This window comes from Hippichthys cyanospilos, chromosome 7 (assembly GCF_059441005.1).
Source record: "Hippichthys cyanospilos isolate Australia breed blue-spotted pipefish chromosome 7, RoL_Hcya_1.0, whole genome shotgun sequence".
NCBI lineage: Eukaryota > Metazoa > Chordata > Actinopteri > Syngnathiformes > Syngnathidae > Hippichthys > Hippichthys cyanospilos.
The window spans coordinates 11,967,957-12,105,219 of NC_142375.1; the positions used below are offsets into that span (position 1 = coordinate 11,967,957).

Below are 137,263 nucleotides of genomic sequence, written 5' to 3' on the forward strand. Positions count from 1 at the left end.
ACAGAAAGAATTTATTGTAATAACAAAATAAATAATGATGTAAAGTTTTGATCCTTCCTCAATGTTGTCACTCTCATGGATGTTTACTTACTACTACTATGAAACATCACATAGATGACCAATCACTCTGGGACATGTAGCACTGATACATAAAAATAAAAAAAATAAAAAAAATAATTTAACAAAAAATTGCTTTTATGCTCATTAACTTGGGAAGAAATAGAAAATGAGGAGTAAAATATGAAACCTGAAGATGAAAAGATCGTGAGTCTCCCTGTATGTTAATATCCATCCATTATCTGTAGCCGCTTATCCTCACAAGGGTCGCAGGCTTGCTGGTGCCTATCCCAGCTGACTTCAGGCAGTAGGTGGGGGACACCCTGAATTTGTTGGCAGCCAATTGCAGGGCACACAGAGATGAACAACCATTTACGCACCCAATCACACCCAAGGACAATTTAGTATGTCCAATTCACCTGCCATGCATGTTTTTGGAGTGTGGGAGGAAGTCAGAGTGCCTGGAGAGAACCAAAGCTGGCTCGGGGAGAACATGAACCCATGACGCGGAGGAGTAAATAAATGACACACTTGCACTAGGTGCCACAGTTTGGTATATTGCAGTAATGCAAGTAGCATATTTGGAGATATGTGCAATGTCAGCGTGTTACTTATTACTCATGTATGTTGAGAAAAAAAAAAAAAAACATCAAACCAAAAGTGAGGTGAACCATGAAAATGTCTATTTTTTCCTTACATGACCAAATGTGAGCTTCTTCTGTTTTTGGCTTTTCCCTTCAGAGGTAGCCACAACCTCCATCTAAGCCTGCCTGCTGCATCCTTTTCTCTCTCTCTCTCTCTCTCTTTCTCTCTTCCCCAAGTACCTTCATATCCTCTTTCACTCCATCTGTAAACCTCCTCTTTGGTCTTCCTCTAGACTTCCTGCCTAGCAATTCAAATTTCAGCATCCTTCTACCTACATATTCACTATCTCCTCTCTGGACATGTCCAAACCACCTCAGTCTGGCCTGTCTTACTTTATCTCCCAGAACTTGTGCTGTCCCTCTGATGTATTCATTCTTGACCCTATTCAAATTCATGATCAAACTTTCTGGTCACCACGAGGTCACACTAAATGGCAAATCATGTTTTAATTAACACAAAAACGTTAAACCAAATTTAACATTGTGATAATTGGACATTTAAAACCCATTAACCCACATATAGCATTGTCAAAACAACCAAACTAGTAGATTAAGCATCAGGAATAAATTGTAAGCTTATTGTAAATTGTATGCGAAATAAGAAAGTTGATGTTAAGTTTCGTGAGATTTTAAAGTGTTCAATTCGCAGATGATGTCATGGTGATGCTCATTAACATCCTAAAAGTTTTGGGTCAATTTCTTTTTTTCCTCAGGTGCTGGTTACTCTGGACATTTGAAAGATGAATGAGCCAAAATACATTTTTCTCAAAACTAGGGATTTCTTGGCAACATTCAAACTGCTGTAACATTATCAATTTTGGGGATAATGCTATGTATTATTCATTATTTAAAGGATATTTTGTGAATTACAGTAATCAATATCTCATTTCTAATTCATGCCAACATAGGTCAGGTATGAAAATGTATTACATATATTTAAATGTCAGCATCCCATAAAAAAAAGAAAAGGAAGCTTATATTTCTTGGGATTTGTGTACAGTTTGCAGATATGAGAGTTGCTCAGCTGAGTAGTTCTAGTTTTGTTGTATTTTTTTTTTTCATTTTTTAAAACCTTGAAATTCAAGAGGAGAACAAAAACAACGTTATCTACGGGTTTCTTGCATCAATCCACATAACACATCTTAAAGAATCCCAATTCAGGTAATGTTACTTGTTAGTTCATAAGCATGAGTACACCTACTCACCCAATGTCCATGAATGTTCTTCAGTGAGTAAAACATTAATCTTAATGAGCAAACTCAGGCATATGCAAAACAAGGAGTTGACTCAAAAGGTGTACAATTTAAGCTGATGCAAATTAAGACTGTTGGACCTTGGCATATGTCTGCACTACACTCCCATGTTCAAGACATAAGGCTTCTTTGTCTCGTCTTTGTCTGACAACAAATGACAAACATCCTTATTTGTTTTATAGTGTGGCTTGAACGTGAAGAGCTACTGACATAATGATTTGCCGATTTGTCTGACTGACCATGGGGGAAATGAGAGTTCATTTGCAATTCAGTGTCTTTTTCTATGTATACCCTGTGCCTGACCGGTGAGCATTCTGGAGTATAGTCTTCAGTACCTCTAACTTGAAGTCATTTGGTGTTGGCTCCACCAACCTGTAACTCTGAACAAGATAATCAGTATCAGAAATGTGATGTCGAGTTCAATGAGACTTATAGGAAATAAGAACAGTCTAATAAACATCCTCACTGCATCAATTGTACTCAAGGGAAATACAGCATTTAAAAATAAGATGTTTTTTTTTGGGGGGGGTAAATCTAGTCAGAGTGAAGGGGTACAAAGGGTCTTGGAGGATGGTGATGATGCAGGTGGGATAGAGTGGATGGAAAATACGAGGCAAGAAGAGAGACAGAACAGATGGATGCTGATGACAAACTTGCAAGAAGAGAAGAATATGAGTGAAACAGAAGGAGAGGTGGAAGGCTGAGCGAGGTAGACGGATCACAACCGAGCTAAGAAGAGCCAACAGCTGTGAGAGCGCAATTTGATCCTGTGGGGCACACACACACACACAGGGTAAGCAAAAGGGGCACTAACACATGCTCACACGATCCAAAAGAGCCACATTACACATGAAATATTAATGGGGCAAAGCAATCAGCAAAAATGGAGATGGACGAGACACAGAGTAGGGCTAAGGGTGAAGAGAGGTGGCAATGTTAGAAAGAGTAGGATGAAACCAATATGTCTCCTTCCGGTCCAGGGATGACATGTGAACTATCAGCAAATTGATATGCATTTGGAATAATTACCAGCACAATCAGCTTGTACAAATGGCATCTTTCTAATGAAGTGAGATAGGTGAGATAGTAGTCACAAAAAATAACCCTAGAATATAACAACAACAAAAAAGTTATCTACACAAATCCAATAAGACCTTACTCTTTGTGAAACAACTGTAATGGCACTATATAGTTGTTGATAGTGATAACCCATGACAAGACACCTGCTCACAATCTTCTGAGCATCAGGCACTTCCTGGCTGACAAACCTTTTTTGTGTTGCTGCAACCACACTCCAGTACCTTTTTTTTTTTTTTGTGTCCTTTGACAAGTTCATCAGTGTTTTGAAATAAATGTCCAAAATGTGGAGGATCTCGGGAGAATCCTCCAAGCAGTGCATGAAGGCGTGACCAACAAGTCTAGAGAAGTGTTACATTCTGGGGGGGGGCACTTTAAAGGCAAAAGATGTGGATTTAAAAATCTAGTTTTGTCACATCAATCATGGAACATGTTACCAGATATGAACAACTTGGCAAGTTCCCCATCTAACCCGCCAGGTTCCCTCTCGTCAATGTTCCAGTCCGTCTTGTGGCCGAGATGATGCCGGCTTTTGCGAAAGCTCGATGACTCCGGCTGGCAACTTTTTGGGACAAAAAAACATTTGGGATACGATCGATGCATCCATTTATTTTGCCCGATGAAGTTCAAGCTGACAATTAGGGCGATAAAAAATAACAATCAAACAAGGACTGAAGTTTTTTTTTTTTCAATTGACCGCTTTGTATCTTAATTGACTGCCTTCTATCACATCATCCTTTTTTTTAATATAAGCTACGTGTGGGCAAGAATTATTTCAATCAGTCAAACAGAGCTCTCAATAGTCACAGAGACACCTCATCAATGTTTGCAATAATTTAAGACTTCTAAATGTGCCTTATTGCCATGAAAATACGTCATGTTGTGTGTTGCAAATAAATAAGTAAAGTTTGGGTTCAAAAAGAGACAAATTCCTTGTTCATTCTCTGTACTATGGTTATGAGATCACTGAGCATGGGGAAAAGGTAGGCAAGATGTTATTGAAAACATTTCAAACACTTTATTTATGCATCTAGAATGTATGTAATTGGGTAAATCCCACTTTGCAGAACTCACTCATCACGAGGGGATGCCAGTCCCCATTGACCGCGATAAATGAGGGATTATTGTACTGCTACGCCATGCAAACCTGAGCTCAGTTTCTTAGGGAGAGATTAACAATGTCTCTGCTAATCGAAATGCATGCGTTTCATATGTGTCTGTTTGCGTGTGTGTGTGTGTGTGTGTGTGTGTGTGTGTGTGTAATAGAGAGAGTGCATCGGTGTGTTAATTCATGATGATGAAGCACTAACAGCCAGGTGTGTTTGTTCACTTAGGCTCCTTACTGCCCCTTAAAAGCTTTGAGTAATAATGCCATCAATCAGCAAGCTCGGCACCAACATGTGTGAGTGTGACGGAAAGGTCAAAAACACGGGGAGGTTACGAAGTGCACAGGCGGTATCGCTTCACAGCAGGAGTTTAATCAGACAGAGAAAATATGGCCGCCTGTTCACGCACTCTCGTACACATGAGCAGTGAGGACATGAGTGTGAGTGGAGAACATGCATTAGTGCACAGCAGCAGTTCGCCTCTAATGAAGAGAGGAAACATTGTGGAACAGAGCGTCTAGGCAGGTGTGAGGAGAAAAGGAGCAAATAATGAGATCAGAGCTGCCAAGATTACAACACTTTCATTGCAGTTCTTAATCTGCTCAACCGACTTTTCTTTATCACAGAGGATCATCTTTCTACCTTTAATTTCCTGAACTGTATGGCTGAGGCTTTGTGTCATCATGTTACGGTCACTATAGAACATCCAATGTCATATTGTGCAGTGGCGCTCTCTTATGTTGAACGGAAGTGGAGGACAAAATGGATGGGTAAGTGCAACTCTAAGGAGAGCTCAACAATATTACTTTAAATTTCATATTATGGTATAGCTTGAGTCATTCACTCTAGTGGCTCACACTATTTTGCTATGATCCATTTACAAAAAATATTGTGGGAGTATTTTTGCTGGTGTTGCTCAGTTATTTAACCAAAAGATAGATAGATAGACCAATTTAAAAGAAAGATATCATGTAATTTAAATTAATTGGGCAGATCTTGAATATCAGAAGTAAAATTCAGCGCTCACAAAACGCAACAATTTTTCATTGTTGTGCAAAATGATAGCACGCTGTCAAAGTGGCAAGAGAACCAACTTCATCACAAGCCACATCACATCAATGCCTAGGTACGCTTTTATGTTGAAGTTATTCCTGGAAGCATGTGGCCGTCATTGCAAAACTGACACCAACATCAACACGTCCTTCCGGAATTATATTCAGTCATTAATTAAGGATGCCAAAAGAAATGGTCTAATTATTTTCTCTGACACGAAACAGCATCTGTTGCCGACATTCGCAGCTATTGGCTAGCAACTAGCCGCTAAGTGGGAACCAAATCTTTTTTGCGCAGGCCATTAAACTACTGTCATATTCCGCATCAACTAATTTTAAAAGCAGTAAAATAAGCAAAAATCAAATTCACAAAATAATAATAACAATAACAAAATATAATAAGCAAAAATCAAATTCACAAAATAATGCTGGAAAACATGACACGTTTGCCCGTTTGACTCAAATGTGCCCCAAATCTCACTCGTTAAATTCTCCAAAGTAAAAATGAAGTTTCCTGCTTAAATTTAGCAAAGAAATGTCCTTCATTATTAACTAAAATACCATTTTAATGAGAGAGCGAGAGGGAGAGAGAGAGAGAGAGCGTTTCAGTTTTGTTTTGATCTTCTTTACCCAATGTAACAAATAAAACACCAAAACTGCAGAATTTACAAGCGTCTTCAAATATCTTTCTTGCATTAATGCACAGGTAGACTGGATTTGCGATGAAACACTTTACATCTTCAGGTTTCATATTTCATGCCTCATATTTGATGTAGGTTTCACCCAAAATGAGGTAGCATAAAATTGGAAATTTGAATGTGGTAGTGCTGCAATCATGTCCCAGACCGATTAGTCATGTGCATGATGTCATGAAGTAGTGAGTCATGAGGTCGCGAAGTGGGGAGAGTGAGCAGCTTTAAATACCTGGGCATTCACATCAGAGAGGACATCACCTGGACACTAAACACCACACAGCTGGTGGAAGGCTCAGCAGCGCATGTAGTTTCCGCGGAGGCTGAGGCTGAGGCTGAGGCTGAGGCTGAGGCTGAGGCTGAGGCTGAGGCTGAGGCTGAGGCTGAGGCTGAGGAGGTCACCAAGTGTCCTCAGCAGCTTCTACAGCTGCATTGTTAACTCCATCCTAACCACCTGCATCACTGTGTGGTAGGGCAGCTCCACTGCAGCGGTCTGCAAACGCTCTTGGAGCATGGTCAAGGCAGCATCTAAAATCACCAAAGCGGCACTGCCTTATTTCCGAATTTTGTTTTGCACAATTTATGCTCCTCATTCCTTTGCACACTACTTGTTAAATAGCGGTAATTAACCTGCCATGCAAACATGCACTTTAATTTATTTACCATGCAAGCTTGCACATTAGTGTAGGTATCTGTGCATAACTTACCCACCTACGGTTGATACTTGTGCTCTGCTACTGTGTGAAATAGACTTGTGAAAGAAAGACACCCCGAAACTGACAATGGATTACATTTGGCTTATTTGCCGATGTTCGGATGACATGGTTATCTGCCATGAGATGAGAAAGAGCATATTCAGTGATGTTGTATAACACATGCACACCCGTGTTAATGTTCCACAAAAGGCTACCTGTCCATGTATCTGGCCTCTGTTCGATGCTGGAGGGTCATATCATGGTATTTTCAACCTTATTGGTCATTTTGTCAAATAATATAACCCATTTGAGAATGAAATTAGAAGTGAGGATCTCTGCCTTGATTGTTGACAATATCACAGGGACACGCAAGCTAACTTGTGACATGTTAGCTATCTTGTTGGATTATTTGACTGGACTACTAGTAACTTATTTTTATACACTTTGATTACAATTTGAACCTTTTCACTGCTGATTAATGAAATGTCTGACTTTAAGGAGGTTGTTTTTGAAGCATCCATAAAGTTAAATGTTTGTCCATTGTGCATTTTTTCAAAAACGCAAGACTAATATCCCCGACATATGGATGGTTATATTAAAACTGTCAAGGGTAAATATTGAAGTACATATATGCATGTATTTTATAAAACAGTACTTGATTAGTGAATAGAAGTTTCTGAAGGATGACTGAATATCGAAATATTCAAAAGCTCAAACCCTTCTGATTGTATATTGTCTAACAGCATTTCATCAATAACATTTGCAGATTTTGTTCATATTGTTGTTTATGTAATATTTTTAATGAATTCCAAATACATCAATAAAATGTAATCACATTCTGTCTTCTTCTGTGGTTTCTTTTGGAATGACTGCATAATCAGGGTTAGCTGTCTCTTTGCAGAATGATTGAATGTTGTGCTTCTTTTAGTATTCAACACCTTACTGGCTGTTGAACATCGCACATCAATACTGGCAGGCAAACCTTGCTCCAAGCAAATAAAGGGGAAGTGTCAAAAGTAAAAATCAACTCTGGCCCTGCCTTTTATTTGCCAACAATCTGTAAATCTCTGACAACCTTTGTTGTTGTGTCCAAATTTCCAGCTTGGGTTTGTCTGTGCCAGCGTGCTTGTTATTCCAAGATGGAAGAAAAAGGAGGAAGAAAGGCTTCACTATCTTCATTAAAAATGACTCAGCTACTTTTTGTGGCTGTCAGCATTTCCGAAATCTGTTGCCGTTGTGTCAGGGGCTTGCTAGGAAAGGTGGCCAACACAGGGATGGAGAGTTTTGGCTGCCAACTTGAGTGCCAAGTGTGACACACTAAGAAGTCACATACACACACAACCTCGCTCTCATTAGCCGACTGATTAGTATTGTTATTTGACGCACGCCAGTCTTTGTGTTCATCCCCTACCATTACATATTATAATTACCGTTGTTTAGTATGTCTAAAAATCAGACTGTTCTAATTTCCCACTTACATCACTAAAATCAACCCCCTATATACAGTATATATATATATATATATATATATATATATATATATATATATATATATATATATATATATATATATATATATATATATATGTATACACACACATATATACACACACACACATATATATATACACACACACACGTATAACCTGCACTGCTAAATCTGCCATTGCAGAAGTGTACCTTACGTTACATTGCCTCTCACAAAACTCATCTAACTTGAATACTGTACGAAGTGTACCTTCCGTTACGATGCCTCTCACAAAACTCACCTAACTTGAATACTGTACATTGATTTTTTAGGTTCACATATAACACTGTTTTCAATGAAATTTGTTTCTAATGGAGGCAACGCAAGATGGATCCCATATGCCTTCAGGAGGAAAAACAGCCTGGCAGTCTAAGTTGTAATATAAGTGTGTGGAGGCAAGGGTTCTCATCACTCACAGGAAGCACATAAAGTTGTCGAGTATTTGCTCTCTTGTCAAATTTGTCCTCATTTTGTAGTTCTTTACTTTAATTTTTGAAATCATATGTCATACAAACATAACTCGAAACAAAAAAGAAATTTTTAAATTGTGAGTTTTCTTAGTGGGGAAGTGGCTTATAAACTACCTCACCATATGTGGAAAAAGTACTTTCCACCTTGTTAAATCATGAACTAACACATTTTTACAATCACATTTTTTAAGATGAGTTCATGTTTACACACACGCACACACACACTCACCCTGATTATATCCAGACTTGTTCAATCAAGAAGTGATACAAAAGGCTACTTGAGCCCTGTAGTAGGACACTGATCCAAAACTGGCCAGCCATTCTACTTCTACTAAATGGCTTGGGGTAGGAAGAAGATGAAGACGATGATGATTTTGGAGTGGCCAAACCGAAGTGTGGACTTGAAATCGATTAAAATGCTGGAGCATGACCTCAAATGTCGATGTTCAGTTGCTGCTGCTGCTGACTGTGGCCCAACGATTTGTCAGGTTTAAGGGCAAATCCTTTTCACACAGGACCATATAACTATGAGTACTCATCATATAACTTTGAGTACTAACCAAGAAATCAAATCGCTATTTATTTACTGTAATTTAATCATGATGCAATTTGGTGATATTGCTAATGTCTACGGTTATTTGACAAATTTTAACATTGGATTAGGCAAACTTCAGAACTTAAAAATTTGGATAGAGTCTACTCACATTTACAGCCTATTGACAATTTAGAGTTTTCAAAGACTTGACAATGCAATCTGACAATCAGCCCACAGGGACTCCGACTAGACATGATCGGCTCCAGGCTCCTGCCTTTATTGGACAGTGTCACCAGGGGCCAATTGCAAACTTTCACGGAAAATGGGCATTGAAAACCCCACATGAGAATTAGGACCTCACCCCTCCCACCTTTCAGGATTTTGCATGCATGTGGGTACTTCAATGTTTTAAAATGTGAAATGTATTTACACTTGACAAATTTGAGACAGAGACTACTGCAGTACACATATTTACTTAAATATTTAACTATTAAACTTTATACAGTAATGGTACTGTTATCCCTTCCCGTTTCCATCCCTTGGCTGTAGTCAGGGCACATGGAGGTCCAGAGTTGCCCTCAGAGTAATGGTGCTTGACATCGACCTAGAGTGGATCTGCATCCGACCAAACATGAAAACAGTAAGAGCAGAGTTTACACTTAAAATTATAATTTATTACAACAGAATTTGGAACATCTTCCCAATCTTTCATCCTCACTGTACTCCTTCAGCATTACGTTCTCACTCGTGTGTGAGATTCACTCAGACATAGCAGATGGAGTTTCTGTAGTCAAGTCAACAGCTTGGACAAGACAGGCGAAGCAATTGGTCATTCAGCTCATGAGGCCTCCTACAAGGCACGTGATTGGTTTGCCAGTGTGACATCGACCAGTGAGGGCAGGAATTCTAATCTGATCCTGCAGAGGAGATGTTAATTTCCTCCTCAAAACAGACAAGACCGAAGAACTGATCATTGACCCAAGGCGGCAGATGGAGCCACACAAACCACCACTATTCATCAAAGGGACAGAGGTGGAGAGCGTGAAAGCCTTCAAATTCCTCAGCACCTACAATAGCAACGATCTCTACCTGGTTCCACAACACGACAGATCATCAAGAAGTCCCAACAGAGACTGTACTTTCTGAGGAGACTGAAGAAATTTGGCATGCCAGCAAAGATTCTCAACAACTTCTACAGATGTATAATCCAAAGTGCCCTCTCTACCTTCATCACAATCTGGTACGGCAACTGTAGAGCACAAGACAGGAAGGCTGTCCAGCATTTTATCAAGACCTCATAGCGCATCTGTGGAAATGCCTTCCCCTCACTGCAGGACATTTACCACAACAGGGTTCTGCAGAGGACACACAAACTCATCAGGGACAATACTCACCTACAATACAACCTTTTTGAACTGCTGCCAGCAGGCAGATGTTCCAGTAGCCCTGAGGGCCAGCAGTGCCAGGCTGGCAAACAGCTTCTTCCCACAGGCCATCCAGATTCTGAAGAAATCCCTCACGGACTAAACTGCCTCATCACCAGTCACTTTACCGCATGCACATGTGCACCTCACAAACCCTAAACAGGGTAAATGCATAATATTTTGCACTGCATGATATTTTGCATTGCTGTTTTTGTTGTTGTTGTTCTTTTTTTTTGGTTTGTTTTATTGCCTACTTTATGGCAATTATGGAATGTAGTCTGCTCAGGGAAGTGAATAAAATAAGAATTTCATTCAGTGTGGTATTACTATACATATGACATTAAAACTGTTGAATTTTGAATGTCAAATCCACTCCAGAGGAGGAGGAGCCACTTAAGGAGTGCCCATGGCATGTGCAATTACAATCCACGTGTCTGTTTATCATGCAGGAATCTTTCACAGTGTGTATCCCCGCAATATAGATTTTGGTGAAAGATGAAGAGCGAAGTAGTGAGGGATCATTCTATATACTGTATTAATGACGTCGGTTGGTCATCTGTTGTTTGCTCAGTTTGGCCTCATAGTTTTACCTTGACTTTTCATTTGTTTTGGCCAATTCTTTTTGCCACTGAGTCCTGTGCCTCAGGCAAAAATGTCATTAATTTTGCAATAGACTCAGTTTCTCACCTTCCGCCTGCAGATGGATTTATAAGTCTCTCCATTCTTTCTAACATTGTTTATATGGCCATATAATTCTTTGATGGGGTTTTTTTCATTATCACGTCCCCTGTTAGGAAGATTATTAATCTCACACTTGAAACTCTTTGTTGCTAAAAAAAAAAAAAAAAAAAAAAAAAAAATCAGTCATATTAACATTTTTGTCATTAGAAAAGTCTCGCAAAAGGGACATATTGATTATTTGTGAGCAAACCTCCACCTATGACTTGGCAATGAGGCAAATGTCTGCCAAGGTCAACCCACAATTGGACTATGCACAATTTAGTGTGAGCTTGGTGTTAGATTAACACATACTGTAGTACCTGCATGTACCACATATTCTGAAAATCTACTTGACATTTAAAGCGATGATAAAACTTCAAATAAAAAATAATAAGAAGAAAAAGTCTTTATAAAGTAACCCTCTAATTAGCAGAATTAAAGGCAAATTTAAATTGTCCGCCTGTAGCCACCCACAAATTCAAACCAAACATGCCATCTGTTTTGTTATTGTATTTGCATCTGAATTGTGCAATCAGCTGTGCCGAGTTGAATTAATGACTTTTTTCCCCAATAAATCCATCCATCCATTATCTTAACAGCTTATTCTCACAAGGGCTAAACCATGAACTAGCTGTCAACCTATCACAGGGCACACACAAAGAAAAACAACCATTCACACACACAAGTAAAGACGATAACAGGAATACTTGGAGAAAACCCATGAAAGCACGAGGAGAACATGCGAAATCCGAACAGGAAGGCCAGTTTCGGAAGCAAACCCACAACCTGTGAGGTGAGTGTGCTAACCACCTGCCAGCTTGCCGCCCCTGACCTTTTCCCTTTTGACATTTAAAGGTCAAGAAATTCAGACTATCATCTTGAAAATGCATAGCGGAGTACTAAAAGACTATATAGCTATAAAGCAAAATCCACACCATAAAGCCGTTTGGGAATACATTAAGATGTCATTTTAGCAAAAAGAAAAAAAAGGGGGCTGATTAACATTTTTAACTTTAGTAAAGGAATCTTCTGTGTTGCCGCACAGCTTCGATCAGTGGTCCTCAACGGTTGGTCCACGGCCCTGTATCGGGCTGCATATTGCTGCACCCGATATAATTAATATATTGTCTGAGGATGAAATATATTTATTTTTGAAAACCTTTTCAATTTGAAAACTGACTAGATTCTCTTGGATTCGTTTTGGTCAATTTCACCTACAAAGGAGAAATCTGAGTAAGAAACAAATATGGCGAGATTTCTTAAAGGACTATAGGCCCAGTGAGGAGACAGGAGTGGGCCCACAATTTTGACAAAAAAGAATGTTTTACATGTAATAGTAGGAGTCTAACTTGAAAAAAAATAGTGCAGTAAGGAGTGTGATTACCACTTTCCAAAAAAATGACCCCCAATTGACGCATGCATGTTACCATGCATTTCTGCGCAAGAAGATGATCCTGTTCTGGATATCTCAAATAATTGCGGCCTTACGTTGCTGATGTTCTGGATTAAGGTCATTGCAGAATACCCTAAAATCGGCATCACAGCACCTAAAACCTTGTTGCTATTTTCAATATCCCATTTATGTGAAGAGGGGTTTTCATGCTGTGACCCCACCAAAAAAAAAAAAAAAAACTACGGAATTGACTGAATATAAGCAACACACTTCGGATGTCATTTTCTCCCATCAGTCATAGATGGGCCCAGCTTGTTGCAGAGAAACAAAGACAGGGCTCTCATTAATTTGGAGTTAACAGTGAGTTCAAACTTTATTAGCACTTTATATACATTTTTTTCCTTGTATCTTGATGTTAGTTTGAATGCATTGTTAATTTATATCCCCGCGGCTGAATACAGAAAACAAAATACTGTAATCCAAATTTAGATGAACTCGTCATTGTTTTCCAAAGTCACTGAGTCACAGAGGAAGGATGAAAAAGGCCACATGCGGCTTTGGGGCCCTGCCCTATACTAAGTGATGCTTTTATACAGTGAAGTTCTGCCTAAACAAGTGAAAATGCCTTGATTTTCTTTTCAGTGTTTTTTTTTTTCACACTCTGGGCTTTGCCTTCCCAGGTAGAGGCTGCTTTCCTCCTTGAACCGCCTAGCTCTGCCTCGGTCGTCATGGTAATGAAAGCAGTACTTGGCATTGGTTCCATAGTTGAGTGTGAGAGGGGGTTGTCATTTTGGGGACTTAAATAAAAGAGTTATTATCAATTGTATCCTTCACTGGGTTAAATACACAAAAAAGCTACGAACAAACAAAACCCACTTATTAATCCTATAGTTGTTCATTGAGCTAATGCTAAATCTGATAAGATTTTCAGAGAACTCATACCTGATAATTGTTAGATCACCAACGGGTGGACTGGAAAACTGCCGTGCTTCATCGTGAACGCTCATGCAGCTAAATAATACATCCAACAACTCTTACCCATCAAAACTGAGCTGTAGTATCTCAATGAGGTCAGAATATATGGACATATTTTTTCACAGCTTTTGGATGTAATTGCGCCATACCTAATGGTTTCCTCTGAAATCAAAGAAAGAAGCCAAAGGGAATTGACTTTTATTCTGATTTCCTGGAAACAAATCTTCTTAAAAGGTCATTTAAATAGATGAAAATGGCACAGATCATTTATCAGATGCCGGCAAGACAAAAATTGGTAACTCTTGTGCTTTGCTTTCAAGCAAGCAACATTGAAAGACCTCTTTGCATATTTGTAGCCAAGGCAGTTAATGACTGTGTTACCTACTATATGTTTGTTAAAGCCTTACTTGACGAAGCCTATTGCGTGGTGCTACCGGCGCAATATAAACCCTTAGCCGACAAAGTGCTATTTGTCATTACCCAGACGCAATGAAGCAGACATTTCACAGGGTTCTTTATCGTTTGTGTACATGCTTTTCAAAGGGGATTAGTGTTTGACCACTTACACCACATCAGTAGGATACCTTAAGAGCCTAAAGGTGCAAATAAAGACGGGGATAAGAATGTGAGCAGATGTGTGAGAGTAAGCCAGAGGCAGTACATCTCCCACCTGACATGAGGATTGCGTTTGGGGATAAGCAAAGGATTTGGGATCCTTCCACTTCGTATTATGTTTCAACAATGGTCCCCGCCATTACATGGCTTTGTTTGTGGACCACTATGGGCATTTTTGCATGTATCTACTATGAGAAACAATACATTGTAGAACAATAAAGCTCTGACTTGTACTTGTAGTGTATGTGGCTATGTGGCATGCTCACATACTGTATCCTTATGGGAAATGTCACTTTGCATAACAGCTACTCCATTCGTGCAGGAGGGAAGTCCTCCACCAGATGACTTTTTTTTCTTTTCCTAATACATATTTCATATTTATTATAGAACAGTGATTCTATTATGAAATGACAACGTATGAATAAATAATCATCAGAAATAAGTTCAAAAATTTAAGCAGCATTTTACAGAAATGGTTCACTGGTCAATTCTTTTATAAGCTATACAATACATGCAGTATGCATAATATAAAAAAACATCTATAATGGAGGAAACAACAATGTATATATTTATTATTGTGCTTCTGTTTTTCAGCCATACAGCCATCCATTTGACAAAGACACTTTTCGAATGGCTTTGCACTGAGCATCAGCTCTAAGCGGCAAACTCGCCCTTCGATTGTTTTCTCAAAAAATGAAATGTGTTTGCAACAAATAGAATTGATTTTTTTTTTTTATAAAAATGAAATTAGCTTTTTTGAGTCTTTCTTAAAAGAAGAAAAAGAACATGTCTTTTTTTTATTGTATTTCTTTTACATTTTCGTGAAAGGTTTCACAGCAAACAAATTCAAAACATTTCCAGTTATTGTAAATATTGATTGGAGTGCACGTGTAGTAATTATTTTGTCCAGAAACAGGATACGACTTTGATTGTTTCAAAATAAAAACGGTTTAAGTAACTATTGAACAGATTAGTCATGCAAGTGCAAAAATAAATTAATACCTAATGTTAACATTATGCCCCTCACACATATGCACAAAAATAAATAAATAAATAAACAGTTGATTCATACGTACCTGTGTCTCACTTTTAACTATTTTTGTATCAGTGCTTTAAGAGGGCTGGTACACAATGGTAACACGTGCCAGCACTTCTCAGTTTTACCACTTTTATGAAGTACAGTACCAGGGCTTTACAAGAGCCCATTTAATATCTTCGCTTGTTACATTTCAAGTTTGCAATTTGTTATTCATACAACTTTTGATAGTCATACCCCAATTAGAAAGAAATCAGATAATTAGACTAAAAAAAAAAAAAAAAAGGCACCATTTTATTAGGCGTCATTGTAGGATAACCCACAAGTGTGGTGGCCAGACTTTAACGGGCGTCTTGATGTCTCGTAATACGCATGAGACTCAAGTTACATTCGAATGCATTCATGCATTTCAAACTCAGACTGAATCTATTTATTTCATTGTTTATTCATTTGTATTTTATTCCATACTATCTATTGTAAATGTATATGTTAATTAATGTCATGTCGTTCTGTTACCCACTGCAATATTTATCTAAACACAGTCAAATCAGGGGAGTAATGGCAGTTGACAATGCTTATAACTATGATATTAGATGTACGATATTAGAGATATACTGCCTTTGAAAAAATGGCTGGTCTAATATACAGTATACAACAATACCTAATGTGTCTTAATGTAATTTATTTATTGCTATAAACGATCTACATGTGTTTGAAAATACAAAAATACCGGAGCTAAAGTTCTCATGAAGAGGAAATTAGGTCATAGACCCAGTGACTTAAAACTTCTGCTTCAGGTCAGGGAAATTGGACACAAACAGAGTGCAGAACATCAAGCAAGTCCAATCCCTAATACTTAATTTGAATATCAGCTGCTCTTGCTAAATGCTATTAAATACGTCCCTCTCTTCATTTTCTCTCCACTTATCCTTACTGACCATGTGCTGGAGCTCAAATCCTCTTTTGTTGCAGCACAAGCACTAGATGAGTTCTTTAGCAGTGAAGGGAAGTCAACATGAGTTCCCCCCCCCCACACACACACACACATGCACTTTAAATTCATAATGCAAATTGAATCGTGGTTCATTTGTTGATGAAGAGGATTCATGCTGGGTTATATCAGTTATATATAACAACCATGTTTATTTCATTGGGTCAAATTCGTCTGCATTGAAATCAAATTGACCTGAGGTGACCTTATGCAGGTAGAAGAACCTGACAATGTTCACAACTGCTGTAGCTCTGGGTATTATTAACATTAATGTCATTAACACAAACACACACTGGGTGGCAAAATAAAAAGGTGTGGGTCTAGCAACAGGGGGCGTAAGTGAGCCTTTCAAGTTTCACCCCAGCACATGTCCTGAGCGTGTATGAACGTGGGTGACCTCTCTGCAGTTAGGCAGGTTGTGTTTACCCTGTGCCAGCCATAAACACTTCATTTATAGTGGTCACACAAAACTCCATCCAAGTAAATAAAATTGTTTCACTGATGCCAAATGCTCTGATAGCTTTCTGCGGGGGATTTCACCTGAAAGAGAGCTGGCTGACCTGATGGGAGAAATTAGAAATGCAGAGAGGGTTGAACAGAGTGGCAGCATGGAAGCTCCGGCAGGGTTCAATACAGCAGCAGCAGCTCAGTACTGCATTGCGTTCCTGACCGGGCAACTCGCTCCAATTAAAGACAGCATCACCTCCTCATCCGTGAAGGTACTTTTTAGAACAGGGTGAGTGTTTATCCTCAGAACATCAACAAGAGCAAAGCCACCGCCTAGGTAATGCAATGGAATCTAAGATAAGAACTGTTAAAGATGTTACCTTTCAAAATATGACACTTTGCATTATTATTGATGCTCCTTTAAAATAAATCCATACATTTGTTTTCGACATTATTCTGTTCAGAGTCATAAGGACCAGATGCCTTGGAGTGTTTGCCCTCCACACATTCAATTGCATCTCACATTTTTCTAATTTTCAATGATGGGACTCCTTGGGAATTCTTTGTTGTTTTTTTTTCTTCCCCTCAGCAAAGTATTCTCTTGCGAGGACAAAGCCTTTTTGATAGGGAAAAAAAACAACAAGAAGACAAATTGTTGTATCCTCCGTGTTGATTAATGAAACTTTGGAAGTACAGTTTTAGTGTTATCTCTAGGCGTGTTTTATACCACAAGCACAGAAGACAAATCATGTATTATCAATGGTTATATTTCTGGCTCCTCTGTCAGACAATTGTGTCACTAATGAGAATCTGTCTAAAACTTCACAAAATAAAGGCATACAGTGTTTTTGCAAAGCAGTCACTCTAACATAATTTAGTGATGTCATATTTCAATGCACCTGCTCTTAACTCTTTTACTGGCGGCCATTTAAATAAAGAGACCCTGACAGCCATTTTTTTAGAATTTTAACTGACCCCAAAAGTGTTTCTTTTTTTAGACCTTTTTTTGGTCCATTTCAATCAAAAAAGTAGTTGGCCAGTTTAAAATAATAGTGACCCCTAATGGGTTTTTGTTGATGTTCTGTCCTGCTCCAAGTGTTAATTTGTAAACAAAACTGCGCTGTTCCTTTCACAGCACTAAAAAAATACCTACAGAATCCCTGTTAAAATCTCAAGTAACCCCTGAAGTGCCTTCATATACCCCTGGTGTAACTCATACACCCAGTTTAGAATCACTGCTCCATAGGTATGTAAACTTGTGAGCACATAGCTTATTTAAACATGTAATTCTATGTATCATCATTTGCCCCAAATTAGCAGACTTACAGTTGTGCTCATAAATGTATATTTCTCAAGGGTCTGTCAACCTAAGGACACAGATTTACAAAGTCATAAATCCATTCACACTTTCATTCACGCAGTCATTTACTGGAAACAGAACTCATGCTGCCCGCACCGATATCAGGCAATGAGAACATCAGTAAGTTCCGCCTTGATTTCATCAGACAACAGCGTACTTTCCTGCTCTTGGAACTCATGTTACATTTTTGTTGTAAAGTACATCTTTTCTGTCAGTTGACAATGTGAAATGAAGGGAATTAATAGAAGTCCCGCAACTTGTCAGTTTTGCCACAAAACCTTCAGCTGTGCTGCCAAACGTGTACATTTTTGTATGCAGCCATTACAAAAATTGACGGGCATCACCACAAGAAAGTTTTGGAATGGCCTAGCGAAAGCACAGAACTCATGCCGACTGAAAATCAGTGGTGTGTACTGAAAGGGACTGTGCGCAGGAGATGAGAGATGTGACAGTCTGACACATTTGGAGTGCTTTTGCGAGGAAGAGTGGGCAATTATTGCCATGCTAATGGACTCCTACTCAAGACACAATGCTGTCATCAAAGCAAAAGGCGCTTCAACAAAATATTAGTTGAGAGTTTGTGCAGGCTCCCCGAAGACTAAATACACCAGCGTTTATGAAATACAAAAAGCAGAAATTCAATCAAAAATTTTCATGAAAAAAAATATGCCCTAAATGAAAGAGACAGGGGAAGAACAATTGGGATACGAAATGTTTGGCGTTGGAAGTGGACTCAGCGGACTACAGCAAGTCCCAAACGAGTGTCCAGCGTATTTCAGAACCTAGCTAGCTGGATATATTGCAACAATGAGGAACTGACTACTTGTAACCATGTAAAAGACATTCAAGTAAAGGTAATGAAAGTTAACTGCTTCACATTAGTCACAACTTGATTGGCTGGTTTAAAAAATAAAATAAATAATCTTTTTTTTGATTTGCTGTGGTTTACTGCTATGTCACAGCTGTGAATGCAAAAATAAGGCACAGTTTCTTATTAAATAGTAAGTGTATTAGGGGACTTAGCAAATGGATGTTACTGCATTTATCTTCTTTTTATACTTTGTGTATGGTCACTAAGAATGTTAAAGTGTTTCTTAAAATGTTTCCTGTGGAGTAAATTAAAGTTCCAAGTATTTTTCTTGCCCTCATCTACATTATTCCTGAGGGTTCTCATGGGGAAATGAAAAAGGATAGTATGAAGAAGTTTTCAGCTTTCGACTGTCAATTTGTAATGGTTTCAATGAGTTTCCTTTCACGGAGTGAGTGCTTTTTTATTGACACATGTCTGAGAAGTTTTGGAAACTTGTTCCACTTTTGGCGGAAGTGTGAACAAGGAAACAGTTGAATTTGTGAGCAGAACAGCAACGTTTTTAATGTGCACAGAAGAAGAGGAGGAGACATGAATAAGACAGATGAATTAGTCGTAGAGTCTGCGATTAATAAGAGGCAAATCACCTCAACTTGTTACCTGTGCTCCTTCTCATTTTGTGGACAAAGGACAGATCCACCCACACGTTAGTAGTTTGATTAGCCACAAACCACCACAGATTTGCTGGACATCAAAACATCAGGTCAGGTTTTTATATGTGATGGAAACATGTCATTTTAATTTTCGTTGACCCATTAAATGATCGTAAGAATCTTCATAACAATATTGAAAAAGTGTGTTTGTTATTAAACTGGAGTGAACGAGAGAGGAAAATGTTAAGTTCGTCCATACCCCTATCCATTTTGGAATTCAAAATATTGAGGTAGACTGTTCTAACATTTGCAGCGGTTGAAGTTGACATAAGCAGAGATAAGATGTTCGCATAAACTTGGGGCAAAGATTGATCACACTTTTATGACATGAAGTGATATGAGGTTCATTAACATGAAGCATCACAGAAATGTGATTTATTATGCTGTGAGAAATAGTGACCATCTCTGTTACTGTTGAGGTACATGTATACCTAAGTGGTTTTGAAATTGCAAGGTTCTTGAGAATGCTCATTGTCTCACCTGAACTGGGAGTTCAGAAAGTAGCAACGTCACACATCTTTGACTATTTAACTATTGGTGCAAATGATCAAGAGTTAAAACAAAGTGGATAGGTGAGTTTTGTTTGTTTTTATTTGACAGTTACTATCGCCCTCTTTTTTTTAACCCCTGAAAAACCTGGTGTATTCCACTGTCGTGTTGCAATGCATTGTCTTCTAGGTTGACTACTATTTGCCACTGCAGGCTTAAGCCCAGTATAAATTACTGCAGAATGCCACTGTTATGATGTCCGCCTAGGATGTGTGCCAATGAGCACCTCTTTGACACAAAGAATGAATGAAGCCCTTCCCCACTGCTGTGCCCCCCCTCACCAGCGCGCACCCAGCCACCACCAAAATAGCTGCACCAGCACATATATGACATGGGTCTGCAATGGGCTGACAAAGCTGCATCACTCTCCTTTTATTTCATGAATACGAGAATAAAGATGTGAAGGCAGCATGCATGGATTGGGCTGTGGGGTGGAGGTGGGGGGGTGGGGGGTGTCAGCAGCCGGGACAGCAAGCTATTTAATCTCACTATATGACAGCATGCAAGGAGGCAGAGAGGGATGGATATAAATGAATGTGGGGGGGGGGGGGGGGGGGGTCTGTCCTCTGCAACCCACAAACACACAACGACCCAACACCGCCTCTGTTACCTCTCTTGTTCCAGCCCAGTGGACGAGTTAAAGCAGAGAATGTTGCAGGACAGAGAGAGAGACACACACACACACACACACACACACACACACACACACACACAGCAAGCGAGCGAGCGAGAGAGAGAGAGAGAGAGAGAGAGAGAGAGAGAGAGAGAGAGAGAGAGAGAGAGAGACTGCAGCATCGCTAGCTACAGCAGCAGTCCTGAGCAGTGCAGGTGAGAGGGGGGAAAAGCCAAAGGACGAGGAGGAGGAGGAATAGGAGGTCCAAGTTGAGACAGAAAGAGAGAGAGAAAGAGAGTGAGAGAGAGAGAGAGAGAGAATGCGGGACTTGGAAAAAGACGCATCTTCACTCGGTCCATTACCGACTTCCCGAGCAGGGTGCTGGCAAGGATTAACGAGTAATTGATGCCGGTGCTGGGATCTCCCGCTTTCGTTCGTCAGAAAGGCGCTAAAATTAACTGCTTTGCTTGGTTACTTTTTAACCGTTAGCATTTAACAAAGTGGCTGCGGGAAGCACTGGTGTCCCTCTCCTTGCAAGTTGCGCGTCGGAATCCGATGGCTTGGCACGTTGCTCCGCCACTGCGGGGAAAGGAGGCAAAGGCATCCGCCGGCTTTTAAGGTAAGACCAAAATGTGCAGTAAATACTTTTTTTCCTATCTTAAATTATATTAGATTCGAGTTGTTAAAGGTTTTTCTCTGTAGTGTCCCTGAGTAGAAAGCGCTGCTCGCCACCTCTTTTGTGTAGACTGGAGGTGCTGCATTGCAGTTTCGGTAAAGTGAGACACGCGAGAAAAAGCTGCTGTCCCATATGTGACTGGAATAATGAAAAGTGACGACCATAAGACAGCTGTAACGTTTGAATGGTGCGTCAGTTAACCAAGGCTTCTCTTCTTATTCCTGCAGCACGTTGGATTTCTATGTAAATATTTCACGCGCCAGCGCAAACGGGACAGAGTTACAATAGAAGTTGAAAAGACAGGAAAATAAAGGAAGTAATAAGACATCAGCCATCAGTAGCAAAGAGTGTCAGTCAGAAGGGAGAAGGAATAAATAAAACACCCACACTGTGGGCTACAACACATCACAAAGAGCGATAAAGAAAGAAGAGGCAGTCCAGCCAGTGATCCAAGAGGAGAGTGAGGAGAGAGGCAAGCAGAGCAGGACGGAGCCATGCATCGACTTGGTGCAGTGCACTCCTTGGTGCAGGCTATCAGCCTCGTGGTCTTACTGCTGCTGCAGCTGCTGACTCAGCTGCCAGGTGCATTCTCAGCTCTCCGGTACCGTGTGGCGGAGGAGGGCCCCCCTGACGTCAAGATAGGCAATGTGGCCGCCGACCTGGGTCTCACTGCGGGTACGGGCAGCGGGGATGTCACCTTCGCCCTGGAGAGTGGCTCGGAGTTCTTCAAAATTGACAACGTGACCGGTGAGTTGACGACAGGGCCGAGACGTATCGACAGGGAGAAGATGCCGCAGTGCCAGATGATTTTTGACGAAAATGAGTGCTTCTTGGACTTTGAGGTGTCTGTAATAGGCCCCCTGCAAAGCTGGGTGGACTTGTTTGAAGGCCGTGTAGTTATAACGGACATCAATGACAACACTCCTTCCTTCCCATCACCTGTGCTCCAGCTCTCAGTGGAAGAAAATCGCCCAATAGGCACTCTTTACCTGCTACCCACTGCTACTGATAGGGATTTTGGAAGAAATGGTATCGACCGCTACGAGCTGATCCAAGAAGGTGCAACTGGGTCGAGTTCAGCAAGACGCGCTACGGGAGGAAATCCCATTGGTAGAGTAGATGGGCTTGGGGATAGGAGAGGTAGGAGTGGAGATATTGTGGGAGGAGCCAGGAGCACTGTGTTTGAACTCCAAGTGGCAGATATACCGGATGGTGAAAAACAACCGCAACTCATTGTCAAAGGTACACTGGACCGCGAACAAAAAGATTCATATGAACTGATCCTGCGGGTTCGAGACGGAGGGAACCCCCCACGATCATCTCAAGCTCTGCTGCGGGTTTCCATCACAGATGTAAACGACAACAGCCCAATGTTCGAAAGGCCCACATATGAGGCGGAAATGGCAGAAAATGCGCCTCCTGGTACACCGGTACTTCAGGTGAGGGCTTCGGACCGTGACATCGGTGTGAACGGGCAAGTGGAGTACGTCTTCGGAGCGGCCACGGAATCAGTCAGGCGACTGCTGCGATTAGACGAGGCAACTGGGTGGCTCAGCGTTCTTCACAGAATCGATAGGGAAGAGGTTGCGCAGCTAAGGTTCACGGTCACAGCTCGGGACAGGGGTCAGCCGCCACGCACTGATCGAACCACCGTCATTTTGGCAGTCCGTGACGAAAACGACAACGTTCCAGTTGTAGAAATTCGAAAGATCGGACGAATCCCAGTGCGAGATGGAGCAGCATTGGTACCTGAGAACGTTCTGGTGGACACACCCGTCGCTCTGGTTCAGGTTTCAGATCGAGACCAAGGAGAAAACGGGGCAGTGACCTGTACAGTTGTAGGAGATGTCCCATTCACGTTGAAGCCAGCTGGCGAAACAGCTTTGCCACCCTTACCTGCAGATGAAGCTTTTGACAGGTAAGTCAGACAAGATGATTATTCATTTAAAAAACTGCTTAATTGGTCCCTAATAATGGATTAAAAATATTCTTATTGGACAGGTTGAATGCGCAGTGATGGAAGGAGTAATTATGCATTAATAGTAATGGATATAAAAATGAAACATCTCATTATCTAAGAAAAAAAATATTCAGTAAAAGCCATCATCTCCACATTTTTGCTGCAAAAAGTGTCTCAACAATTTCTATGCTCCACAGAGAATCCAGAGAAGAGTGCCTGATGTTGCACGCTTTTCTTTTAACTAGAGTCAAGTGGCCCAGTCAATTACTAAAACCAAAGTGAATAAAATGTCGTGCTATTTGCAAAATTGGATCATGTAGGCTGATTTATTGCCACAAACATTGTGAATGTATACAGTTAGTACACAGTAAGTATTATGAAATGTGCTTTCTTCCTGGATACTACATACATGTAAACATCACCTTTTTTTTTTTTTTTCCACAGGAACAAGAAAAAATTCTTCCTGCATACCTCAGCCTTGCTGGACTACGAGGTGACCAAAGAGTACAGCGTCACTATTGTGGCAGTGGATTCTGGAAGCCCTAGTCTTTCCAGCAACAGTTCACTGATGGTGCGAGTTGTCGATTACAATGACCATCCCCCAGTCTTTGCCCAAAGTGTAATGGAGGTCCACTTTGCCGAAAACAACTCGCCCAACGAAAGGGTCATCACTGTGGTGGCCTCAGATGCAGACAGTGGAAAGAATGCAGAGATCGCATATTCCCTGGACCCGGTTACGAATGGCCCGTTCTATATAGATCAGGATAATGGAGATATCCGTGCCACCGGCATCCTGGACCGAGAGCAGAGAGAGAGGTATGAACTCAAAGTTATCGCCAAGGACAAGGGCACCCCCCCTCTACAGGGTTCAGCGACTGTTGTTATACAGGTGACCGACCGCAATGACAACGCACCAAAGTTCGTCCAGGAAGTTTTTACTTTCTATGTCAAAGAAAACCTGCTTGCCAACAGCCCGGTTGGCATGGTCACTGTGACAGATGCCGATGAAGGTGAGAATGCAGAACTCACCCTCTTTGTAGAAATGGATGGGCTGGACGAGAAGAAGTCGGGGGAGAAAAGTGCCGGAGACAATGGAGAGAAGGAGCAAGAGGAGGTGTTCTCCATTGAGAATAACACAGGCACCATCTTCTCCACTTTGTCATTTGACCGTGAAAAGCTCTCCACCTACACCTTCCGTGTACGCGCTGTGGATGGAGGAGAGCCTCGCAAAACCGCCACAGCCACTGTGTCACTCTTTGTGACCGATGAGAATGACAATGCCCCCTCCATCACATCTCCAGCCAATGATTCCTATACGCTGCTCCCACCTGCGAGTAGTGCCCGCACTATAGTCAGGACTGTGACAGCCATAGACTCAGACACCGGCCCAAACGCGGACCTTCACTACGCATTGGTCGGGGGGAATCCTTTCCGATTATTTGAGATCGGCCACTCCAATGGTGTGATCACGCTGGCGGAGCCACTGGAGCGGCGCCACAAGGGTCTGCATCGCCTGGTCGTCAGGGTCAATGACAGCGGGGCCCCCTCGCTGTGCGCCACTGCTTTGGTCCATGTCTTCATCAACGAAAGCTTGGTCAACGCCTCCCTGGTGGACGCGCAGGTAATATTTTCACGCTGGATTGCACTTACACAGCGCAGGAAGCTTGTTCAAGTACGCAGAACTTGAATGAAAAGATTCTTAATTGGAAGAGGCAATGATCTGTCCTGTTTAGGTTTGTGCAGATTGTTCTCGCGAGATGGTAATGATAGCCAGACGTAATTCTGTCCTCTGATCCATTCCAATAATGGCTACACTGATATCGTATTACAAAAGAGGAGGGTACTAATTAAAACTGATTGCAGCTGTTTAAACTGAAGTGGTAAGGCGATTATTTTCTTGATAGAATTAAATAAATGGATTCTCCACTTTGGGTTCGCAGTTTTGGGACATTTTTGGAGGACTTTAATTGTGTCTATAATTGTCCCAGATAAAGAATCCCATTTATCTTTTGAGGACTATTGGCAGCGTAGATTTCTTTGTTGCGTGAGATTTGCAGGTAGTTTATTCTTTGTCCAGTATGACGTCTTATAATGACTGCGTGGTTAAAATAACAGTTATTACTGAAGTGGCTCTTCTTTTACGGTACATTGAACGCAGAGCCGAGGGAAATAGGTGTGTGTTTGTGTGTGGGGGGTGATTGAGGGAGGCATAGAAAAACGACAGAGTGAAAGCATTAGCGGTGATATTGTGTTAGAAGCAGACAGAGAGAGACTGACTGGCCCAGTTTTGGCCTCCCAGAGTCTGTTGAAGTATGTTCATTTGAATGGAAGCTGCACTTAAGCGGGGTCGCTTCGCTATAGTAGGCCGGAATATTGATGAGGTTTAGGCGTTTCTGTTGTATCATGCTGCACATGCTGTGCATTAGTATTCAGACATAAAACAAAGTACCTGAGAACAAGGCTCAACTCTAAATAAGTCATTTTACAAGGGGAATGAGCAGAATACAAAGAAATAAAACATCTGCACTCATCAAAAAGTGTGTTCTTGTGGAACTAAAAAGTTTACTACAAGGAAAAGTATCTTGTAGAGCAAATTGACTAGACATAACAGCATTACTGTTCCACCAGAAACAACCGCAGCAGTCCAAATTAAGATTGTGTACTGCTGGTACAAACCCCCTTTTTTTGTGTGTGTGTGTGTGCGTTTGTTTTTTTCCCCTCTTCAGTCCTCATTATATTAACAAAATCCCCATCCCATGATGCTTGAAAAATGGCTCAGTTAATCTACAAATGCTGAAAGGTAAAAGCCACAAATGTTTCCCTCTCTGGTGCGCATCAAATAAATTGAATTTACTGGTAATTAAAAAGGCACAGGGGCCACGTGATGGCATATTAGTCCAACAAGTGTGTTGTGTATCCCACAAGGTGATCTAGTTTTTGTTTCTTGTTTGTTTCCAAAGCAAAGGTCTCCAACTGTCAGGTCTTACAGTGTTAGTGATGTGAACAGTGAACAACTAAAATGGCTTGGGGGCATTTGAAACGAAAAGGACAGTCTGAGAAAGCATTGGGCTTTTCACTTAACAGAACAAACTAGCATCCAAGATAGTTGTGTTTTTGAACAACAACCGAGCAAAGACAAAGCATAGTGTTCAGACACAGGCCAGTACACCTTTGTGTTATGAAGGTTTCACTCAAGAGTAGAACGAGGCCATATTGAACAACAAGAGAGCAATGTGTACTGTTACAACAGAACATTTTGTGAGTGCTGCAACAATGGTGCTGACAGGCGGAATAAAAGACAATGAGCTTAAATGACTGGGACCATTGAGTCCAATAATAGGCAATAATGTGTTCAGACTGGTATAAATGGTGACTTGAATGACAATGAATGTATAGTTTCGTATGATTGGCGAGAAGGAGTTATCGGAGATGTTGAGAAGTCAGTGAAGGAACAATACCTCCATATCATAATGAAGTCAAACTGAGTGGTGGATACACGCCAGATGTAATTAGGGAGGGAAAATGCCTGCTCGTGCCACAGTCTCATGACAGGAAATTGGCCATTTTGTTTCCAGTCGTGCTGGTGTTTGCTAATTAGCAGGAATACAACGGTGCTGTCAATTTCATGATATTTTCACAATCATTTTTATGTCCTTTATTGTTAAATGATGGGCTAATTGAATGAATTAATTTAGTTATTAGCTGACCCTATATTTGATCAATGAATATTGAATGAGTTAACCTCTTAATATTGTCAAATTTTCTCCATAATATTAAAACTTGATTGCCTTAATATTGCTTTATTTTTTTTTAAAGACTATCATTATTTTTGTCTTATGTGTGTGGCTTAAAATCTGACTGAAGATAAGTGCGTGAATGCCTTGGTGCAAGGCTTTGTTATCCTTCATCATTAAAAGAAGTGGTACTTGACACGAGCCTTCTCAGAGGTTTTACACTTTACACATTCCCCACCTGGATAATTAAGTGATGAATTAACTATAATAGCTGACGCCTCCAAGCTGAAGCTCACTTGTAAATGCGTCCAGCTACAACTGAGATCTAAATTTGGATCAATAGCATGGTCACAAGAGAACACGTCTTGGTCGCAGCATTTGCATCTGTAGTGGGAATCAGATCAGTCTCAGCAGAGCACAAGATGTACAGTATGTAGATGTTCGCTCGGCTGGAACATATTCCAGGTAGCAAAAAAGAGAGCCCTTTGGGAGTGTCATGGATTCTGGGTGAGACATTTAAATACACTCTCATATATTGGATTCTGAATGGAATCTATTTGATTTCTGCTTCTATGTATAGATGTTCAAACAATTGTCATACTACTCCAGTCTGCTTTGTAAGGGGGCATGACAAATGGAGAAATTGTTTCCATCCATACATCCATTTTTGACCAGAGTTGGTCGCGAAGGCAGCAGCTTGAGCAGGGAAGCAGAGGCTTCCCTCTTCCCTGCCACTTCGTCCAGCTCCTATGGGAGGATCCCCTGGCAGTCCCAGGCCAGCCAAGAGACATCGTCTCTCCAGCATGTCCTGGGTCATCCCTGGGGGCTCCTCCCTGTGAGGAATGCTCGGAACACATCTCCAGGGAGGTGTCCGGCAGGCATCCTTACCAGATGCCCGAAACACCGCAACTGGCTCCTCTCAATGCGGAGTCGCTCCTGGTTGATAGAGCTTCTCACCTTGTCTCTATTCTGCGGAGGAAATTTATTTCAGCTGCTTTCATCCAGGATTTCGTTCTTTTAGTCACGAACCACGGCTCATCGTAAACCGAAGTAACTTGATAGACCACCTATTGTAATTAAGTAAAATATCAAAGAAATGTCACTCTCATTATTCTTGATGTGTCATCTTTAAAAGATCCAATACTGTTTAGATATTTGCAGTGTTTAATGTTCGATGGGTTGAATTTTTATTTTTGTTGATATTTCTGACAGCATTTGAATGCACCATGTAGATCGCAGTGAGTATGCTTAAGACTTCACACAATGAACACCAAATTGACAAGCAGTTTTTTGGCATCCTTAATCAGCAAGTGAATATGATTAATTTTTTAGTGGCAGGGTGGGGCTGCAAAGGCCAACTTCAAAATAAAAGTGTGGTACTGCATTGATATCCTTGGACTTTGCAGCACGCGGTTGTCATGTGATCTGACATTTGTAGCTTCTTCCTTGTTAGTGCATGTCCAGCATAGTTACAGAGAAGCCAAGAGGAAGAGGATTTGTTTGTTTTTTTATTTTTTTTTTCATTTTTTTTACTTAGAAAACTGATTATGGTGGATTTTAAATAAATGCTGATTCATAATAATTGTGTACAGTATTTTAACCCTTATTTGAATGGATTTTTTAGCATGTATATATGTATATATATATATATATATATATATATATATATATATATATATATATATATATATATATATATATATATATACACATATATGTACTGGGGCAAATGGAAGACAGTATATTAAGCAGGTTACACAGAGCAAAATTGAAATGGTTGGACCACACGCTCACCTTCACCCTTGCTATTTTTGCAATTCATTCCCGCAAAGTCTTTTTATTAAGCCGCCAGAATGTTGCAGGGATTACTTGAGTATATCATTTCTAGCCTTGACAGTAGAGAAAAAATTGTCATGTGAGCTTTGAGACTACATGTCAGGGCTGCATAATGAGGTGTCTAACGAACAGACAGCTTACAATGCGGAGCCATGTAAGAGCGGACATATATATCAGCGTGTCTGTGTGTCACTATTGTGTATGCAAAATGGTTTTCTTAGCATAGCTTCAAATATATTGATCAAGGCTCTTCAGATTTGTGAATTGTCAAGCAAAACTGCTGAAGTTCATTGCCTCCAATAAAGTGAAGGTCCATCACAAGTAATGGATCAGTTTTTTTTGTCACGTTTCGAGAGAAGGGTATGCAAGTGCATTGATGCTCACCAAAACTGGGAGATCACAGTTTTTGAATCATGTTTTAGGTGTAAAACGCATTGGTTCAATTCGCCTCACATCAACAGCAGAAAAGCATTGGTGCCTTGCACATCACTATCCTTCCAAATCTCCATGGAAAAATAAGGATAACAAATCTTGCATAAATCCACTCCCACACTTGCTTTCACAATAGCAGCTTTGTATTGTAGCTGGAGAGACAACGCTTGTAATGGGGATACAGTCATTTTCTGCCATTTAGATTTTTGTGTTTGTCCTTTTTAGTTCACATTTATTGACTGCTGCTTCGTATTTCACTGTGCGACCTTGAAGCCTGCACTTTCTTTTTTTAAACAGCTGCCTTAAATGACTTAATTTCAGCTGTTTCCTGTACGACCTAGATGATGCGCAAAATCCGATTACGGCCGTGATTTGAAACGCTACAACCTCAACCTAAGACAGATGATATGTTTAGTGACACTCCATGTGTCTGGGAGTCACATAGAGATTCCCCATAAAACACAGTGATGGGTTTAATTAAGATGAAGATGCTGTTTGATGTTTTTCTGTGTCTCACACTTACTGTTTCGTTGTCAATTTAAGTCTATTTGGTTTTTTTTGTTGTTGTTTTTTACACTCGTCTGTAATTTGTCTCTTGGCAGCACAGTGGGCGAGCGGTTATCAATGGTGGCTCAAAATTAGATTGTTTTGTGTGTTGGTGTGCTTTTACTCAGGCCTGTGTGGAGTTTACATCTTCTTCCCTTGTGTCAGTGGGGTCCTCCCACCATGCACAAATATGTTTATTAGCTTAGTCGGTAAACATCATTCAAAACATGTGTCATTTATGGACATTTCACTTTTCACTTACTGTTAAAGAATGAAGATCACACATTTTGCTAGTCATACTTATTGTTACTGTACTTTTGCATGGAGTTGCTCATAAAGTGTAAATGATTTCGCCTGGCAAATATAATAAAACGTAGCAACACGTATGTTCAAACGTATTTAGGTAGCTTTAAACATATTTGAAAGTACATTGACTAAAAATTTAGCAAATTACTTATTGACTTGCCTATATACCCCGTGGCATTAAGAAAAAAAAATATGTTTTTAGCATTCAGTCTGCAAGTACTTTTGAATGTTTGCAGTCATTCGGACACACTTCCAAAGAGGCTTAGATGTATTTCAATATGCTCGAATGTACTTGCAAATGCACTCAAACAAGGGCTGCAACTGATGATTATTTTAATGAATGATGAATGTGTTGATTATTTGGTTGATAAATCAATGAATCTTTCGTGTAAAAAACAAGTTTTAATTTTGATACCTTTATTCTAAAAAAATAACACAGTTAATAAACTCATATTCAGTTGTTCATTAGGTCCACAACATTAGAAAAACTGAAAAATTAGTATTTTTATGCAGTACACAAAGTAAAATCAATTGCTCAAACTTATCTGCAATCACATTTGAACATACTTGCAAAGTTGTTTAAGTGTATTTAAATACATTTGAATGTGCATGCAAATACATTACAAAAACATACTTGTGAATTTGTTTGAATTTGCCAGTCAAAAATGTTTACCCTACTTTGGCAAACTGCCATGTAAAGCCCCTACAATAAGTGGTGCATGTTGGTGAGTGTGCGTGAAGAAATAGTGACTCTTGATTTCATCAGGGTGCATTCAACGTTGCCAACGTTCATCAAAATGTCACCAGAGGTTGCCAGACATTGTCCTGAAGTGTTTGTCGCAATTATGAGTGTGTTTTACATTTGCCACTCAGTGGGATAGAGGCTTAATACTACATGCGTCAATGTGGGGTGATTCCCCAGCTCTCACTCTTATTCTGTTTAGGCCACTGAAAGCTGTGACCCTGAATAGACTGAATAGCACTGCAAAAATGGATGTATGGATTTAGTCCTTGGTTTTTGTTTTACGCTTGTAACTTTGTGTCTCTTATTGATTTCATTCTAGGTAAGCCGAAGCTTGCTGGCTCCACTGTCGTTGGACATTGCAGGGGACCCTGACAGTGAGCGCGCATTAGGGAAACAGCGCCTCAGCGTCGCCATCGGTGTCCTGGCGGGAGCTGCGGCTGTCATCCTGGTCATCCTCCTTGTAGTCACAGCAAGGCAGTGTGGCGCTCAGGGCAAGAATGGCTATGAAGCAGGGAAGAAAGAGCCGGAAGAAGATTTCTTCAGCCCATCAGGGGCCCAACCTCAGGTCGGCCGTGGGGGCGGAACCGACCGAGGCCGCAAACCTCGGCGAGACAAGCGCAATGGAGGCGGCGGCGGCACAGCCGCCGGAGCCGGCAAGTCAGACAGGTCACTTTACAGCGGTATTGTCACCGTAAACGGGCTACGCCGTCACGGCAATGATGACGAGGAGGAGGATATTAGCAGTGCGAGTGAGCGCCTGGCAGCCCGTTACTGCGCCGTGGACGGTGACCCCGGCAGCCCTAGGATGGGTGGTGGCAGGCGCCACCAGTCAAGCCCAGATTTGGCCAGGCACTACAAGTCCAGCTCGCCTCTCCCTGCGGTCAACCTCCAACCGCATTCCCCTCCAGCCGAAGGAAAGAAGCATCAGGCCGTCCAGGAGCTGCCACCGTCCAACACCTTTGTCGGCAGCGGCGTCTGCGTGGGGAGCACCGGCTCTAGCAGCAGCAGCAGCGGGGGCAGCGGGAATGGAGACGCCATGTCCCTGGGATCTGACCAGTGCTCTGAGTATGGGTGCCAGCCTACCAACAAGTACAACAAACAGGTAGAACACTTTGACAAGTCACTCGCACTAATTCGCCTTGACTCTATTCCCCTTTTTTGTTTAAATTCAAAACCAAGCTGAATATTGATACTAAGCCCCTTCTTTCCATCTGCCTGCCGTGCTCTTTGTCCGCTTCACGCCGTCTGATCGCTGTCGTCTCCTCCCCGGCTTCGTGTCTTCTTATTTACACATCAGCTGACATACTGTACCGCACACCCCGCGGCTCACATCTAAACACCGTTTTATCTCCGCAAAATAGCTTGCCAGTGTGTGCGCAGCAATGTACATTCACACACACATAGGCACGCACTCAGACACACATTTCAGCATTCTAAGCTTGTGAGCCATGTGTCGGTACGCTGCTGTCTAAATGTGTGTGCGCTCAGCTTCACGTATTAGCAGGATCTAACACAAGGGACATGAAGTCGAACCCCCACTGAACGACAGTACTGTACAGTTTATGTGATTGAGCATGTTTTTGCTTGTATACATGGGTAACCCCCTGAGGTGTTCAGAGGGTGGACGACCACAGAGGGAGTAGGCAAACAATCGCCTCCAACAAGCTAATTGGTCATGTTATATTTCATTTCGTCCTGTCAAACGCTTTTTTTTTTTAACTACAGAACAAACATCCATCCCTTTGACCGGCGGAGTTGCAAAAGCATTGGTGGGATGATGCAGTTAGATGCCAAAGTCCGACTGACAAATGAATACTGCACCGAGACCGGCCGAGTCCGCCTTCTAGCCACACACATAGGCCTCATCTATCATCTTAGATACACTGACACAGCATGGTCTCACAAGTCTGAAGGGAGTGCATGCTGCGCTGAGTGATGCTTGAGTGACAGCTCAACCCTCTTAAAGGGCCAGCGTCTTGGTTGCGTGACTGACGGCTCGAGATTTATCCTCCCTGTGGTGAAAAAGTGCTGATGTGGTCATTAAAAGAGAACCAGAGGAGCTTCTTAGGCTAATCAATTCATACACAGGACCCGCTGATCCTGCTCAACACACTCACACACACGAAGGAGTGCGCACAAAATAATGCACACACACTTATGAGGTTAATCCATTACGGAGTCAATCCTCTTAATCTGCCTTTCCCAGGGTAAGAAAATGCTTACTGGGAGAGTTTTGGTCTTCATGCTTACGTGGACTCAAAACACGCCAACACACATTGAGGGAGGCGCAGACACACAAACTGACAGCATAATGAATTATTGATCATTCAGAGTAATTAACTCCTCTGCAGCAGCCTAGGGTGCACCGTCCGACATTCCAAGTCCATCCCCAAAAGATCTCACACCTAGTCATTCGATGTCCTAAAGATTGTAATTTTCTGTTTATGATTGAATTTGTTAACACACCGTTTCCACACTTAGGCTGATGTTGGTGGAGGCTTGACTTTGTGCACGGGTGATAATGCAATTCAAGTGCACTATATATCTGAATGCAAGTGAGAGATTGACTTGCGGATGAAAAGGTGGTAGGCATGTTCTGAACGTGTGGGAAGCTTGGAAGTGGCAGCACAAAGGAAGTAGAAGGGAATTATAGGATGTTACAAAACAAGGGAATGACGTAAACAGGAAGGGAGAATGACGTTTAGGATACTTTCTTGCATCACTTTTTTTTGTATTTTGATTTGATTTATTAAACATTTAAACACAATATAAATGAGAAAAAAAATAATATAAGATAAATGATCAACAATAGTTATAGCAGTTTAGTAGTTTATATGTTCAAAAGGAATAGGAAGTTGTTCAAAACCCAAGTTCCTTGAGGGAACCCTACAAAGGGAATAATAGAAAGTAGAATTTTAATTGAATTGAAAAAGTTCAACAAAGGTCCAACCCTTGTTTTCGCTAAAATGTTACATGATATATAAATTATATATAGTAAAATAATATAGTATTTCATAAATAAATCAAAACAGAAATGCACACCTCTTAAAACAGTATAATAGAAAAATCCTCACATGATGTCAGCACATCATCAGACTCACTAGGGAGCTAAATAGTGAGTAAAGCAGCTGATAAAAGTCAATGAATACTCTGGATGAGGGGCTGGATCGCATCAGAATAAAGAAAACATGGCAACGCTGTCCATTCAGTGGCTTTTAGTCTTTAAATACGTCCAAAAACCGCAGCAGCCAGGGGCACTGTGTTCTTGTGTTGTCCATCTGTCGCTGCCACGCTTTTGAATGTAATATCTTAACAACACCTGGAGCAAATTTTGGTGCATCTGGCACAGACGGGCCAGCATTAAAGGATGAGCTGATGGTGTTTGGGAGAAGAAGGTCAAGGTCTTTTTTTTTCCCTATTGTTTTTCACAGTACAACGTTAATACGGCTCTCCCTTAGAGATAGGCTGAGAAACTCAGCCATCAGGGAGGGACTCAGTGTCCCTGCTCCTCCCTGTTGAGAGGAGCCTTTTGAGATGGCTCAGGCATGTGGTTAGGATGCCTCCCAGACACCTACTTGGGAAGGTGTTCCGGGCATGTCCCACCGGGAAAAAGCCCCGGGGTCGACCCAGGACACACTGGAGAGATTATGTCTCTCATCTGGAGCTGGATGAAGTGGCTCGGGAGAGGGAAGTCTGGGCTTCCCCGCTCAAGTTGCTCCTCCCGCAACCCGACTCCGGATGAAGCGGTAGTTAATGGATAGACGGATGGACGTTTGTGTTTTGGTTTTTATTAGATTTTAGTTTTGGCATGTTTTCCTTGTGTCTCCCAAAAATTTCAGCCAAAGTGGAGATTTGCCGAATTCTCCGGATCAGCGTTTGCAGAAGCACATAAACGGAGGTTTACGTCATCGCTCTATAGAGGTCACTCACTCACATACCTCAAGCAAGCAGCTCTAGCATTTGTTTACTGCGGGTGTGCTGCTCACCTGCTCTGCGTCTGACGCAAAATCACACTGCTCCAGATTGGACGAGATTGCGGTCATAGCAGAGGAGAATCAAATGTGCTCCTGCCTCTTTTATCCACTGCCAGGCTTCTTTTATTTTCTGTGTATGCTTTAACTTGTGTCGAAGGCTTTGCCTTTTTTTATTGCAAAATGGGACATTAGTTGTTATTGTAAGTTACTTTTTTTTTTTTTTAATAAATTAAACAAAAAAGTGGCTTGGGATGCTTGTAGATGAATTTAAGGACACACATACATTTGTATGTAGAGGAAATTTGTTTATACAAACAAATCTTTATGGTGGGAGATTTTTTTGCAGACAAAGAGGGGAGGATTATGCGGGTTTTAGATATGTGTGCACAAGGATTAAGTTTGATTGTGTCCACCTGTTCTTGTTGACCCAGTCCCACGTGTCTTGCCCAGGTCTTCCTCGTTGTCCCGTCAATTAGTTTTTATTGATGTTCTCTGGTTTCGTTCTGTCTTTGTTCATTGTTTTTGTCATGTCTTTTTGCTGTTGTTTTATCTGCTACATCAGTCCTTGCGATATGAGGTCATGTTATGTTACTTGTGGTTGTTTTGTTGAAGTGAATGTTATTGTTTTGGGAGGGGTTGTTAATTCTCTGCTTCTGATTGACAACTGAGTTTGTTTTTTTGTTTTTGTTTTTTTGCACATATAAATATATTATTAGTAGTTGTAAAAGTTAATGTTGTTGTAGTAGTTTCCATTGATATAGAACTTCTCTATTGCTACTGACAGCTGTTTCTAGTATTTTGTCATTGACATCCCACAACAAAACACTAAAACTAAAATACTAGACACACTCATATTAAGTGTGCAATGTTGTTCCCTGCCGCCACAACTGCTAGAATTGTCACATAATTAACTGGTTCACTGCCAACCCAGTAAAAATTGATCTTTGACATTTATACCTGTCAATGGCAGTGTTAAATAGGAGAGTTAAATAATTACAAACCAGGGAATTATTATTTTTGGATACTGCTTATGTATCCTATTGCATTTTAAACGTTGGCATGTTGTCAAGAAAGGCTTTTTGTCAAGATGAATCCATATGATACTGGCAGAATGTTTCTAAATAATTTAAATAGCACTTAAAAGATGAATAAATGGGGGGGCCATAAAAAAATGATGGGTAATGGTCTTTTAGTCTGTATTTTTCACAATTTTTGCTTTTTTTTTTTTATGGTCAGTACCAACAATATCCATTACAAGTAGAAGGCCGCATGATGACTTCTGGGCAAATGAGAGGGGGATGTAGAGAGACAGAGGGAGAGTGAGGTATATGTGTGTGTGTGTGTGTGTGTGTGTGTGTGTGTGTGTGTGTGTGTTGGGGGGGTTGGATGGCAGCCAAAGAGCAAGAGTGGACTACTGAGATGTGGGTCATCAGGATACCCGGTGGCATCAGGACACATTAATGATCACAGCGGTCACATGGCACTGCAGTCAATATGGGCAAAGTGGCCTCGTTTTGCCCTCAAACCACTGGCACTACACACACAAATGCTAACACACACACACCGACACACACACCAGTCTTCCTGGCTAATGTCCACGACTATTTCTCAGCAGTATCCATTCATTCATTTGCTATTCATTCATTTGCATTTCTTCATTCATTTGCATTTCTCAGGTTTTATTATTCACCCTGAACAAATAATTTCACCTTGTGTAATGCTTTTCAGTCAAGCGCAGCACTTTTTTTTTTTACCTTTTTACCTGCCGTTCATCCCTCACCTTTGGCACTTGGTTTGTTCCCCTGCTGTAGCTGCCATATGCGTGGGCAGTTTACCTTTGTGCCTTCCCTCAGTCCGCTATGACCTCGAATATATCAAATCAGCGTTTTCACCATTTCTTTTACCGTAGTGAGCATTTTTTTGCTCTGTGTGTCCATCGGGTGAGAGGGCCACAAAGGCACTATCGAACCAGGGACAAACGCGCACGCGCACACACACACACACACAACAACAACCAAGGAGTAATCAATGGCACTTAAACAAGGCCAAGGCTGCAGGTAGCTTGACAGTGCAGTTTTTAGTTCCTTAGATGACAAAACAGAGAAGGTCAACGCTAGCTTCTTACCACATTAGGCACCTCTGTGAATGGACAGGGCAAGGACAAACTACCAAGATGAGTTTGCTGCGAATAATCCGGACAGTCTTGTTCATCTAATTGGACTGTATGGACGGACGTGGGTGAAGCGATTAGGTCTAAAGGATTATAAAATTGAAAAGCAGCTTTTCATTTTTGCGAAATCCCCTCAGGATTAAATATGATGAGCGTCTGTCATGGACTGACACTCGGGCCAGCACGTCACTTGAGCGCATCCGCACAGGCGCCCGCATTAAGGTCGAAGGGGTGAAGGCGCTGTCAGCCATGTAAGCGGCAAGCGCGCAAGCCGCTCCTGTCTTCTTTCTGGCTGTTACACAGCCGCCGTAACCGACCCATAACCCCCTGTCAGGATGATACCAAAACACTGACACATTCATTAAAGTCACGGTGAGTTCAGGGCACGCACTCGGCCGTACGCTCGGGGAGGGGGAGTTGGGTGGGAAGGTGAAAAGTTGAGGTAAGTAGGACAAGGAAAGCAAAACGTAGATCACCCAATGATCCAGACCGAAAATGGATCTAGTGACCTGTAGAGACAGGGTGAGAGGCACGGAGGGTGGTTGTGCGATTGGTGCAGTCAGTGGACATTGGGGTGGAAAGATGAGCCACAAGTGTGGGAGAGGATTGGAAGAGAAGGTTGAAGAAAGGTTCAAATGGATCCAGATGCTTGTTTTCGTTTCACCGCCGAGTGCCTATTGATTTACACTTGACTCATATGGGAACACAAGGGAATATTTTGGGTTGAAAGATGCCTGCTCAGCTCAGTTGTTTTAAGTAAAGATTTACTCCAGCACTTTTGCATCCCACGTTCACTTTTGAGGTCAGCTAAGAAATTGTGTGAACTAATTTGATTTATTTTTGGAAAAACAAGAGCTTGTTTGTCAAGGGTGTTGCGTCCTTTGCTTTGACCACTTGGCTCGATCCTTCGCTTATGTTTCTGAAAGTGGCTGACAAAGTGTGTCAGATTTAGCTGTTGATACATGATATGGACATAAGCTTACAACCAGCTCAACAAGACTGGAGCAAAGGCGTTGGCCCCAGTAACATTGAGAGTCTCTCTGGGACATGATTGTCCTTTCATTCAGGTCACTCATGGGTCCTCACAAAATGATGGACATAGAAAACATATTCCGTTTTTTTCAGACTTTACGGCATAGTTAGGATCTTTTCATTTTCTCAAAAATGGACTGCACGTTTTGTACGGATGGTGAAATGAAGATGAATAAAGTTTGACATTTGTTTCACTGGTTTGTTTCCCTGAAAGCGGCACAAATGAATACCTTTATAAACATATTTGCACCTGCTTTTTGAAAATGGCATTGTATGTATTCAAGGCTCATGTAATGACCAGTCACGGCCAATCCATTTACCAAGTTTGATCGCGTGACCTGAGCCTTGAGCACTTGTGGTGTCATTTCCAGCCAACAGCATGTGGCAAGTGTGCTTTTTTTAAATTATTACTTGTACATGTAAAATAATTTAGTCGAGAAAAAAATTAATTACAAAATATTTACAAAATATTTTTACTGCTGCAAATACCTCAGTAAGTTAATATGCATTATTGTGCCTTATAACCCGCAGCGCCTTACAGTGCTGTGCGTCTTATATAAGGAAATGTCCCTACTTCCCTATTCATTTCGACTTCACTTTATAATCCAGTGTTCTTTACAGGTACAGTATAGTCTGAAAACACAGTATTTCATTTGCAGTCAATTGCTTTGTTGCTGCAGCCTCATTTTTGGACAGGACAATCAAAGGCATTAAAGATAAAATAAAAAATTAAACAAACTGATTTCATTGAGCAGTATGAATATTTTGGAAGAGATTCAATTCAGATTTCTTCCAATGATCATTCAAATATGCATCTCCTGATAATAGGGCTACTGTTTCAACTACCTTTGGTGTTCATTTTGAGATCAATTTAAATCACATGATAATAAATTATGTAAATTGGCAGGGTTTTTAATTATCAATACAGAACAAATTTATCCAGGCAAGCCTTCACGTATACTGAGAAGAGGAAGGCCCAACCTCCAAACTGTTCCCACAACCTGGCCATCCCCAAATTAAGTAATTAATTCCCTATGCTACATTGTCCACTACAATTTATATTTGTACAATAGCAGAATTTGGTTGCCAAAGCTCTCCACATCCCTTTTAGAAAGGGATGGAGAGCTGCTGCTGTGCTGCTTCTCACACACATCATCATCATGTAAATCCACATGTCCTCCACGGGATATGAGGATTAGACCTCAAAAGGTTTTATTGAGGTATTTAGGTAAGGGTTAAGGCTACTTTATAGGCTTCACAGAATGAAAGTCAGTGGTAAGTCCTCGCTGTAAATGACATTCAGTCATCACTGGTAAGTTGTTTCTGCTAGATAAAGACAAAAAAAAAAAGAAAAAGAAAGGCTTGCAGGAGTCAGAGCGAAAGAAGTGGTCTTTCCCCCCCTTGTGTTTCAAGGTCACCCTGTGCTGGAATGTAATTGCAAGTTGCATGCCTGTCTAGTCTGTTGAGCACAGCAGATAAAATACACATGCTGATAATGTCACTGTGGTAGCAACTCCTCTCCTTGGCCTTTGTTTCAAGTTCTCTGAGAAAATGGCAAGAATGCAGGAATGTCAGTTCTACTCTCAGGCAAGCTGAGGCATGGGATACGCATCACAGACTCCATCAGATGTGTGACTTCAACACACACAGACACAAAGAGACCAGCCCAGTGAAACATGCTCTTATGAGTACATAATAGTTCATAATTACACACATCCATTCCTTATGCACATACTCCCCTTTCAGCACAAAGCTCTGATAAGAATGTGATGACACACAAGTCTGGATAAAAAGTTTTCCATCGCTTACATCAGTTTCTCCCTCTGGATGGAAACGCACATACACACACGTGCAACGCAGCACACAAAAAGATCTCCATAGCAAGGCCCACACTGAGATGCTGCCTTTTATTTGCATTCTTCAAGGCTCTATGTTGTAGTAGTATGGAGCTCTGCATTCAGCTTATGTGCCTCACAGCATTATCTTAATGGCTGTCTGGGGGTTGAACAACATTGCCTGATATCGCTAAACAAAAGACAACCTTCCTCGCAGAAGGCCGGGAATCAAAATAGCTTAACTGGCTTGAGACTGGCATTCTCCTCCTACACAAATGTCTCTTTAGTGCATTAAGTGTTGGTTCGAATTCTGTTGAAAGAAATAGATTTTGAATTGAACTAAACCCACTGAAACCGAGCTAAACTGCGTAGTGTCACATGGTGTCAAGTTAAAGTAAATGAGACTTATGTGAGATTGCGAATGTTTGCTGACCCTGTCAGAATGCCAGATCAAGTGGGACTGATTTTCATTATTGCCTTTCAGCTATCAACGTTTTATTTTGTTTGGAAAGAATAATTCCCATCGCCTCTGGCATTGTTTCTCACTTATGTTTGGGTTACTTTGCCGACAGTTGGATTAGATTTTGCGAAGGAATGCTGTTGGGAAAGAACCGGCCAAAATAGCAAAGGTGGTGGAATTCTTTTCTACTTGTCTATTTACATTTGTCACAAAGCGTACAGTAGGGCTGCCATGATTTCAGTATTCCATTAATCAGTATTTTTTTTTTGATTACTCGACTCATTACGAATATTTTCTACTTTTGCTTCAATAGTAGCTAAAGCTCTAATGCACCTTACATATAACCTTGTTAGTCATTTACCTTGCCACCTGGCCTTGGGGAGTACCCAAAACAGACCCCAACATATGATGCCTAGTCAAATCCAAGACAAATCTTTAAATAGCAACATTTTTTCTAAAAATACAAGTCAATGTACACTTTAAATTGTGGTGCAGAAAAACAAGCATAATCATAATTGACATGCTCCACTTTATATCATTGGTCAGACCATTTATGGCGTGCGTTGGCCTTTATTCATGAGAAACACATTCACTGACCTTTGATTGCTGGTGTCAAAACAAAGAAAATGAAAATACAGCAGTAATTATTTTTTTCATCCAGCACCATATACACAATGTAATTGTTTTGACTATATATATATATATATATATATATATATATATATATATATATATATATAGCCAGCAGGCTTCGGTAAGTAGGCGGGGGACACCCTGAACTGGTAGCCAGCCAATTGCAGGGCACACACAGACAAGCAACCGTTCACACACTCAATCATACCTAAGGACAATTGAGTATGTCCAATTCTCCTGCCATGCATGTTTTTGGAATGTGGGAGGAAGCCGGAGTGCCCGGAGAGAACCCACGTGTACGCTGGGAGAGGCAGTTCTGAGCAGTTTGTTTTTGATAGGTTCACACAATCGGAATATTGGAGACAAGCACCAGCTTGTAAGTGAGTTTAAAAAAAATAATAAAAATAATTAAAAAAAAAAAAACAATCTCAGGCCCACTCAGGAGAAAACTGCATATAATTCACACCCATTGAAACACATTGCAAACAAAATAACAGCACCCTAAAATTCTAACTCCCAAAAATGAAATTGTGGCAGAAAGTGCGAAATGCCTGCAAAATGTCAACTGATAACAAATCCACAGGGTTTAAAATATGGAAATTACAGCCTGAGTTAGAGTTTGAATAGCTGTTCAAAACAGAGATCTTAGATATGCACGATACATTCACCCTGTGCACGTAGTACACACAAACTTGCAACTTGTTTTGCAGTATCTAATAACACACCTCACTCATGTCTATTGTAGATCTTAGAGTTTAATCAACTCGCCGAAATGAACAAAGCGGAAATGGTGCTCTCAGTTGGACAGTGAAATGCAAAAAGGTTCTGCGAAAACTAAAAATAGCTTAAAGGTTGAATTGTGCAGTGCATTTGCACTCGAGGACCATCAGTACATAAAGCGACTATTTTTGAAAATGGTGAAAAAAACAAGTCTATTTTTCAAGCCGTCTATTATGAATGACTGGTTGTTCCATAAACTGTACACCTGCACTCTCTGCTTCTGAACCCAAAGCTCTGTAAATCAGCCAGTAAAAGGGGCTCTTTCCAATACGCTACCCCGTACTCCCACGCAACCACCCTCCCTTTGCCACACACACAAACACACACACACACACACACACCTCATCTACCGTCTGTCTTCCGTTTGATTGATCTCTCGGTTCTCTCAGAGTGTGTTCATTTCTTTTCATTGCTCTCCATCTGGATATGTGGAGCCATCTTTTAAAAACCTGCTTTTTTAATGACGTAGAAGATTTTTTTATTAAATGCAGCTTAATGGTGTCTTTAAATATAACAAATGGCTCCTAACAATCCGCCCACACCCCTTTCTGTTTTTAGGCTGTTGTTTAAATCGACCACACCGCTTTCATTTCCCTGATTAGATGAAGGAACAAAGGAACAGGCCTTAAGTGGGAATATGAGTAAGATGCCGTATCTTTCTATTAATTTTTGCTGCTGGCAAATCAGCGCACATTTCTCACCGGGTATCGGCTTATTAGATCTTGTGTGAGCGTGAAAGACTGGCCATGATAGAGCTCTAGTCCAAAGTCAATGTTGTAGCCTCGGGCTAAATGTAGCCATCTGTTTCAGAATTGTTAGTGGAAGATAGATAAATCGCAAGATCAAAATGGAGATAGAAGAGTGGCAGGGGTGTAGGGGGGGGGCAGACAGAATATGAGTGGGAAAGACTCACAGGACTGTTGGTCTGTGGCCATGGCTAAGACAGGAGTGATGCTGTGTATAGAGATTAAATAAGATGACTTGGACAAAACATGAGGCTTAAGTGCGGGGTATAGTTGGAGCAGAAGGAGTGAGAAGATGTTGAACTATCTCATGATAGAATAAAAAAGATAGAGGTAAGTGGGTCTAAGGTTAGTAAGGAGGGAGGCAGGGGTGGCTTAAGTCCACAAGTAAGGCTACGCTCAATGAAGAGAAAATGAAAAGCTTTTCTGCCTGTGGTGTGGAGGTTACATAAATGTGAGTGGGCAGGCTTTGGTCTGCACTGATCTTCCTGATAGAGTTATTGACCCATGCCTTCCTTAATCCACGTAAGGAGGTATTTATGAGTGGAAGTAGCCATGCTTGTCCCTCATTCTTTTCCACGCCACTACGCTATTAAATGCATTAGTAGAGCAGATAAGAAGGCTATCGCCACAAACTTTAACAAAAATGCTCGAGCCTACCTGCAAAAAAAAAAAAAAAACCCATTAAGATAACCTGAGCTGTTTGACACACACTGCATACTATAATCACACATACTGTAGTGGTCCTTTTTAGATTGAATGCTTTTGCAATTCGATAATGACTATATACGTAATTTAGAACCCCAATCATCAAAAAAAAAAAAGGAAATTGTCTTCATTGGGTAATGTGAAGAGCAGAGTATCGACCCATGAGCAGACAAAACACAGAAAAGGAAAAGTACAAAGTCTTTATACACAAAAATCCATCATAACCGCAGCTCCGAAAAGTAGACTCAGAAAACAAGATTCGGAGAACTAAACTCGTACAGAAACTACAAAGACAGCTCAATGACTTTTTGACCACGTGTTGCTGAGAATGTTAATCTTCTATATCAGTGGTCCCCAACCTTCTTATCACCACGGACCGGTCAACGTTTGGGATTTATAGTGTGGACCGGGTGTGCGTCACCGACCGACTGCTGTCAAAAGCACATCATCCTTCTCACTAGGTAGAATCAACAGCGGCCAGAAGCGGCGCCAAAAAACAAAGATCACGCCAAACAAAGCACAAATCAATGAACTGTTAAACTAAATCAGTTCCAAAACATTATTTCGGGTGCGGCCCACGCGGCCCGGTACCAGTCGATCAACGGGCCGGTACCGGGCCGCGGACCGGTGGTTGGGGACGACATAGAACATAAAGCAACCAAAATAACTATAGGATCTGCTTGGCAACTGATATCAATGACAAACCAGTCAGTGATTAATACATAAAACTTGTGTGAACGGCTGATATTTTGACTTTTGACAATGATATTGTTGATTTATTCCCCAAATTATATGTTATATGTATGTTTTGAGAAGTGACATTACGCTGTAAATTTGCACAAGCGTTCAATGTTTTTCAAATAAAGATTATACTAATGTTTTTGTTGATTACCCAATAAGTAGTGCAGCATACAAGCATATGCAGTAAATAAAGAAGGCATTTAAATAGACATATTGCTACAGCTTGTGAGTAGCAATTAGAGGCTACTGGCTCTCGATCTTGATCGGCCTAAAAAACTTTGGTTGTGTAAAGACTACAAGATATAAATGCAAATGATTTTTAAAAATATAAACTACATCTTACATTTATGAAACAAATTAAAACTAGCTGCATTTACAACAAAATTCTTAATTTTTCTCTTTGGCAATTAATAAAACGCAGAAATTTGCAATGGCTATATAAAGTTAAAAAAAATGTATGAATGTGTGTGGATTGGGTGTTACAACAATGTCCTGTAAGAATATTTGTTTCAGTTTGGTGTGTCAGTCGGCTAACAAGCTACTTTCAAACCTAATGAAGAATGGACTCAAAATTGGCAAAACCATTGTTATTCTTCCTCTCAACTTGTTTGTGGCTTGCCCAAACCGACCGATCTTTGAGAAATTTTAACAGCTCGGCCTCAGTTCAGCAGACCAATTTCAAAGCATTATAGTGAAATCGGCACTTAATGGGTCAACACTGCACCAGCGCAAATCACTCGTGCATTATTTAAAAGTCTCTGTTCTCTTGTTTTGCAAATACACACAGCTATTATGTAGATAGCCACTCACAGCCCTTAAGGTAAAAGGGGGGAAATGAAACCAACCCAAACAAAAAACATGGCAGTCTTATTGAATATCAGATGTGAAGCTATAACACAAACATGTTTTAATCAAAGTGATGCAAATGTAGCAGCCAAATTAGGGCTCCTGAGAGGTTTCCACGCGGATGAAACGGCAACCTTTAATCGTGCGGATGAAAGAATGCTCGACAAAGTGAAATGATATACAGCACAGTACCTGATGTATGGGCACAGATGCACAAACACTTAAATGCATGAATGCAACACACAGTATCACACGCAGTAAGATTAGAAGCAAGGATAGTGTGTTGAAACTGATATTGGCTCACACACTCGCGCTCTCTCACTGGTCAGTCCACTTTTTTAAAGCGTGAATATAGAAGCGGCTGTGATGCCGTGTTAACATGAAAGCTTTCATGGCTGCTTAAAAGAGCCGACTTTGATTAGAATGCGATTTGTGAGAGCGTCCGCAATGCTGGCTGCAGCTGACGACGATGCTTTTAAATCCAGCGAAGCCACAGCAGGGCAGCCTTCTGTCAAAAAATGTTGAATCAAGAGTTTTACCTCCGCAGTTTTTTTCTTCTTTTGAATCTTTTGCAAGTCCACTGTACCAGCTTTACGTGATCACACTTTCAGGCAATTACAAGCACAAAGGGACACTACTTTCGAGAGTGATCAAACACACTATTTGAAATAATTGACTACCACAGTGCTAATTGAATATCAAAAGAGGTTGCCGTTATATCCATGTTCATCTGAATTCTTGCTGTGAGTTTTATGACGCAATGTCACTTTCACATGATCACTGAGAAATATGATTCGTTTGTTTTTTTTTCTACAGAGAAAACAAAAAGTGGTACCTTGATTCATTCAAAGACCAAGCTTTTAACTTCCCTTTTCATCCCCATTGAGAGGAATTAAAGTATGTGTCCTTCCCTGCCCGTCAAAACAGCAATTTAAAAAAAAAAATAATAAAACACAATGATAATAAAACATACTTAATAAATAGTAGTGTACATGTAGCATACATGTGTTAGATTTGCGTCTTTAAGAGGCATTGCCAGGTGCACCATTGAAAGAGAAATGTGGCAAAACCTTCAATATGTTTTTCTCAAAGCTAGGGACTTAAACTTAGCACGATTCAAACTGCTGTACCTTCATAAATTTTTGAATTACCTCCATATACTGTATTATGTACTATGCGTGGGTTTTTTGTTTTGGTCTCATTTAATCAACAGCTCAAACTGGCACTTCTTACTCTCATATGTAAAAATTACAAATTTACAATACCATAATTGTTTCAGGTCTTTTTGTACTTCTCTTGAATAATGGTGTATCTTAAATTATCTGAAATTTTAGTTTTAGGAAAAATGACCAAGTGAGTCTGAATAACTCTTGGCTACATTTTTGACATTTACTGTAAAAAAGTAACATAAAGCAGTCATTTGCAATAATATTGACAAATAAGTTTAATAATTTACAATTAAATGAAATATAAGAAAACATATACTGTAAAGTGCTGGTATTTATATACAACAATTTTAACTGGGCAATATTGCTATTGTGCTGACGCAAATTTGATTCAATCTTGCTGAAGCGCAAGTTTGAGCATTATGTGTTCTCCTCAGTGTCATGGACAGTTCAAAACTGACATGATCCGAGGAAACATTTTACTTCATTCCACACAGAAACAATGACATATTTGCTGCTATATGAGCCGCCTTGGGCCTTTCTGCAATCACTCCTCTGCACTCAATAGCACTCGCTATGTTTTGTGAAGCCGCCAACATAACGACTGCTCACACAATTATTTTAGACAGCTTGGTTACGAATGCAGCGCAGTGTTTTGCTTGGACACTTCACCCTGGGAAGACTACAGCTTACTTCCTTTATATGAGCCATGTGTGAGACCCTCAGGCAAGTGTGACTCTTGTTTGTTGGACCCTGCAAATTGATGGAACACTAGCTTATATGAGAAGTATTTTGAGATAATTTAAGTCTGTATATATGTTACCACTATAAGTTGGTCTTTTGGTGAATAGTATACCAAAAACATACCCCCCCCCAAAAAAAAAAAAAAAAAAAATCTATGGAACTTTCACTCTATATGCTTATGGATGATACCATAGTCTCAACTTAAACGAATATATGTAATGAAACGTCTCTGGCGGCAACGGTGCCTGTGACTGATAGGAGGTGGGGATACATTTCCAATTAAATTGTTGCTCTAAATGCAGCAAACATTCACCAGCCCGGTGATTTTCCTTCGCAGGCTTACGTCTTGCGCAGAAAATCAATTTCCAATTTCCAATATCCCGGAGTGAGTCGCTTCTACAATTTGAAAGCTCCACAAGTGAGATTATGAATAGGAGGCAGCACAAAGACTCATAACGAATGATTGGGCGCACTAATAAAAGTAAACAATGAACGCTTCCTCCATCTTTCGTCCTCATAAAATATCTGTCTTTGTTGTGATGAAGGATTCATTTCTCCAATCCAACAGGCTCTCAGCTCACCTAAATCAATGCATTGGCCAGTGGTGTTACATTCTAACCAATACATTAACTCAAATATATTTGTCTGCAACCGGCGGCGATGTTTGCTAAACCTGGGTCATCATTATCATCCATATTTTTGATTAGCAGTATTTGCTGCACAATAAACCTCTGTTGTTGTGGTTATCATGCTGTGTTAGCAGGGCGGACACAGCAGGCAACTCGCTAAATGCTGTGCCAAACACTGTATGAATTACAAATAACTAGTAAATAATCTGACATGTTTGCCTGCAGTTGCTTTTTCAGCAAAGCTGTTTTCTCAGCGTTGGCCGGAGCAGCATTACAATTAGCGAGGTTACTAGTTTTAACTGCGTTCCTCAGTCACGTCTACTTACGGCTGAGCTAGTCTTAAAAACTCAGTCAGCAAACATCAGCAGCTGGCATATCGCTTGCTAGCAAATCAAAAATGAGGAGACAGAAAAAAAGCACATTATTGGATATTTTTATGAACTATTATTTTTGCAGGTTATTTTGGTTATTGCTGTTATTCTTTGGGTATCGGCTACATTTCGTCTATTGACTTTTGACATTGTACGTTTCTAAGCTGAGCTAGTACATTTCTCTAGTGAGGATCTTCAGAGCGGTGAAGCTTCAGAGTGTCATGTAAAAGAACATAACTCACTATATATTTTCCTAGTAGTTTGTCTAACACTTGGGAAAATGATTCCCTGATCAATTGTAAAATATTAACCTCCTTAAATAGGTAGGTAAGTCTGGGATTGTCTTTTTTTTTTAAATCATAATTACACAAACACACTTAAAGAATTTCCAGAAAATTATCTAAAATTGAATGCGCTTCACATTTTTTTCATTTGAATATTTTTGAGTTTTCATTTATTTTCGTTTTCATATTTTTTTTCTAAATTTTCAGTAAAAAGCTGCATGTTCCTTAACATTTTTAAAAGTTTATTTTTTTTAAAACGATGAAACATTTTCTCAAACTTTTCTTTGTTTACCTCCTTTCTTCATGAAAATTGTATGTTACAGTGTGGGTGGTTTTTTTCTTAATCCAAAAACAAATGAACTTTTCTCATGCAAAAAAGCTGGAGACTGAAATTTTAAAGAGGCAGAAAAAATATTCAGGATGTCAGTATCTACGAAGGTCTTCAGTTTGGTGCTGATCCAAAGTTGGCCTTGACAGAGGCTCAGAACTGCCAATTTATTTTCATTTTCTGTCACTTAATTATGCAAAAACCATAGAACTGATTCTTGTAAAAACATTGAGGAAGGTTGAGAGGTGTGCCAAGAAAGAGCCCATTAGAGTTTGGTATTAATCCAAGATTAAAAAAAAAAAAAACTGTGTTACTGTTGCATTTCCTTACATTTTACTGAAATAACTAAAGTAACACGAGGGAGATAGGTGTTCAACCTTAATATGTGCAATTTGGCCCTAATTAGCGGTGTTCTACCTTGGCCGGGTCTGCACTCTAACTCATGTCATTTTAGTTAGACATAATATCATGTAATGCACTCGTATAGTGTCAAGGATGGCATAGTCGCTGATCCATCTCAGTCACTTTACCACAACAGTAACAGAATGAACAGCCTACTATCAGCTACAACTTAGGCCCATGCAGTCACCCCACACGCACACTCACTCACACACACTACGTTGAGCCATTGCTTTCTTCTTTGCTGAGGTCCCAATCGTCAATCATTATTCCTGACCTTATCAGTTAGTTATTACAGTCATTTGTACATAGGAATTAGCTGCTAGGAATTCATATTGCAGATTATAGTAAAGCAAGAGTGAGTAACAAGAAAAGGCGATTAGTTTTTAGTGTACAGCTATAGGTTCAGTATGCAACACACATTCCTTCCAACTCTAGCATAACTGTCTCACTATAGAGAATGCAAATAATTAGCATTTTTAAACATTATCTTTTAATGCCAGAAGTCGCACATTAATCAGTCGGACCGCTCAGCGAAAGGCTCGCCTCAGCATCGGATGCGACGACAGACGTAATTTCCTAATGCCCAACTGTAATTTTCAAAGGCAATTGCAAAACTGGAGCCAAAGTAGCAAAGTGTGATGTAAGGTTATTGATGGGAACGAGCTGAATCCTCCCCTGCCTTCTCATTAACTCGCCTCTTTTCCTTCTTCTTTCTCCGTTCGATGGCCCGGCTGCGCGCTATCTGTCTCTGGTGTATCGAATGGCACATGCACGCGGACCGCAATGCACATCAACACACATCAATGCGCACACGTGCGCGCGCCAAAAGTCTGTTTGCATACCAAAAGCATATTTCATAGCTCAAAGAAATTGAAAGCCATATTAATTATGCAGACTACACACACATCCACACGCACACACATATGGAAAGAAAGAGTGAGGGTGCACTTGTTCCATTCTTCCTCTGCGTCAAAGGAGTCAGAGTGTGAGAATGATTGAGTCGCTCTGCGTCAGGGAGAGAGAGCGAATGAGAAATTGCGCGGTGAGAGAGAAAGAGTGCACTGTCCTTAACCGTGCACACTCATGTTTATGTGTGTGTGCGTGTGTGTTTTGTCTCACCAGTATAACACCCTCTCTGTGTTCCCCAAGCCACTCAGTGTCACTCACACACACTGAGACTATTGTCAAGATGTTGGCCGATGCGCCCCCAAGGCCATTTGTGTGCCACTCTGTCCATCACAAAAGGGCAGAGAGGGCTTCACTTAAGTCACTGGTGTCCAAACTTCAGCTCTTGGGCCAGTTGTGGCCTGGGTCCTCTTTTTAACTCGCCGCCGGCCACATACTCTAAAGGGTCTAAGGCTGTGTCAATGTTTCATTCAAATGGCGATGACGATTCCGCCGAAGTTGGTTTTTGACTATGGAGGTTCCACTCTATCCGTGTGCACATTCATTCATTAGAGTGTTTAGCATTGAGGGGGGCAAGGCCGATACCACGTTTGCTTCTCTGACAGCATTTAAGGCAAAGCTCTGTTAACCTTGTAGCTTGAGTGACGCTGATACTAAACTGGCGGGATGGATTTCAGTTTGTTGCGGCGCGCCGCCGCTTCACCCTTCTCTCAGCGCAGCTCGTCGAACATCACAACATGACGACTTGATGTGGGAGAGTGAGGCCGGCGAGAGAGGTAAGGCAAAGACATGACTAAATATCATAACGACGCTGCGGGCAATGCGAAAAAGACAAATGAGAAAAGACAAGGGTGACTTGTCGGAGATAAAAATGACAGCATATGGAAAGAGTGAGTGGACGTAATGCAAGGAAATCGGAAGTGTGTGTTTGGAGGTGGAGAGACCTTGCAGTCAGATATCTGATGTCCTTTATTGACTGTCTATTGTTCACAGCAGCTCTCCTAATTACTCTCAACAGGGTGCACGTGTGTGTGTTTTCACGTATGTGTGCTAATGTGTGTGCGTGAGTGGCTGCATCCTCATCCTCACTTTTACTCTACCATTCACTGCCTTCCCACAGTGATGCCATTGTCCACCCTCCTCTGGTCAAGTCTTAATGGGCATTAGCAGCGCACACAATTAGAGTCTAATGGTCCACACAACTGGAGAGCAGTCATACATATGTATGGACACCACGCACACACAGGGTCCCTTGTGCGCCACCATCCTGTTGGCGTCTTTTTACCACAATGGTCGTTGTCATGGATATTTATAAGAGAATGAATGTTATAGGGATGAGCCGTGGAAAGCCATGAGCATCACGAGTGAGCTACACAAAAAAAATGCTGCAACAAAAGGAGCTAATCTGAGTCATGGGCATTTGTCCGGTAAGCCTGGCCTCACATCACAGTCTATGAGCTTTTGTTGCGGTTTTGTTTTCAACCCCCTATACGTGGCCCAGCCCGCACAAAGGGATAAACATTTCAAAAGCCTGCGAACAGAGTCAGTGATTTTCACTGTGTGCGTGTGTGCGTGCGTGTGTGCATGTGTGTGCGTTGTGCAAGCCCAGATGGAGGCTGGGAGTCGGCAAGTTTGGCCAATGCCAAAACGGACAGCTTGTTGGTAACAAAGCTGTGGTGGATGGCAATGCGGTAGGCCATAAGTGATCTCTCTCCATACACACACACACACACACACGCACACACACCTACATGCACAGGCATATACACACACGTATACAATAACTAGCTTGGACTATTATCATGAGTTAAGTGGGCACTAGCTGCGGTTAAACTTTAATTGCTCCCAGCAAGAGAAAATGATCTACAGCCTTCAAGTGCCTGCACTGCACTGCAACGGTGTTTATCAGCGAACGGGGATGGGTAGTACCAATGGTGCCCGCACGAGGGGCCCGCACTGCTGCAGTAGAGCGAGAGAGTGAGAGAGAGACTGCATCAGGGCGATCAGATGACCTCGCTGCTGCAGTTAATGTTCTTTGGCACTCAGACACAAGGCTAAGGCTATCCCTCATACCACTGGGCTGCTGTACTACAAGCTAATGCGAGTGTGGCCGCGTGTGTGTGTGGCAGGAATTCGAGACCACAGAGTAGGTACTGTAAAAGTAGCAAATGTAGTTCTTTATTTCTCTCTTAGGTCTTTATTGAGTCTTTCTGTACTTGTGCCGCACCCCCACCCACCTTTTTCTGCACCTCACGCCCCCCTCTTCCTCCCTCCAAACCCTCTCTGCCTCTCCTTGGCTCCCCCTCTTCTTCCTCTCTCTGCAGTGCAGCATGGTGATTATCATTCCTCTCACAGAGTCAGGCCTGATAGTCAGATACTGCTGAGCACCCTTCTACATCACCTGCTCCTAGAGGGAGCAATGGAGGGAGGCGGACACAGAGAGAAGGGAGGAGTGAAAGAGGAGGTCTGCAGAGAGAGTGTGCGTGGAAAAGAGGAGAGAAACGTGTATAGGCACACGCTAGGTGAAGGAGCATGAAAAAGGGACGACGGCCAGAGCTGCAAAGGCGGCCTCACTGCAACAAACTGCATAGAAATCCACAAGCCTGTAAACAAGTGTGCCTAATGTGCACCTCCTTCCGTGATACGCATGATGGCCGAGTATGTGTTGTGGCAACAAGACGCATTGGCTCATCAACATGTGGGAGTAGACAGTTGCTGTTTGTTGAGCATCGTCCTTCCTCCCACCAGCTGTTTCAACTTGCTCCAAGTAATCTTCTGCATTCTGCAAATACCACCAGAGTCAGGCCAAAAAGGCCATTTATACACACCCCTATGCCGGTCAAATTCTACCAGCCCCACCAAACAACACAGAGTCACTAGAACTAGTTCGTTCTTTTTACCTCCACCAAGGAGGCTCTTTTTAATCATTGTAAGCTCAGCTACTGAAAAGTTGCAAAGTTCTCGCATGGAAGGTGTTCCAGGAATTCCTCAGTGCAAATTTGGACGTTTTTCCTCTTTGTCAAACTTTGAAGTTTTTTTTTTTCATTGTTTCTTTAAAGAAATTGAATTTCACACACAAAAATGATCACAAGTCATCATTTACTTATGTGGACCAATTTCAGATTTGTTTAGATACATTGAGTGGTCATTACAAAAATATTTGAAACGATGTAAAACACAAACGTGAAAACAGAAGCGGCTAAGTGAGTGAAACTCAAAAGTGTAGTCACTAACCACAAAAGATTCTCATCTTGCACGACTTCCTAGATTAACTAGTTTAAATGCATTGTTTGTAAAAAAAAAAAAAAAAAAAAAGTTAATCAAACAAATCATAGCTCATACCTTAGGCATAGTACTTGTTTTGCTTGAGTAGCAACCCAAAAGTCTATTTGTCAGTTACAATAGTCATACACTAGTGTTCATGTTGTGACTTCTGAGTTTGGTCATGTGACATTCACAAGCTGAGTCGTGATTGTTTGTCACCTGAGCACTGAGCAATATTTTCAGTTGACAGCTTGTGGCAAAAAAGCTGCCCCCTGAGATGGATGAAAACCGGTGGATTTTGCTGCTTAGTTCATGTTCCACAAGTGCAATGTTAATCAAAATACTATATAATAATAGAACATGTTTTACAAAAATGTTTGACTGAATGTCCACGTTAACGCTTTGCGCTATTTGTCTCATGTATCCAATGTTTTTCCTTCATCTAGTGACCCGTGTCTCTACCTGTCCGCTTGACCTCATGCTTACTCTCAGTAAACAACACATATTTTCTTTGTAACCGAGCCTCAAGGGGAAGCGCTTTACACGTCAGTCACTCTACAGACACACACACAGCACTTCTGCATTGAAGTTACCAGTGTAAATATATCGAATTCAAACGAAACATTAACACATCCCTCTCGTTCACATGGCTTATTGTGAAACGCTTCCTGTCAGCATTCCACTATGTTTGCTTTTAAGTCTTTGATGCATAACTTGAACAAAAGGCACGAACATCTTCAAAAGATTCACGTATGAACATTTCATGAACGAGCCTCAAACTCAAAACAAAGCCTGTGAGTGCGCAGAGGTCAAAGGTGAGTTTGCTCAATTCGCAGGCCCCTTTGGCAAAGTGATAACAGTAAAGTGATGATAACAAAGCAGAGTGTTAAGACTTACAGACTAGTTTGTGTTGATGAGATAAAACAAAGCATCAAAGATATACATCTTCATATCTCGCCAGCTAATTTCACACTTAAGACACGTGGGAGGAAAAAGATAAAATAAGCAGTGGTGGAGCTAATGAAATATTCATGGTGAAATGCTAAGGAGTGTAAGAAGTATGTAAAATAGTTGAACATTTTAGGACACCCTAATTTCGATTTTTTTTTTTTTTAACTGGAATTTTAACAGAGTCAAGCAGAGTCAAGTATAGGCTCCTCCCACTGTCGTGAAGAGTAATATATATTTTTTAGCTTATGTGCAGAAAACGAATCAAAAGTCATAAGCATGTGTTTATTTTCAAGCTAACAAAGAGAAGACATTTTGCTGCCGGAGAGACATTAACTCAACCCAAATGAGGCTTTGTTACCTATTGCTTCAAATTATTCTTTTTTCGCTGCGCGTTAAGGCACGCCCCACTGAGGATAAGTGTTTGGAGTAATGCATTACAAAAGTAATGCAATTACTCATACTTTTTGCTGTAATGCAGAAGTGTAATATATTGCACACAAAAATAGTAATATTGTACACGTTACTAATCAGAGTAACGCAATGCATTTCAATGCATTGTTAGCCTGAAGATGGTGGGGTTTTTTTATTTTATATTATAATATTGTAATGTAACTAATTACCGTATTTTCCGTATTTTCCGCACTATAAGGCGTACCTAAAAGCCTAAATTGTTTTAAAAAGCTGATGGTGCACCTTATAATCAGGTGCGCCTTATATATGGATCAATACTGAGATTGGGATTCGTAGATGGGGAATGAAGTGATAAAATAAGCTTTACCTGTTTCTTTTGTGTGTTTACAGTTGAACAAGGCTGGTCATATTGACATTGAGTTATTGTGCTATTGAGAGTTTAGAGTTATTATTTGAGTTATTATTGTTATTACTTTGAGTATTTCTATATTGTGATTGAAAAAGTTTTAAAATATGTCATTAATTGAGGGTGAGCCTTATAATGCAGAAAATACGGTACTTTGAACTGACAGTAATAAGTAATAAATAATGCATTTTTAACTGTTTAGCAATTTTAGCCAATTTAGCTACTACTTTTAAAGTTATAAACTTACCAAAGAGCATACAGTAATACTGCCATCCAGTTGCAGTGTAAACTTAAACGCAAACAAATCAGTAGCTTTACCATTTCTGACATACCATCTTGTTTAACATTTATATGGACTACACTTCTCAATCACTCACGTAACTTAGCATATAGAATGATCTATAAATAAAACATACAAGTATAAATATTAAAGCTTACCCCATCTCCAGTGAGCAACATCACATTCACTATAGGTAGGGAAAGTAAAATAATGTTCAAATATGATGTAATATTTTTCTACTTCAATAACAGCTAAGCATCAGCGAACATTGCCCCTCGGCTCAACTGTCTCATCATAAAACATCTTCTCGTCTGTCTTCCTGTCCAGAACCTTCGGCCGAATCAATCCTCTTAATATTTGACCGCTAATTTTCACAAAGGTGTTTAAATTTGTCACGTGGTGGCCCACATCCGACAATCACCAAACAAACATTTGCTCACACTCAAGCTCTGATATACGATGACTTTTTTTTCCATGCATGGGTGTTTTCTTTTAATTCTACAATGTTTGCAAAAATAGCTTTTTACTGGATCATGATTATGTCGCAAATGCAATGAATTGTTGAGCCCTAGTTTTAGGTCGCAGCCTACTCTTTGACTTTTATTTGACAAAGTCTGATTTTACAGGATTACCATTTACAAGGCCACTACTATATGTAAATGATAATAATAACAATAACAGTCTCAGTAGCAACTTACCAAATTGGAGAATATTTTAGCTATGACAAAACAGGTTCTGACCATGTCTCCACCATCTACTCCACTTTCTTGATGCCCCAAGTTCTCTGGAGCTGCTTTATTTCCAGAAGTAAATTTCTATAGTATATGTTGACACCTCTACATCAGTTATCTACATTAGTAGTACTTAATTTTATAGACATTTGCTTACCCATTCAGTATGGGCCAGTAAAACATTTTTTCTTTTAACCTAAAATTATTTTTTCTGCAAATACCACTGAAACAAGCCACACAACGAATAGGTCTTCCCTCCCTTTAGGGGCCACTAAGCCCCGTTAAAGTATTGGGTAAAGCTGGCCTTTAATTGAGTCTTACAACATCCCATGTGGAGGGCTATGATCCACTTTTTGCATTGGAAATAATCACATTGAGCAAGCGAAGACATGCCCACGAAATGAACCCGACTCTTAAGGACAGCGAGCAGGGTAATTAGGATGCAAAGTTTCATCCCTCAATCTCTGTTAGGAAAATATCAACTACCTGACAAGCCAGATTGCAGAGAGGATGTCAGGTGTCTGCTTGATTGACGGGCGGCCTCTGGCTGCTTTCGCGCAAAACCACAACAACACCGGCAGAAAAATAAATCAGTAACAAATGCAATCGTGCGTTGATAAAAGAGGTATCCCTTGTGATAGCGGCCAGCGGCAAGTTAAGATTTGTGTGAGGAAAATGTGCATTGTCATCTATCCTGAGACGTTAAAAGTATATATGCCGAAAAGTTGTTTATTCAGTCAAACCAAGCCCGTGTTTTAATCTGCCTTTCAAGTTATCACATCTGAGGACTGTGTTTGCATACTCAAAATACACGAAACTACCTGCATGCATGTAAACAACCACACAAGTGTCAAAACAGGACACAAAAATACAAAAGTACAAATAATGGCCTGGAATGAACATTCCCTACAGTGATTTTAATTAAAGTAACCTCTGCATTATTTCACTTGAAATCAATTACTTTACCAACTTGAAAGCGCGATACACAAAAGGTTACTGTTACACCTTATTTGATTGGGTTCTACTGAGGGATGGGTGATTACCAACACCAGTAAAAATAATTGAGAAGCACTGTTCTCATGCTACATTATAGGAACAAAGGTCTTCCTATAAAAGATTCTGTCATTGTTTTTTGGAAAATTTTACCTAACTCAACTATGGCCAGACCAAACATCAGCCAAAAATAATCAGCCTAATGGTCGATATTTGCCGAAAAGTTTACCATTTTACTTTTATGCACTCTAACCATTTTAGCAGTTGTATACATTACAAGTAAAACACTGCTGTCCTTATTATTTAAAATAAACCTAAATAATAAAATAAATACATAGTGCAATATAAACTAAGGGTAAACGTGTTAAATTTGATACACATTCAAAGACAAATATGTGTAACACAATCGATGACCACAATTAATGACCATATAACTCAGTCAGTTGCATTACAAAATGCATACTTGAACAGAAAAGCTTCTCACTCATGATTTTATTCAAGATTTATCCTATTTATTGCTTATATTTACTGTATTTGATATAGCAGATGTACAACAAAATTGGGAATACTGCTCGGATTAAATTCTAATTGATCAAACAATTTAATATGCACCAATCTAAGGAGCACTGCCAATCTTGTTGTAAACTTGCTATACAATGGCAAACAACATATTCTTTTCTATTCTTTTCTATTCTATACTTATTGAAATGCATCTGGAGGGAACAAATGCATTCATTATATTCATTGGCTTTTTTTTATGAATTAATTGGCCGATTAATTGATATTGTTTCCTGTCAAAATGTGTTATTGGCCTAAAAAAATCCATATCTGTCAAGGCCTGTACTTGGTGTTGATATGGGTAAAAAACAAAAAAAAACGTGGTATCGAATCTCCTAGTTCTATCCATCTTATATGGCAAGGTTACTTTTATTTTTTAATAATCAGAAACAGCTCATCCTGTCTTTCATGACATCAACCACGATAATCAAAAAGATAGAGTTGGTGCTTAATATTAAATAATCATGAGCAGCAGTGTGTAAAATCCCATCAAATAAGCCTTGTCAAAAGCACTCACCAAGGTTCATTTTAAGCATAAGTTCATCATCGTAGTAAGCATCCTAATTTAACGAATTTAGCATAATTTGTTTACTCTAACAACTGTGTTTGCTATATATATTTGAACATCTTATTTTATTGAGTTTAGGTGTTGGATTAAATAGGTTTAACCCTTTAATCAAGCATGTTTAATTTACAAAGCTTTGATTTTTCATTTGAGTGCTTTTTGAAATATGGTTTACTTTCGCAATGAGGATTCCAACTGGCATTATATGCCTTTTTGTCCATATTTTTAGTTTTGTTTCATGTTCTTCGCCTATTGAATAAAAAAGGCTTTTCATATGTGTCTCATTAAGGCACAGGTGTGGGGGCTGCTATCATGCATGTTTTTCATCATTTTCAGCATCATTTTCAAGCTCCTGCAGAGCTTTCTAACAAGCTAATCATTTGAATCAGGTGTGTTGGGGAAAGAAAACCGCAAAACCTGCAGGACATTGGCCCTCCAGGACTGGAGTCTGACATGTATGCATTAAAGTTTTGTGTCCATTTGTTTTTGGCGACCCTGTCCTCTGGGTCTTCCAATCAGATCCCTCAGGCACTCAGGTTTTGTCCAGGTGTTCCTTGTTGTCTCGTCAGTTGTCTCATATTTAGTTTCCTGGCTTCTTTTCTTCCTGGCGTCTTTGCTGGATTATTTTCATTGTCACATTCAATGCAATCATTGTTTCTTGTAGTTTGGAGTATTTGTTTTATTTCCAAGGGTTTATTTGTCACTGATCTTACTTTGGATTTTATTTCAGCTTTGTTTTTCTTGTCCTTATCCTTTTAGGGGGTTTTTGGTCGTTAATGTTTAGCCCACTTTGAACTCTGCTTTCAGTGCATTTGGGTTCTCAACCATGCGCTCATAATAGTTACAAATTCTAACAATTGTGCAGTATTTCAACACACCTTTAACATATTTTTTCAAATGTTATGATAGGCAAATAAACAGTTGCTGCTCATCCCTAAATTCTGGTCCTTGATATTCTGCTGTATTATGAGAACAAGATGATGTGATTCTCAATTTTTTTGTATTTTTTTTTTAAGTACGCAATTATTCATGTAATGACTCTAGGGGAATGGCAATTTAGTCATATTAATTGATCACCATTGTTCAAAGCATGTAATGGATGTGTCTCTCTGTCCTGCGGTTTCAAGAGCCTGCATCATCCGAGCTGCTCCTTAACTTGCCTGCTGTGGCTTTAACTGTTCAGCTATTCAAGCTACAATTACTAGAGCACTGCTGTCACAGCAGTTAAAGGTATAGCAACTGCAAATAAGATTGTTCTGTACATCATCGGATACACACTGTTTTCTCACAACTGTGAAACTAGTAGCAGGAGTGACGACAGGCACCATTTTGTATCCTGATGTGCTCAGTCTGTCTGTACTGAAGATGAACCGATGGGTCACTCCCTCCAAAGGAAAAGATTGAGCCAGTTTGTAGACTACGTGTTGATTGGTTCAGTTTACTGTCTATGTTGTACATGCATTATGGGGAACTCTCTATAAATCATGGGCTGGTCTTTTAAACAAAAAAAAAAGAAAAGAAAGCACAGAAATGCCCAGGAACCGGGCTTTTGCCTGCTGTGCCTGAACACAGGTAATTAGTCTTCTTTTGTTGGTATATTTATTGTACATTGAATACTTGGATGACATTACCTCTACCATGCACACGAGTATTATTTTAAATTATGGGGGCTCCTGTTGGATGCTATAGCTGCTGTTCATAGTTGCTGTTGGTTATGTTTAGTGTGATGATTTCATGCAGCATTGTTGTTTTGCTGTTGATTCATTATTCAGACCAGAGTGTAGCAGGACACAAGCTCCACATCCAACTGCAAGATTCACACAACTCGCGCAGATGTTGTATATACACAAACACACGTGTTGAATATGCAGACACATGTAACAAGAAGAGAGGGAGACTGTTAATTAACTCTAGCTCGTTAATTCTCTTTGAACCGACTGGTGAGGAAGTTTATACAGTACACTCATTACCTTGATGACTGAGGCAACCTGTGCACGCGCGCACACATGCAAATCCTCACATTAAAGACGTAGCGTGCGTATCCTCGTGAACTGACAACACATCTTGCAGCCGTTGAAAGCCTGATGCATGCCTTGAAAGCGCGCTTACGCTAAGGTGTGAAGTCTAGCGAGGAAGCATATGTACACATACACGCTCACACATTTGCTGTTAAATGAAAGCTATTTTAAGATTTTTTTTTTTAATTATTATTGTCACTATTCCAATCAGAAAGACATATTCAGGACCACCATGTAGCTGGTCGTCACACAAAGGCTAATGTGCACAAACTGTGTCTCGATTCTCATTGCCTATGTTTGCACAGTGCAGCTACATTACATGCACACACCATACACACTGGCCAACAAACACATGCAGCACAGTGCAGTGTAGCTCCCATGTCACTATTGAACTCTAATGGCCTGTGTAAGATGAACGGGAAGGGGGTTTTAATGTCCTCTGTCAGACTCAATTAATGTTCCATCAGGCATAAATTCATAAGAAAGACTGCACCTTTCTCACCATTCATCAGTGTGTGGATGCGTTTGTGTGGCCGTATGCATAATGCACACAGTAGTCAAGCTGAAGAGCATCTGCAATAGCACCCTGAGGCCTAACAATTCTAATTTGGCACAGCAAAAATGTGCGTGTGTTCATAGATGCTTCCTCTAAGGTCAGGCATAACAAGATAGTTTTTTTGAGGGCAGCAAAGTAGAGATTGTGGAGTCCAATACTGCAAGATAAAAGACCGAAAGATGGAGACACAAGTTAAGAAAGATTAGTAAGATTAAGAACAAACCTTTTTGTTAATAGCGAAATCCACAAATAATCGACTACATATGCTGAAAGATGTCATAAAAATTCCCAAAAGCACACGTCTAACCAATTGAAGGTCAACATACTACAGTCCCCTATTGCTTCAGCCTTAGAAAAAAAATGAAAATACAGGAGAAAAAAATTAAGTAAATGCCACAAGATAGGTTCCCAAAATGTCATTTGACTCACCCAAACCTTTGTTGGAAATGTGCTAGTGAAATGCTGACAAACTACAATGGTATAGTTTTTGGCCTGCTAGCATCGCAACATGCAACAAGTAATCAACCACTAATAATTATATCAAATTAATCTAATTATTTTTTATTATCAGGTAATCTTTTAAATATAACTCTTCATTTTTTTCAAAAAAGATCAATTAAAGTTATCAAATTATTCGATAATTATTTCATATTATCAGTTAATCTTTTTAGATAGAACTGTTCATTTCTTTGGAATTCCTGGAATTTCAAATTTGTAACAGTAAATATTTGTTTTCTGTAACTCTCGCTAAAACGCTTTGTTTTAGTTTGAAATACAATGATCACTATTTTTGACTCATCCCCAACATCTTAAGTTTACCCTCTTCCACGTTCTACATCGGTAATTTTAAAAGTGACATTTTTTTTTAATTAAAACTTGGATTTTTTTTTTTGAGTCATTAATCAATTAACATTCAACAGATTGATTGATATTTAAAATAACTGTTTCTTGCGGCTAGAAAAACAGTTGTCCAAGTAAGACAACTCTCAAAATAGATCAATTATCAAAAATATCAGTTTTGACGCTCCATTTGCGCCACTGTTTTTTATGTGGATCTTTATTGCAGACTCATGCAGTGTTGCAAAAGGGCCAAAATAAAAGTGACCATAATAAAATGATATTCAATTGTTGCAAAGTGGACCTGGCATAGCACAGCAGTACTTTGACTGTTGCTGCATTAAAAAATAAAAATAAAAAACACCCATCTTGAGGCTCCATTTGTGGTCTTGCTATTTCACCTAATGGCCGACTGGCTGATGATATTTGGATGGTTAAAAAGACGTATTGGTTTGATAGTGGGCTTTCATTAAAGATACTACTACACATGGCACTTCGGAAAAGAAAGTTGTGAAATTCCCACAAAGCACTAGTGCTGTATTATCCATGAATATAATCTCTCACAGCAAACAGCAACTATAGTGGTTTGGTTTAAGGTGTTCAAATTAGAGAGGGAAGTCAAGCATGAAACATGCCCAGTCTGCAGCTCTGCTTGCTATAAGAAAATGAAGCGGCTGAAAAAGACAACTAACAAGAAGTTATGATGACCTCGTTGTAGCTAACAGGTAGCTCCGTTCTTACAGTAGGTTTAGAATATTTTTGAGGCATCATCTGTAAGTGACGTTAAACACAATTTTACTTGTGTCATGTACATGTAACATATAGCTTGGAGTACTAAATAGTAATCTGTAGAAATGCTAATCGCAATATATATATATATATATATATATATATATATATATATATATATATATATATATATATATATATATATATATATATATATATATATATATATATATATATATATATAGAGAGAGAGAGAGAGAGATAGATAGATAGATAGATAGATAGATAGATAGATAGATAGATAGATAGATAGATAGATATGAAGAAAGGTTGCATAGGCGAGTCAATTACTTGATCATTCGATGGAATAATCAATAGGATTATCAATTTTAATAATCTTCAATCGTGACAGGCCTACTTGCATGGAAATGTGCATAGTATAATTCTGACAAACCTCTTCAGTAAAGATAAAAACGCTGGCAATTTAATGAGCACAGGAGTAGTTTTAAAAACACCACATGGACATCAAATTATTGACTTGAAGTTTCAAAGCCTAATTTAAAAAAATAATGTGTGGGATTTGATGAAACGCAAAAGCATGTAAGTCAAAACACATTCAGTTTGGACACTAATTGAATTTAACGAGGCAAATTTTTGCCAAGGACCGATGTAGATTTATTTTTTTTCAAGGATGAGCGCTAGCAAGGCAGGAAGAGTGAAGGAGTTATGAGTCAATAAAGCATACCATGGGGAATAGGAGAGTGACTCGTAACGAGGTCAAGGACGCATTATTGATCGGCACGTCATAAAGCTGACTAGTACAGAGAAGAAGTGGAAGAAGGGAGCTCGAAAGAAGGTGCTCCAAAAGAGAGGTGGAAGAATTAGTGTTGTGAGAAGCAGTCTTGACTGTGTTTAAGAAGTATGGCTGGAGGAGGAGTTCCGTTCAGGCACTGGAATGGAGGAGAGGGAAAATAAAATTAGCAGGGTGAAAGAATGAAAAAGGGCACCTCAGACCAGCAAGGGAACCAGAGGGAAATTGAATTACATTGAATTATGGCTGAACTGATGAAATCTGTAGCGGAACAGACGGGTCACACACGCGTGCACGCATGAACTCACACACTCCAGGCATCTAGCGATCATTAATTAAAAACACAAGAACAAAAATTATAAGTTTTTAAAGTTATAAATTTAAACTCTGGAGCAAGACTCCATTTTTCTTTACAGCTTTATGCGGGCCTTTTTAATCCTAATCAGTCGAATGTTAGTTCTATAATCATTCCTTGATAAAGTAACAAACTTATTTTTATTACTTGTATTTATTACCTCAAAGGTTGAATTCAATTTGTTCCAGAAAGCTGGTCCATCTCTGATTCCTTATTATTTTTCCAGGAAATAATTAAGGAAACAGCAAAATGAACATATTTCGCTAAAACTGAAAATGACAAAGGCTAGGCTGAAAACTGAAACACTGAACCAGAAAAAAAAAAAAAAAAACACACTTTTGCACATCGCCTTGAAGCCAATTGACTCCGGGAATGAACCATATCATTCCATGCAACATCCTACACACTTCTGTAAATGGGACATGAAAATGTAATATAACTACTCCAGCGCTGTATGACATTGCTCAGTGACATTGGATGGAGAGTGTTTGTGAACAGCAGTCTTCAGATCTTTCCACAGATTCTGGATTAGATTCAGTTCTGGACTTTGACTTGACCATTCTAACATCTGAATATGTTTGTTTGTGAAGCATTCCGTTGTGGATTTGGCTTTTTGTTTTGGATCATTTGGAACCCCTCCTGAAGAAAAGCAGACCCAAACCATGATGCTACCACCACCATGGTGGTGTGTTCAGGGTGATGAGCTATGTTGCTTTTACGCTAAACATTGTGGACAAAATGTTCGATTTTGGTTTCATCTGACCAGAGAGCCCTCTTCCACATGTTTGGTTTGTCTTAGAGGTGGTTTGTATAGATATCTTTGAGTACCATTGCAGCGTACGACAGATCGTTATCCGAACAGCCTCTCTCACCTCAGCTGTAGATCGCTGCGGTTCACTCAGTGATCATGGGCATTTTGGCTGCATCTCTGATCAGTCTTCTTCTTGTTTGAGTTGAAGGTTTAGAGGGATGGCCAGGTCTTTGTAAATTTGCGCTCGTGTGATACTTCTTCCATTTCAATATGTTTGCTTGCACGGTGCTCCTTGAGATGTTTTAAGATTGGGAAATCTTTTGTATCCAAATCTGAATCTGATTCTATTTATCATCAGTCATTTAAGAAAGCTTTGGAAGTTTCAGAGGTCCTCACTTTTTGTTATGTTATTTATCTGCAACATGAACACTAAGACGAACCTTTTTTTTTTTTTTTTTGTATTTGCTTTAAGCCAAGAATGGAGACGGTAGTATGACTGAGGAAATTAACCTGTGCTTGGTTGCCATAGTTACAAACTCTCGAGTCTAAACTTGGATGTTTGTCAGAGGAGGAATCCAGCATCCGACTTGTTTACAGAGTAAAAGGTTATCTCGGTCATGAGTTTTCATTTATCCATGAGAGAAAAACAGTTTGATTGAAACTTCAGATCAATTGTTAGTGACGTCAATACCGCCGACGTCAGAAAAACGAACCTGTTGACTCAAATCATTCAACTAAGACCACAAACTATTCAGTTCAGTTTTGCAATGACAAGTCTTCTTCAAATCAAATAAGAAAAGTCCAATTTAAAAAAAAAAGTACTTGGACAACACCTGACAAATGTCTGTTCATTTACTCAGAAGATAGGAGTTTGTGAGTCCATAACCCAGAGATTTGTCCACTATAATTTATACAACTGAACAAATCCATTGATTAAGATTTTGTCTCAATACTGTACAGTTGTCCTACATATTAAGCCCTATGAAAATATCTTTTCTCTTCCTCTAATTTGGTTTTCATCTCAAACTAAGATTGTGACTGTCCTCTTAATTAATTTTGCTGTCTTTTACTCTTTCAGGTTTATTAGTTGAGCTGTTCAAATATTCCTTCTGTGTCTAGAAGAAAAGAAAAAGTCTTTTTTATCCCAGCCGTCCATCACATTAACCTCCAGATTATCCCGAGGCGACAATGTATCAAGTTGAGGTTTTTCCTGCCCTAATCTGTATTTTTTTAATGTTCCTTCCCCTTTCTTCCTCCCCTGCACATCGCATGTTTCAAAGCTGATGGAAATTGAAAGGATTGTAATGTTAAGGTAAACGGGTTTGAGAAGAGCTATGAGCTGTGTGTTCTAGAAATTGGCTTCTGGGTGCCGAGTGATCCCTCAGGGCCACAAGGAGTCATTTAACACTCTGTGATGTACGCTTCCTCGACTCTGTTCGCTACTCGGAGGTGATTTGTGTGTTGGAAATCACAGCAGGTGTGATGCCGGCTTTGAGGGAATGATGTGGACTTACTGATTCATTCTTTCCCCCTGGAGCTTTGTCAATGGTGGTCATGTACAGCCCACAGTTGCACATCGCATTTGGATGTGGTTACAAAAAATGTGTTTTATGATGTTAAAAACTATATAAAAGATATAGTTAAACTTCAATAAATTCTTGAAGTTCAGTCTGAGTGCGAAAAAGGCCTCTGGCATAATTATGGAAATGAACTGTACCCAACTAAGAAATGTTTGATATGGTAAAACATGTGTAAAGCTACTCACACAACTACATACTAACGTGCAACTCTAGGTGAGATTTGAGAGCTCAAAGACTCACATGTGTCAAAATCACCCAAATTAAAAAAAAAAAAAAACATAACTCCATTGTGTAAATTAAATTAAATTAAATTAAATTAAATTATGGTTCCACTCAATGTATTCGCGCAATTGAAGTGTCAAAAGATGCAGCTTGGTTCTACTCTGTTGGCTATTATTCTTATCCATTTAGCACGACTACGCCAGATCCCAAAAAGCACTCCAAAAAGTCCCATTGAAATGAATGGAAAGAGAACAAAATGGTAATGTATCCAAACAAATGAGGCATGAAAAGATGCATCTTGGCCGGAATTAGAATGCCATCATTTTTCTTAGGATTCCATGTTAGCACGTTGACGCCAGATCCCAAAAAAACAGCCTATGTTGCCAAATTTTCTATGTTTTACACATGCCGTGGCTCAAGTCAGTTTTCACCCTATTTAAAAAAAATAAATAATTTGCGTCCTTTTCACAAACCCTTTCTAGAACAACTTTTTTTCTTTTTTATTCCAAAAATTCACACTTGTCCAAATGTTATATTAAGAAAAAAAAATTTTCACTTCCTATTACACATTCAATCTTCCACATCAAAACTACTTTTACTTTTTAACTAATTCGTACTGTTCCAACTTTGAACTCTTCATCTTATCGCTACCATTTTTTTCAAAATCAAGGCTAAATTAGATGTTTTTCCTTATAATTTTTAAATGTGTTCCCTCTAATTTCTACATTTTTGACCAATTAGAACTATTCAAACTGTTCATCTCTTACCTAATGCCATAAATCCATATCATTTAATATCAGTTCACATGATTTCACATTGTTCTGTAGCATTCCATTTATTCAAAGACATTACATTATTTTCCATGCATTCCACACTTCCATCATTTTTCAGTTAGTTTTCAACAATCACAGGCTTTTTTAGTTTAAAAATTGCTTAATTTAATTCCAAAAATTAAAAAGTATAATACATAAGCACAAACAATAATACTAGCATATATTATTATGTACTACTTTTTTAATACTGTACTATATGAAAGATTAAATATAACAAAACTGTATTTAACTCACTGACACGGACTGCTTTAGATGCCAAATAACCATTTTACGAAGCAATCAATGAATTAATTAAAGAAAAAAATACTTCGTGGAGAGTAACGATCAAAATTGAACTTTATTCAGATCACTGGTAAATTCATTGCTACTATGAGTCATTGTTAGCATTGGTACAGCAATTTGAAGAATTTTTTGCTTCTCAGAGTGGTCTACAAAACACAAATAATGCAAAGCATAAACAAAGAAAATGTGTCATGATTTTTCAAAACAATATTTAACATCCCAACCTTTGTGAAGGTCTGCACTGGCAGTATCAAGTATATTGTTTTTAACATGTCTATTTTTGTTACAACTCTTCCAATGAATATGTACCAAATGCTTGTTTGCTTTTAAAGTACTGTAAATTCCCCATCTGCTTCGGCAATGTCAAATTCCAAATAATAAATGAACGCTTCAGGGCAGGCCAAATGCTTCGTAAACAGCAGCCATTGCCCAACAGTTTTAATCTAAATGGGATTACTCAAAAAAAGTTTGAAAAGCCACCGTGATTGGTAGATGACATTATCCTGCATTGTATCAGCCGCGCACATAAACACCAACGGATAATCTCAATATGTCTTTGCAGGCCACTGCCTATACCTAATCCCCAGATTGAGAATCTTAGATTAGGAGTCTCCCTGATGATTAATCCCATATTGTTTGTGTTTTGTGTTTGCGCTTGCCCCGCAGGGGACCCTCCGCCGGGTGACCTTCTCAGTGGTGAGCCAGGCCCAGGATGCCGGTTGCTATGACAGCGGCCTGGAGGACTCTGAGACCCCCAGCAGCAAGAGTTCATCGGGGCCGCGTTTGGGAGCCCTGCCGCTACCCGAGGAGGGTTACGAGCGCACCACACCCGAGGGCAGTGTGGGGGAGGAGGAGCATGTGGAGAATGGTCAGTGGGCACACACACGCACACGCAAAATCCCTCTAATGGGGTGAAAGCAACGCATCCCAGCATTTTTCCTACATGGACCAACCGACATCCGCACACAAAGAGAAGCGTGCATGCAGCGAAAGTGGGATGTCAATAGTTTTGCCATTGTGAGAATGTATTACCACACGCATACATTTTTTGACCTCATTCTTGAGAAGAAGCGGAATATTGTGCCCTGCACAGTGTTTTCTCTTTATCGCGGCTTTGCACACTTCACAAAAGACTTATTTTTATTTTTCATTTCAACACGCTTTTATACCCTTGACTGACCTCACGTACAATACTTGGCCATGTATAAATTACACTGTACATGCAGTACATATGCTGTCATGTCTTACGTGAACTTTTTAATATTTGTTTTTGTACCAAAAACATTTTTTTTTGTTTTTGTTTTTCTTTTTTTATGACTCGCAGCAATCTTGTCTAGTTCTTATTCAATTCAAGTCAATGTCACAGAAAGACTTTTTTTTTTTTTCATTTTCATCTTTCCCTGCACAGCATTTGGACATGACAGAGCTGGAAGAACTTTGGTAATGCTTGAAGGACATTGTGACCCTAGATCCCTTTGGGACTGCATGTGGTTTAATGCTGCTTTCACAAAACAGGCGAATTCTGGCGATTTGTTTTTTCAAAGCCGGGAGGGTTATTAACTTTTCGCCGCTGTCAGATGAAAAAGGGGATTTAGGATGGAGATATTATAATACTTGTTTAGGCTCGACCTAGAAGCACTTTGAGAGTACAATCAAGGAAGAAATACACATTTTGTTTCATATCATTTCAGCATGATTACCAAAAGATTTTTTTTTAATGTGAACATAATCATCCAGAATGTGAATTACACAAGTGCTCAGCTCACATTAATAAGTTCAACATACCTTGCTGTTGGTACATAGATTTTTTTTTTTTTTAATTATTGAGAAACTTTAGAGTGTTTTTTTTATTTTCTGAAGAAGGACCTTTTACATGAAAATTGCATAAACGGCAACAAGCTGTAAGATGTCAGGCTCTAGTTTAGTGCTTAGGCTAGCAAGGCAAAAGCATAATCCAACTGTGTGCATGGGTGGAAATTTGTCATTTGGTATTTTGGTAGACTAGTGCACATAGAATAGACAATTTTAGATTAAAATAAGAAACTGTCTTTCAGGTTTGAAATAACATTTATGACAGTAACACCACAAGAAGCAAGAAAATAAATACATCTATTTGTATTATTCCTGATTTGTAGTAATGTGTATGGTGTCTGTATTGACTCTACATGACTGCTTTAAATACAGTAGACAGTAACACTAACCTTTGACCTCGGTTTTGAGGGGGTATGACTAACCTCTTGAACCAGCACACATGGCATATTAAAGGGCCGCTACGCAAGCTGATATATTCCTTGCATGTCATTGAGTTCAAATTTGTCATCCTAATTTTCTAATAACACTTTTCTGTCTCAGCAAGTTTCCGTTCCCAGCCGACTTTTAACCTTTGAGCTTCTAATGAGCCAAACAGATTCACTTGGCTTTTATGCTGGGCATAACAGTTTCAATTTGCTCTTCTTTTCTGTGTGTTTTTTAAGTGAATATGTGATTATAGTTGTACCTTGACTTACAAGCAAAATTAATCCAACGATTAAGATGACATCATTATTTATAAATGACGTGAAATTCCTTTGAATCCTCCCAGCCTCCAAAAAAATGCAGCTAAATGGCACTATCAAATAGCAATCTACACATGGTAGTATTCAGTGTTGTCTCCTTGCTGCTTGCAAGTGTTTTCATTTTGCATGTTTTTTTTTTCCCCTGGAACTGTTCAGTTGGTTTCATCACCCGGATTAATAATCAACTGAAAATGTACCAATTTCTCTCTACGGATTTTGTGTTGTTTTTTTGTCACTTAACAGCAGGGTAGCTTGTAATTGAAGTTTTGCCTTGCAACACAGAGCAAAAAAAAAAAAAAAATCATCCAATAGTTTGGGCCACTTGTAAGTCAAGATACTACTACACCTGTATATATTGTGTTGTTTGTTTGTTTTTACCACTTTTCTTTTTCATCTACATTTAGATGCCAGGCAGCTGCCAGATGTGGCTTTAACCGGAAAATGTACACGGGAGTGCGACGAGTTCGGCCACTCGGACACGTGCTGGATGCCCGTCCGCCCATCCCCTCGACAGCGGCAACGCCACGGCAGTGACCCCCCGCGGCTCTCCACCTTCGCCCCCGGTGACGACAACAACAATCTGCGCAGAAACGACCATGAGAGCGACAGCGAGAGCGCGGGCAGTGCCGGCAGCTCGGAACCGGGTGTGGTCACGGCGGGAGAGGGTCAGAGGTTACCACTAGTCAACGGCGATCCCTTGGGCACACTGGGAAGAGCCAACAAGAACATGGGCGACCACAATCGGAACCTTCTCAACCGGAAGATGACCTCGGCGTCGTATGACACCTTCAGCAGCGCTGGCTTCGGGAAGCGCCAGCAAGATGAGGAAGGAGGAGAAGGAGGCCAGAACCCAGCGGAGGTCATACCGCTGACCCGGACTGGAGGGGACTACAAGACCACGTCCTGCCTCACGTTGTCACGCCGCGAAGTCTACCTGTGACCTCCTACCCATTCAGTGATCGCTCCGTTGATACATCCCCGGGACTTTGTGGGATTTGAGAAAATTTGATCGGATCCCCCAAAGTTGTACATGCATTTGAAACTTCAGGATTCTAATATTTATAGGCACTTAAACTTCAGCAAGTAATGGATCAACTATTTTGAGAGCTCCTACCAGGAGTACTTTCCTTTCAGAAAGAAACAAAACAAGAAAAAAATGTGTGCAAGTTGCCTGTAGGCACTGATTCTATTACGTCCATGTGGGGGAGGAAGACTTCATCTCCTCTTTTTTTTTTTTTACCTGAACCTGATGCATGCCTGACCTTCTGCCACTGAGGCAACTGTGTGAAGAATAGACAGCGAGAAACAGAGAGCGGCTGAGTAAATCACAACGCCATAAAGGCGTCAGTATAAAATGTAACTTTTAAGTCTCAGTCGTCAAACATGCAGTCAGAATAAGTAAGTACAACAAAAGAATACATTAACTGGGTTATTTTGGTTCTATTTCCATTTATTAGCGCCACACTGGAAAGTAAAAACAAAAAAAACAAAGGGGAGGTTTGCAAAATTTACAACACTAAGCATGTATTTGGAAGGGAGAATTGTACAAACTCACCACCTAACTAAAGAGGTTGACATTTTAGTGCAGTACGGGTCAAATGTTTGCACACACCGTCTCAGTTTTCTTAAAGTGATAATGGCCATTCATTTATCTTTGGTTAGCTGATTTTTTTCATGTAACGATATGCATTTTAGCAGCTGTCCATAATATGAATTTTAAAGATTGTATGCTAAGACGGTCGGCTGTGTATGGACCTGACTTTTACACTTCGCAAGAGATGATCCCAACCCCACTGACAAAGCAAGAAATTCCACTAATTAACCCTAATTCGGCACACGGATGAAGTGAAAACCATTACAGGAGACAATTTTCAAGAGACATCCTTCAAATACCATTTGAAAGCTATCGAGAGAAAGTCATGAATGTGCAAAGCATAATCAGATGTGGGTGGCTATTTTGAAGAAACGCCAATAAAAGATGTTATCAGATATATTTTTTCGCTTTTTTTGCTAACTAAATAACACAGCATGTGCGCATTCTTAGTTTTGATGCCTTCAGAGAGACTTTACATATATAAAAAATCATGCAAAAAAGAAAATGCATTGAGGTGTGTCCAAACTTTTGGCCTTTACTTTAAATGCAACCATTTAAGATCAATATTCGCTGTCTCTCTGTAACGCCCAAGATAATATATTTACATTGCTAAATAGGTAAATAAAAAATAAAGATTTCTGGTTCATGGCTGTTCAGGTGAGCAGCAGTTAAACCTCCGCCTCCCGAGTTCAATTCCAGGTGACCGTGTGGGTTCTCTCCAGGCACTTCGGCTTCCTCCCATGGCAGATGTATTGGACATACTAAATTGTCCTTAAGTATGATTTGGTGCGTGAATGCTTGCTCATCTCCGTATGCCCTGCAATTGGCTGGCAACCAGTGTGCCTACTACCTAAGGTCTGCTGGGATTTGGCACCAGCAAACCAGCGACTCTAGCAAGGGTAAGCAGCTATAGAAACTGGATGGATGGGTTGTTCAGGCTAAGGTTGTGCAGCACTTTTAGTGAGGTTACTCCTTAGAAGCCGTCAATTTAAATAAAACCCTCATAATAAAGTTACTCCTTTTGTCTAGCAAGGTCACTTGCTCCCCCCCCCCCCCCCCCCAAAAAAAAAAAAAATCAGTTTCCCACTTCTCATTACAACATGTGACTTGATTTCCGTAATATTTGGACTTTTATTCTTCTTGTCTATTTTTCAGTGTGGCTCTAATACTGCATAGTTAGACCCAACACATACATTAGATGATGTCAAGGTACAGATTACCATGAAAGTACCTCACATTTGAAGCTTGGAGAGATATTTTGTACCTTGAAGGTTAAAAAGGACTGTACTTCTGACACTGTACCATTGAACAAGTGTACAGTTACATCAGAAATATTATTGATGATCTCAATGATACCTAATGCAGGTTCGCCTTCATTTGTATTAACAGATTCCAACAATGTGATTTTTTTTTTTATGATACAATGTAACCACTCAGAACACAGAGCATTAATAGGATAGGATCACAGCGTGTTTAACATAATGCCTTCTCAGCCTGTATTTGAGCGTATACAATATATATATATATATATATATATATATATATATATATATAGTGTCAGAGAACAAAGCAGCAATCTATGCTCACCTACATGACCTATGACTTTGCAAGCGCGCCGACACACACAAGCTTGCGGGCATGTAAAGATGAATCCATGCAAAAGCATTTACACGTTCTGGAGTACATGTGCATACATTTAACGATATTGTAACACAAAGACAACGGGCATTTGCTTTCATGCAGAAACAAGCACACAATCATTAGGAGGATGTGCACTTTGCCTGTTCTCCTCCAGCCAATATTTAAACATAAAATATATGAAAATCACATCATGCTTCATTAAAGAGAATTCCATCTACTGTGTGTAACTTTAGACAATGTGCAGATAAGACACATTCAGCATAGTGTAAGTAGGACTCATAGGAAAAGGACAAAAAATAAAAGCTGACTGCATGAAAGATAATGCTAACTACTTTTTTGCTCTAAAAAAAAAAAAAAGAAAACCACGAGCCTTTTTGGGATACCATGCCTATTTGGAAATATCTCTATGATAAGTGTGTGCTAATGGGAAATGGAGATAATGTTGGCAAAAAGAGAGGCAACATCTTGAAATGGAGGGTGGGTGCACAAAATAACCTGGAGGTTTTTTTTTTTTTTTTTTCCAACGAAATGGTGCCAACCCAATGCGAGCGTGCGTGAACTCCCTTGTCCTTCCCACAGAGGTGCGGCTGCTGATCGAGGCCAGCACATCTTAATTCCCATCGTCAGTGCGGATAGGGATAATGGGGTTAGCACGTCCCTCTGGTCTGAATGAGTTCCTTTTCTGGCTCTCCCCTCCCTTGATCTACACATATCTTATTATAAACGTCTTAATACGTGAATGTAACTGTAAATTGTCAGGAAGAGTTTCTCCTCATTCTTTTGGAAACAGTGACTTTTCCAAGGTTGTTTTGGGAAGACTCCAAAGGAGGATTAGGGTCTTGATTTGGAACTCGAAGCAGGAATCACACATCAACGATGGAAATGGTACACAGTTTTTGGTGCATAATGACACTTTGTACACATGTAAATAGCTTCAACTTAACAAATATGTGATGGACACCCCAAGCTTGATTATCAAGTGTCCCTTCGTGGAGCCGTCTTTATCTCCAAATCTACTGAGCTTTGTCCCGGATGGACTTGGGGTCACTCAAATCAAAATCAAACATGGACACAATATTTGGACGGGATTGTTGGAAATGGTCATGTCTTATCAGCTCTCTGATAGAAAAGATGATAAATGGCCTTTTTTTTGTTTGTGTTTTGCCCCAACTTTGCTCTTCAACCTGTTTTTTGACGCAACTTTGCTCTTCAAACTGCTGTTTTAAGGCAGTGTCTTTATTGCACCTTTCAAGCGAACTTACTGTAAATGAATCAGTGTGGGTGTGAACCTTTTTTTATGATATACTGCATGTTTAAACATGTTTCACTACTGCAAAAACAAGAGGGGAGACAAACTAATGAGGACATTTTGTCAGCTGGGACAGTGGACATTTGTCATCCCCCTTGTGCTGTTTCTCCTATAGCCATGTACAGATGAAATTACACTGTAGAACACACAACTGGATACCATAATGGACAATGGCATGCTTAAGCTCTTCAAATCTGCACTTACGGTGAACAAAAAATGAATAAATAAATGGGGGGAAGTTTTTTTATTATTATTTTTCTCTTGGTTTTCTTTTCTTACGCGGCTCTCTGCTTTTTGCTGTTTCCTTCCTCCCATTGACATAAAAACTAATTGCATTTGCTATGACAAGGATGAAAAGGACCTGTCGGCACATGGTTTGGTATGAAAACGAATCCTGTAAAAGTTTGAATTTGACATTAAAAACGTCGAACACTCACATGTCTGCTTTTTGAATATTGTTAACTGTTTTACACAACCATTTGGGCTTTCGTATTCACCAAGTAGTAAAAAGTGAGTTGTTTTCAAAGCCCTTGTTTGAAATAACCATTTACGCTGAAACTACTGTCAAAATCATTGTTGCTGCAGGACACTTTGCGATTACCTCTCCCCTAAAATGGTGAAATTAAAAAAAGCTTTAATTGGGCTGTCAAATTCATTACATTTTTGAACCGATTAATTTTGTAATCACGATTTATTGCATTTTCAATAACGACTTTGTGCAAAGCTTTTAAAAGATATTTACATGAGTGAAATCTTGAACTTAAGATGAAATTATCAGTAAAAATATGTAATTTTCTTATAAAATTCAACTGCTGAACAAAACTACCAAATTTGGATCATCACGTGTTTTTTCTAATAGTTCTTAAAATTTAATCAATTTCAGTTGTGCCAATCAGCAACACAATCGAATAATATTTGCTGTGGAAGTTCCTTAAACTTTGAGATGGAATGGTAAAGATTTATTACGAATATGGTGTTTGAATTTGGCTTTGTAGAGTTTTTTTGATCATTAGTTGGCATTCCATTTGAAAATTCTTTACTCCTTTACATTAAAGGGACCTTTTCAAAAATACTGCTAATGCACATTAACATTTTGACACCATAAATAACAGCTATGAATACTAGAATTATAGATATGACGTACGCTTCTTATCATTTCTGTTGGAGTCAAGACTTTCTTTAATGTTCTTTTAGCAGTCTTATTGAAAGACAATATTCTGTCCAAGATAAGAAATATTTTATCGATCTCTGGTGGAGAAACTCAATTCAACTGTATCACATAATAAACAGACAGAATTAGATTATTTTCTTTGTGAAGCCAGACATTTGATACAGCTCATTATTCATTACACATACCTAACGAGGTGACTGAACTTGCTACAGCCACTAATTAATACATGTAATTCATTTCATTCATGGCTATGAAATAAATTTTTATGTCTCAGTTTCCTTGCATGGCATGAATGTAGCTGTTTCGACATGGTGAAGATTTTTATGGGCGCAATGTAATTCTCCTACTTTGCCAGACAGACTCACTGAAAAGAGATGATGATGCCATTGTCATTTCCAAGGTCGAAATCGTGCCTGGTCCGAGATCAAATCCGTTCCTATCAGTCAACCCACGTGACAAGGGCAAGGACACAATCATATTTTTACATTGTTTATGAATATATTTTTTAACACTTGGCGAGCAAATTATTGGAGTGAATATACATCCTAAAGAAAATGACTATAGTATATTTTGGACGCAATTCTTGCATAGTGGCCTTAATTGCTGCAATCTAAAATAACCGTGAAGGACTCCTTAATGTCATCAACTCCTGCAAGCATATTCCTTTGGATGAATATGCAAGGCTGACACCGTGTGGTGGCTAAAAGACTTGCTACTGCTTGTGCTCGCAGAGTATGCTGCGATGATTTTTTTTTTAAATTGCTATTAGTTTCAATTATATCTAAGGATAAAAAAATAAAAAGACTCAAGCCCTAACTCGGTGTATCTTAAATGCCTTTTAGTGTATCTTTCATTACCAAGACTTCCTGTTAGTCCGCAACACTCATTGATCATTTATGAACACAGGCTCTTCTTGCTCCGCATTTTATGGAACGTGTGGAATAAAGATGAAAAGAGCGTCATAAATTAGTTATAAATCACAATTATTATGAAGCAAAGAGTTGAGATATCCGCGTGTTGACTAGTCAGTAAACTTTAAGTGCAATCATTACATGCCGTTAATAACACGGTACAGCACCACACACTACTTATTGATAACCACGTTTGTTTTAACTGTCTGAATAGCAACATGTAATTTTCTACTTGATTTCAGCATTTGTAGTCAGCACGCTTCTTTTTATTAACACAAACCTTTCATTTTAACTATTATAAGCCACAGGAAATGACCGAGCTTCATTCAAAATAAGTGCTTTCAATACCAGTTTAATTGTGCGACATGTTAAACTAAAATAATGCCTATGAAATAAGAGAATTATTAAAATTGGATCTCGCCTCATTCCCTGTGTAGAGAGAATGTAGAGAGTGGATGGATGGATGGATGGATGGATGGATGGATGGATGGATGGATGGATGGATGGATGGATGGATGGATGGATGGATGGATGGATGGATGGATGGATGGATGGATGGATGGATAACATAAAATGGTATAATTTATGGCCACAATTTAGAAGGTAAAGACAACATTACCTTCGTATAGACTAATTGTTGTTTGACTTTTAATAATGCCATAAAATTCTGCTGGGTAAAATTTGTTATAAGCACTCTTTATTACAAGATCTAACTCATCTTCTATCAGAACATCATTCTGTCTTGTTTTTACTCAATAAATATCAAAAACAACCACAGTGTATTTTGCAGATAAATCATCAGATAAGTGGACAAGTGCAGTATAAAAGTGAAGTAACAGCCAGATGGCCTTCACAGAAGCCTCAAAAGAAATTCCGTAGACTCGGTGGATGTGCTTTTTTCATTATTGATTTCTTACAGATAGTAGAACATATTGGTCGACCCCTAATATACTAGAAATTGTATCAAATGCGCTTTAGAGTTTACTAAAGCCAGGGGATTTAATGAGAGAAAAGTGAGATATGTTTGAATTAACGTTAAGATATATTTTATGCTTATTTCATGTCGTTATCTTGCTCCTTTTTTCATAGCCCACATAAATCTAACGCATGCTGTCAACACCAAAGTCCAGGATGATTGCTGTGGAGCTGGGATGAAACCTGTCAGGGTGTTGTGTTTGTCTTTTGAGGAAAGCCTTGCAGAAGAGCCGTAAACAGGCACTGGCGCTGATGCGCCACGCCGTTGATGTGCTATTTGATCCTCTGTAGGCTTTTTCATTTTCTGTCTTCATCTTTTTTTCCACAGCCACATCGGCCTGAGCGTATCAAACAACTGCCCTCCCTGAAAGAAGAATGACATGTTATCATATTTGAGCATACTGAATCCTCCTGCAAAGTATACACATGGGAGCCTGGAAACGCTGTTTGTCATGAAAGGTGAAAATTGAAAGAATTTATGCTCCTTCATAGCGACGTTGGGTCTCGGAGATGTTATGCGTCAGCAGGTTAAGGGATAATAAGAGAAAGGAGGTTTCAGTTAGATTAGGGCTGTGGTTCTTAACCTGGGTACGATTGAACCTCAGGGCTCGATGATTTACTTTGAGGGGTTTGACAGACGTCAGGCCACATATATTGTGGGTGGGTGTGCCTCCATATAAGCTTTTCATACCACATTTAGCAATGAAATGTTTAGTTTTCCAGTAAGGAAGGGTTCATTGAATGTGCCTGAGAAATATGAGAGGGGTTTGATAATGCCAACAAAGTTTAAAACCACTGGGTCAAGGTTAGCTTGTGGCTCGGGTTATGATGATGATTGGAATTAGCTAAGGGTTAGTTTTTTTTTTAGGGATTTCCATTTGTGGCTTGGATTAGGGCAAGTATTATGGGATGTAGATTAGGAAATGGGTTAGGTTTGTGGTTAAGGGTTGGGTTGGCTGAAGTGTAAGACTTGTATCAGGTTTGATGCATGGGATAGGCTGGTTGAGTTAGAGATTTTTTCATTTTTTGAGGATTTAATATTATTTGGAGTCTATATAGCAAGACAACAATGAGCTTGGTGCATTCATTGTACAAAATTAAAGTAAAAAACAATGAAAATTAACTATTAAAAGAATTTTGTGTGTGTATGTGTGTGTGGTTTTTTTTTTTGCTCTTTAAATATGATTTGACTACTTAAATGGTATATGACTGCTTAGTGTAAAGTGCTTTGATTACCAGCGTTAGAAAAGAGCTATACAGTATAAATGAAAGTCCATGTACCATTGTCATGGAAAATAAGTATTAGTATAACACTTAATTGTTCATTGACCACCCTATCACCTAACATAAATGAGAACTCTCTGTGTAGCTAGAATGATGACCTTGACAGAGAGACTGTCATATTGTACTTCATGGCTTTTGCTTCCCTTCTCATTTGAATTACTTCCATGTTGTGGCTGTTTTTCATCGTGTAGGCGTTCACTCCCATGTGAGTGAATAAGAATCTTCATTTTTACTTGTCCCTGCACACTCTTTTGCAGACCACGAATATGTTCTGTTAAAGTTGTGTATATGAAGCTTCAAAAAGAAACCCAGAAGGACAATTTGTTTTTCCAGACTATTTTACTAATCTTACAAAAACCCTAAATAATTCCACAACAATATTTCACCATTCAAGCAATGGGCAAATCGCAAAGCGACAATATCACTCTGGTTGGGCTGTTAGCAGGGAAAAGCAAGATTTTTAAATGTCATGAGCTAGTAAAGCAACCTTTTTTTGCTAGTTGAGCAGATTGCAGAGGTTAAAGATTATTTGAGGTACAATAATACTCTCTAGTCTACATGAATGTTATTTTCACACAATAAAGTTACATTTTATTTGGTTTGAATGCTCCCTATAGGAAATGATTACTTATTATGGTTTAGTGCCGACTTTTATTCTAATCCACCTATTTTGGATGATTGCAGTGAATACAGGAAAGTTCATCTTTTGCTTTTTGTTCAAGGCCAATCTGTGGAGAATACAATTTAATGGTATATCTTTCAGGTTGTAATTATTTCTGTTTTTTAGTAGGATGATGGAGGTCTTTTTTTTTTGGGGGGGGGGGTGATTACACAGACGACTGATGGACCAGCAAAATATGTAAAATACCCACCTAATTCTTGAGCAAAATTTGGTTACAAGCTTCACAGAAAAGTGTTAAAAGCAAAGTTAAAGTTAAATACAAAGTGGAAAATCTTGTGAGTAATTAGAAAATGTAATTATTTGAAAGCTCTAATTTGATATAATTATAACATATGACAACTAAGCTAATGACTGTACATTTGCTTAGAGTGTAACAAGCTCAAATCTACATTTATATACAAAGTATTCTCAGGTTAGTGATGAGGCTAGATGAAATTGATAAATAAGGCTTTTTTTTTTTTTTTTTTGGTAAAAGCTTGATGCAGTTTTAGTTTTTGGTACAAGCTTGATTCATTTTAGGGTGTGCATAGTTGAGGCCTGAGGGACTATGAGCACCAACAGCACAGCTGGCTCAGTAAATTGCCCAAATGCCATTTCCCTCCTCAACAGCTGCCCGATGCTCTCGAGGAATGACAAATATCTGCATTGTTATGGCACATTTCCACTCTCTTGCACCACTCTCACACACAGTTTTCAGTTTATATAATTTTATGACCCGCTGCTGTGTATAGATAATTTGCATTTTCTTTGCCTCACAAACTTGACATTACATCACTTTGGTTTGGTCCCAGAGCAGATGGCTGTGCAGCAAAGAATTCTGTGTGAAGGTGACGTTGTCTGGAGAAATTCTTATCTTGAGTAAGCCTGGCAAAGAGATTTTTTTTGCACTGTTTTTTTTTTCATCTTTTATAAAAAAATAAAGTGTAAGATTCACGACTAATGACTCGAACAAGTTAATAATGAAGTGTCAGTTTGATGGAATAATTACATATATGTATATATGTTATCATATAAATACACATTGTTTGCACACCTATTGGCCCGTACAAACACATATACACACACATACACACGCACACACACTCACACCACAGACATAAACGATTCCTTATACGGTATTATTTTGAAACTTTCAACCGCCTTCTTTGTACTCTTTGTAATAAAAGCTAATCGAGAAGCAATAGCTCAGTGGCGAGATAAACTGCAGGAAAATTGAATTATATTTGTGCCAGTGAGTGAGCAATGAAAGATTTTGACAACAAAAAAACTATATTGAGCAAGCAATTAAATATTTTGAGCAGCAAAAAAAAAAAAAAATTGGCCCACCCAAAATCTCTCAATGCTCGCTCTTGATACCCTGCCCTTGCTCGCTCAACCTCTCGTTCTCTGCATGCTCAGGTTTGTCCCCACTGCACACTTACCTTGGCACAGACATTACGAATGTGCTACGAGGCAAACCAATCAGAGCTAACAAAACTACCCTGATTGACTGTTTGTTCTCCAATTAGATAACTTGATACATTCTGACAGAAACTCAAACTGTCTATTCAGGGCAATTAAAAAAAAAGTTGAAACCACGACTGACGTTCTTTTCTTTTAATTGACGCTCCTTTTTTCTTGATTTACTTTTTTTGGCTGTTTTCATGTGTGATGTCGTGCAGGTGAACAAAATAGCTAGGCGGTCAACCGGTAAATTGTGGGTGATGCATTGAGCGCCCCTGTTCTACATTTTACCTCTGACCTCCGGAATGAATAGTTCAAACCATCACTGATGGACTTATGAAACTTTTCAAGTACACAAGCTTGAATAACACGATTTCATTGAGTGCACACACACAGTGCACCTAATGTAGGAGCAACACTGAAAATGACATTGAGGAAGACTTTTTAGTGAAAGAAAGTGTCCGTACCAAACACTATGTCCTGGTACTCATGTGAGAACCCCACGAAAAATTATTTGCACCCCCGTGCATTATGCTTTCACAATAGCAATAGAAAAAGCTCACATCTCTGACGTGTAAATTAAACTTGACCAATCTTTACAAAACTCACTGGAGTGTTAAAAAGAACAACCGTAAATATCTGCTCGATATAACCTTACAATTAAGCAGAGTAAATTAGCTGTTTTGTGTTGAGGCGTGCAGTATGGCAAACAGCCCTCTGGGATCACAGATGGGTTGAATTACAGATGTCGCATCACTGATTATGCTGTGTTGAAACACACTGGAGTGGATCATTACAAGCTGATAACAGCCAGTAATAGATTACAGCATACATACTTGCAGCATATAGTGTAAATTCTATTTCAATAATAATCACCATCGTCATAAAATAAAGCCATTAATTGTCATAATATAATCTCTTTTCGAAAGTCTTGATGCTTGAGTTAACTTCTGCAAGGCACACGAGTGGTCCTTAAATGCAAGGTTACATTTGGCAAACAGGTTACATCACAGGTTTGAATTCTGCTCAGGTAGCTGTGTGTGAAGTCCCCTTAGGTGTAAGATGTGATCAGGGACCTTGTGTTAAGATCTTCACTGGAGCACTTACAATGCAAGCTGACAGAGCATACTGGTGCACGGGGAAATCTATTCAAAGAGAAAAACACAGCAAAAGTACAATGTAGCACTCGTGATTCTACTTATTTGCCTGCGGTGAACTACTCAAGAGTGAGATTCCAACAAGTTTTAAATTATTAATTTGCAGTCTATGATGATCTATCCTGTTTGATAAAATCATGACCCCTATATTAGGCACACTGCCTTTCTAGTCACTAACTAAAAGATTAACTTGGCATTGTCAAGAGATGATGATGATTTTTAGCTACATGTGGTGGCTTATTAGGAACAGCTCTCTTCAGCTACCTTCAGGAGACCGAAAATAATCTCTTTGTAGGTATTCCAGTATTATACTGGTGCAGTTGTTATAAAGTTTTTTTCAACAATGTACCTACCCCCTGTGAATGATTTTTTTTTCGCCAAGTACATCCCAATCAGCCCAAAGCATTTTTGGATGAAAAAAACAAAACAAAAACAAAACTGAATGCAATGCCATACCTTAGCGGCGTACCAAAATATTGATTCACATAAGAATCAAGATTCTCATTTGCCACGATTCTGAATTCATATAAATTGTCCCATTGTCGACTTTATAACAAAATAAAAAAAAATCCGCTTCCTAGGTTAAGCGGTGATAGAAAATGGATGGATGGATGGATGAATTCCACTTCCTGACAGCTTCCATTCAACAAAGCCAAACATGCAACTGTAAATAGAGGGCCCTATATGGCAAAAGTGATGACTACATCAAACTACAGCTACAACATCCGTGTAATGTATGCCGGACACACATTACCAAGAAAGATGCAAAAAACATCACATCGCATTCAAATACCGTGCAGTGAAGTTAAACCTCAAAATAAATTCACCAAATATTAAAAGGATGTCAATAATCCGATGGCCATAGTGCGATTTTATATTGAAATTGGCCTTCACAGTGGTGGTTACTTTTCTTGAGGCTCCGTTTCTACTTCCATCACGTCACTTATCTACCAACATTAACACAGCGCCATTAAAAAAAAAACCCACATATCCAGTCTCTGATGACGTCGAATGACGTTAAGAAATTTGTATCAATCTTGTATCAATCTAAAATGCTGACACTGAAAGCTGAAATTTGTACTTAATATTTTTTTACTATATTTTGATTTTTCACTTTATTACAATAATTCACGCATCAGATCAATTACGTTTACATCACCTGCTGAAATAAGAAGGTTTCTGTCTTCCATTCTTGTGGTTGGTCTGTCAATGAATCCAAATTAAAAAAAAAACAAAAACGTAGTTGTATTGCACAAAGACGATTCAAAACAATTTGATCCAACCCCAACAATTCAAAACCTAATATGAAATCATGACAAATCTCCGTTTGTCATTCTGTCTTGCACAGCAGACTGAAGATGATGATGATTCTTCGCACATTTATGGATTGAAGTAGAAAGAATTGCCAATCAAATCATTTTGAATTGAAAAAAATTTTGAATCAAAAATAAATGATATCTTGAATCCTTCATCCAAAAATGTTAATTGAATTGAATCCTGAGAGAATCAAAGATTTTCACTTTTACCATGTGTGGTTTTTAAACTTTGGAATTTGTAGTGGTATCCTACTGTATATTTTATTCAGCAATTCCCGAAGAAAGATTGCGTAACATCTGGCTTGTCTGCCTCAAAATTGCATCAATATTAACCTTAACAAGAAATATAAAGACATACCACTATGACACAATTTAGCAATAAGTTGCTTCATGTTCCAATTCATTTACTCTTAATTGCAAAAGAAAATTATGCTGCTTGTGTCACAGCTTTAAAAAAACAACAACAAGAAATTAGATTCTCTGATAACTGCAGAAACTCTGTTAAAATCTCACGAATCTCCTGAAGTGAAAGATACACGTTTCCATTTGAGATCACCTTTTTAGCCCACAGTATGTGTGGTATGGCTCAGAAGGTAGTGTGGACCCTTCCCAACCTACAGGTTTGTTCCTCAACCCTTAAGCAACTTTTTTTTTTTTTTTTTTGTGAAAAAAATGTGAACATTTTAGTCAAAAGCCTTCTCTGTAAAATGTACTTACTTAAAATTTCGGAGTGAAATGTAAGTTGTTGTTTTTTTCTCCATGTTTTACAGTGTGTGTGATAGGTATGTATGTTACGCAAACTTGAAAGAAAGTTTTCACTGTTTTTATCAACAGTCTTTATTAATGGTCAATCAATGGCTCAGACAAAAGCAATGAATGTGTCATAAAAATGTTAAACAACAAATACACAACAACAGTAACAAAAAACAAGGACTTTAAATAAAATCATCATGACGAAATTTTTCATAAAAAATGTAATGAGAGTTAAATTCGTTTTTCCCTAGAGGGCGTGTTTGCTAGAAAATTAACACGTAAAATTTTGATTGCATGACTATTGTGATACATTTTATTTATTTATTGCAATGGCTAAATGCCCTTTTTCTCCTTTGCATTTCACAGGAAATGTGTGAAGAAGTAAACTTGCTTGGATGAAATAATATTTTTCATAAACAGCAAAGAGTGCTCAAAGCTTACAAACAGCATTTGAATGCAACAGTGCACAACCGCCGTGTAACATTTAAAGAGATGGCCATGCATCAGGATCAAGATGAGATACATTGAAATGCTCGAGTGCAGATGATGCAAGCGCAGAGGCAGCAACAGCACCATCAAGTGGACAACACACAATAGAAGTTGTGCTATAAAGATGGGAAATAACGCTGTGTTTGTTATGTTTTAAGTGCGGGAAGAGTCCACCATCTTTAAGTGAATAAGTTTGTAAATGATGTCCAAATGTCTTTACTGATTGTAAATCACACTTAATATTATGTGCATCTTCTTACAGAGTGGGTACTCACAAGGCAGATTATTATGGTGTGATTTGTGCGTGCCACAATGCTGGGAAAAGGAAACACAACGCATGCTCACTCAGTGATGCGCATCAGCGAAACCCCGCTGACCCCCGAACTGCATGGTGTTTAACCCAGGCTGGTAATGTTAGAGCGACCTCCAGGAGGTGCTACAATACGATGACCAGACCGGCGAGGGACGTAGTCATCAATCTGAGCCCCTGTGTATTGAAATCAAGAGGCAACGTGAATGTTACAACATAGTAAGCGCATTGAACTTTTGACAAAAATAATGATAATAATAATTCTCTTAATACTATGTGAAAAGTTGGGGCTCAGTTAGTCTTCTAAAAAGTGAGGGGTTTGGTCTTGCTCCTTTTGTAAAGTCTGCTATTACACGCTATTAATAACTGTACAGTAAATTGAATGAAATGCATATATATATATATATATATATATATATATATATATATATATATATATATATATATATATATATATATATATATATAAACTTTAACTGATCCAATTATGGTATTACTGCTAATCTTATCAAAATAAATTCAAATTAATTGTTGCATAATTGAAAAGAAAGTTGTATAATTGTTTCATAATTATATTAATATTTTTTAAACAAACAAACACTTAGAAATGTCCTGAATTTTTAAAAAATGCACTTTTTGTTTTGTTTTTGTGAGGATAAATCAATTATAAATACAGTTCATTTTCTGAAAGTGCTTATAATAATAATAATACAATAATATTTCTTACAAGCTTCATAGAAAATCAGCAAAAAATGTGATTGTGATTTGTCATTTAAAAAATGCCGAGATTAATTAGTTAAAAAACATCACCTTTAAAACATTTAATTTAATGGAAATTATAAAATATGTGTTGTTGTTTTTTTTACATTATTCTAATATACATTTGAAAAAATATTGCACCTTCCGATGCTCGCAAATATGTTTTCATGCCCCTTATGATATTCAATATGTTTTGGTAAAAGATACAGTATACTATGTTGTTCCTAACCTGAAAGGCTGAAATTGGATTGGTGGAGGTTGCGCACTGGTGGAGGCAGGTGCGAGGTCGGGGACGTTTTGGCTGAAGGTGAAGGTGTGATATATTTTGGGGTTGGATCGACATCATACACAGGCCCATCATACATCCCACGTGTCACCCCTTTGAGCTTCATCTGTTCAGAGACATGGGAATAGGTGTGCCTGATACTGGATAGGAAATATAATCCATGCTCTCTTCTCTGTACTTTACCTCGTTCCTGAGCTTTAAACGTTGGTAAGCAAAATCTGGGAAGGGCTTGCGTGGGATGAATCTTCCGCTGCCTTGCTCAACTTGAAGCTTGCCTTCCTCATACACCACCCGGCCCTGACTCAACACCAGCGCTGGTGCCCCACGACACTCCAGACCCTCAAAGATGTTGAATTCTGCACACTGTGAGAAGAACATTTACATATTGCATACTGAAACATGATAAATTTTGTGCCACAATGAAAAAAGTCATACAACATAAATCGAGAGTAATAATACTGTCTGGTATATCACACTATATTGTAGCATAATGAGATGCAAATATCCCTCTACCAGCTCTGACCAACACTAATAAACATCGTACAAAATTATAAATGCCGCTATATTCATGTGATGCCAGGACAAGAAGTGTTTGAGCTCAAATTAATGATAGCTCATTACACAGCACACCCAAGCACATACTGTACGCTATACATTAGACCAGGAAAATAAAACACAGAGCAAGAAGGGATTATTCCTGCAAGCATTGTATCAGAGAGAATAATGCATGCAATAAAACTGCAGCATTTGAGAAGATGGAGGATAAAGGCAGAGAAAGGCTCGGGGCGAAGAGCAAGACAATAAAACAGGGGGAGGGGCAGAGATTGGCGAAGGGGTGCAGGGCGGGGATTAGAACCTAAAGCCGACAGCAGAATGGATTAGAGTCCCCGAAACATGGGCCATAGACGAAAAATGTAAAATACTGCATGATACTGTGAAACATGAGTTCTATTAAAATGCATGTAAAGGTCATTTAAATGCATGCATCCTCTCTTTAAAAAAAAAAAATTGCAACATCCATTGATTGAGAATGTCGATTGTCATGAAAGTGACAGCAGTGTCTCTGTACATTTGATTGAAATTTTAATGAAATCTTTGATGATTTCACTAAATTGTCAGGGGAAATGATCACTTCTCCTTTTGTGGCGTTACCCCTGCATGTCTAATGCCTGTAATTTCTGCCGTACTAGAACATGCAGCATGGACTCTTTGATCTTTTATTCGCTTTATAATCCTGTTCACACTCATTCTGCCTGTCCTTTCCCCTCTGCTTCTACGTTTTCTATACTGCTTTGTTTTTTACCGAGTGCTGCAGTTTGGACGTGATGGTTTTACTGCTGTCTGGGTCCCAGATGACAATGTCTGCATCGGAGCCCACTGCTATTCGACCTTTACGGGGGTACAGATTGAAGACTTTGGCAGCGTTGGTAGAAGTGACAGCCACAAACTGGTTCTCATCCATCTTCCCCATGGCCTGGAAGGAGGAGTGGATTACAAGTTGTAAAATAGATCAAACATAAATACAGAGGCATCTCAAATGAACACAATATGCTTGAAGCTTTTGCGGTATGAGTTGTTATGCATTAGTTGTGGTCACGTGTTTGTCACTTTTTCTCGTAATGGTGTATAGGGTGGGAATCTGTCTTATCATTTGATTCGATTTGAGTCTGAATTTTGAGTCTACGATACGATTCCACTAAACCAGAATGTGAACGGCAACTACTACACTATACTTATTTCGATTCTTAGACAGAATAACCGCTAGAATGGAAGACAGAAATCTTGTTATTTCACCCTCTCATTCTTTGGTTCCTTTAATGTAGAGACAGATCCATTTTCAGTGTGAGTTTGATATGTCTGACTACATTTGAATCCACCGCGTGGTAGGAGTGGAAAAATGGGGGCTTAGGCCGCATCACACAATAATGGCATAATTGACAAGCACCATTAAACAGAAAATGAATGTGAGATGTTTAATTGCAACGTATTGATGTTTTTAGAGTTGAGAAGCGATGGCAATAAAAATGGAGTCCCAAGGTGGAGTAACGCTAGCTGATAGTAACCACTGCTGCAAAAGCCAGCTTCAAAATGAAAACGTACGAAAGCTATTGAATTGACGTCAATCCATTAGTTGGTGTGTTTAATTTGAAGTTTACCTTCACTGCATGCCGTATGCATGTGATGTTATTAAGGTTCAAATCCAGCTCATTTGTGACACTTCTGTGATATTATTTACGTTTAGTGCTGTGTAGTGACATTTTTCTACTGCAAAACTGGCTAGGTATAATTTACATACTACATAATAATGGAGCACAAAAATTTTGTCTGGGATTAACGAGTCCTGTCAGGGAAGTTTCATTTTGGGATTTTTTTTGATTCATGAAACTGACTTTTTGCCTGACATTTTGCATGATGACTGTTTGATCTCCAATGTTATCAAAAGTGCAATATGGAAGGTGAATTTTCTCTTCAAATCTAGGTGGAATTACAAATATAGGAGCTAAAAGGGGAGTCAACTGTTCCTCCAATTAAAATACACACACACACACACATACAGACGGGCATTCAAATGGACACAAGTTTTGCTCTTACCACAGCTTTGTCCCAAACAAAACTCATCCTCTCCTCCACTCCATTGGTTCCTTCTGGGATTAAGGTGAAGTCATCTTTACCAATTGCTTTCTGAGAGGTGCTGTATGCGCAGTGAGCACTGCCCACCACCTGCAGGTCGCCACTGGGTCACATAAGGACACATTGTCATTATCAACACTCACTTAATACTGCAGTGGAACTGGAAGCTGTACAGGTAACGCTATGATCTATAATCCTTATGGACTAATAATTGGTAATAATGATTTAAAAAGTTAAAATTTAAAACAATAATCAGAGTATTTAATATTGAATTAAAGCTATTTAAATGCAAAGTAGAGGTGGAAGAATACATTGTTGCATTAGACTGGAATTTTCACCCAATTTTTCATTTTAATTAATTTAATTATCATTTTCAATTTTTCTATTCCTCAAACAATATATTTTGCATCACCTTTTTTTAATTTGCCCACTTATTTATCCCATTACTGACCACCAAGCCTCCTCAGAGAGAATAAAAGCCTTCAGTCAGGCAAACAGGGTGCATTCTCATGAAAGCAGCCATTATAATATATATATATATATATATATATATATATATATATATATACAACTAATTTTACTGTGTTAACTACAATTAAGCACAGAAATAACGTTACGCTGGATAATTTTATGATAGTATGTTCAAGAATAAATATGCTTATGCAGAACCACATTAGCATAGAGTTGCCCTTATTTTTGTGAAAAATAACTTAAAAATATGCACTGTCAGTTTAAAGAGGTGCTGTGGGCGTAGTTTCATCACACAATGCTACCATAGAGTAGTTGGAAGGCACTTGGTAGCCAAGGCAACATATGACGAATTCACATTTCTAGGCTATTTATAGAGTTGTGATCACTAAAAATATAAAATAAGATTTCTGTTTATTTTATCCTGAATATTAAATATTAATTGTTCTTTTGGTGCATGAAAATATCCAAATGTGCTTCGATTTTCAAATCTTTTTGTTTGCCCTTCCTCTTGTCAAGCAATGAACCAACTCCTTTTATTAAATCACGTTTGACATTGTGTATTATATGAGCAGCTGCTGTGACTGGAATACCAAGTAAATAATGAGCATTAAAACCTTGCATGAGTATCCTTTGGTGTCACTGATCTGATTTAAAATTCACATTATGCGGCACTTACATCTATAAATAACTCTGCATTCATTTAAAAGTTTGCAAATCCACTGAGGGCTTCATTATCCCAATCACCTCCCAGCCAAAATTAAAAAAAAAACAGGCATGTTGCATCAGCTGCTTAACATGAATCCTACCAGGACAGAAGTGTGTGTAAGTGGTCTGGGGTTGTAGGGTCTGGACTCAGAGGTGGGGAGGTCACAAAAGCAGCAGCTTTGGCCCAGTTTTTGCTCCAGTAATGCGAACCATCGGTGGCCAGGCTGGCTGTGATTGGCTCTCCAAAAACTACAGAACCTGGAGATTCAGCCGAAAAAATTATATTATTATGGCAGGCATGGGTCCTTTCTTTGGTACTGAATATAATCAACATCAAATGAGGATGCAGGATTTAGAGATTGACCTTTCCTCCGAGCTTGGGTGATGGTGTCGGCTGCACTTTTGCTCATCACCTTTGTGATGTAGACAGGACAATTCACACGGTTGCCAAGAGTGATCGCACGAAACACCGCCTCAGCCTCCACCTGCAATTAGAAAGAACAAGAGCAAATTACAACTATGGATGGATGGATGGCTGGATGGATGGCTGGATGGATGGATGAACAGATAGATGGACGGATGGATGGATGGATGGATGGATGGATGGATGGATGGATGGATGGATGGATGGATGGATGGATGGATGGATGGATGGATGGATGGATGGATGCATAGCTGGCCACAGCAAAAATGTACAAATACTAAAAATCAAGTCCCCATTGAGAGAAATGAAATGGCAAGGTCACGTCCTTTGCTTCTGTTGTCTTCTGAAGATGTTGTGAATTATCAGGGTCTGCTCCATTGAAAAGTTGAATGGCTTCAAACAAAAGTTGCTCTCTCCTGGTTTGTTTAACACTATTTTTAAATCCCATGCTATAAAAGCTTAATTTCTGAAACTTTGTGTTATATTCATCTTTTGATGTGAAACGCAAATGCTTTTAGCAGACAACAGATTCAAAGGAGGTTACTTTGCAATTCCAGTACTTTTGCATTGGACTTTGCTGTGCTTGTTGGTTGGTTTGCTGGTTGGTCCCTTGATCGTTCAGTGTTTTAACTTAAAATGTTGTGCTCAGGTCACCTCCAAGCTATGCCTGTCAGTCATTTGGATGAGTGGGGCGGTGAATTGGATTTTTGGTTGTATAGGCAGGTGGTAGATGAAAAGAATGATGGGTGGGCAGGGGGTCTTAGCTTGGTTAGAGAGAGGGATTACATCACCTCTTCAGGACGACTCAGAGGATGGCCTTCAGGTCCTGTTATTCCCATTCCAAGGATTTTTCTTTGTTCCTAAATGAAGGAAGAAAAGAAATCTGAATAAATAAATAGCACTCATTTTTTCAGTGAGAACATGCAAAAGGTTTCTTTGTAAATCTAAAAATTATGATAATGGTACAGCATAGTTTGTAAAGCAGAAGAAGTTGCTATATTGAGTCAACATGTCAATTTATTCCAACATTCAGGACCGAAAAAAGGGACCACAATAGCTGAGAAGTTAAGATAAAGTCCACTGACCTGAGCAATCAAATCTCCATTTTCAGCATGAACCAACACTACAGCTCCAATCTGCCTCAAGAAGGAGAAGGCTTCATATAGCTGGAGAAGGAAGCAAATGAAAACGTTACTGACACAAAAATGACAAATTCAATGAATTAGGTTGGTAGTAAAGATTACTAGAATCTGTTTTTTATTAAAAATATAAACCTGAGAATCTGTCATTTGGTAGACATCCTTGTAGGCCATGTACACCTGGAAGGAGTTAATACCTGATAAAAGTTGAAAAAAAAAAACATAATTTGCCCATGTAAGTTATAGTATAGTATAAGTTATAGTTCACACTATCAGTCTAAAATTTCCATTTTTCTAGGATACGAAATGTATTTGTTTATGTGTTTAAGAGCACTGTGATTGTTTGAAGTTCATGATTCACACAAGACTTGTCACAGCCCTTAAAAGCAAAGTGATACCCCCCCGAGAGGATGGCAAACAAAATTTGCACTCAGCTTCCAAGACAGTAACCTAATGAGGACAGTGCATTTACTCTCTGCCTTCCCTTTAAGAGGATTCAGTGCAGGGCCAAATTGTTGCAAATCTGTCTCAGCCTGTTTTCTCCAAAGTCGGGATTAACATGACAACAATTACAGGGGCCACCAGCAATTTGAAACAAAAATGCAGATATGGATGTACCTTTCTCCTGCACCAGCGTCTCCAACTCATCTTTAACGGCTTCGTTCCACTGGGGGATGTCAACATGAAGGGAGTAGTCACAACATGCTCTTTTGTCTGCAGCCTCCTGCCAGATTTCGAACGCCTGCAGCAAGCTGTCTCCAACCTCGGGGGTCACATGGTCAACTGGTGTAGTGGAGGGTCAGAGATCAACAGCATGCAACACCTTTACGTTTGCTGTGTAGCAACATCTTAAGCAGACTCACTGATCATGGTGGTGCCACCTGCAAGCGCCGCTTTGGTGCCTTGCAGGAAGTCGTCAACGGGGCGTACACCGAGGTAGGGCTTCATCAGACAGGTGTTGACGTCAATCCCACCGGGGATCACCATGCGCCCATTGGCCTCGATCACTTTGATGCCATCGGACACCATCAGATTCTCTCCTACCTGCCTACAAAAAGCAGCAGTGCAATCAAGCTCAAGAAAGTTGTTGTGATAAAATATTTTATACAATATACAGTTTTATGCAAATTAGTATTAGGCCAACACTAAATATATTGTTTTGATAACTGCTTTTATATCAATTGATTACGGCTGAATCATAAATTTAGTGGATTTGTGTGTTTTATTTGGGGCTTGAATTCTTACTTGCAGATTTGCTGTTGTAGTTTTTTGTCAGAACTAAAAATGGGTTTTCTTTAAAACTATTGGTTTAATCAAAATTGCAACGATAAAAATCATGAGTAGCAGGAGTAAAAGACTACTCAGTGGTATTTGACGTCCCTTTTTCTCCATTTATTTTTATTTTTTTCAATTTTAGTGATCGTATTGAAATACACCAAGTTTAGTATATATGGCCATTATAACATTTATAAAACAACAAATCCAGTTATGGCCTAGGACTTCAGCACACTGTAAAAGTTGCAAAAGGACACAGCGATTTTACAGGGTGTTCCAGAAGTCTTGGGCACACTTCGTAATGCTTCATACCTATATAACTCTCTCTCGCCCTCTCTCTAAAAAAATAAAGAAAATAAATAATAAAAAAAAATGATTAAATGCTTTCAGACATGCTGGCCAGGCCTTTTTTTTCTACACTTAAATGTTTTCAAGATATCCATTGCCAAAATGTGCCTAAGACTTTGGAACAGCCTGGATTGTGTACATACTTAATGAGCCCATCTTCAATGTAAACGTCTGCATAAAGCGACTGGTCATCATTGACCACTCTCCCTCCTTTAATCAACAGGCGGTCACCCTGAAAGGATACAAGTTAAGCAGTAGTTGAATAAATGTCATACGATGCATCAGGTTCAAGCAAGTTAAGAGCACATTTTTACATTGCTGTTAGGCATGCACACACTCTTCTACTATGGGATGCCTAGCAACAGAGGAAAATGGTGTGTTTCCATAGTAACTGGTATGCCAAGATTAAATATATAAAGCTTTATACTGTATATTCAACTCATGTGCAATGTTTTGATTATTATGGGGTCATTTTCTTCCACATATTTCTGGCAGTAAATCAGCCAAGGGATGAAACACTCCTGGGCGTGTGACAACTAAGTGGTTGTGACACATTGACCTTTGACATGTCACCATATGGGTGAAATTTCAGCTCCCTCGTGTTTTTTTTCATTGCATTTTGGTTCAGGCAAAATACTGCACAAGGGCTATAGATATTTCCCATTAAATGTCACGAATTTAGTGTTGGGTCTCTGGTATTTATACTAATCCATAAAAATGCTAAAGGGATTTTATATTTTACAATGAAATCCTGATGCTGTTTTCCAGCTCAGAGATCCTTCACCACACCAATGAATCTCTGACCAAGGTGCTTTAACAGTGGCATTGTCAATAACGGTCCTTTTCTGTGTACATTCAATGATAACGTAACGTGAAATTGACAACATCGGCTAATATGACAAAGTGAGGAGGCCTGGCGCCACAGGACAATACTTGCCCCATAGCTAAGAATTTAATCTCCTCGTCCAGCACTGGCAGCAGGGATTTCCAACAGCTCTAAGCACGTCTGCTTCCTCTTACCGTCACATGGGGGAGGTTGTTCTCCTGATAACTAGTCCCAGACATGATGGTTTCTTCCCCCGGGGTCCAGTCTATTCACAACCGGGTCGCAGTGCACCGCTTTGTTCCCCCCTCTCTTAAAAAAAATGGTCTCGCTCTTGAGAAATAGAAGCGATTTACCCTGCGTTCGGGCGCGCGCGCACAGTGAAATCGTGCACGTGCACAGGAAAGGTGACGTGCACTCGAGCGCCCTCACACTTTACCCCAGTGATTACAGCAGTACTGTTCGAACTTTCACGTTAAAACACTGTGACCACAGTTAGTGGCACGCGCACCAGTACACGTCACGGCAATGGCAGCTTTTCGTGGTTGCTGTCCACTTCAGCACCACGATGACCGACAACTGCATGCGCACTTTTGGGGGCACATTTGGTAGCTTTGGATACAATTAAGAGGACATGGTGCAATTGCAAATATGTCTGTCTGTCTGTCTGTCTGTCTGTCTGTCTGTCTGTCTGTCTGTCTATCTATCTATCTATCTATCTATCTATCTGTCTATCTATCTATCTATCTATCTATCAAGGTCTCAGAAGTTACCTTTTCATCTGTGCTTTCCATCCCCGAGGAAAAGGCCACCTCGACTCCTGGACAGCTAGGTTGTCCCTCGGGGGAAGTGGTCTGTGAACCCTTTCGAGCTTCACCAGAGGTCTTGCCACCGGTGGAGTCACAGATATCCAGGAGCCTCTCACGGCTCCCGCTTCTCGGGGTGCGGCCCCCTTTCCTTCCAACTGCGTAACTGTCAAAGTCGATGGTTTTGCTTTCAAATGCCCCCTCGACCGAGTCGAACATGCCGTAGCTCTTGCGTTGGTTGGGTCCGGTGGCAATGGGTGCGGCAAAGTAGACCGGTAGCTCATCTTCCCGGTTCCACTGTCTCCTACAGTCGGACATCGTGGCCTCCAACCGTTAAATTCAGCTCCACTGAGAGAGAGGATGGAGGCAGCAACACGCGATGTAACCGGGACACAGACGGCCCCGCCTCCTCTTGTGAGACTGGCTGATAACACTTTGGCTATCTGGAGGGGTCTGCAGTCGCAAAAAATAGGGGATAAAGGGGATAAATAATGTATTTCTGTGTTACTTTGATCAAACTAACCTCTGCGGCAAGTATCTCCATATGAGGTTTTTGTTTCCTTCGCTCTCAGCCTGAAATGGGGGTGACGAAAGGATTAAGGCATCACATGTCATCTTTATCCCTCATCTGGAAGAACAGATGTGAAAATACTTAATGTGCCCTAGGCTCACATATTTACATCTCACATTCATCTTTTGGTTAAAAAAAAAAAAAAAGAGAAGATGAAGATACCCGAAAAGTCAGATCTTTATCACCCTTGATACTACAGGAGTTTTTACTTATTTGTACTCTGACCGGACGACGACGTGCTGATGGGATTAGATCCACTAATGTGAGACGTCTGTCATGCTTATGTCTCTTTCAAGCTGCGGTGAAGCTGTTGTTGCAAATATTGAAGCGAGTGATGCCAAACCATGCGAATAAAAAAATGACGATAACATGTATTATGCTTAAAACACACAATAAGAATCAGTCACGCTCAGTGTGGTTGATAGCGGTTCGATCTTATAAGTGAACAGTTGCGAAAAAGTGAACAGTTGCGTTGTAAATATTTTAAATGGAGTGATACCTCATATATCCTGCCTATAATTTTGAGCTAATGCACCATTTCGATTGACAGACACCAGCTACTTCGTCTGTTTTGCTCAAGAGAAAGCGAACAAATCGGACGAGGCCAACGTTTGATCGTCGTTCTTACTAGCCAATCAGCAAAGAGACTATTTTAAGAGGGCGGGTCGTAAAGTTAGTGTTGTGTTCTGGAGCATTTGACCGAGACACGTGAAAGTTTAACGGCTGTCAATTCTGCTTTGGTCCTGAAGAAACACTTAACTTCTAAATTTTGAAGATATCAGGTGATTCTGTATCCGTGTAATGTTTACATTTGCTCGAGCTTGTGCTGTCTTGAGGTTTCGTTTCATTTCAAACAGTTGGCAACTTGGCATGTATTATTTGGGTCGAGTTATTTTGAGTTGTAAATCTCTAGTTTATACACAAGAATGGTCGTAGATTTTCCTTTTTTTTTGCATGCAAGTGCAGTGTATGTTCCCACTACATGCGTTCTATCTTCGAGTTAACAGCTGGTACGATATTTAGGGGACTCTTATTTCAGGGGCTTGTTGTGGCAAAGTATACCCAACGGCCACTATATTAGGTACACCTACATATTTGATGAGAAGTCATTTCTTCCTCTATCAAATTTTGCCTTTACAAAGACATTGGCGCTCTTCTATTTTTGCTTTGAGGTTCATTTGATCCTACAGTGTAAAACGTGTTTAAGCATAAAGTAAGAAATGTTCTAGAACTGCTTTGCATCATGAATATTTAGTTAACTAATTTTGCCACATGAGAGAAACGTGTCAGCTAATTTCCTAATTCTTTTATACAAAGGGAAATTGGTTGTTATAACTATCACACTGTTTCATATTATGTTCATGCACCTTTACATTTTCCCTCATGATTATTGCCTGTAGCTGTACAGTGGTAAAATGAGGTTTGACCACTATACAGCTATCGTTTCACCTTAAATTAATGGATCATGTAATTTGTCAGCCAGGTGATATGCCTGTTTGTTCTTTTGGATTTTAGATACAACCGTCCCATTATGAACTCTTTCTACATTTCTCATTTTAGGACAAACAAAAGGAGGACTTTGTATCTTTGCCACCTTCAACTGCCAAAAGCTATGCCTCCAACTGAATGGACGCCCGATCCCCACTCACCTCAGAGTTTTCTCTCTTCTCACCAATAAACTCTCTGCCACTCCCCCTTGGCCATTCAAGTCTCACCCTCACTTGACACTCACATCTATCCCGATGGAGTCCACGATCTCTTCAGATGGGCTCATCTCTCCTGACATGGTCCCAGTAAACAAAACCATAAAGGTTTCTTCTGAGCCTTCGTTTGAATCGTCATCACTTCCCAAACCTGCTCCTGCTGACCCCACTCCCTGCGCTGATTCTACCCAATCTACCAGCCCAAGGAAAAGGACGTTTGCCTCTATAGCCCAGCGAGTGATCATACAAGAAAGACTTAGAAAAGCAGAAGAGGAAGGTGACACTGATGAAGAAGAAGGTAAGACAGAGGTTGAAAAGATATATTATCAGTTTAAAGAACAAATATCTTCATCTTTTCACTCTCACCCTGCTTTTGAGCAAAAACCTGGACCAGCACTGATATTGATATGTTTTAATATATGGTAGCATTACTGATAAATAATAACCAAGATCAAATGCCTTCACGTTCAGATGAGGAACCAGAGGAAGACCTATCCAAGGACCAGATGGAAGAGAAAGCCAAAGCGGGTGATGCCAGAGCTCAGACTCGAGTGAGTGGAGGCACATGCTTCCAGATCGTCTCTTGGCATTGTTTTCATGTGCTGGTTCATGCTGTCTGCTTCAGAGCAAGTGTCTATTTTTATCCACTTGCAACATGACGCCATGCACCCAGCAGGAGACATAATATGTCGCTTTGCCTTCAAATGTGGTTTCACCGAGTTTGATCACCCACAAATTATGTGCTATTTGTGAGTATTTGTTGTAAATCAACAATATCCAATATGTGTACTTAAACTAAAAGTAGTACAGTTAATGGATGTAAATCTGTGGGGATTCATGGAGAAATTAATATGGCTCAAGACTTCATAAGAGTCACCAGGCTTCGGTCCCGCTTGTATGGTACTTACGCAAAGGAGTGTATCATGTATTTGAACATACCAAGCACTTAAAATAACTGGAGAGGGCATGTGCATATGAAAAATAATTGAAAAACGTCTTTATAATTCACACATATTTGATTGATGGAACAAATTTCAATGATTTAAAATAAGTGAATGTTTATGTCCCATTTCATATATAATAGTTTGAAAGGATCGTTATAAAATGTCAGTTAATATTAGCAAATAGTCACCTGAAACCCTTCTACGGCCTCCCCCACCCCTCCTGACAGAAATGCCTGTGACTCAGTTGTAAAGAAATGATGGCTTTTAAATTAATCCATGGGATTCATACACCTCAATGGAGGGTTTTTTGATTATTTTACAAGTTTCCATTTCTAAGCATTTTTGATTAAAGGAAAACTTTTTGTCACTGGAGGGGAGGAAACACATTAGCTTAACCTTGTGTACACAAGCTAATAAAGTTCCGTACGCCACATTGTCACCATCTGATCTCTAGTAAAATTAGAATGAGCTGTAATTTTGTTTATTTTTTGCATAAAGCTGAGATAGTGTTCTTGCAATGGTCTAAACATCATGATATACTTATTGTTCTTTGTATTTAGGTTAGCCCACAGTACCAACAGTGAATTAATCTTCTTTATGTCCTTTCTTTCCATCAGCTGGGCCAGCACTACTTGATTCTTGCCGAAGAGGAGGACAGTGATCTAAACAATCGTCTGGCTGTTAATTGGTTGATAAAAGCTGCAAAACAGGGAAGAAAGAGTGCGGCAAGAGCCTTGCAACGCTGCTGGATACGTAAACTAGGTTATTGTGCCATTACATATGTGTGTGTGTGAGAGAGTGTGTGTGTGGGTGGGGGAGGGGAGGATTTGCATTGCTGATTTTTTTTTATCTCTGGCATCCTCACCCAGGAATCACCGCAGAGAATGAGGAAGATGTACGAAAATTGTCAGCAGAGAGTAAGTTTGAGAGGGCGGTGCGCAAAGCAGCCATGATGATGTACTGGAAGCTTAATCCAGAGAAGAAGTCGAAAGTGGCCATGGCTGAGATGCTGGAAAATGTCAGCCAGGTCAACAAAGAACTGGGTAGGAACCGCCTACACACCTACAGTACAGTACAAATACCGTATGTTCAATGAAACAGAGTACTAGTACTTATGTACTTTTGAGTATTTGCCAGTCACACTTGTGTAAATAATAGGCGTAATGTTGCACCGCATAACATGGAAACAATTTCTAATTTGCGGAACCGATCAATGACATCATTGTACGCCTGTTACCGATCTTGCATAATATGGCAAATATCGCCCGATCACAATCAAGTTGATCAAATCGGCGCAGTTAAAATGTTATAAATTTGTACAGAGAGACAAAGAACACATTCCCTTTTTTTTTTTTTTTTCTACAAGATGTCCCTGAAAGTGATTGCTATTATAAACATAAATGGCACCTGCACTGAACTGGACAACAGCATTATTTATAAGACCAAATGGGTAGACAATAAAAGCAAACAGTACATGCCAAAAGTTTGGACACACCTTCTCGTTCAATGGCTTTTCTTTATTTCATGACTATTTACATTGTAGATTCTCACTGAAGGCATCAAAATATGAATGAACATGTGGAGGTATGTACCGAACAAAAAAAAGGTGAAATGACTGAAAACAGTTCTTCAAATTGCCACCCTTTTCTCCGATTACTTCTTTGCACACTCTTGGTATTCTCTCGTTGAGCTTCTCAAGCTTCACCCCAAATGTTTTTCACTTCACCGGTGTGCCTCATGAGGACTCATTTGTGCTTTCTCAATGGGGTTGAGACACTATATTACGATTAAAATTTCACTGTTATACACGCTGCACAATTTAATACAAAACACAGGATGTTTCACAATAGTTTTTCACCAGTTGTTTCATATTTTCACTTATGCTTGCTGTTTTTTTTTTTTGGTTTTGTTTTGTTTTGCACAAGCTAGGAAAACTGCTTCAAAATTGATACACATTTTTGTTATTGTTTCCTGAACAATTTTTGCGCAATTCATTTTCTTTTAATAAATCAAACCTTTGAATAAGTGTTTGTTGGGTTTACTACTTGGATATAATCGATTAAATTTGTAATCAGCCAGAATGATAGAAAAATCGTGATTTCATTTTGGCCCAAATTGCCCAGCTCACTCTGTATCCGTCCCGTAGTTTGATGCATCCTTAATAATTGACACAATATGAAAGTGGCAGGAAGGTTTATTCATCAAAGCCAGATGAATATAGGTTGTAGCACAAAGTAAACAATGTCTGACAGTATTAGTTCCATATTTGGGTTGATTTGAACGGATGTAGGATCGAGTGGGGTCATGCTTGCAAATCACTTTTTATATAACACCAAACATTAGGAGACACTGCAAAAAGCAAAACTGGCCCCACCTTGGACGAGACTCAGAAAATTCTGGAAAACATGGTCAGCAGTGAGAGTGAGTATTCTTAGAGCTTTTGAGAGAAATGGTTCAGGTAGGTTTCTCTACTTGATAGATTACAGTATGTTTTGTCTCTTCAGCCAATCAGATGGTGGGCTTGGACGATTTTGTTGAGATGACTAAAAATTACGCTGAAGGTATCGTTCCCTCATCGTCCGAGGCAGAAAATCCTGATGACATGGAGGTAAAAAAAAAAAAAAAAAAGGAGGAAGGAAAAATCAGTGCTGTGTGAAAAGTGTTGTATCTCTGTTCTGCCGCACAAGGCCTCCTCAAAAGATAAGAAGCCCCAAAGAGGATCTTGGAGTTTTGGCGGAAGAGGATTGATACTGGACACAAAGCAGACTGGCGCCCTTAAAAAAGCTATGGCTATGAAATCCCGCTTAATGGTAACATCTTTGCAATGATCAAGAAGGTTGATGTTGGGATTCCTTTTTGAATGGTGCCTGCGGTGCCAACAGATGTTGCACTATCCAGTTGATGCTGTGATGGAGGTCAAGGAGCACCTGGTGGACTGGGCATCGCGGGCCGGCGTCCAGTGGCTGAGCACCATCATCCCTACGCAACACGTCAACACGCTTATCTTCTTCTTTATCATTAGTAACCTCACCATAGACTTGTTTTCCTTTGTCATCCCGCTATTGGTCTTCTATCTCTCCTTCATCTCCATGATTATTTGCACACTGCGTGTTTTTCAGAGTAGTAAGGTGAGTTCTTTTCCTTTAGCAGACTAATTTTAAAAAGGAATATCATTTGTCATTGGCTAATCATGCTTGATTCACAGTTAGAATAATGCAGCATCCAGTGGAACCAAATATAGTAAGATGTGACTTACTGTATAAAAAAATGAATCATATCTCATTAGGATGATGTCTGAAGGCTAAATTTAAAATGCTGCATAACATAGAACCTTTGTTGACACCTACTAATCCTACATACACAGTAATTACTGTTCTAAATTGGACACATTGTTTTTGCTATTTCCTAAATTTAATGTTCTTACCGATCTATGATAATAAACAAAGAAAAGCAAATTATTGTAAGAATGCCCGCTCTTTATAAATATTGTTTTTAATCTTCTCTGGGAAAGTTGAATTTCATTTTCTTCTCGATTTCTCTTGCTTTTACAGACCTGGGAGAACTTTCGAGCTCTGACATCTCTCCTGACCCGCTTTGAACCTGGCCTGGATGTTGAGCAGGCAGAGACCGACTTTGGCTGGAATAACCTCGAGCCGTACATCTACTTTATATTCTCTGTCTTCTTCGTGATATTCTCGTTCCCGGTGGCGGACAAGGGCTGGATACCCTGTTCAGAGCTTTCTACCGTGGCCATCTTTTTCACGGCTGTGAGCTACCAGAGTCTCAGTCCCATGGCTGCGACATATGCACGTCGAGCAATGGTTATAGAGGTGAGAGGGGTTACAAAACCACTGATTCATTTCTTCTTTGGTTCTTAATTTTATTCATATGCCAGAATATGGCAGTTTAAACATTTCTCTGAAATTTGGAAGATTTAACTGGGTGAGGTGACAAACTGGTTAACAAAAGTAAAAGGGACACGGGTGGTGTCATGAGAACATTGGCAACATTGAGAAGAGATCAAGACATGACATTATTATTTTTTATTTAATTTATTATTACAATAGATGATTAGAGTACATGAATAGTCAAATTTCATTTCAAAACATTTACATTTTTTATTTAAATCTTAATCTCTGATCGGCCCATGAGCCATACTTTTTTATCCGGTCCCTGTGACCCAGTTGGAATAACGTGTTTGACACATCAGCTACTGAACGCTGTTTTTGTTTGTTTTTAACTTTGGTAATGTTCACTTAAACCAAAAAAAAACCATTGTGTATTATTTCAGGTTGCTTCATCTCTTTGCGGGCTGACTCAGCTCCTGCCAGAAAACATGACAATGCTTGGCACCTTGGGACGCACCTTTGCAACTCTGCCTCTAGGGGAGTCAGTGGTACTGCAGCTTAGTATCCCCTGCTTGCTGTATGTTTACCTTTTTTACCTATTCTTCAGGTGAGTAATAATGAAACCCATTTGACATCTCTAACTCAAAATAATCGTATGAAGGATGGAGATGCATTTTTCGGTGCATTTTCACCATGCCAACTTCAGTCCAAATTATACACTCCTCCACCATCACTACTTGAGCAATTTGACATATTCCATTTTTGCAATGCGCAGATCATTCAAGCTATTTCGTTTATTATTCACATTCCCAAAATTAAAGAAATGTTTTTACAAATTCAAATTGAAAAAATATGTACATATCTACCTTCATTTTCCACGTATATTGATTGATCCAAACCATTTCAACTTCATCATTTTCAGTTTCTTTCAAGTTTATTTCATGTCATTCAATAGCATTTTATATAGTTAAAATCATCCCAAATAACCCCTCATTATTCCTCATTCTTTTTTTTCATTCAGCCCTTCAGCCTTCACATGTAATTTTCAAGAAAAATGCTTTCGCTAGTTGTTATATCCTTCTAGAAGACTAACAGGCGAGATTAGTGCTGTAAAGAGATTACAAATTAATTCATTTGAATTTGAAATTATTTGATCTAATCAATCTCTTTTCAATCTCACCTAAAACATCTTAGAAAAACACTCACCCAGTGTTTTTTGTTAAGATATACTGTGTTATTGTTACAGATCAAAACATTAACGTACACCAACAGCAAAAGAGTGGCTTCAGTCACTTATTTTAACAGAGGCACTTGTAACTAGTTATCATCTGCTGTTTTGAAACTAGTCCCAAGTGTGGTTAGTATCGAGTCTCGACCATCAAGAGGAATGGTACGTTTTCTCTTGTTAGTTGCCAAATAATTAGAGAATAACATTAAAATAAAACATCGTCCATACTGCCCATCTCAGACATGCACAAAAGGAGGCTTTTCTCAAGTGTAGTTTGACCAAGAGCTTTGCTATGACTCGCTACATGGCGACTTTTGTGGCTATTGTTAGCATTTGCTGCAGTCACGGTTGAGTGCTTTGCATTTATGTGGAAAGCTAAACTTGAATCGCCTTGGTGGTAAGCAATCTCATTCTTACAAAGAATGCATATTACGCTGCCTTTAACAAAGGCGCTGCAGACTGCTAACTTTTATGTGCTCTTTCACACCTTTTTGCTCCTCAACTCGCCTTCCATACCAGAAGCCTATTAGGTTAAGCCAAACACAAAGATAGCCGACATTGTCCACTCCGGGTAATGATTGACTTTTGTTTTCCAAACCCCAAAAGCAAAAAGCCCAATGCATGAGAATGGATCCAACCACCATACTAAATGCAAAAAGACAGACGCTAAAATTTATATTATTGCGATTAAAAAAACAGCGCGTAAACTATGACTGTAGTTGATTGATCACAATGAATGTTGCTCTGTTTATCTGATACCTCCAGTTGCGAATACATGTTCTGAAGAATGTTCTGTGTAAGATTATATTTTTGCTGTTTATGAATTTATTTTCTCCTTTCTCTCTTTGATTAGCATGGCCAGGAAGCGTGGCTTTCGAGGAACTTACTGCATCCTGGTACCCTACCTCGTGTGTTTCATGTGGTGTGAATTCTCAGTGGTGCTCCTCCAGAATTCCACGGCTGTGGGCATAATCCGCACCTGTGTGGCCTATTTCCTCTTCCTGTTTGCTCTGCCTGTTCTGGCAGTGGGCCTTGCCATCATGCTCTTAATCCAGCTCTTCAAGTGGTTCCTGGAGCTGGAGCTCACCAAGATGATCGTTACTTTAGTCGTTTGCGCCATACCTGTCATCCTCCGGCTCTGGACCCGGTTCAGCACGTCTATTCTGGGAGTTTTCCGCTCAGTGACGCACCGTGGCCCCGTTAAGCTCATCTTACTTTGTATCTCCATGGTGATCCTTTTCTTCTCAATCTATGTGTATCATGCGGAAGGACAGAAGGTCTACAACTCCACCCTGACTTGGGACCAGTACACTCAGGTGTGCGGACCTCCTGCCTGGCAATCCAAAGGTATGGCCAAGACGCAGATCTTCTGTAGCCACCTGCAGGGACACAGGGTGACCTGGACAGGCCGCTTTCGGCATGTCACTGTCGCTGAGACAGAGAATGGAGCGCAGTCCGTTATCAACATGTTGCCAGTGTTCCTCGGGGACTGGTTGCGATGCCTTTATGGTGAGACGTACCCGAAATGTGAAACCAAAAATGTCACGCACCATACAGTCTCCAGCTCGGCGCCAGTTCAGGTCTCGTTGCCCGTGCTGCTACGAATGCAAGAAGAGGAGGAGATGTGTCAGATCAAGGCTCTGGCCAAACACACCTGCCATGTCAAGCGCTTCGACAGCTACCGGTTCAAAGTGACTGTGGGGATGATCAGGAACGATAGCGCAGAGGCGGACGACGAAAGCAGGGATATCGTGCTCATGGCCAGCCATGAGTTTCGACAGGTCTTGCTCAACCTCGAACCTGGCAATATGGTGGAGTTCTGCACCAAGCTAGAGGGCCGTCTCGGAGCAAAGGCTCCGGCCTTGGAGTTGAAGGCTATCAACTGCCTGGACTGTGTTTCCCCACTGTTGCCTGGAGGCAGGCAGGTAAAAATAGAGCGAGACTGGAGACGCACAACAATGCGAGCCCTGAATTTTGCTTTTGATTTCTTCTTTTCTCCCTTCCTGTCAGCAAAGATAACGGGGTGAGAACAGAAAAGCCAAAACTGCCCAGCTGAATCGTTGCCTAGAGAGCCACCATGAAATGATGAGGCTCACTGATGTCAAACCACAAACATGAATGTGCTAAAAGTAATGTTGACTTTTGATTAGGCATGAGTTTATACCACAAATAGTTTTTTTTTTTACTTCCTTTTTTGATAGTGCCAAATTTTGGCCAGAGAACTCAACATGTCCTTTGCGTGAGGAGTAAGGCTGCTTCAAATGATCACAATGCTGTCTGTCTTATGAAAAATGACAGCCGTGTAAAAAGTTAAAGAATTTATTTTCATCTTCTGTCACATGAATGTCTAAATTACTGTGGCACATTAAAAATTGCTTATCACTAGTTTGCTGTTTACAATACACATACAACATGTCTTATTTGAGAATGTATCTTACTTCTGTATGTACTGCACATCATTTTATCAGAAAGTTAACTGAATTTATTGGCATAGATGCACAGTAACTCACAGGTAAGAATATGTATTATAAACAAATATGATCACACTAAAACTACATTTTAGAGTAAGCATACCATCAATATGATATAATGGTATTGATTCCATATGAGCTAATTCAGTATCCCTTTTTGGTCTCGTACTGTATATCTCATAATGTATAGTAATATATTGTAAGATATACAGTATAACGTGGGTGCATCTTTGAGATGTAACCATTGGTACTTCACCTGTACACTGTGAAAATAAGTGGCTTCTTTAGCTAAGCAATAGACTCTTTGGACAGATACGATGAATATAAAAAGGATTGACTGTCAAAGGAAACTATATTTGTATCTTTGGTATTGTTTTGACAAGCTATTTTTACTGCTGCTTGTGCTCATACACTTTGAATTAGAAAGCCCACACTACCATTTCACTTACTCGCCAAGAAGGTCGAGAGGAGTTTTACATCCGTGTGTCACACACCACATGTTCCCCCGTTAAATACCAACACTGAAGTCCGTGAAATCAAAATTGTCATCGCTATTCAAAACCCGATTTGCCCTTATAACGCTGTTATTTTTTTCACTCCCAGCTCAACATATGTCTTAGCAAGTCTGCAGCTAGAATCAATGTAGCAAGCATAGAAAGAATACAGTGGAGTCAGATTCAATCATTTTATTAATGCACATTCTATCATTCACATTTTTTAATTGTTAAACATTTGTAAGTATTATAGATATACATTTGAGTAGCATTGAGTAGTGGCAACATGCTGTTGCTGCTGCACCCTCCTGAACAAAAACCCTCGCTTAGGTTGTATGTGACGATGTAAACCCAACTGACTGGCTGCAACTCACCAGTGGAGTGCTAAGTCTTGCAACTTATATAATGTTTCCTATTATATAAACCATTTTCTTGTGGGTAATGGATTATATTTTGCTAAACAAATCAGTTCAAAGCTTTACATCCAAAATACCTAGCAGACACCGATAAGCGTTCTGTAGTTTAAATGTGTGTGTACTGTTGTGTGAGGGGTGAGAAAAATGTAATCACGTTCAACCTGTTTCTTTTTTGGATGGTTTCACACAACACACGTCTTTTTGCAGCAACTATTAAACACGACCCATTTCCAACCCGGAAATTGACACTGCCCCACTTCGAAAACCACGCACAATAGTCGCATTGGGACCAAGGTCACTTAAAAACAAAGCACTTCACTGTAAACAATCAACGTGTGACCAGGTCACACTGTTCACTTCAACACATGTCACCCTACGACAACGTCTTACTGTACATTGTGGCTTTCAGTGGTGCACCCCAGCGAAGTGTGTGGCACTGTGAGGTAAACCGTGTAATGAGAAAAACAACCTTCATTTCAAAGATACATCTACATGACATTGCTCTTTTATCGTCAAAGACCATTCAGCAAGGTACAGTATATAAACACTGAGTTTTATCTTTAAGCTATAGCATTCATAATGACCTCTGACTTTCATGCACATGAAACCTCCGTCCTCGTGACGTTATCTCATTCACTGCGCATGACGGCTGAAGATGTCAAAAATCCACTTCAATTGGGCTGCCAGCTAATGTAGCCTAAAACTTGTACAATTCAATTCAAGGACAGAAAAAAGAACTAAATGTATGAGGTTGTAAGTCTGCGGACCCTTTGAAAACTGGAATGTGGCTGTGTTCGGAATGAATCGATCACATTCAAACTCATGTTAAGTGGGAGTCATCAGAAACTTGTCACGAAGGCTGCAACTAACTATTATTTCAACTCATTCAGTGTCACTGATGACTGTAAATGTCTAAGATGCATTGTTACTGCTATGGAAGCCAAAGATCCATTTTAACTGGGCTGGCAGTGAATGAGTTGACTCAAATAAATGAATACCTGCAACTGAACATCTGCAGACATATAAATGTCTTTGCGATTGAATGAGTTAATCAGCTGAATTAAGGGTCTTTATTTATTCACTGTCTGCTGAGATTTTTGATTGTGCACTTTGCGTTCCCATTTAAACTTACAGTTGTTCTCATTACAATTCTAGTCCATTTTTCATTCGATCGGCCTCAATGTAGATATAAATTTTATCTTAAATACAACGTGTTTGTGTAACATTTTTCTCCTCAAAGAAAAATCTTTGGAAGAGCCAAAATCTAAACCTCAACATTAGCCCAACACAACAATTCTGTACAATAAAGTTTAAATGTTGATTTGTGCATAACTCCTCTCTCTGTTTAACCAGCAACACTTTACACATACCAAAGCTATTGCATCAACTTTTCTTCTGGATTAGTGAGTTGCTTCAATAAATGAGGTTCATGTTCACTTGCAGTGTATTTAACAATCTATTTGTGTATGTTTAGCACTATAGAAACCAAAGTGGTAGTGGCATAAAAAATAACACTGACTATTTACAGCATACAGTAAAAAAGTGTATGTTACCTGTTACCTGCAGAAAAACTCATGATTTTAAAGCAGTAAAACTGCCGCATTGTTTTAATTTGCTATTATTGCAAAGTGGACAAGATAATGGGTCACTTTTTGCGTGCAATCTCCAAGAGCGCTGCTCTAAAAGGAGAGACATTCTGCTGTAACTGTCATCAAAGGGGAGAAAAAAAAAGAATAAATTCAGGTTATTGTGGTCAGGATGTACAATACAAGATCATACTTGTGGCAGGTGAACACCACAAATAAGCCATCGTTTTGGAGTATCAAACAATCTTGCAATGTTGCTACCAAACCCTCTTAGCCCAGTCTCGTCAAGAGCTTTGAGAGCACGTCCGTGAGGAGCAACATTGCCTGATCATTGCAGATGGAGAGGTGTCCCTGCACCTCAATTACAAAAGGTGTATGGGGTAAGAGACACACAATTCATGGGGAGGGGGATCAAAGAAATGTCATTTATCATTGGTTACTCCATTTGTCACAAACGATGCAAACTGAAATGTTTGTCCATTGTTCGCTTTGTGCCCCATGCCTGTCAATGTGTCTCCGGGTTGACACGGTCTTGGAAAATGTACAGGTTATTGGTGGCTGCTATTGCAATGATATTTTCTGATGGATGCCAAGCCATGTGCAGGATTTTCTTGCTGAAGTCCAAGCTGTCCACGCCCACGTCTCCGCGCCGACGTTTTCCACCGGTGTAGACCCGGCGGGTGCGTAACACAGCTCGTGGCTTGCTGCTCTCCCGCCAGGCCTCCAGAGTCACGCCCCGTCCCGTTTCCCGGTCAAACATTTGGAAGAAGCTATTATATGCTCCAGTCATTATTACACTGTCAATAGAAAGAAAATATACTTGACACAGTCATATAAAATAATCATGAATGTGTCCTTTGAATGGACAGATTTACAGATTTATTGGAAATTGCGGTAAACGGCTAGAGCACAAGTGTCAAATTAGAGGCCCAGGGGCCAGATTGAGGCCATCATATCGTTTTATATGGCTCGCAAAAGCAAATTGTGTGATTCGACTGTGTTTCACGCAAAATTACTGCAATTATAATTTATCTTCACTGTCAAAAATATTAAGATGGCAAATGTTTTGTTAAAAAATGTTAACTTTTAAACAGGTTACGTGTATCTACGGGGATGTAATCAAGTTCTTTTAAATTGGTCTTTTGGTTAATGAGGGGATCATTGCAAAATGTTAGAAATTCTTCTGTATTGGAATTAAACAAATTGCCAAGTTAAAATTCCACCTCTCATAAATGTCATCTAGAACCTTAAGTCATTTAAACTTCATCGGAACTAAAATCTGTAAATAACTACACATATGACTTTTAACACATTTGACAACACTCACCTGTCTGAACTGTTCCAAACACACTCAAACTTGTCAAATATGCAGTCATTCTCATAGAGTGAGCACAGCTTACTCCTTAGGTATTCATGGACCTGGATAGAGAGAAAAGCAAGAAGCTTGCAATTCTCAAGTGGGATTAATTGCATATCACAATTCAGTCTCAGTTTCCTCTTGGAGCCCACCTTTGCTTAACCACTTTATTATGACTCAAAAATGCACACATTCTTACCTGATATGTCTCCACAGGGCCTTTGTCCATGTTCAAGTCCCACACCTTGGCGGTAAGGTAGTCTCTTGTCAGCAGGTAGCGTCCACTGTGGCTGAACTTGACATCTGACACAGAGGAGATGATTTCGGAGAAGAAAGAGCGGCTCCCTGGATCCTCAGGCTCTTCAAACACTGGTCAAAAAGTACCATATTTAGAGAAGGCACAATACCAATATTTCTCGCACACAATACATGCTTTGTATTGTTCAAAACACATTATTCGGTTTTTCAAGGTGTAATGCAAGTGGCTTACATTTTGTGTGTTTGTCGCAAAGCGCAGAGGATCTCATGTCACAGAGGCGCAGGGTGCCCTTACTGCTACTGTACACAAAGAGGTGACAGTGCTGAGGGTGAAATTCTGCTGCTGTGATCACCTCTGTAAGATCCTCCATGTTGGCTGGTTTAATGTCCACAATGTCTGGAAAAATGCAGTTCAGGGGTCATACACCACTGATGGAACAGCATTCCTCCTGGCACAGTGTTAATCTGGTTGACTTGCTCATGCTACAACTTGCAAAGGCAACTGCATTGTTGTACTCTTGTTCTGTGAGTCCAATTGAACATGAACTGTACAAAGCTGAAAATGTTCAATGTAGTTTAAAATGTTTTGTACAACTTACTAAACTAAGGAAGGAGACTAAACGTTGGAAAAACCTCTCTGTATAATACTCTGCAGGTATTCACCAAGGCAAAACCTCCATAATACATCTGTAGCACCATGAATCACATGTGATCATTGGTGAATCATACTTGCAAACGTTTCAAATCATAAATGTTTTCCCACTATCATATCTTCTTTCACTAGCATCTTCCAAAGGAAGTCAACCCATAAATGGTTTTTAAAATAGTATGATTTATGCAGCCCTGCTAGCATGTTACTCTGGCTAATATTGTCTGAGTGGAATATGAATGAAGCCAAAATCACCTATGTTACCACTTGCTGTCGATTGAGAGCAAATCCCAAGACGGTTCCTTGTGCCCCTTAATAGTTCCCGAGGGTGCGAGTGTGCTCTGTCGCCCTATCCCTTTTGCATCCTTGTTCCACATTTTGGCTGAGTACTCATGGATGCATGCTCAGCCAAGGTGTGGAAGCATATTACCCACAATTCATTGTGGATTTGACCAATACATCTGGAGAATAGCAACATTTGGTGAAATTCCTGTGCCAAAAAAGTTTTTTCTTTCAACTTTAAGTGTCAAATAATTACATATTTCATTCGTATTATGTATGAGTTTTTTTTGTCTGTTTTCTGATTTTTAGAGTATTCTATGTATTTTCTCTAGTGTAGGTACCCTACTTAGCAACCTGAATTTTTACTTTACCTCTACCTGACTGTAATTACGTTACAATTTTAAGCAGCGGAGTGGCAGACTGGTTAGCATGTCCACTTCACAGTTCAGGGGTCACAGGTTTGCTCCCGGCTTCCTAACTGTGTGGAATGTGGATGTTTTTTCATCTTTGCGTGTTCTGCGATTTGATAGCAAGCAGTTCAGGATGTTGCCCAACTAATGCCCGAATACAGCTGAGATTGGCTACAGCATATCCGCAACCCTTGTGAAGATAAGCGGTCAAGATAACGGACTGATGTATTTTAACCAGCCAAAACGACAAACGATGCTACCTTGTTTGGTGATGCAGAGTCAACACAGTGGCGCAATTTGATGACCGAACGTGCACTTTTCAGCTTTTTTCACTTGTTATTTGCGCTTTTAAAAATTTAGAGCACTTATACTACATGAACCCGCCCAGCCCCCCACAATGATAAATAGGGGTGGATATTGCGATGTTAATTTCTATGCAGTGTTTAGACTAGTGAGATTGCATAGACCATTTTAAAACAAAAACTTGGGGGTTGACTTCCTCTTTAAAATGCATGAAAGATTCACGACAATACCGTGTAAAACAATAATTAATTGTTGTGCCATGAGAGATTATCACATTAATTAATTGGTGCAAAAAAATATTCAGGTATAACAATTTTAACTGAGCTCTGTTTCTATCTATCAATGAGACTTTCCTAATATAAAAAATGCAAAACTTACTGCGGTAACACTGATTGTAAGTAAATACACTGTAAGTATGATATTTAATTTTTATCGCTTTAGTTTGGGCAGGTGTACCTGATGTTGTGGCTGGTAGGTAGTATCACTGTATGCTGGTCAGCATATTTTTCCAACACTCGCATACCTCATTTTAATCGCCCAGCTCGCACCTCGGCCATTAATCAGGACCTAAATATCCATCTCAACAAACGCCAGCATGCATGCACACGCTGCTCCCCTCACTGTTCTATTTGTGGCATCCCCGAGTGGTTCAGAAGAGCGTGTTCTTGCCCTGTGAATTATTTAAACCCTTCTTCCACACTAGGAGAAGAATCTGATTTTCTAGGTCAGCTTGTGTTTTGTCGGGAAATCACCAAGAGCCGCCTATCAAAGATTGCAGCTGTACTGGATGTGTACTCAGTATTAATCAAAACATGCCGGTTATTTTAATCATAAATGCTTAACTCGTATTGCAATAAATGTGTTTGTATTGCATCCGCCGCGTATTTCAGGCGGGTACTCCCAGACGAGAACTGTTAAATTTAGATAGGGGATACTTGAAGACACTTTGGTGGGTGTGTCATTGTAGAAGCTAGTTAAATCAAGACATGTAGACACATGCATGCATTCCAGCAAAAATACTGCATGATGATGTGATTCTTTGTTAAATGTTCTCTGTAGGATATTTTTCTGTTAAAATAATATATACAAAGGTACTATTGCATGTTTTTCATTCTAATAATAATGAAAAAAAAAAGTCAATTTGAGTTGGCTAAAGATAAATTAATCAATAAATAATAGGAATAGGAGAAGGAAGGATACTGAAGCTGCGGTCAGTGATGCCCAGATGCCACATATTAATCCGGAGGTCATCAGCTGACAGGTACGTCTCTCCATCACTGTTGACTGAGATGGAGTTGACATGGTAGGTGTGACCATTGGCGAACACTCGTCTGGGGCGAACCTCGACCATCAGATCCGTGGGTTTCAGTACTGGCACCTTAAAGACAGTGATGATGATGAGTTGCAGTAAAATGCATCCGAGCCACGGCGTGTGCGTGGGTGTGCGTGCGTGTGCGTGTGTGCACCTGCAGAGAGGTGATGGTGGAGATGTCCTTGAGGTGGCCCTCCTCATCTTTCAGGTTATAGCCTTCTGGTCTCTTGTCTCTTTCACTCACCTTCCACAGTTTAATGGTCTTGTCTATGCCATGCAAAGTCACAATTTGACAACACGGAATTAAGTGAAGGCAAAAAAAAAAGAAATAATGACCATATTTTGTGAAATAGAGAAGCAGTCGGTGGGATGAAACTTGTAAATTATTCGGGGTGAAGACTTGAATACTTCAATTTTGTAATGACAATTTTTTTTTCAGTTCTCTTATTTTTACTGAATGATAAAGAAAGATAAGAGGACACATCACAGCAAAGCATAGTGATCACTAAACACCAGGTATGCCTCCTGGAGGCAGTCAGCTGTTTAAGGATGATTTCCACCCAAATGGATGGAATACATAGTACGTGTTTTCAAACAATACCATAGCACTATTACCATATGCAGTTGTGCTCATAAGGGGACTGAAAATGTCACCATTCACCACTGGACAGCAGACATGAGTGTGCTCAAAAGATATGTATACGATGAGCATGACTTTAAATTAATTTGTGTTATTGTTGTATTTGATACAAGTGATTCAATTAGAAAATATAGTTTATGCTGAATCAAACTGTTTTGACTTATAACACTTACAATTATGGTCAATTATGGTTCTGTGGTAATACCTCTTACATTTCTGATTGAATTATAACGCTTACAATTATGGATCTCTGCCATCTCTTGTATCTCATTTATTAACTTTTGCATTACATTTGGAGTGGCATTTCGCCACATTTTATTCAGCAGCTTCAGTAAATAGATCATGCAATATTATCCGTTTTGTTGATGGTTTGTGTCCCAGAAAATTGCATCACTACAGACAATGAGCGTCCGTGTAAAACTTAAACAAATAATGGCTTAAACTGTTTTGAAAATGAGTCATGATAGCACCATTTGCTCTTAACTTGAAAAGAAAAACGTCCTGTAACGCATTAAAAAGCATTAAATTATATTTGCTGGTACTTGCAGAACCCCAGTTAACCCCTGATGCCTTCATGAACCCTCAGAGCATACTCTCACTTGAAAATCGGTGAACGATCAGGTTGTTTCGCTCCAGCCTTATCAAGTTTGTCAATCAACAAGTGACCCAACAGGAAATGACTAGGCAAAACAATCAGAAGAATTGTGTTGTTCGACATTCCTGCTTAGACCATTAAAATTCAACTGCAAGGTTTTGTCACAAATGAAGAATGATCTGTGTCGTCGTTAAAGTTGGAATGCTCACCATTAGTGGAGAGGAGAAAATGTGCAGCATTCTGTTGCGGCAGCCATCTAATCTTGTTGATTTTCTCTTCAATCTCCAGACTCTTCAGGTAGTCAAAGTCTGGCTCGTGGCTCTGGAAGGTGCTGTACACATTGTACTCCCCTGAGTCCCCAGTCTCCAACACCTCCTCGGACTCCCCTTTAGACTGGCAAACATTTGGAAAAATCGAACCCTGATTTAACTTCACTGAGATTTGGGAGTGTTCACCAGGATTCTGTTATCCGATGCAAACATATTTTATGAGTAATTTTGTTTTCTGCTGACCTCTGTTTCTCTCTGAAAGATGACCACTCGGCCTCCTTTATCCCCAGTGGCCAGAAGGTCCCCTGTCTGGTTGAACTCCACCGTGGAGATGACATCAGCTTGGAACAGAATAAAATCAGAGTGGTAAAACCGAATAAAATTGACTGCACTTTTCATATTCCCGCAAAAATGTATTGCACCTATTGGGCCATACAAAACGGAGACCAGAGGCGAATAATAGACCATCTGTTTTACCTTCAGTGACATAGTCTCGTAGGAAGGTGTGGTTGATCTTGGGGCTCTCAGCGTCTTCGCCCATCTGAAGCTGAAGAAGGGTGACCCGCCAGCGTACCCGTCCTGAGGGGAAGGGTCCGATCCGTTCTCTCGCTTCCTGCCCAGGCTGCGCCCATACTGCTAGGGCCTAGCGGAGGGGCCTGGAACAATGCATCCTGGGTAACCAGCAGGCCAGGAAAAAACGGGAAAGAGGTGATAGCGAGCAGATGGAGATAGGTAATGAGCTTGAGGGGAGAAGTTTAGGGTAGTAGAAATGGGAAAGCAGTGTGTAAAAAAGCATAGAGAAGGATTGAGATAGGGAAGTGTAAAGATAGAAGAGGGGACATAATAATGGAATAAGCATGTCAGATTGAAAAAACATGGACATAGCATGCCAAAGCTATGACCTTTAGTATTACACACCCATTGGTGACACGTGTATATGCAAAATGTCGAACAATGTAGAGTAGCAGCAAAACCCTGAGGTGATGGAGATAAAATGTCAATACGCTCCACCAGAACTGCAATATGAATCCTGTACATATACAGTAGTTGAGACTATAACAAGAATATATTATTATTTACTATATTCATCAAATGATGCTCTGCCGGTAAATACAGGGGTGTGGTAGCCTTCTCTGCGTACTTTCCAGATCACTGCCCATGCTCTACCTCACACACACTGTTAAATAAGATAGTCCTTGATGGAGAGCAAAGGAGAACGTGATGTCTTGCCTGTGCTGCAGGAGGACGGGAGGCACGAAGGTAGACAGGCCTCAGCACACCTACCAGATCGACTGCTGCCGTAGATGCTATATTCCTGACTTTGTGTGACGGTCTTCCGCAGTGTGCCTGAGAGGATGACGGGGGGGAAAAGGGTGGTGGTGAGAAGAGGGGAGGAAAAGGAGAATAATGAGAACGAGGGGGAATAATAAGGAGGATGGGGATGGACTGTGCAATGATGCTGCTAAACTGATCCTGTGCAGCATCTACTGTGTCATGGCAGCCTCCTATTCAGACAGCCAATCACAGAGCCGATGTCCTTGGAGGGCCCTCCCACTGCAGCTGATGAGGTGGAAGAGGCCAGCAGGGGGCGCAGTAAAATCCTCAGTGATGCGTAAAAGGGCTGTTTTTTTTTTTTTTTTGAGAATATGAAATTAGAAATCAAAGGTTGCCCGACGCCTTGAAATAATTAATTGACTATATATCCATATCCTAATTTTAAAAAGCGTGCCTTCTTTGAAGCAGTGACTCACTGTCTTTTATTTTTTGTTTCTCATCTGGAAGGTTCTATATAGCTTCATATATTGACAAGTAAGCAATTTCTATCCATCTGCAGTCAGATCAGTTTTCAGTCCTTCCAGCTATACTTGCAGAGACCCTATATTGAGCTAAACGATATGTAGATTTCGAAGCAATATGTGTGCACGTATAGAAAAAAATCAGCAATATCAAAAGTTTTTGTGAGTCACGTTACTGTCACGTTAATGTCATTTAAAAAAAAAATACATACATTTCTCTACCATTTTTGTTCTAGTTTGCGTACAGATTGTATTCCTAAAAAAATATTTTGCTCCTCAACGTCATTGAACGTAATGAATTATAAACTCAATGGAACTAATAAACATGCAGACTCTACTGCTGACTCTTACTCGGTGTTCGGCAATCTCAGATTCGCCTGTTTGAGAATAACTATAATGCCCCCCCCCCAAAAAAAAAGTACAATAATGGCACTTAAGTGTTTATTTGTGTTACATTTCAACATTTGTTGTGTACTTTACAGATAGCTCCTATTTGTGGATTAAAAGTATTATTATTATTACTTTTATTGTTGGTAGTATTATTAAATTGATGTTGCCTTTGAATATACAGGTACAGTATTCAGTTATTCACGTTGTCCACAAGATGGAAGTAGAGTATTTATCAACCGCACAGTTGCTGCACGTTATATTCCGTCGAAGAAGAACACGGGCGAGCGACTGGGGGAAGAAAATGACAGGGCGCGCAAAAAGAAAACCCAAATCCATTCAGGTAAATTTTCGCCTGACTAACCTGCCTCCTTTACACGCGCACTCTGGTGCAACAGTTGGGGAATTATTTGGCACGGGTTCTCGAATAAGTATCGAATTGCTTCGTGCTCGGTCTGTTTGCCATGCTGTATTGAACAGCGGTGCACCAAACATGGCAGCAGCAGCAAAGCAAAGGACACTGGCCGTGTTAATGAATGGACGCTTGGGGAAAAGTAAACAAATTTCGGTCTCATTTATTCGCCAGGTCTGCCAAATATAACAGTTTCTGACTTATCTGCCTCGTGTACTAGATAGTGGATCAACATGAATGCATAGTAGTCATGAGTTACAACACTATACACGTCGCAAGGGTGTTATTTAAAGTAGATAAAAGCAGTTTGCACAAAACTACAAGGCCCTTAAAAGCTTTTTTCTGTGGGTCTAAACACTTATGCACAGGATTTTCTGCGTGTCAAAACAGATGTGTACAGCCTATGCTGTAATAATGGCGACATGACGTCATGTCCGTTGCGGGTCATACAGTTTAGCCACTTCCGGGCTCTCCCACTACAACTCAGAATTCGCTTTCTAAAAGTATTTTTCCTTTTCTTACATTTTATTTTATGTAAGCAACGCAATGCCAGTTACATTGTTGGGTTCCAGTGTATAGATTGTATTCCGAATTAGATGCTGAGAAACCACGGCTTCCACAACTTCCCTTGATTATGGCAATGCATGAAAACATTTATTTAAAAGAGGAATAGGTTATTTGAGGACATTCAAAAACTTTAAAAAACAGTAATACATGTAAAACACAATGTTAGATATTTTCTGCCAAGTATCAGAATGATACCAGCCTCAGTCTTATTTTTTTTTTTATTACCAATACCAACAAACAAAACCTTGAGGCAAGAAAATAAGAAACTGACGTGATATAAGTCCTTCTTTTTAATAGCAGGTGTTACCCTGCAATCATTGCGTCACTTCATGTTCAAAATTGCGAGCAAGGCACGTTAACTTGCCAAAATTTCACTGAGGGGTAAAACACAAACTTAGGCCTACAAAAATAGTTTGTTAAATACTAGAAAGAGAGCAACTCTGGTGTATGACTTTCCAGCAACCTCTGGAGAAGACTGGTGAAACTGGAGAGCACTGTTCATTATTTTATGATTTCTCATTTACTTTGTGTTTGTCAGGAGTCAGGAGAAGGCAATGGGCAGGTGAAGAAATCGTGTCCTGATATCAAGGACCCGCCCTCATCCAACGTGTCTCCTCAGCAACGGGATGAGATGCTACAGCTCTACAAACTGCATATGCCCGAGGACCTGTACCATTTCTGGGACTTGTGCAAAGAGCTTTGCCCAGACAACCCCTGTGGTAAGATGATCATTGTTTGCTTTATTTATGTACCTGGTCTGACTAACTTAAATTATGTTTTTCCCAGGTGCCCTGAAAGACACACTCGGTTTGCAGTTGGTTGGTCCCTTTGACGTCCTGGCTGGAGCTCACCAAAACTGTAAGAATGCTTCACCTAACTTCCACCTTCATTGGAGGTACTTCTACGACCCACCGGAGTTCCAGACTATTATACAAGGCAGTGAAGAAAGCCAGCATCACATCGGCTACTACAGGTACCAAAATGTACACCTTGTCATACTCTAATGTCAATGTAGTGTATATCTTGAAGAAAAGCTGTGCATTTATTGTAATGCTTTATTTACCTCTGAGATTTTTTTACCTTGGTCAATTAGTCGTTAAAATAAAGAGCTCGAGTAAACAGGCTTTCTGGCAGAGGAGAAATAGACAAAACTGTAATCATTTCAAAACACATAATAACTGTGTGTTTCTTTTGTTTTTTCTTTCTCAAACATTTAATAGAGATATTCCAGATTCCCTTCCCTCCTTTGTTGGGGAGAATGAAGCCAAGAAAGGCTGCACTATAACACAGATGGGAGACAATGTGTTTGCTGCTGTTTAGTAAGTACTGTCAGCATTAGGCAGACCAAACAACACTCCTTGGGATGTGTTGGGATATATAGTTGTGTGATTCTATAAAAAAAAAAAGTCACCTGTTCAAGTACACTAAGAATTAGGAAATGATTGATTATTGCCAGGGAAGATGTTTGACAAATTATTGGCATTGTTTTTTTGTTTTTTTTTTAATCTGATGGCTGACAAAATATTCCTTTTAAACCTTAACTTTAGTGAACTATTTGAATATTCAAGTAACTTTCTAAGAGATTTTGATCAACCTTATTTTTTTGTATGAAATCAAAACAAAGAAGTGAAATCATTGCATTTCTGTTTTTTTACAACAAATATGTATGCTATTTAACATGTCTCCAAAAAAATTAAACATTCAAATCCGAAAAGTCATTCACGAAACACTCTTAAAGATGATTCAACAAAGTTAAGTTAGAACTTGTGTATTTTTTGTTTTTCCATTTTGATGGCAATATTTTCTTTTTTTCTGAAAATTAATATTGGCTTCAAATATCACCCTACTTGATTACAACAAATTGGTTTTATTTTGCCACCAAAAATACCATACCGGTCAATTTTTACTAAGAATATATGGACAAACATTAAGACTAAAAGTTGCTCAGGGGAATGTTGTATTTCTTGCACTTTAACATTCTGCCAAATGAATAAGCAGTCCAACAGCAATCATATCTGCTTTCTGAAAGTAAAACCATTCAGTGAACATATTTGTTTTACTGCTTGACAGCCTGTTCCTGCTAAGGAAGAAGAAGGAGACGTGCAGGGAGAAAACGACGGAAGATTTTAAAAGCCTGGAGGCAAAGCTGAGTGAGCGAGCACACACTCTCAACTTGTCTCTAGAGCAGAAGACCAAAGGAATGAAGCAGCGGGACAAGAAGGTAGCTCCAGCAAAGTTTAAGTCCAGTTGTAACCTACTTGGAGCTCCTTATAGGATTTTCCAAATTCATTTTCAATGTCTGCACTATATGTTTATAGCATAAGGAATTTATGTGTATGTTTTTCCACGGGGGCAGTGGGAACGTAGTTATCACAACAAATCAAAGTGCATCTCATCACTGACTATCAAGCTCTAAATACCATTTTTTGTCACTTTGATGAGTTGTTGAAATGATGTCCTACATTTTCCCTAGGTTGTCACCAGAACCTTCCACGGTGCTGGAATTGTTGTACCTGTTGACAAGAATGATGTGGGATACAGAGAACTTCCAGAAACTGATGGTCAGTCCATATGTACAGTATACAGTGGCACCTCAATTTACGAGTTCAGTTTGTTCTTTGATCAACCGCATAACTTAACTTCTATATACTGTAAAATCAAGGAGCTTTTATTCCCAAATAATACTGATAAAATGTGATATGCATTTTCCAGAAACAAAAACAAAACATTTTTGTAAATGTGACTAAGCCAGTGAATATGCACATCAACAGGTCCTCCCGAAAGTGACATTAGAGAGAATCCTTGTTTCTATATGTATCAGTGATCAGTTTGCTGCTTCAGAGACATTTTTCTTGCTTCTCCATCCAGCTGCTCTCAAAAAGATCTGCAAGGCCATTGCCGAAGCCAGCAATGATGAAGAGCGCGTCAAAGCCTTTAAACCCATCCAGGATATGATCACATTTGTTCAGTTTGCCAATGATGAATGTGACTACGGCATGGGCTATGAACTGGGAGTGGACCTTTTCTGTTTCGGATCCCATGTAAGTAATGTTGAATAAAACGTGCATGCTATTAGGGCAGGAACTAATGATTTTGTAAGAATGGATAATATGTGGATTTTTTTTGTCGTTTTAATAAAAGAATTCGATTATGAAAATAATGTTTGGAAACAGGTCATCATTTCAAATTGACATTGCAGTTACTGATCATTGTTTTCCAAAGTGAAAGCAGATATTTGCATTTTTCTTTTTGATACATCACAAAGATAATTAAGCTCATTTCTTGGTAGGCTACAGAAATGTAGCATACAGATGAGGGGCATTCAGAGAATTTTGAAAGTTTTAAACTAGATAAAATCTCCTTGCGAAAGTCTGCCTAATTACATTCAGTCAAATTAGGTTTTCAATTTTTGGGGGAGCAATTACGATGAAAAACTCTGGTCAAATTTGTGTCATTAATTGCCTCCTTCTTCTCCACTAGTACTTCCACAAGGTTGTCAAGCAACTTCTACTCATGGCCTACAATTTATTGAAAAGAAATTTGTTTGGAGAGATTCTGGAGGCCCACCTCGCCAGCCGTAACCATGACAACCTGAACCAGCTCCCATCTTGTTAAATATGTCATGAAGGCATCAAAATTCTGGTTAATAACATTTCACCTCTATGTGATCTCATGTTTGTCAACCCTCGTTGTATCGGTGCTGCTGTTTGTAATAGTTTTTGTTCAGTTTTGTCAATGTAAAATAAAGTATTTTCTATATTTTTAACATCTGTCTTTTTTGGTATAATCTGCTGTGCATTTATTAATTATGATCATTACAAGATATGGATGTCATGTTTCCTTGATAGTTTGACGGCATTTTAAAGTGTTACGTGTCTTGCATAATTCAAAGACAAAGTCATTCATATGATTGTGAGCGTTTTGCAGCATAAAGTGAAGTTACCAACTAAAAGCAATATGCAGACCTAAATAAACAATTTAATGCTACACAAAATAAAATGGTAGGATTTTGGGCATGTGCCATAAAGAGAACTGGACTAAGATTATGTTTCTAACCATAACACCTGCCACTCTGCTCGACTGTACCCAAGACTGTTTTTCTCTTTTATTTATTTATTTTCCTTCTTAGCTACCTTGGTTAAATCTGTTACTCGGTGGAGTGTCCCAGGCCAAGATGGGGGCATATGATCAGGGAGGTAGCATTTACTATCCAAACTTGCTGAACCCAGTTTACCTAGCACCTGTGAATCTGTTTGATAAAAACGGATGTAATGTGAGAAGGTCTGATCACAACTTTTCCCTCGGTGGACACTGCAGTAGAATAAAAGAAGGGTGGAGGCACTCTAAGCAAAACAGAAATACAGTACATGTCGGTGAGTTTACGTTCCATTGGTGATAGGTAAATGCTCAAGCTTATTTGAAAAGCACCCCGTAACCCCGCAATGCGCTTAAAATTGATCGAAATTGCTTTCCCTATGATTACTTGGGTTGTTTTAAACAAAACAATCAGACGAATTAGGTTTGGAGAGTGATCCACTAGATGTATTGCTTTGTTTTGTTTGAGGTTAGTATAAGTGAGTTTTCAGAATTACCGAATAGCCCTGAATGCATCACCGATTGCAGCGTTTCGGGGAAGCGCGTCAGAGGCGCGTTCACGTCCACGCGTTCAAGCAACAGAGCAGCATCCCATCAACACAGGAAGCGCTCGTTAGCCTTCTAAAACAACACTAACGTTTGTCCTCAGTCGTCACAACGCCACGGAATGCACACCCCAAAACAGTGTGGATTCTGAGGCCCCTGCACAGACATCCATCTTGGACCGGCCAAGGAGCCCCTACTTCGCCATTCCTCGACTTTTGACCGCGTCGCATCCAGCTGCAGCTAGACAGAATGTCCAGCAGCCCCGAAGACGCCCTATCAAGGGGCGGCGGCTCCGACCTAAAACTCGCTTCTTCGAACAACACGTCCCCGGAGGGTGGACAGCCGCCGCCGCTGCACCAGAGCCGAATACGGCAGGTGGGTGTCATCCGGCTCGTGGGACCGCTCAGTGATGCTGAGGTGGGAGCGGTGATAGGCGTTGCCGTGTCATCTCACATCTGCGCCACTCAGATGTTGCGATTGCATGTGGCATACTGGTCGTGGAGATGCTTTACATTGAAAACTACTGTCTTGAGGAGTGATTTTGCATCGGGGGGAGTGTCAGAGATAACTGTGCTCGATGTCAACAACACAAGGCCTGTATTGACGCTACTGCTCCCTATTAAATGAATGAGAGACGCTCGGATCTTGCGTTTGTGTCTTCACAAGGCCATTATATAATTGTCAACATATAATTAACTTGGAGAAGCCAGTGTAGTCCTGTGTTTTTATTTAGTGATTTGAGGCAGTTTATTGTGGATTATTTTTTCCCTCCACATCCTCATATGTTTCTGCCTGACACTAATGTGATTTCAGTAATGGACGGTAGTGCTAAGCACACTTTACTCTTCCATCATTATTGGGTGGGGCACTGAGCTCACTTACTTGGATGCAATCAGGAGACTTTAGTATAAAAAGCCTTGAAATATTAATTGCTATGAATTTATTCAGGCTTCTTGGTCTAGCATGTGCAGCAAAATTAACATTTTCATTGAATGCTGTCAATAATAATATTAATAATACCTGTAAATACCTTTGTGCAGTCTGTGTGCATCATCACTCACCAAAGTCTTTGTTTTGTTGTTGTTTAAGTTGCTTTTGTCTGTTGTTTCTTGAACTGTATTTTTCAATCTAATTGAACATGTTCAGTAAAAAAAAACACACACACACACACAAAAACAAGCCAAATAGACAGCCATGTTCCATGTAAAACTTGATGGAAGCAGAAATCGCCTTTACTGTATGATCCAGTAATAAGCTGATTTTACCTCTTACAGTTGGCGTAAAAGGTGCTCCAGTCAGATTGGCGCCTTATTGAATGATAAGGGCAACAACCTTTCCCATAAGCCTGGATTTCAGTATTAATTAAAATGACAGTACAAAAGCAAGCCGGTTTGGTTGATTAAAAACTCAAAATTGTTCTTAGGCATGAATTTAAGTGTGAAGACTTGTTTTTCCTTACATATGTGACCCATTATTGGCTGGTGACATTTCGCCCAAAGTCACACTTGTTGTGATCCTTAGCCTTATAGTGCATAAGTGGGCCTTTATAAATGAATGAAGAACTCCATCACTGATGTGTGTTTTAAAGTACTGGTAAAGTTCTAAATATAATGACTATGTTCAATTCTCTTAAATGTATCCATGCTTGTAACAGGGATGTTAAACAATATTTCAACATTGGTCATGTCCTACTTATGATTACTTCCAGCCCCTTGTCAAGGTTATCAGTCATATTGTTTTTAAAATTAATTATCCTATTATTCCATCAATTAATCACGTAAGCAACAACCCCACCCACCTCTTTTGAAAAATATGATATATTTATATTATATTATAATATTACATTTTTTATTTTTAATAATTTACTAAGGTTGAACGTGAATTGAATTGAGTAGTTATGACTACTCATTGTGTATCTTTTATGCTGAATTATTAGACACCAACACAGTTTGCCTTTGCTAAATAATTAGCAAATGTGATTAGCATTAATGCGCTAGAGAGTACCATTTAACGTCAACAAACACCAACTACCATTTAGTTCATAGCTACATAATATTATATGTACATTACACATGTGATAGTGTCTTTACAGTCACATACAAAAAAATGTAAATAAACAATAAAACTCAAACTGGGGCTGCCTGTTGGCTACAATGAGGTCAAGAACCCGTTAGTCTTTTTTTGCTGCTACTTCTTCTTGATGAGCAGATTGGGCACTGTTCCTAACCAATGATTTTTCATGGCTATGACTGTTTTTGGAAAAGTCCATCTCCGTGGCTGCCATTACACCAATGTGTGCATCTGAAAGAAAGGTCTGTGTAGAAAACAGTGGTCCAAACATGTTCCGGTAAAGCTTCAGGGCAGATATTTTCATTCGACCTATTTTTAAAGTCAACTTAATGTGGTTGATTTTTTTTCCCCCCAGGCCTAGCTGTTATACAATTCAAATGAACTTGTCAAGGTTTCTAATTAAGCACCTTCTGCTTCCCGACTTGAGATTTTGTCTAGTTTAGGAGAGAATGTAATGATGTTGTATGATGACAAGAGTTGTGAGGATTCAGGTCCCAGGTGGCAGAGAACAAGAGAGGAAACATGGCAAAGCCTGTGAAAGGGCAGAGTTGGTTCAATATAATGAATGCAGCCATCACTCATTGTAACAATGGCGCTCTGCAGTGGAAAGAAGAATGCCAACGTGGAAACAATGTGATGCAGCACATGTCCTAGAGACTGATAGCTTCAGCTCATTCAAGTATGTGTGCATCTCCATACTCCAGGTTGACTATTTGAGAAAAGTCATATGTGTTGGTTATTATAGATTTTAATTCTGATTCTGAAATGTGTTTGGTGCCGTCCGTTTTAGGGGCGCAACCTTTAATTAACAGCCAATCGATTATCAAACGAATCAACTTTTGAATCTTTGGTTAATCATACCGAGACCTTACCTTTAAGGGAATGTTGTAATGAAATTGTCTATTTAAAATTATCCATCCATCCATTTTCTTAACTGCTAGTCCTCACAAGAATCACAGTCTTGCTGGTGCTTATCACAGCTTTCATACGCAGTGTACGCAGTACGCAGTGTACAACCTCAACTAATTGCCAGCCAATCACACAAAGGCACACAGAGACAGTTCCACGTCCGTGGCAAATGCATTTATAGTAAGAGGGATCGCTGTATATTTTTTTAGGTGGCCTCCAATTTACAATAGATAAATGTCAGCAATCTCGCAGCATTGAATATGGATGTTGATTCTCCAGATAAAAAGGTCTTTTCTTGTTAGCTTCTCGTCAAACATCCAAAGATGTTTTCAACTAAACGTGACCTATTTCTTTCTTGCTGGGAGGTAGATTTTTCTATGAGTACACTTCTTTTTTTAAAATAGCTCCTCTCTCATCAAATGCATTTCTTATTTCTTGCACTTCGGGTTAAACACGACGGATTATCCTCACTTCCTCTCAGTGCCTTAAATTGTGACGAGAATCATTTTTATGTTTTGCCCTCCATTTTTCATTGTTTTTGGCTTGATTTCCAATTTACCCATCACCTCCTTTTCACTTCATATCTTCTTCAGCGCTTCAAGTCCCAATGCTACCGCTGTGTCAGGGAGTCAGATTTCACTGCAGCCGTTTAACATTTTCATTTACTTTTCACCACCACTCTGTCTGCTCTCACCTTCACCTGACTTTCTATCTCTAGAGGAGTTAGTTATGTATGGAGGGAATTTTGCAGGAAATAATACTAAAATCCTGCCTTCCAGTACTTTTACTTTCTTTAACTATTGCTGTACGCACAACCACAGCGCCACAGTCCTGCTTTGCATGAACCCGCACATGGGTGCCTGCCAAGTTGTGGTTGCTATTCAACGTACACACACACACACACACGTTGACATACTGTAATTGTATTCACAGGAGCAATAAAATAGTCGGAGCAGCTCTCCCGAAGAAATATTAACCACTGAAGTTCATCAATGGATGACCTCTAACACTGGAACAGATGTAACTAATGTATGTAGAATAGATATGGATGCAGGCAGATATTTAAAAAAAAAAAAACCTTTAAAAAAAAAAAAATCATACCTTTCAAATATGATCCCAAAAGTTTAATATTTTTCTGTGGACAAATATTTATTCACAATTATTTCTTTTTGAAAACATGTCTGTCAGTTGCAAATGCATTTCTTATATATGCATATATAATATGCATGATATATATATATATATATATATATATATATATATATATATATATATATATATATATATATATATATATATATATATATATATATATATATATATATATTATATTATATATTATATATATATATATATATATATATATATATATATATATATATATATATATATATAATATAATATATATATAAGAAATGCATTTGCAACTGTCAGACATGTTTTCAAAAAGAAATAATTGTGAATATTAAACTTTCGCAAAAATAAATAATTAACTTGACAGGTAACGAGAAGTGATGCATGACAAGTTGGATCAAAACATTCTAGTATGGGGGAGGATCAATTTAATAATGAAATTGAATAGCCTACTGAACATAAAATGTGTTTTATGAACTTATGCTATCCTAAAACGATTAAAAAAATATATTTTTTTGCGGGGGTGGCAATATTTATTAAATTAATTAATTTAATTGGTTAATGATTTAATGGGTTAATGATTTATTTTTGTGAAGAGATCTCGACTGTAATCCCAAAACAGGATGCTTTATGTTGAATATTTTCCAATGGACAAATATTTATTTATAATGACTTATTTTGAGAACAGGTCTGACACTTTATGTTGACTATTTTTTGTGGACAAATATTTATTAATAATGAAGTTAATGAGTTATTTTTGTGAACAGATCTGGTCTACAATCCTAAAACATTATGCTATATTTTTAATATTTCTGACAATTTACATTATTTATTTTTTGTGGAAAAATATTTATTTAAAAATTAAGTTATTTCTTTTTGATAACAGATTCTTTCTATGATCCAAAACAGGACTTTTTAGGCTGATAATTTTTTTGTGGACGGACCAATACAAATGAAGTTTGAAAGGGTCTAAAGTTTGATAAATCAGACATTGCTGGCATGTTTGATGTTTTATTTTTTTCAAACCCCAAAATGCTTTGCACTGGTTGAGGGGTACTTGGCTGAAAAGATATTTCACAGGGGGTATGCCTCTGAATAAAGGTTGAGAACCACTGGTCTACAGTATGGACCAAGACTAGATAATAAAATATTTTCCCTTTTTCAATCAATAATGGTGTACTATTGTGGCTCGATTTAGTTTATCAGTCAATAGTTAGTCGGTTTATGTTGAGTATTTGATGTATGTGGGGTGATGTTTGAGTTTGACATACTGTATTTGTTTTAATATTGTTTTATCAAACAGCGAAACGATGGATGTAATCAAAAGCGTTCATATCTTCATGGCCTTTGAAGACGTGACGCTTAAAGCACTGTGGCGCCAGATCTGACGCAATTTGCCGCAACAGCCATGTAATGTTATCTTGTTTCTCTTGAGTGTCCGGTGGCTGTTTGATGGAATCTTTTCTGAGCATCTGTCTGTTTATATTTGGGTACAAATGTCACTCTGGAATTTAAGATGCCCACTTGGCTGTTCAAACTTATCTTAGATGACCTAGTTATATATGTTGTCATCCCCTCATTCTAAACATGTTTGGAAGGAAGCATCATAAATTATGATTGGACTAATTTGTATGCTTGTTCGAGTAATTTATCTCAACAAGCACATTTAAAAAAATTAGGAGCACATACTTAGATTGAAGAGCTTTATTGTCATATGTATAGTAAGACTACACAATGAAATTCTTATTCTTTTCACTTTCCCAAGCAGACTACATTCCACAATTGAGCAAATAATAAAGTAGGCAATAAAACAGAAAAAAAAACAATAATAGAGCAATAAGGGCTCTATAATGAAGTACTAATAAATGAATTGACTCACATTCTGAGCATATAATGGAGTAGATGGAGTGGAAGAAACGATATACATATGAGGATGATAGTGCAAAATATTATGTATTTAGCAGCTTTCCTGCATTGCTACTTATTGACTGTATGAAACATCAACAAAAGAGAGAGTGGAGAGGCCAGGTGTTTTTTTTGACCTGCGGCAGCAGGCCACATTTAGATGTTAATAATTCATGATTGTGCATCCTGCTAGAGATGAGCAGAAAGATAAAGAGGTGTGGCTCCTGATCAATGGACTTCTCAGAAGCTCTTCTGTATAACTTTCCTGCTGACTGAACTGCCATTTATTTGTCATTTGTGATACTTTGATACTCCATATAAAGTGTCCCTAATCACTTGTATACAGACACAACTTTTGAGGTTAGAGGGTCCATGTCAAGGGTGTCAATCGCGTTTTAGGTTGCAGGCCACATAGAGGAAAATCTATTCCCCAAGTAGGCCAAACCAATAAAACCATGGTATATATTTATAGAACTTAAGATTTAATATTCTTTTCTAATATTCTTTTGAATCTATGTTATTCAAGACAATTAACCGTAATGAATATTATGTATTGTTGTACAGTATGTATTTGATAAGTAATAGTAATTATAGGTAAGGTTGATTGTCAATCATGGATTTTAGGTTTGTGCGTATGGGGCGGGCGGGGCTCTATTTAGACTGGCGTGACTGTCCCTTGTTTGACTTTTAGAACGGAGATGCCTTGACAGTTTATGACCTAGCGCGACAATAATTTACCGGTAGTCAAAAAGTTTAAACAGTTACCTCCGTTTAACGATACGATCATATCTGCAACTAATGCTGCTAATGCTACTTGTAAAAAACTCCGACGTTGAGTGATCATGCCAAGTGTAAGAAAAGCATGAATGTTTTGTGTTTGTGTTTTGTGCAATAAACAAGCAAAGTTGAGTCGTTTTCGCCATCCCTTTTCTACCCTTCCAGAGGGAGTAAATTAGGCTAAGATGAATTAATTGAACTAAAACTGGACATTTTCACTGCTTACATGTTTGAAGCCTCTTTCCCCCGAATCGCAGAGCGACCTTCAGCCTTGAACAGATCTATTACAGATATCAAGTGCTCATATTTCTTTGTGTCATAACTTTTCTCTTATGTCTGACTAATTGCCAGCATTTTTGGACCCTTTTCCTCAGTGTGTGTGCATTTCAAGGCTTCGCTCAGGGTCCCGGGTATGGCTGTGTTGCTGCTGCGGTGAATATTGGGTCACATGCTTCAGTATTCCTGATACATTCAACTTGGAGGTGAAATCACTTTCTGCCTCAATAAGTTCAGCAAGCTGACGCCAGATGAGATCAGCATTCAGATGGGAATACTGTATAGAGTCTCTGTCTCTCTCTTTAGTTATTTATTTTCTTACAAAGTAATTTTGCACACAAACAGTAGGCCAGAATGCTAAGTCAAAAAGTAACCCACGGTGTTTATTCACTTACACAGTATATCAACTATCTGTTATGGTAGGATTTTTTTCCGGTTCCATTTTAATGGTCATATGTATTCCACATATATAACATGTGATACACAACTGGGACAGGCATTAGCTCACTCAAGCCTGAACAGGATGCACAGGATAGAAAAATGAAGACTCGATAGTTTTCCTATGTAATTCTATATATATTAAAATATGCACCTAATAAATACAGTGTATGTGAGATTGAAGAGATTTGACATAGTCTGATATCTGATCGTTTAATTGTCTTATTTTTGCTAAATTATGAGTATAAAAATCACTGGAAATGTGAATAGTAGGGACGGGATGAGATCTCGTACGGCACAGGAGATTGTCCTGCTTGCTATTTGTTAATGCACCACATGACAGTAAAACACAAATGTTGCAGGATCAGCCAAACCAGACCATACAAAATAATATATGAATTCAAACACCTTCTTATGCTTTTATTTTGAAATTGTTCCTGGCAGCATGACACAAACACAGTTGACTCTACTAACTCACGTTTCTACTGCAAAAACGGTTGTTCCTCAATATAAACAACACAACGTTGTTCTGAAATCATGTTCAATCACCATTTCAGGGCACTTAAAAAAAAATGCTGGCATTTTATTATACAGCGTCTGATTCCAGCGTTTGTTGCAGCATTTAGCACAAATTAGTCACTAGCTATATGGGTGACTCAAATGTTTTCTATGGGTCTGACGTGACTTTGTCACTGCCCAAAATGTATGTGGAGAAAGTAGTAAAATTCCATAGTTTAAATAAAAAATGTTGATTAAAAAAAACCTTAAAGTTGTCCATTCATAATTAAGTCGAAATCTGCGTTGATATTTATTTTTCACGAAGATATATATATATGTTTATCCAAATACCAAAATACTCAATAGCTGCAGCCCTGTCCAGAATTTGTAAGACTCATCTTTTTCGCTGCTCACCGATTTAACTCTACTTTCAAACCATTAGACATGAGTTCAAAGCTCCATGACTTATCGTGATGGATTTCTCACTTTTCATTGTCCCTTCACACACAGGAATATGGTAGATGATTTCCTACCAAACTGTAGCCTATATATTTTCATATTAAAGTGGCTGCCAATTATTATATGGAGACCCAAGTATGTACATCAAAGAGAAAGAAAACTCTTGATCATCAATGAAACAACAAAAGCAGCCCCAAGAGAACTTGATATGTTTGTTACGCTTGCATGTTTTGTATTGTAATGATAGCATGTCATATCAGCTAGAATAGAATAGAAAAGAAAAGGATGCCTTTACTTTCATTGTACAGGAAGTGAGGAATGGATTTACTGATATAAAAATCTATGTGGCATATTTGACCATATAGTTTCTTACAGCTTGCGCTAGTCTAGACTACTTTAGCGTTGGAAAAAATGCACAGTGAGGTCTATTGCTTGATGTAGCAAAAGCAATCAGTTAATGCTTCGCTCTGCCTGGAAGGCTGCTGCTTGTCCGCCTGCGCGCTGGGAAGCCGTGTTTACTCAAAGGCAACAACACTGAAGGACGGCGTGTTACTGATAATGTCATCCATCAGATGTTTTCAAAAGTGTGTCTGCATTTCTCTTGGCTGCTCTGGGCGTGGTCTTTTAGTCTAAAAACCCCTTTGGCTCATTTTCTCCAGGGACCTCCATCAAGGTTTCAAGGGCCCCTCCAGCCTGGTCTCCATGTTGGTACTCACCATGTGTTTGGGCGTGATCCCCTGGGAATTCATATCCCGTGTGGTATTAGACTTGACTCAGTGAATTGGTTCTGCGGGAGAGTCTGTTTACACTCTGCGCGCTTTACGGCCTCGACCTTTTAGGAGAGCCCTGAAAAATGACATTTAAATCATATCTGTGATCGCATGTGTCCATTACTGTCTGTAGTCTGGAGTGTGGGTTGTGTTGGCGCTAGTCGAGATAATTTAGACTTGTATTTTAGTCCCTACCAATATTTACAAAAATTTCTTTCATAAAAAGGGCTTGGCTAACAGCCATCGATTGGTGAGTTTCGACTGATGTGAGATCATCATTGCGAAAGCCCTGCCTCCTCTTGTGCAAAAAATTGCACATAAATACTGCCACACCCAGTATAACCCACTGAAGCGGGCATATTATCTGTTTTGCAAGTTAAACATAAACAATTAAAGCTTTGATTCTAGAAAAAAACATTTACTTACAATTCAAAATAATTGAAATAGTCTGATCCAGAGCCTAAACAAACCTTATTTAATGAACAGGCAGTACATAAACAAGCTGTCACATAGTATGCATTAGCACCCTGAGTAGCCCTTAAGGTAGGCACAGTCATCACCCCATCCAGCAAAATACGCAGAAGAGTGTGAATTAAATTTCCTCCTGGGTGATGATTAATAAGTTAAAAATAAATTCATTAAAATATATATTTATCACGCATCCTACAGTTTACCCTAACACTTGAAAAATGTCTATAGGAAATAAATTAAGGATGCACCGAAATGAAAATGTTTGGCCCAAACCAAAACACAGAAGGATAAATAATCTACACATTGCTCAGCCTATATAATTACAGGATACTTCAGTAATGGACTGTAAAATCACAAGCTGTGTCCTACACAATGGTTGATTAACCACTGATCAACCACTAGATTTGGTATAGGAAACATAAGCCCGCATTATTTTGTAATTTGCAGATAGTAATGTTTAATACAGGAGATACTTTTTTTCTGAGTTTGAAAAGTCCAACATGAAAGTGTTTCTTAGGATCCTTAATCAGCAATTAATTGTGATTTTTTTTTTCATGGCAATGGGTTGGTGTTGGTTCACAAAAAGAAATCATTATCTTAATTATTAATAAATATTTGTCCACAAAAAAAAAATCAACATAAAGTGTCGGACCTGCTCTCAAAAAGAAATGATCATGAATAAATACTTGTCCATAGAAAAATATTAAACATAAGTCGTCCTCTTTTGGTTTTACAATAGAGATCTGTTCACAAAAATAAGTCATTAACTTAATATTAATAAATATTTAACCACAAAAAATAATCAACATAGTTTCAGACCTGTTTGTAAAAAGAAATAGTAATAGGTAAACATTTTTCCACAGAAAAATATTCAACTTAAAGCGTCCTCTTTTGGGATCCCATTCTTATATGGGGGAGAATCTGGGTTTTTAAAATGAAATTGAATAACCGACTGAACATAAAATTTACTTTATGAAGTTATATTTTCCTGAAACATTCAATGAATTCAATAATTATTGACTTTTGCATGTTTGTTTTATTTAGAATCTAGAGTACCCCCTGGAGTTCCTTCTGCTAGCACAGATACAAAGTCTAAATACAGAATAAAAGTCTTCTACCGCTATTGCATTGCCGTCCATATATTATTTGGTGTGTCCATTTTGAAGCTGGCTTTCACAGCACACGGTTACCATGTGATGTGATGCTCTGTTTGTCTTTCTTGGTAAGTCTTTTTTTTTTTGGCTCGCCCGTAAATAAGTGAAAGCTCGGCGGTGCTGAAATGATTTACTGTAGCTGCTTATCAAGCGACACATCTCTCCTTTTCCTGTGTGCTCTTGTGAAATTCAGACAGACGCTTGCTGGTTTTTGCGTCCGCACATCTGATTTTGGACTCACTGTTTCGGTTTTAGTTGCCTTTCAGTAGCCAAAACCTCAGTGCATTCCTAAAAGGAATTAATACTTGGGATAAACTACCTAGACTCTGGTTAAGATATGTAAAAATACGTTTTTGGGACTGAATAAACTGTAATGAATAATTTACTTAAAGAGCTAGAGCATTTATACACCGTGTTACCCAAATACACATCACTTCTTTTTGCATATTTTCCACCTCTGTGGCTTTTTGTGATTTTGGTCAAAATCAGCTTTTGTGCAAGCCTAACACATTCACTAAGACTTGCACAATGAGGTTACAGTATCTTCCTCTGGAATCAGGCATCAGTCATGTGATACAGGCTTCAGCTAAAGCTCACAATCAATATTCTGAGGGGGGAGAACAAACTGTATGTCTGCGTATAATTCATTGTGGGCGCTCCAATGTCTCCAGCATGGATTGTGTAATACAGTTTGTTATCTTCCTCATAGGACTTTTTTTTCCATTGGTAAGCTTTGCTACTTGACACATGTGTGCATGCAGTGTTTTTGCACATTGTAATGGGTGCAAAAAAAATATTTTTTAAAAAGTTAAAAAAAAGAGTGTTATAAGGGATCTCATTGATTCTGCCATGCTCTTGCCAGGAGGAACACATGATTAATACCACTTTGTTTGTTCGATAGAAAGCTGGAGCCACTGAGTGAGACCACAAAAAGAGAAGCTACCGTGCTACATTTTGCACATTTCTATGCTTCATTTCACAGTGTCCAATCACTGGTGAGCTATTTTTAGAACAAAAATGCGGCTTCTCACATGGTCTTTCAGGCAAAGTAGTACCTGCTAAAAGCAGAATTCTTGAATTCTTGAATTCTTGTTTTAAACAATGCACATTTATCATCTATCCATTGTATTTACTGATTATCCTCACTAGGAGCAAAAAGGCATCAATGTTTCACTATTGTGCCTTTTGTTTTGCGCTCTTCCTCTTCAGTGTCTTCATCCTTCTCTGTGTGTAACTGCTCACTCCTCCCTTCTCTGCTCCCAGAGAAAGATGAAGAATTGTTCATTTCGAGGCGATTAACTTCAAAGAGGCTACTCATTTAACTCAACTCTGAAGGCAACCAGTGACATTGTGACCTCTATAAAGGTCCCCTCAAAAATAAATGAAAAGAACAAGATTGGTTATTGAAACCATAACTTTTTGAAACCATAGTCAGCGACCAAATCGGTAATTGGCCCATGCCTGCTTGTAGCTGAATTTTCATTCAGGCTTTTGTCTCAATTTTCAAATTCATGAGCCAAATTTAAACCATAAGCCTGTGTTTCAAATTTAAAGCAAGAATGTTTTATAACAATATTGATCATGACAAAGGTGAAGATGATGATGAAATATAAGATTTTGAAGATTAACACTGTGCTTTGTAACAAACCCAGATACCACAGTGATTTGTTACTATCTACCATCATGGAAATAATTTGCCCTTCTTTCCTCAGAGGATGCTAGAAAACATGGGAAGTCTCCTCAGATAATTTCTAGAATATAAATGTCTTGTTCTTGTGCAGACTTAACCCGGTTAGTATTATGCCTCACTTAAGCCAAACCAATGTAAGAACTAATGAAAACTAGCATTTCAAGTGAAGGTAAATGTTGAGCGTTGTCATCATACAAAATGTATGACTTTCTCAAAGTCTAAATGAGCAGTCTCAAAGCATGACCCTCCCTCCTATTAAATCATGGATGCATTGTAATGCTGTCAGATAGCCATGAGTCAGAGCTGCGCTTCCATTAGCAGGAGGACACGACATAAACAGCACTAATAAAAATAATTGCTGGATTATTCATTATACATTAAATGCTGAAGTCAATGTTTCTGGGCTATTTTAAGGTATAGCTTTTAATTGTGACGGACAACAATCTGCTTGTTTTCCCTCACTTTGCAGGGTTCAGGTTTATTCTAGTTCAGGTCAGAATATTCTAAAAATAAACCTGCAAGATGCTTGAGGGCAGTTGATGTTAGATTGTTGCTTGGTGATGGAGCACGTTTGAATGTTGTTGTGAATGTGTCTGTGCTTTGTGGGATTTGCATTGTTGCAATAGTGCTGAATTGTCACATTGAGGAGCGTGGAAAGGTCCAACGCTATCAGAAAGCAATAAACGCACTTTCTTTTTATTTTTCAACACCCCCATCTTCATATGATAACCAGGATGTGGATAATAGCACACAGTCTGATTTTTATACTTCATAGTGCAGTTGGTTTTACGGAATCATTAACTGCAAAGTAGACATTAGGCATAGGCAAGTACCGATACCAGTGTTGGTATTGGGCCGACACCTGGCCATATTTCAAAATGTCCGTATTTCTGACTGGCTGGTACTTGTATTGTGGCATGCCCATTACAATGCAAAGGCCCGGGGTCCAAATCTGACCCGTCACATCATTTTATGTGGCCCGTAAAATGCTAATTATGACTTCACGTTTGTGACTAAAATACAGTGCCAACTTTGCAAGTTGTCTTCAACTTCAACTTTTGTTTTAGGAAACAACAACCATTTTTTGTTACCGATCCCGCTTTTGAATAGTTTTTACTAACCTCAGAGTTGAAATTTAAATATGTGACGATCACACTTAAAATTTATTCGACTTCACAGCCATAAGACGATAAAATCTTTGAATGACAGCCCTCCGACAGAAATTAGAAGCACAATTTGGCCCACGAATAAAATGTGTGACCAGGCACCCCTGGTCTATAAGAAAAATGCCATTAATGCCATGCAATTCCATGAAATCATGATCATTTTAAAGATAGATCTATAAAAATGAAATCATGATACCTCATAGTTACGAGACGACATCATTCTTTGGAATAACACACGTACACACACATGCACCATTTAGCTTAGCCACATGTAATATAATTTAATGATAATTAGACCTATCATTATTTTTACAACAGACTGTAGGTCATTAAGAACACATTCATTTGCAAGTTTTTGTAATTTAGAATCATTTAATTTATTCCTTTTAAACGAAAAACGGTTTAAATCGTACACACTGCCCCTTTAAAATTGATATACCTTTTCCTCTCAGTTTCTGTTGAACGTAAGAAACTCTGGTATTTATGTGTCACCCAACCCCCACATCATCCACACAGAAACAGCAATCTACTATTAGTGCACTATTTTAGCATCGGTTTTCATTCTAATCGATCCGTTTATTGATTTTACTCAACGAAATGTTGGTCCGAGGCGGGTGTTACAGTAACTGAGGCTGTGTTTAATTTTTAAACAGGTCAATTATTGTAATGATTGTATGCCATGCTTCACAACGATGTGGTACATTCAATTTGGAATGAAGAGGCAAAAATCCACTGAAAAATAAATGTTATAGGTTTTCCGTGTCGCCTGATGTAAGAGTGGATATTATACCGTACATCTAAGCAGAGCTATTTCAAGCTCTGCTCGAACACTGCACTGCTTGAACTTTATCAGTTGACCAGCAGGAGGTGCTAACGGTGCAGCTCTGGTTCACAGAATAGATTACTGTATACTCTATTTCTAGTGATAAATTGATTCTGCATATCCGTGCCAGTTAAGATATATGACTCACTATGTTGTGTAATAAACATTATGACAATGCTTGGACCATTTGACTCACGCACACGTGTCCACTAGCCCGCACTCATACACTCAGGCTGCCAAATCATGTTCTGTTTTTGGGTAGAGGGTGCAATGCAGTTGAGATGCAGAACGATCCACAAACCATCAAGCCGGGGGGAAGCGCGGCTTTTAATGATGTCAGCAATCCACCAATGAACCCTACTGCACCCTGAGTGGTTTGCACCATTATCTCTGCCGGCTCATTGAAACACACTGTGTACGTACTCGGTTTCACCCTTTGCTCATTTCCTTGATATAATTGAGGCTGCAGTAAGGGATGTCTTGTATCATTCAAACCATAAATGTCACTCAAATGACAAGTAAAAAAAAAAAAAAAAAAAAAAAAGACAAAAAAAAACCCTACATGTTCTTTCTCTGATGAAAGCCATTTGCTTCTGCTTGTCTAGCAATGAGCAGCCATTTAGAGCGATTTATTTTACAGAGGCGTTCGAAGCTGCTGATTCAGCTGCACATTCAATCGCTTGCAATTCACCACAAAGATGATGGTCTCAAGCAGTCACATGAATCCAGATATAGCTTTGACAGCCACTTTTGCTTTCAGTGGGTGGCCTGGGGTTAGCTTCTTTGATACTACCACTAGGAGGCATCATACAGTATTGAGATAATTATACAGCATTTTTCAATTCGCTCTGCAGGAGGTTATAGGGGAACCTATTCCACTTGCCATCCTGGACTCACTTATCGCAGCACTTATTTTGGTGCCTATTTTTAATTATCCTGTAGCTACTGTATTCTATTTGTGCCGCACTGCTTTATGTACTCAGTAGTGGCGAATGGTGCCCTTGAGACTGACTGGCAATAAACAGCACTTCCGGTACTTCTTCAGAGACCGAGCCTTAAGGACAGAATAATTCATGGATGGAAAAATGAAGCAATTTGTGAAGATGCTCAGTTCATGGAAGTACTGTATATCAGCTCTTTTAGTACACCCAAAGCCATAACTCATGGGATTAAGACGGAACCATTACCACTACCATGGGCTCTTTTTTCCCCTTTCTTAACGGTGTGATGTCACATGCTGACCTGGGTTGCCAAATTAGACTGTCTTTGTCATTCTACAGATGAATGCTGGTTTAGCCATGTTTTCTCCTGTAAGTACAAAAACTGGCACTCTTCTGTACAAATGAACTGTTCAAAAATCGTTTCGGACCGTCAGCTAGCTCTTGATTCCCAGTTTCACAATTGTATGTGTTCACATGATGCACAAAGCCCCAAATTTCTGATACAAACAATGC

General features: G+C 39.3%; 5 protein-coding genes across 12 annotated transcripts; 3 read left to right on the forward strand and 2 right to left on the reverse strand.

Annotated features, from left to right (window-relative positions):
- Positions 1-20,984: 20,984 nt before the first annotated feature.
- On the forward strand, positions 20,985-74,408 carry pcdh7a (protocadherin 7a). The gene is made up of 6 exons (XM_088420179.1): positions 20,985-21,372; positions 21,657-23,347; positions 23,834-25,010; positions 31,308-32,090; positions 67,540-67,741; positions 69,833-74,408. Exons 2-6 carry the CDS (start codon positions 21,924-21,926, stop codon positions 70,366-70,368), a joined length of 4,122 nt encoding a protein of 1,373 aa, XP_088276305.1. The 5' UTR covers positions 20,985-21,372; positions 21,657-21,923; the 3' UTR covers positions 70,369-74,408.
- Positions 74,409-76,734: 2,326 nt separating this feature from the next.
- crmp1 (collapsin response mediator protein 1) lies at positions 76,735-94,563 on the reverse strand. Of its 2 annotated transcripts, XM_088418462.1 has the most exons (15): positions 94,098-94,563; positions 92,645-92,733; positions 91,742-91,926; positions 91,497-91,661; positions 91,014-91,075; positions 90,825-90,905; positions 90,531-90,599; positions 89,680-89,800; positions 89,417-89,573; positions 88,101-88,242; positions 86,812-86,982; positions 85,692-85,871; positions 85,452-85,614; positions 84,499-84,640; positions 76,735-77,393 (listed from the first exon to the last, which is right to left on the reverse strand). In XM_088418462.1, exons 1-14 carry the CDS (start codon positions 94,446-94,448, stop codon positions 84,549-84,551), a joined length of 2,028 nt encoding a protein of 675 aa, XP_088274588.1. In that variant the 5' UTR covers positions 94,449-94,563; the 3' UTR covers positions 76,735-77,393; positions 84,499-84,548. The 2 variants fall into 2 exon arrangements, with proteins under 2 accessions (XP_088274588.1, XP_088274589.1); XM_088418463.1 differs by lacking the exons at positions 76,735-77,393; positions 94,098-94,563 and adding an exon at positions 93,522-93,703 and having other exon boundaries at positions 83,737-84,640.
- An 832-nt stretch (positions 94,564-95,395) lies between these two features.
- On the forward strand, positions 95,396-105,245 carry wfs1a (Wolfram syndrome 1a (wolframin)). 3 transcript variants are annotated; one of them, XM_088418460.1, is made up of 13 exons: positions 95,396-95,483; positions 96,262-96,702; positions 96,876-96,955; positions 97,966-98,110; positions 98,218-98,391; positions 99,692-99,769; positions 99,853-99,956; positions 100,036-100,158; positions 100,231-100,476; positions 100,900-101,178; positions 101,640-101,803; positions 103,278-104,349; positions 104,435-105,245. In XM_088418460.1, exons 2-13 carry the CDS (start codon positions 96,444-96,446, stop codon positions 104,441-104,443), a joined length of 2,733 nt encoding a protein of 910 aa, XP_088274586.1. In that variant the 5' UTR covers positions 95,396-95,483; positions 96,262-96,443; the 3' UTR covers positions 104,444-105,245. The 3 variants fall into 3 exon arrangements, with proteins under 3 accessions (XP_088274586.1, XP_088274585.1, XP_088274587.1); XM_088418459.1 differs by having other exon boundaries at positions 103,278-105,245; XM_088418461.1 differs by lacking the exon at positions 95,396-95,483 and adding an exon at positions 97,030-97,153 and having other exon boundaries at positions 96,688-96,702; positions 103,278-105,245.
- Positions 105,246-105,566: 321 nt separating this feature from the next.
- ppp2r2ca (protein phosphatase 2, regulatory subunit B, gamma a) lies at positions 105,567-114,950 on the reverse strand. Of its 5 annotated transcripts, none has more exons than XM_088418469.1 (10): positions 114,751-114,950; positions 113,944-114,122; positions 113,710-113,807; positions 113,407-113,590; positions 112,117-112,229; positions 111,851-112,028; positions 109,239-109,403; positions 108,948-109,117; positions 108,719-108,810; positions 105,567-108,188 (listed from the first exon to the last, which is right to left on the reverse strand). In XM_088418469.1, exons 2-10 carry the CDS (start codon positions 114,005-114,007, stop codon positions 107,897-107,899), a joined length of 1,356 nt encoding a protein of 451 aa, XP_088274595.1. In that variant the 5' UTR covers positions 114,008-114,122; positions 114,751-114,950; the 3' UTR covers positions 105,567-107,896. The 5 variants fall into 5 exon arrangements, with proteins under 5 accessions (XP_088274595.1, XP_088274592.1, XP_088274590.1 ...); XM_088418466.1 differs by having other exon boundaries at positions 113,944-114,137; XM_088418464.1 differs by having other exon boundaries at positions 113,944-114,206.
- A 976-nt stretch (positions 114,951-115,926) lies between these two features.
- Positions 115,927-120,394, forward strand: hpf1 (histone PARylation factor 1). Its single transcript, XM_088419747.1, has 8 exons — positions 115,927-115,992; positions 117,167-117,347; positions 117,415-117,601; positions 117,849-117,947; positions 118,699-118,849; positions 119,102-119,189; positions 119,497-119,669; positions 120,109-120,394. Exons 1-8 carry the CDS (start codon positions 115,954-115,956, stop codon positions 120,241-120,243), a joined length of 1,053 nt encoding a protein of 350 aa, XP_088275873.1. The 5' UTR covers positions 115,927-115,953; the 3' UTR covers positions 120,244-120,394.
- Positions 120,395-137,263: the final 16,869 nt, after the last annotated feature.

Excerpts from the sequence above, each read along its gene's own strand:
- ppp2r2ca (XM_088418469.1), bottom strand. The coding sequence starts at position 114,007 with ATGGGCGAAGACGCTGAGAGCCCCAAGATCAACCACACCTTCCTACGA. Across the intron at positions 112,230-113,406 it reads TTTTCTCCTCTCCACTAATG|ACAAGACCATTAAACTGTGG; the intron begins GTGAGCATTCCA and ends TGCATGGCATAG. Across the intron at positions 112,029-112,116 it reads CCACCATCACCTCTCTGCAG|GTGCCAGTACTGAAACCCAC; the intron begins GTGCACACACGC and ends ACTGTCTTTAAG.
- crmp1 (XM_088418462.1), bottom strand. The coding sequence starts at position 94,448 with ATGTCCGACTGTAGGAGACAGTGGAACCGGGAAGATGAGCTACCGGTC. Across the intron at positions 89,801-90,530 it reads CTCTGAGTCGTCCTGAAGAG|GTGGAGGCTGAGGCGGTGTT; the intron begins GTGATGTAATCC and ends TTCTAATTGCAG. Across the intron at positions 88,243-89,416 it reads TTACACACACTTCTGTCCTG|TGGCGACCTGCAGGTGGTGG; the intron begins GTAGGATTCATG and ends TATGTGACCCAG.
- hpf1 (XM_088419747.1), top strand. The coding sequence starts at position 115,954 with ATGACAGGGCGCGCAAAAAGAAAACCCAAATCCATTCAG. Across the intron at positions 117,602-117,848 it reads CATCACATCGGCTACTACAG|AGATATTCCAGATTCCCTTC; the intron begins GTACCAAAATGT and ends AACATTTAATAG. Across the intron at positions 119,190-119,496 it reads AGAACTTCCAGAAACTGATG|CTGCTCTCAAAAAGATCTGC; the intron begins GTCAGTCCATAT and ends TTCTCCATCCAG.
- wfs1a (XM_088418459.1), top strand. The coding sequence starts at position 96,444 with ATGGAGTCCACGATCTCTTCAGATGGGCTCATCTCTCCTGACATGGTC. Across the intron at positions 99,957-100,035 it reads AAAATCCTGATGACATGGAG|GCCTCCTCAAAAGATAAGAA; the intron begins GTAAAAAAAAAA and ends CTGCCGCACAAG. Across the intron at positions 100,477-100,899 it reads GTGTTTTTCAGAGTAGTAAG|ACCTGGGAGAACTTTCGAGC; the intron begins GTGAGTTCTTTT and ends TTGCTTTTACAG.
- pcdh7a (XM_088420179.1), top strand. The coding sequence starts at position 21,924 with ATGCATCGACTTGGTGCAGTGCACTCCTTGGTGCAGGCTATCAGCCTC. Across the intron at positions 23,348-23,833 it reads GCAGATGAAGCTTTTGACAG|GAACAAGAAAAAATTCTTCC; the intron begins GTAAGTCAGACA and ends TTTTTTCCACAG. Across the intron at positions 67,742-69,832 it reads GGAGGAGCATGTGGAGAATG|ATGCCAGGCAGCTGCCAGAT; the intron begins GTCAGTGGGCAC and ends ATCTACATTTAG.